The sequence below is a fragment of the Vulpes vulpes genome, chromosome 4, assembly GCF_048418805.1.
Source record: "Vulpes vulpes isolate BD-2025 chromosome 4, VulVul3, whole genome shotgun sequence".
Taxonomy (NCBI): domain Eukaryota; kingdom Metazoa; phylum Chordata; class Mammalia; order Carnivora; family Canidae; genus Vulpes; species Vulpes vulpes.
The window spans coordinates 125,316,132-125,459,504 of record NC_132783.1 but is presented as its reverse complement, the minus strand read 5'-3'; the positions used below and the strand labels follow the sequence as shown (position 1 = coordinate 125,459,504).

General features: G+C 42.9%; 3 protein-coding genes across 22 annotated transcripts; 2 read left to right on the top strand and 1 right to left on the bottom strand.

Annotated features, from left to right (window-relative positions):
• The first annotated feature begins 1,422 nt into the window (after positions 1 to 1,422).
• ZNF131 (zinc finger protein 131) lies at positions 1,423 to 32,404 on the top strand. 15 transcript variants are annotated; one of them, XM_072756982.1, is made up of 10 exons: positions 1,956 to 1,982; positions 2,474 to 2,612; positions 3,833 to 3,934; positions 10,368 to 10,512; positions 21,167 to 21,276; positions 21,392 to 21,526; positions 22,423 to 22,783; positions 22,886 to 23,108; positions 29,559 to 29,689; positions 30,536 to 32,404. In XM_072756982.1, the coding sequence occupies exons 8-10, from the start codon at positions 22,892 to 22,894 to the stop codon at positions 31,220 to 31,222; spliced, it is 1,035 nt and encodes a 344-aa protein (XP_072613083.1). In that variant the 5' UTR covers positions 1,956 to 1,982; positions 2,474 to 2,612; positions 3,833 to 3,934; positions 10,368 to 10,512; positions 21,167 to 21,276; positions 21,392 to 21,526; positions 22,423 to 22,783; positions 22,886 to 22,891; the 3' UTR covers positions 31,223 to 32,404. The 15 variants fall into 15 exon arrangements, with proteins under 15 accessions (XP_072613075.1, XP_072613082.1, XP_072613078.1 ...); XM_072756977.1 differs by lacking the exons at positions 1,956 to 1,982; positions 21,167 to 21,276; positions 21,392 to 21,526 and adding an exon at positions 1,750 to 1,942; XM_072756976.1 differs by lacking the exons at positions 21,167 to 21,276; positions 21,392 to 21,526 and having other exon boundaries at positions 1,861 to 1,982.
• An 11,626-nt stretch (positions 32,405 to 44,030) lies between these two features.
• Positions 44,031 to 106,757, top strand: NIM1K (NIM1 serine/threonine protein kinase). 2 transcript variants are annotated; one of them, XM_072756972.1, is made up of 4 exons: positions 44,031 to 44,206; positions 89,726 to 90,748; positions 103,539 to 103,807; positions 105,887 to 106,757. In XM_072756972.1, exons 2-4 carry the CDS (start codon positions 90,457 to 90,459, stop codon positions 106,634 to 106,636), a joined length of 1,311 nt encoding a protein of 436 aa, XP_072613073.1. In that variant the 5' UTR covers positions 44,031 to 44,206; positions 89,726 to 90,456; the 3' UTR covers positions 106,637 to 106,757. The 2 variants fall into 2 exon arrangements, with proteins under 2 accessions (XP_072613073.1, XP_072613074.1); XM_072756973.1 differs by lacking the exon at positions 44,031 to 44,206 and adding an exon at positions 45,310 to 45,421.
• Positions 106,758 to 115,434: 8,677 nt separating this feature from the next.
• Positions 115,435 to 136,123, bottom strand: HMGCS1 (3-hydroxy-3-methylglutaryl-CoA synthase 1). Of its 5 annotated transcripts, XM_026017038.2 has the most exons (12): positions 135,909 to 136,048; positions 129,740 to 129,800; positions 124,543 to 125,000; positions 124,108 to 124,233; positions 123,420 to 123,584; positions 122,132 to 122,297; positions 121,190 to 121,360; positions 120,150 to 120,256; positions 118,824 to 118,949; positions 118,430 to 118,593; positions 117,517 to 117,620; positions 115,435 to 115,702 (listed from the first exon to the last, which is right to left on the bottom strand). In XM_026017038.2, the coding sequence occupies exons 3-11, from the start codon at positions 124,988 to 124,990 to the stop codon at positions 117,531 to 117,533; spliced, it is 1,563 nt and encodes a 520-aa protein (XP_025872823.2). In that variant the 5' UTR covers positions 124,991 to 125,000; positions 129,740 to 129,800; positions 135,909 to 136,048; the 3' UTR covers positions 115,435 to 115,702; positions 117,517 to 117,530. The 5 variants fall into 5 exon arrangements, with proteins under 5 accessions (XP_025872823.2, XP_025872825.2, XP_072613071.1 ...); XM_026017040.2 differs by lacking the exon at positions 117,517 to 117,620; XM_072756970.1 differs by lacking the exon at positions 129,740 to 129,800 and having other exon boundaries at positions 135,909 to 136,030.
• Between the last annotated feature and the right edge of the window lie 7,250 nt (positions 136,124 to 143,373).

The following is a 143,373-nucleotide window of genomic DNA, read 5'->3' as shown; positions in this document are numbered from 1 at the left end:
GTATGCTACCACCCTTCTGTGGACATTCCATATGAGCATACAAAACCTATCCCTCGGCCAGATCCTGTGCATAATAATGAAGAAACACATGACCAAGTGCTGAAAACCAGACTAGAAGAAAAAAATGAACACTTTGAGTAAGGACTCATGATAGAACAACCTAGCAAAATGTTCTTTACTACTAAGCACCGTTGGTATCCTCGTGGACAGTATCATAGACGTGTAGGAAACTGAATCCTCCAAAAGACAGATGATACTGAGGTTTTCAGGAATCAAAAAGATGTTATCTTGTGTCTCATTTGCCATTTGAGAAACGCAATGGAGTATATTCACTAATGTGTTATATAGGAAAATAATAATAAAATAAAAAGTAAATCTTGGGCAGCCTGGGTGGCTCAGCGGTTTAGCGCCTACCTTCATCCCAGGGCGTGACCCTGGAGACCCCAGATGACTCTCATGTCGGGCTCCCTGCATGGAGCCTGCTTCCCCCTCCGCCTGTGCCTCTGCCTCTCTCTCTGTTTCATCTCTGTGTATTCTCATGAATAAATAATAAAATCTTTTTTAAAAAAATAGAAAAGAGTAAATCTTAAGATGTTACTATCCTGCTCAACCTTCAAGGTTTCCCATTTGCGATTGTAAGAAAACCTATCACCTTTAACACTGTTTACAAGGCCCCTGTGGGTCTGTCCCACCCAACTTCCTTTAGTTCCCGAAATGCTATGAAATGCTATGATCTCGGGGCCTCTGGATGCGCTCGCTGTCCACCTGCTGACGGACACCCACAGACACTAGCTTTCCCGGCCGCTCCCCACCCCCACCCCATTACCTTGTTCTTCACATCTCATAACACCCAGAAATGCACCCAGGTAATTAACTGCCCAAAAATACCTATCAGACTAAGTTCAGGAAGGCAGAAAACACATTCGCCTTGCTCACCAGTGCCCACCCCAGCGCTGGCGCCCTAGAAATGCCTATTGGGATAATGATGCCACTCACCCTTGCATACAGCCTGCTATTTTGGGTCTTTCCCTGACCCCCACTCTATTTTCTTGTGAGTAAAAAAAGTAAATCTCCACTCGTGATCTTCCAAAAGCACCCCCCCCCCGCCCCCCGCCCAGGTGAACGGGTGAATGACCCAGCCAAGCGACCAAGGGAGCCGCAGTAAGTCCCCGGCCTCCTCCAGCGCGGGGGTTGGGAGAGCGGAGCGGCAGCAAGAGCGCCGCGCTCGTCCAGGATCGTCGAGGAGCGGAGCCAGGTCGCGAGCCCCGCGAGCACGTGCTGCCCGCCGAGCGCCGGGAGGAAGGTCCCAGGGGCCGGGACGTGCTCGCGCCCGGGGCCGCCGCCGCCGCCGCCGCCGCGACGCGACTGCCCGGGGCGCGGGGCGAGCGCACGTGCGCCGGGGGACCCAGCGGAGGCCGCGCCCGGGCGCTCGCGGGGAGATGGAGGGCGAGGCGCTGGGCAGCGGGGGGGCGCTGCGTGGGCCGAGCCTCGCCCCGCGACGGGAGAGCGAGGACCGAGACGCTGCGAGGGCCCGACGGCAGCGGGCGAGGACCACGAGCTAGGTGAGGCGGGCCGACCTGCGGCTCGGGAGGGGCGGGGGCGGGGCGGCGGGCGCCGCGGATAAAAGCGCCCTGGGAGCGCGCGGCGAGCTCACTCTCCCGAGGCCGGGGGCGGCGGCGCGCGCGCACCTGGAGCTCCGGCGGGGGGCGGAAGGGCGGCGACTTAGGATCCCCGCCCCGGGCTCGGCCTGGCCCGCGGCTGGCCCAGCCCCGCCGCCGCCGGACTTCCTCGTTTCGGCGGTCGCGGCCTGGCGCTCGCCGAGCTTGGATCCTCCGGGTAGCTCCGCCCCCACCGGCCGGGGCGTGGCCCGTTCCCTCAGTGGTCGGCGCTTGGTCGGCGTCCGCGTCAGCCGGAGCCCAGCGCGGTGACGCAGCACGTCGACGTAAGTGACGCGCAGGCCCGGGCCGCTCCTCCTTCCCTGAGTGAGTGCCGGCCCGGTCGGGGCGGGGGAGAAGAGGGAGGGCGGGGGAGGGAGAGGCGACCCGGGAGTCGTTGTGGGCCGCGGGCCGGACCGGGTCCCGGGGCGGCGGGAGCCAGGGCCGGGCAGAAGGGCTTGGCGGGCCGTTGGGGGCCGCCACGACTGTCGGGTCCCTTCCGCTGCCGGACCTGCGCGCCCCGGCGCCCGGAGCCTCCGGCGCTCTGCCCACCCCGCTTCAGCTCGCGTCTCCCGACTCCAATTAGGTCAGGCTCGGAGTCCCGCGGCCGCGGCTCCGGCCCCCAACGCGCGGCGGCCACCCGGCTCGCCTTCCTTTCTTCCCTCGCCCTCCTCTCCTCTTGCCTCACCCTCCCCCCTTCTTTTCACGTAGCTGGGGTTTGGGGGGTTTTTGTTGTTGTTGTTGTTATTTTATGCTTAAGGGGTTTTGTACCTCAGCCCGAGCTCATGGGTGTACATTATCATGCTCCTCTTTTGTAGAGCAGCCCGACGGCCATGGAGGCCGAAGAGACGATGGAATGCCTTCAGGAGTTCCCGGAACATCATAAAATGATCCTGGACCGATTGAATGAACAGCGGGAGCAGGATCGGTTTACTGACATCACCCTGATTGTCGACGGTGGGTACGGTGGTGGGCAGAGCCTCGAATTTGTGGCTTCCGTTCTTATCTCCCCTTCCCCCACCCGCTTTTTCTACCCACCTTCATGGCTTGTGCCTGTCGAGTGTGCGCTGGGACCCGGGGGTGGGGTGGGGAACTTGTCAGTGTCCACTCGGACCGTGTTGCACAAGGCTAGTTGGCTAGTCATGCTTTCAACGTAATCATCGCATCTTAACTTTTTGCAGCCTTTTTGAAGTTTTCCTGTTGCACACTTGGGAGCAAGATAATAGCGTTGGAGAGAGGGAGGATCTCTCTAAATGTTTGGTTAATAGCCTTCTATTCATCAGCTGCTTTGAGGAGCCTTTTACAGCAATCATGTGGGAAATGTGGATTCTTTTTCTCGTTTCCCAGATGGTCTCGGAGGGAGAGTGTGAGAGATTCCTTTGCAGCACTGGTACCCTCTTTGGGAAGCCTCCAAATCCAGTGGGGTCTTTACCAGTATTAGGAGTTGTCGTTCGTTATTCAGGAAGCAAACGCAGTTTGGGTATCTTTTCTGTTTAGTGAAAATAGGCTTCTCGAGGGCAGCCCGGGTGGCTCAAGAGGTTTAGCGCCGCCTTCCGCCCAGGGCGTGATCCTGGGGTCCTGGGATTGAGTCCCACGTGGGGCTCCCTGCATGGAGCCTGCTTCTCCCTCTGCCTGTGTCTCTGCCTCTCTCTCTCTCTCTGTGTCTCATGAATAAATAAATAAAATCTTCAGAAAAAAAAAATAGGCTTCTTGAGGCAAGGTATCCTTTATTACTGATCTGCTGTATTGTAGGTCTGCTGCTTCCAAATAGTAGGCATGTTAACATGTTTTCCATAGCAAATACGTCAAGCTTTATGCTTATTCTATGGCTTTTTCTTCTCTCTTTCCAAAAGATGTATAACATTTTGGGTTGTGTTTATATTTAGCAGTTTTAAATGAATAGGATATATCTTGAAGAAGCTCCTTACCTCTTTTAGTTTTGTAAACTGACTTTTATGAAACTAATAAAAGATCTTTGAGATAATGATTTGGCTTCATGTCTAATTAAGATTGAAATTTAACAAGATAGCTGCTAAGATTATTCTGATTTTAGTTCGGTAATTTATATAGTCTTGTGGTTATAATGTGGAGAAAGGTTTACTTTATATAAATTTACTTTATTGGTCTTTTCTGAGTGATACCTTTTTTTTTTTTTTTTTTTTTTTTTTTTGATCTAGGACACCATTTTAAGGCCCACAAGGCTGTTTTGGCTGCTTGCAGTAAGTTCTTCTACAAATTCTTTCAGGAGTTTACTCAGGAACCTTTGGTGGAGATAGAAGGTAAATGTCTGTTTTAAGTATAATACTTAGCAGATGTTATAACTGATGAAGAAGCATTAGTTAATTTAGCAAGATACTATAGGAAATAGCCATCTCAAATAGTTTCTATTAGGTGATTGGGTAAATTGTCCTTTTGACACTTGAGAATTCTTACTTCCATTAAAGTGCTTGGTAAAACGATCTACCATCTACATTGGATGGTAGATGTTGGTCTCTTAAAGGAGTCTTTTCCACTTCTAAAATGAGTGGTCACTCTTTTGGAAACGCGTTAAAAGTAAATTCCCATCTTTGTTCAGTGGGCTTATGTTTCAGACTGATGGGGATGCTTCAGGTTACAGTAGAGAGTTCTTTACTAGCAGAGGTACATATGACATGCACAGAATGAAGTGAGCTGCCATAATATGGAAAAGGCTAGGAAATAGGAAAGATGAACTGAAATAGCATTCAGAAGCTCTAGTGGATATAGAGTTTGGGATAGAAGAATCATTTAATAGATACTACCTTAAAGTAGAAAGTGATTCTTGTACTTGCTTGGCTTTTATAATAGTGGCTCCCCAAGTGCCAGCAATAGTGCTGTGTAGTTTTTGTGCCTTTTCTAAGATTTACAGCAATCCTTTGAAGTAAGTGGTATTATTTCATATTTTTACTTCAGGGAACAGGCTCTAAATGGTTGCTTGCTCATTGTTGTCCAGCTAGCAAGGGATTCACTTTGTGCTGTTAATTACTATGTTTTTTTCTTATACTGTCATGTTACTTACCCTTCCCTGTCATCCAAAACTGTAGGGAAAAAAAAAAAAAGCTTGCCTATGTGAATACAGAATTTTAGTTCTCTCAGTATTCTTGAGTCTTGGTTTTGTATCTTTTTCACAGTGTATATAGTCTTTGTTATAAATGAGTTGCCTAGAAACACTATTCCCTTGGGGAAATTTGATGCTCTGGGGAATAAAATGTAAAAAGTTAAGCATATTCTTTTTGGGGGTACACTCCAATTTATCTAGCATGCTGGCCAATACATCCATAGATAATCTTTTCATTATCTGTGATGGACAGAGCCATAGGCATAATGGAAATCCACGAAGCTTACTGAAGTGAGAATCTAGCTGCCTGTACGGTATTGGTTTCTATTACAGGGCAAGACTTCATCCATTTATTTACCTGAGGTACTGTGTGACGCCAAGCAGGTTACTTTTACTTCAGTTGCGTATTTGCCTCTTCATCTGAAGACTCATTACTTCATAGGCTTGTAATGATTAATTGAAATAACATGTGCAGAGTGCTGAGCACAGTATTTGGTACATTGTTAAACTTAATAAGTTGGGGCTATTTGTCAAATTGAAAACGTGTTATATGTTATGCACTGTGCTAGACCCAGACGTGAAGAATTGATGAATAAGACAGCCCTTAAAGAATTTGCAAATTTAATCACAGATAAGCAGTAGATATTAGAAACACACACACACACACACAAAAAAAAAAAACGCAAAAAAAGTGTTACAGTGACTTTCGTGGTGGAATGGTGGTTTAGTCTACCTTAGGAAAGATTTCAAAAAGGAATTGATTTCTGGTCTTTCTTTTTTTTTTTAAAGATTTTATTCATGAGAAACAGAGAGGCAGAGAGAGAAGTGGGGTCCTCTCAGGGAGCCCAATGTGGGACTCGATCCCTGATTCTGGGATCACGCCCTGAGCTGAAGGCAGATGCTCAACCGCTGAGCCGCCCAGGTGTCCCTGATTTCTGTTTCTTAAGCAGAATCTTAAAAAGCCAAAAAATAAGTGGCCCAAGCTGGAATATGCATTGCTTTTGGAGCAAGGAGAATACCTGGAGAAATAGGATCTTTTCTTTTATAGACTAATCACCTTGAGATTGTCTCTTGTATCTTTTAGTAGCTCTGACCTGTTAATCTCCGTTATAGTATAGCACATACAAGTCTTCAGTACTTAATATAGACAAATTAGAAAATAAAACGTAAGAACATGTTCTGGTTTTGTTACCAGATTCAGGTTTCAAAAATCATTTTGGCTCAGTGTTTTCTTAAGCCCTTAACTTTGAGATCACTGTACAACCTCTCTGGGTCACGTGGCTATAGAGAAAGCCCTAGGCATATAATTCAAAAACCTGAATTTTCTTCACTGTTGTCAGTTGTATAATCTTGGATGTGTTGGCTTCCCCTTTTTTTTTCATTTCTAAATCTGTAAGATACGTCAAGTAATTTTTTTTTAATTTTTATTTATTTATGATAGTCAAACACAGAGAGACGGGGGGGGGGGGGGGGCATAGACACAGGCAGAGGGAGAAGCAGGCTCTAGGCACCGGGAGCCCGACGTGGGATTCGATCCCCGGTCTCCAGGATGGCACCCTGGGCCAAAGGCAGCCGCCAAACCGCTGCGCCACCCAGGGATCCCAAGTAATTTTGTATTATGTCATGGACATTTTGAATATCATGACACTGTGTTAGAGTGTCCTATCCTCTGGATTTGTTGTTCTGATTTTGATTTTTGTTTCTAGCAGGCAGTCATCCTGCTTTAGGTTCCGACTGCCTTATGTGGACTGGATGCAATTCCAGTTTAGTTTTCAAAACTTTGGTTGTGGTGTTCAAGTCCCAGGTATGCCGACCTGGGTGGTAGTCCGCATAATAGCGTAGTACTCAAACCCGTTGCTGTGCTGTCTGAGGTCAGTTCTACGTGTGTAGCATGGGGGCTACAGCAAGACTTCATTCACAGAAGACCTTTCTCTAGTTCCCTCCTCTGACTACTGCACTTTAGCTCCTAGGAGCAACTTTTCCTGATCTTCTGGCTAGAAAACTGGGGTTTTAGCTTCCTTGTACTGTCTGTCATATGCTTCCCACAATGGGATCCATTTCCTAGACAAAGTGGTGAGAGAAAAAAATAATTCTCTCCATGCTTCTCAGATCAATAGTCTGTTTCCTAGTTCTCTGTCAGAAAAACTTTCTGAATTAGTGCCTGCTTGGTGGCCATCAGTCACAGGTGTGCAGCATCAGAACTGGGGCTTGCCTTGAGGCAGCACTGAGAGGAATTAAAAACCAAGAATCTCACCCCTGCCCAATACTCTCCATTGCCTTTCCTGGTTCTCTAGCTAGAAAGTTTCTTCTGCAGATTATTTGACTGTTCCTGCTACACAGTTGGGGGATATGGGCTGTCTTCAAGTCTAAGATGGGATATGTGGGGGGTGGGGGGGGAGAATCAGGAAATTAACTGCTGTTCTTTGAGTTTTGATTTCTCTCCCCAGCCTGCTTGCTTCTGTTTATCTTTGAGTCCTTATATATTTGCTTTACGTGTTCTGCCCAGAATGTTTAATTTTAAGTGGTGGACAACATGGAGTGTGGAGTGGTGGAGTGTGCTTTCTTCATCTTAACTAGAATTGGAATCCCATCTATAAAATATGAATAATGACCTCACTATATATCTAGAATGCTGGCTTCTTTTGCTGCTTCTTAAGTGAAAAAGAAGATTCAAGTTAAGGTGTTAATATTAACAGTTTCCTTAGAGTCTCAGAAAAATCGTGTTCTCCTACACATTTCTGTTAGGAAAGGAGCAAGATGGGACGCCTGGGTGGCTCAGCAGTTTGGCCCCTGCCTTGAGCCCATGGTGTGATCCTGGGGTCCCGGGGATCGAGTCCCATGTCAGGCTCCCTGCATGGAGCCTGCTTCTCCTCTGCCTGTGTCTGCCTCTGTGTGTGTGTGTGTGTCTCTCATGAATAAATAAATAAAATCTTAAAAAAAAAAAAAAATGAAAGGACCAAGAGATTGAGAAAGTGGGCTGAGATTTGAAAGTTACCAGACTAGTTCTGATGGAGGATAGTGTTTTTGCAATTGAGCAGCATCTGTCACCATGTCACTTACCTGGGCAGGTGTTATCAGTTTGGTTTGTGTTAGCTAAGTAGGTCAGTGATTTATTCCTAGGACTGGTGCTGGATTGTCAACTTAAGTACCTAAGATGCTTATTAAAAAAAAGTTCCCTATCCCAGTTTTGATTCTAGAGATCAGAGACCCATGTTTTTATTAAATCTACAGGGATTCTAATTAGCCAAAATTGGGAACTAAGTCCACAATTCCTTATGCAGATCCTTGGAGACCAGATGTTTCTTGAAATTACAAATTTTCTAAAGATAATACAGTCTGTGTGTTATACACCCAGTGGGGTATGGGTTGACATCCTGTAACCAAATATGTTGGAAGAGCAGAATATTAGTATTTACTGTAAGTGGGATAAAGACTAAATAAATAGCTTTATGTCAGTTCAGATCAAATTTTGCTGCCAAATTTAGGGAAAACTTCTGGTCTTAAGTGATTTGGGGGACTTTGGAATTATGAAGAGATTGTGGGCCAATAGTGAATGAACTCATGGGTATTCAAACTCTTTGAAGAAGGAATGTTTCCTGCCATTATCTTATTTAAAAATCTTTATCTTGGCCTTTAGGAGCCGGGCTGTCTGGGATTGATTCTCGTTTTATCACTTAAGTAACTTGCCAAAGTCACAGTTATTAATATCTCAGTGCCTCAGTTTTCCTATCTCTAAAGTGGAGATAATAAAGTTCTCCACAGGACTGTTATGAGGATTAAGTGAGTTAATACTTGTGAGGTGTTTAGAGTCATGCCTGAAATTTGTAGTATTACATGTGTATCTTTGATTAAGAATCAAAATGTTCCAATTCAAGAAAAATTTACACATTGTTTTTAGAAAGGACTTCTGTTGTACTTTTAAACATTTGGTCAAAATTCCTTTAAAAAAATGTAGTTATCTGTACCTTGGGTTACTCTCATATAATAAAGAATAACATGGTCAGAAGACAACCAAGAGAAACAAGATTTAGGAGATTCAAATAAAAGTAACCTTCAAAGAATCTAGTTGTATTTAGTTTGTTTTTTCAGGTGCATAAAGTACATTGGAAAAGCTTAAAAGTATTTTTGTATTTGCAGTTGTGTATATTGAGTGCACTTTGGACTTGGATGTTTCATAGTGTACAAATTCTGTTAAAAGTAGTTTTCTCGGGACACTGGGTGGCTCAGCGGTTGAGTGTCTGCCTTTGGCTCAGGGCATGACCCCAGAGTCCTGGGATCGAGTCCCACATCAGGCTCCCTGCATGGAGCCTGCTTCTCCCTCTGCCTGTGTCTCTGCCTCTCTCTCGGTCTCTCATGAATAAATAAATCTTTTTTTTTTTTTTCCTAAGTAGTTTTTCTCTTGGGGTACCTGGCTGGCTCAGTTGGTGGAGCATGTGACTCTGGATCTCGAAGTTGTAGATTGAAACCCCAAGCTGGGTTGTAGAGATTACTTGAAAACCTTTTATAAATAAATGAATAAATAAAAGTAGTTTTCTCTTTGTTTCAGTAGATTTTTGTAGGCTTATATTAGCAAACTGAAGCAGTAATACATAGCATTGAAGAGCATGAAGAAGTAGAGTATTCTTTTGGGCCAAAATTTAAACATAAAGCTTGTAAAGAAAAGTTGGAATCGTGGAAGCTTTTGAAAGTCATTTCGGTGTTTTGTTTTTGTTTTTGTTTTTAAAGATTTTATTTATTTCTTCATGAGAGACACAGAGAGAGGCAGAGACAAAGGCAGAGGGAGCCTGATGTGGGACTCGATCCTGGGACTCCCAGGATCAGGCCCAGGGCCGAAGGCGGCACTAGACCGCTGAGCCATCTGGGCTTCCCTGAAAGTCATTTTGAAAGTGACTTTAGCTCTTATTCATTCCTACTTTATATGTCTGCATTTTAGGGAGCATTGTGTTTGGTACTGTGAGGTGAGTGTACACAGACAAAAATTAATTTCCCTCAAGTAGCTTAGAGTCAGGAGTTGTCCATGAGTTGTTATTGTCAGAGTAGATACAGAGTTCAACGGGGCAGAGGTATTAAAAGTTTCATTAAATATATGGCAGTAGAATTGGGCCTTCAAGGTGCTAGTATTTGTTCAGAGATAAAGTGACTAAGCAGGAAGAAGGGTAAATGTTAATGAAGGCAAGGAAGCTTTTAGAAGTGAACAGTTTATTAGATCATTGTATAGAATGGGATTGATAAACAGTTTAAAATTTGGAAGTGCCTTAAGCTAAAGGCAGAGTGGTATGGAGCTTTATTTGCTGAGCTGTGGAAGGCCCTCGAAGATTTGAAGCTGAGTTGATACAGAGATGTCTGGTAGGAAAGTAGCATGTCTGACATGTAATAGCCAATTCATATATTTGAGTGGTAGGTTTTATTGTCATAAGAGCCTTAAGAAATCTTTGGAAAAAATCCTAAAGTAGTTGGTAGTTACTGCTGGAACTTGGCTACAGTCTTACTGGAGTGTTAATGAGAATTCCACCAGGAAATAATTTTCCAGAATTCAGATTTTAATCAGGTTTCAAACATTGAGGTGTTTTTTTCTTACTAACGTTAGAAGATTTGATCAACATGCATACATGCTGATGCACATCTTTTTTTTACAGGTGTTAGTAAAATGGCCTTCCGTCATTTAATTGAGTTCACATATACGGCAAAATTAATGATTCAAGGAGAGGAAGAAGCCAATGATGTATGGAAAGCAGCAGAGTTTCTACAAATGCTAGAAGCCATCAAAGCCCTTGAAGTCAGGTAATTATTTTCTGAGTGATGCACAGTTATATTGAGTCGTGTACACCCTGTTAGTCAAGAATTTATTATGTGTGTCATCCCATAAAGAACTGACATTTTAAAATTAAGAATATATAAGGTTCTATAAAATTCTGGGTACTGAGTACTCTTTCTCTCACACTTTATTTTTTTGTCCTTATGTGAAAACTGCTAAGGTTAACTAAAGTAGCATCTAATAAAATAATAATAAAATAAGGAGGACTAGGCAGCATTTAAGGAGTTGCCTGGGTTGCTGTAAACTGTTTTGTTGGATTTGAATTGTTAGTTACACCAAGCCTTACTCTCAAAAGGGTTTGGCTCACCAAGATTAACCTAGTAGTGTTTTAAAATAAGCAAGGAAATGGACGAAGATAAATAGACCAGATGAGGGCTATAATCAGTGAAGTTAGAAATATGGTAGTCAATATGCATGCCATTTAAGTCTGTATACTTGCTAGAGGGCTAAGTCTAGCTCTGAATTCTGAAGCAAAGACAAAGGAAAGAAAAATCCTCAGTTACATTATTCGTGGGTATGAGAACAAATTAGTTGCTTAGGAGCCATTCCTGGAATTAAGACACAAAATTTCTCATAAAAAGCATTAAGAAAACAGTAAATGATATAATGAGTAAAGACTTCCAACATCTTACATAATGAATGGTGGCGCCATAATACTGTGACTGAGAAGAGCTCTGGAGTCAGGCTGCCTAGGTAATATCCTAGCTCTACCACCCTGTGGCCTTTATGAAGTTACTCAACCTGTCAGCAGCTTGGTTTCCTCACGCATCAGATGGGGATAATAGTACTTTCTACATAAGATTATATGTGAGGGCTAAGTGAATTAATGCATCTAAAGTGCTTGGCGTGGTGTCTGGCATATAGTACTCTAAATGTGAACTGGTGTCTTCTTGTTTCCTGGCTCTGTTTCTTATCATGACCCTTGGTATAGGTTATTGGCTTAACACTAACGTGTAGTTTGGTAAAAAAAATCAATTACAAATGAGGCAAAATAATTTAGTCCAACTCAATGGTATGGTTCAGTCAAAAGATATAATTTAGAATAATTCTAAAAAGTAATTGAACTGTAATCATCCAGAAGTACCAATTCTCTTAATGAGCTTTTAATTAGTTTGCTGAGTTCAGAATTAAGGCAAGAACTTCATATGTATGTATGCTCTAATGCCTAGCACCTGGCACATAGTAGGTGCATGGTATACATTTGTAAATGGATGGATGGGTGCATGCTTATTAAAACCAGATCACTATTCTCCTGTATTGAGAGCTGAGATATAGGTAGCAAAATCGAGATATGTTGAGGACATATATCTGATGATGTCATACCTTTTCAAAATGGAAGTAAAGAAAACATAATATGGATAAGGCAGATTTGTGCTTAAATCCCGGATGAGAACCTTCTGGAAAAATGTTCTATGTAGTCCCCTTGCTGGTCATAGTAGTGAGTAGTATCTCACTATGGGGAAAGTCCTTGGCAGCAGAACAATGGAACATATTCTGCCAATAGCCTAGGTTGGATTTGGAAGGGTTAGGAATTGAGTTCATGTGTGTAGTCATTGGGAAATGAAGGTAAGAACAACTGGGCACAGCTGTTTACCCAAGCCTATTTATTTAGAATCTTTAAGATTTATTATTATATAGGATCCTGACAGTAATTACAACCATAAGTGCGTGCTTTTCAGTATAAATGCAATGACATGTTGAATTGTTTCTTGAACCAGTTAGGCATACAGTATCCTCTGAAGGGTTTTGTTTTTTGTTTTTGTTTTAAGATTTTACTTGAGAGAGAGAGGCAGAGAATGTGAGCAGGAGCAGGGATGTGGGATAGAGGGGAGAGGGACAAGCAGACTCCCTGCTGAGCAGGGAAGGATACAGGGCTTGATCCCAGGACACTGAGATCATAATCCAAGCGGAAGGCAGATGCTTAACTGACTGAGCCACCTGGCGCCACTCTGAAGAGTTCTTAAAACAGGAAGACAACAGCGTTATGTATTGGCTTTTTTTAATCAATTCTGGAATAAAAATTTACTTGTGGTTAAATTGACTGGTTAAGGCAACTCTGTATTGCGAAGATTATTATATAATGTTTTGCAGAGAGGTGAGTTAGGTGCTCCTCTCACATTTGCAGTATGCAACTATCTTTGGAATATAGGGTCAACTTTTTGAGTGACACTGAAGAAATCATGAGGACCTTATTTTGCTTTGCTGGAATTGCATTATTTGAAGCTGTAAAGGAGAAAGTTCCTGATGTTTATTAGGAAGCAGCAGTTGCCTTACAATTTTTCCTCTTCAGCCTGTTGAGGTATAATTTATATGTAAAACAATTCATCCAATTAATACGGAGTTTGAATTTTGACAGTTATATATAGTGGTATAATCACTACCATAATCAAGACACGGGAACATTTCCATCATTCTAAGTTTTCTCATGACTCTTGTCAACCCTGATCCCCAGCCTCAGTTATCCACTGATTTGGTCTTTATTACTGTAGTTGTATTTTATTTAGAATGTCATATAAATGGATTCCTAAGTGTAGTTTTTGTGTTTGACTTTTTTTGCTTAGCGTTATGTTTTAGAGGTTTGTCGGTGTTGTTGTATTACTATTTTGTTCACTTTTATTACCAAGTAGTAGTCCATTGTATGGCTGTACCACCTGTTGATGATGGCCATTTAGGTTGTTTTTACCTATTACAAATAAAGTGGCTGTGCTTTCATTTCTCAGTAAATACCTAGGAGTGGAGTAGCTGGGTTGAATAATAGGTGCATTTAATTTTTTTTAAGAAACTGCTAAACTGTTTTCCAAATTGTGCTATTTTACATTCCAACTTGCAGTATATGGAAGTTCTCATTGCTCTACCACAGCCTTACTAATCCTTGGTATGATCAGCCTTTTTTCATTTTAGCTGGGTTGGTAGGTTTGTAATGGTTTTAATTTGCATTTCCCATTCAACTAATGATGAGCCGTATTTCATGTGCTTTTTTGCTGTGTGTTTATCTTCTTTGGCAAGGTGTCTGTTCAGATCTTTTGCTCATTTTTAAATTGGGTTATTGTCAAGAACTGTGAAGGGTCTGAAATTTTATCCTATTTGCAAGCTATAAGTTGGCCTGCCAGTTTTTGGATGCTGGCAGAAGACATGAAACTCCTGAGTCAGAGAGAAAAGGACTTCATTTCTCTCATAGCATAAAGGAGCAGCATGAAATCCTTGTTACATATCAATTATTCTTGCCCCTCTTAGCCCCCACCCAGGTCCCATAAGGGTTGCACAGTTGCCTAGATGTGTACTATACTCAAAGTAGTTGGCATCACATTTGAAGAACACCTGACTTCAGGAAACGCAACTTTTTGATAATGAGCTGTAAGCACACCTGCCCAGAGGTGCCATTATCTTTATTATAAGGACCAGTAAATGAACCTGTCCTCCCCTCAAGAAGACAAGCATTCTCTTCTAAGGCTATTTGCTATACAAACAACCGTGAAAAGATCCAGAGCAAAAGGCTGTCAGTGTCTTTGTTTACAAGACCTGCAGAAACATGAGGTATCCGTGGAGAGTTATCTTCCAACAGTATCCTTGTTTCTATATTATTTTAGCTTCAGGTGAATTTTTCCATGAGTGTACTACTCTGTAGCCACTCTGATTAATCTGATCAGTAGGGATAGGTCCTAATCTATTCTGTTTTTTTCACACTGGATTTAATAAGGTAGCTGTCAGCAGAACTTGAAGCAGCAGGATGTGGCTACCCTGCAGTGCTGGGCCTAACCATCCATCTACTCCTCTAAGGTCCTGGACTCAACCAACTGAATAAGTCCCTAGAAAGCCAGGTAGCTTTTTTTTTTTTTTTTTTTACTTATTTATTCACGAGAGGCAGAGGGAGAAGCAGGCTCCATGCAGGGAGCCCAAGGTGGGACTTGATCCCAGGACTCTGAGATCACCCCCTGAGCTGAAGGCAGATGCTCAACCACTAAGTCACCCAGACGTGACTAAAGATAAAAGCCAGGTAGCTTTTATCTTTAGTTTCTATGTTGACTTTTCCAATTAGCCCTAAGCATTAATCCAAGTATAGCAAGATCTTTTAGCACTTGCACAGTCTCTCTGTTGGTCCACTGGGAGGAAGTCTAGGGCAAGTCTGTCCATAATAACCCTGACTAGTGATAATGCCTTCCAGGGCCCCAAGTGGTATCAGTGATCACATAGGCTTAAGTCAGGCACAGGTTTTGTGTCACCTTTTTAATTTGGATGGTTCCCATTATAGGGAAAACTTCCGATATAGCACACATAAATAACAAGTCAGTTATTCCTTCAGGAAACTCCCCAGGTACCCAAAAATTGCCTTGTTTTGGAGAGATCACTCCAGTCATTTGAGAACTGAACTGATCTACTGAAGTGCAAGTTGTCATACTTTTGGAAGGGAAGGAAGTTAGTACCTGGTTCTCACATAAGTATAGTCATAGGGGCATAAAAGTAGGATGGAAAGAAAGTGTTGTTTATGATTGTGTCCCAGAGTAGGACCTTCATCAGTCAGAGGCATGAGCCTTAAAAAGTAGCTTCCGCCTTTCCCTGATTGAACTTAATCCTTGTTTTTTGGAGAGATTCCTGAGAGCAGTCAATTTAGTCCATTCTGTTTGTCATGTGCACCTGAATGCCAGTTGAGTGGTAATTATCTATTCACCTCATGAACTTTGGGAATGGTAGTGGGGCAAATATGGAATATGCAAGAGCTTGGTCATCTGCTGTTTCCAGAAGACTTCTCAGTATAGTTAAGGAAAAGATCATCAGATCATGGTCTGAGTCATTGGGCAGGGGGAGGACAGATCCAGCGGTCAATTTAAAGTTGCTTGTGACAGTTGAGAGCTACATCAGAGCATTTTCCTACTGAGGAAGGCTATAGGGGCGGTTCTAAAGGACAAAGACCATTAATCCCTTCCTCCCCCATACCTCCTAGAACCTAAGATTTTTCTCTTCTCGGGTATCAGGGTTGTTCTTCCTTCTGCTGCATAGAATTATTGTGTCCCATTCTAGTAGCTATCACTTTACCTCTTTTCCAATCATCCCCTTCTCTTACCCAGACCTTTCATCTAGAATGGTCAGGGACACATAGGCATTTTTATAAAACCTAGAGACCCATTGTATCTCCCACTCTGACTCACAAGGGCCACTCTTTTTGTTGTTGTTGTTGTTTTTGCTTGTTTTTAAGATTGATTTGAGAGAGAGTGAGCATGAGCTGGGGAAGGTACAGAGGGGGAGAGGGAGGGACAAGCAGACTCTGTGCTGGATCTTAGGATCCTGAGACCATGAACTGAGCCAAAACCAAGAGTTGGACACTCAACCAACTGAGCCATTCAGGCAGCCACAAGGGCCAGCCACTCTTAAGTGTACCTGGCAAGCGGTATATTCAGCCAAATGATCATTATTTTTAGAATCTAAGGTGATGTCAATTCAACAAGAGAATCCAGATGACTGAACTAGAATTAAGTTTGAATCTGCTAAGCCCACTTTTGACTGGGCTGTCACTTGGAAGAGACATCAACCAGACTGTGCCAGGGTTGCCATTGCAGGGGAAAGAAAAGAATTGTGCCTGAGAATGGTTAGGGCAGAATTCAAAATTTTCAATTAGGTTTCTATAATTTCCCACCCATTTTGTCTTGATCATTATCCAGGAAGCGACTGAGAAGAGATGATCTCTTTCTGGGGATAGCTGAATTGAATGACTGAACTGCCTTCCTCAGATTTTTTGGACAAAAAGGAGATAAGGAAAGTAGAGTCAGAAATTTTCGTGAGTCAGTGTTCAAGGAAGCTTCTGCAGTGCTCTATATTATCTTAATCTGTGGGTGGTAGGGAGCTTGAAGGGTTCATCAGTACCTTGACTGTCAGCCAATTATTGAGTAGCTTTAGGCACAGAATTATCAGACTGCAGATGATCCAGAAAGCTAATAGATGACATAAATTAGTCTCGAGGGCACAGTGGTGTGACCAGAACTAGCAGATCAGTCTGGAACAGCAGCAGTATAATCTTAAAGTGTTAGCAGTGGTGAGGCAGTACTGATAGCCCTGGGACGGGGCAAAATGTCCAGTGTAGTCACTTGTCAGAGACAGTGCTTTGCACGATGTAGCCTCTGTCGTGAGACAAATAGGCCAGTTTTTGGTGGGTGTCACTGGGATCCAGTGGTAACTTTTGCTTCAGAAGCATAGGGTCCTTTATTTTATGCTCAGTCTGTGATGTTGGATATGTCACCATGTTGAGAATAATAATGGATCCCGGGGGTCAGTGATGGAAGTCTAGGCAATGCAGTGCAGGCTCGATCAGCAGCTTCATTCTGGTTAGTATTGTTAGAGAACAGGCCCTTACCATGGGCATCTGAATCAGTGGTCCAGATAGTTTGATCAGCAACTGCTGTATTTCCACAGTTGTGGTTCTGAGAATAGATGTCTTTAATATGTCAAGATTTCTAGCTCTTCCAAACAGCTAGGTCATTGGCAGCAGCCCAGAGTCAATAAATTATAACATGGTTCATTGTGGAGAATGTTGTTCAGAGTTGTGAAGAAAGCTTTTGAGTTCTGCCCTCCGAGCACAGTGACCACCACATCTACTTTTGTTTTTTTGTAGTGGTGCTAAAGCTGAGCATTTTCAGCAACCCAGGAAACACCATCAGTCTTGAGTTTTAGCCAGACCATCAGTGAGTCAAAGACCCCATTGATCTAGTGGCTTTCTTTGAGCAACAGAGTGGGGGAGCTACCATTTTTTTCATGTAAAGCCAAGAGGTCATCAGCTCTTTCTTGAGTGTCTTATTCTTTTCTTTTTTTAAGGTTTATCTATTTGAGAGAGAGTGAGTGGGGAAGGGGCAGAGGGAGAGGGAGAGAGAATCTCAAGTAGACTTTCCCCTGAGCATAGAGCCCGACATGGGGCTCGGTCCCACGACCCTGAGATCATGACCTGAGCTGAAACCCAGGAGTCAGACACTCAACTGAATGAGCCACCCAGGCACCCCTTGAGTGTCTTATTTCTTTTTGATAAGTGAGACTTGGTGGTCAGGTTTTACCTTGCTGGTCATGAAGTTGACATCCTGCCAAATGGCGGTATCAAGCTAAAGAGCCTCAAAGCCTCAATGGATCAGGTATCAGTTTCAACAAGAGCCCAACAGTGAATTAATCCTTTCTTTTCAAAGGAGTGTGCCTTATAGATGTGTCAGGGAATTGACAAGTTACAAAACCCAAGGTATACCTTGTTGGTGGAGCCTGACTACCTTTGCAGAAGTTCTAATGTGCAACAGCATCAGTCTCAAAGACTTCTAGTTCAAAAGGGCCATTAAGAGTTGTAGGGCCCCCAAAATTGAGTATGTGCCACAGCTTGATGAGCAACTTCCAGTGTAACCTTTTGGTTGGAGCCCCACTTAAAATATACTGATGTGGGTCACTTGATTGGCTCGGTGGTTGAGCATCTGCCTTCAGCTCAGGTCGTGATCCCGGGGTCCTGGGGTCAAGTCCCACATCAGGCTAGCTGGAGAGAGCCTGCTTCTCCCTCTGCCTGTGTCTCTGCCTTTCTCTTTGAGTCTCTCATGAATTAAAAAAACAAAAACAAAAAAAAGCTGATGTACAGATTAGCTGATATAAAAAAGTAGAATGGCTAAGTGAGGTACATGCTATATCCAGTACCCAAAAAAGTTCAATAGCCTGCTGATCCTCATTTTTGGTAGGGAGAGGAAAAAGGTAAAGAAACAGTTTTTCTTTTACTGCTGCTGAAGGGATTGCGTGTGTGAATCCACCTGCTTAGTCCCAAGAACCTTAACTTGATGAGCAGGCCTCTGAAGTTTGTTGAGGGTTTATTATCAACACCTACTGGTGGGGATGTCCTAACATTGCAGTCAGGGCCTTTTAGACAGACTTCTAGCATGCTGGTCAACAGAACATCAATATAGTGTAAACTTTAGTCATCACAAGACACCTGTGCTAAACCCTGATCAGCTGCTGGTGGCATCTGTCAAGGGGTTTCTTCCAGTAGTTCTTCTCTACCTATGGCTCTTTCCATTTGGGACAATCCATCCCTTGTCCTTACAGAATAGGGCAGTGTAAATGCCATACTAATTCCTGCTGTACATTCAGATGTCAAAGCAAGAACAATATGTAGACTCCGCGCCATGCACAGGGTTAAGACAGCCTCCCTTTCCTGCTGTGAACCTTGCCCGAATCCCATCAGTAGGATGTAAATGCCTCCTCTCCCCTTGGTAGGATGATGAATTGGACACCTGAATCTAACAGAGCCATGAAAGTTTGGGTCTCTCCTGTTTCTGAGTTTCCTCAGCATCCTTGGATGGGTACATGGTGTCTTCACTGTACCCTTGGGAACAGGGAGACCTTGGCTTCACCCCTAATTATCTTCCTCTAAAGATATGGGGGCAGTGGGAAGGTAGAAGAGGAAGAGAGACTGGAGGGAGAGAGTGACTCCATGCCAGTGAGCAAGGCATATTTACTTTTGGTTTCAAGCAGATGAGAGTTGCATGTGGCTTGACTAAACAAATCTCAAGTATTTTCAGCCCATAAAAGCCCCCTATCAGCCAGCAAGGTCATCATTACTGACAGTATCTATATTGGTTTTAAAGACCCCTTGATTCAACTGCCTTGTACATATTGATTTTCATTTGGGGCCATAAGATTTTTTTTTTAAAGATTTATTATTAGAAAAAAAAAGATTTATTATTAGAGAAGGCTCACAAGCAAGCAAGGAGAGAGGAAGAGAATCTCAAGCAGACTCCCCACTGAGCGCAGATCCCAACACGGGCTTAGTCTCAGTATCCTGAGACCTAAGTGGAAATCAAGAGTCAGATGCTTAACCCACTGAGCCAGCTAGGGACCCTGGGGCCATAAGATTTATATGTCTTTTGGCTGACTCAGATGACTTGCATACTCTGGTGACTTTTTAAAAAGAGTATACCTTAATCTTGGACATTTGCTGCTCTGTTTTCACAATAACAACTCTTATGTTTTCACCTGGTTTAACATCGAAGTTAGGTGGATTTTCAAGAGGCCTGACCATAACAATTTATATTGTTTCGGATTCTTTTCTCATTCCGCAGTGACTTGTCTTCATCAACAGTGTAAACTCAATTGGCAGGAAGACTTACTAGTCAGTGCCTCATCACAGGAGTTTGTCTCAGAAATCTCCCCAGGAGCATCATAGCACCCTTATGGCAGCCAGGACACATTGCAGAAAAACAAAAAACAAAACAAAAACCCTGAGACGTTTTACAGTTCTCTCCAAATGCATCTAAGGTGGACATGACACACTCACTGCGGGAGAGGCTGAGCCCTGTGATGGCCTGGTGTTGCCTATTTATTTATTTATTTATTTATTTAATTTATTATTTTTTATTTATTCATGAGAGACACCAAGAAATAGATGAAGAAGCAGGCTCCCTGCGGGGGATGCGGGACTCAACCGCAGGACCCCAGGATCATGCTCAACCACTGAGCCACCCAGGTGTCCCCAGTTGCTATTCTTGACAAGTATCATGTTGCCCCCTCATCTTTCACGTGGACTAGCCAAAGTTCTAATGACTCATTTCTGTTAGTAACAGTTGAAGATTTCTCTCCTGTCCGTGTCACCCTTGGTTTAGGTAACTTGTCTGTCATGGGCCAGAACCTTCTGTCTCCACCCCTGCCCCCACCCATGAACCTTAGTTGTTTTGAAGGGGTAGACTTAAGGCTGACCACCAGGTTGACAGGGAGGTCCTCCCGCAGCCCTGGGAGAGCTTGCAACACTAGAGAACCATTCCAGCAGCTGTCCTTGAACTTACTGCCCAGTACTCATCCTGCAACTTCCCAGTTTTTCCTCACTGGTAGGTGTTTCAGTTTTCTGAGGCTGCCTCAACAAAATACCACAGACTGGGTCCAACAGAAATTTGTTGTCTCAGGGTTCTGGAGGCTAGAAATACTAAACCACAGTGTTGTCTGGGCCATGCTCCCTCAAAAGCCTCCAGGGGAGGGGCCTGCTTTGTCTCTTCTAGCTTCTGCCAGCCCCTAGTGTTCCTTGGCTTGTGGCAGTGTGACGCCAATTTTTACCTTCATCTTCATTCACGTTACTGTGTTTTTTCTCTCCTGTGTGTGTGTGTGTGTGTGTGTGTGTGTGTCTGCCCAAATGAACCTCTTTATAAGGACAGGTTGTGTTAGAGTAGGGCCCACTCTGCTGACCTCATCTTAACTTGATTACATCTGCAAAGACTGATTTCCAAATAAGGTTACATTCACAGGTATCAGGGGTCAGAACTTCAACATATCTTTGAGGGACACAATTTAATTCGTATAGTAGGCAATTAAATGGAAGACCACGCATTGCCCAGTTAACTGTACAAATTTGGTCAAAATATCTGCTGCTAGCTCTAGTGGACTTCCTTACATCCCATTGTTTGCTGTATGAGGCCTCATCTTTTGTCTTTCAGAAAACCTTATCTTTTTGGCATCCTGCCCTTGTTGCCAAAACCTGGTAAGAACTGTAACATGAGATTTTACGCTGTTTGCAAGCCAACAAGTTATCCTGCAGTTTCATGGATTCTGATAGAAGACATGAGACTGTTAAGTCAGAAAGGTTTTACTTTTTGCATAGTAAACAGCGTGAGTTTGTATTTGTTCCAGTTTTTCCTTCTCCCCCAAAGGGGTGACAGAATGGCCCAGATGAATGCTGTGCATCTATTTGGTTTACATCACAGCTGAAGAATCTCCAGCTTAAGACGCCCACATCTTAGGTAATGGGCTACAAGCAAACCTGCCCAACCGTTACCCAGAGGGGGACATTATTATATGGATAGTAAGCAAAGCTGCCCTCTGCTCCAGAGGGAGCCACACTCTCTGTCTTTCCAGATTGCTGGCTCTACCGCATACAGCCTTGAAGAGAGTCCAGAAGAAAAGCTGTCAGTTCAGAAGATGTGCAGAAACATGAGACTCATGGATAATTGTCTCCCAATAGTTGTCTTCTCCTATTGAGTATATTGGATTGTGAGAATTCTTTTTATACTGTCTGTACAGACCTTTGGCAGATACACGTGTGCACATGTTTTGTCCTGATCTGTGGCTTGCCGTTTTGTTCTGTTGTTTTGTTTGTGGCTTGCCTTTTTGTTAACTATTTCAAAGGGCAAACATTTTTAATTTTGATGAAATCCATTTTATCAATTTTTGCTATTAAGTTTTCTGCTTTTTGTGTGCTGTTTAAGAAATCTTATCCGTAACCCAATTTTATAAAGATTTTCTCTCTTTTTTTCTCAAAGCTTAATAGTTTAGTTTTTATCGACAGTCTGTGGTCCATTTTTTTTTTTGTTTGTTTGTTTGTTTTAAAGATTTTATTTATTCATGAGAGACACAGAGAGAGAGGCAGAGACATAGGCAGAGGGAGAAGCAGGTTCTGTGTGGGAAGCCTGATTGTAGATTCAATCCCAGGATCCCGGGATCATGACCTGAGCCAAAGGCAGATGCTCAACCACTGTGCCATCCAGGTGCTCTGTGTGGTCCATTTTGAAATAATTTTCTGTGTATGATTCAAGAGTAGTAGTTGAGGTTTATTTTCTCCATATAAAGACCAGTTATTCCAGCAGTACTGTTAAGAGATTCTTTCCTTCATTAAATTATCTTGGAACCTTTTTTCAAAAGTCAGTTGAATAAGTGGGTCTAATTTTGGACTTTACTCTGTTCATTAATCTTCATGTCTCTCACCAATATGGATAATTTACTGTAGTTTTTCAGTTTAGTCTTGAAATCAGGTTATAGTATAAGACTTCCAATCTTATTTTTCGCCTTTCCATATAAATTTTACTATGAGCTTATCAGTTTCTTTCCAAAAGCCTGCTAGGATTTTCACTGACCTTATAGAGTTTTAAGTCCATCTATTATGTTTTCAGGAACAAAGAAAACTCAGCTCCACTAGAGGAAAATACCACAGGAAAAAGTGAGGCAAAAAAAAGAAAGATTGCAGAAACTTCAAATGTTATCACTGAGTCATTGCCATCTGCAGAATCAGAACCTGTTGAAATTGAGGTGGAGATTGCCGAAGGCACAATTGAAGTGGAAGATGAAGGCATCGAAACGTTGGAGGAAGTGGCTTCTGCCAAGCAGTCCATAAAGTACATTCAGAGCACAGGTTCCTCTGATGATTCCGCCCTGGCACTGTTGGCAGATATTACCAGCAAATACCGTCAAGGTGATAGAAAAGGGCAGATTAAAGAAGAAGATGGTTGTGCATCTGACCCCACAAGCAAACAGGTAGAAGGTATTGAAATTGTGGAACTTCAGCTGTCACATGTGAAGGACTTGTTCCATTGTGAGAAATGTAACCGTTCATTTAAATTGTTTTACCATTTTAAGGAACACATGAAATCACACTCCACTGAGAGTTTCAAGTGTGAAATATGCAATAAAAGGTATCTTCGGGAGAGCGCATGGAAACAGCACCTCAACTGTTACCACCTTGAAGAAGGTGGAGTCAGTAAGAAGCAAAGAACTGGGAAAAAAATTCATATATGTCAATACTGTGAGAAACAGTTTGACCACTTTGGACATTTTAAAGAGCATCTTCGGAAACATACAGGTAACTGGCAAATGCTTTATGTTAAAAGTATATTTTTCCACATTCGCTTCAAGTCTAAGTGTCTACCTTTTTTTTTTTTTTTTTTTTTAATTAGTGCCACAGAAACCATCTCTTGTATTTTCTAATATGCAGGCTGAGCTCACAATGTTCTGATGATACTAGCGTGTTGAAATATTGACACTTTAAGAGCAAAATCATTAATTTTGAAGGTAGTTGTTACTCTTACACCTTGTCAGTTTTTATATTTTTAGAAGAAATACACAAAACACAGTTTGTGATTATTTACCAAGGATTATAAATTATGAAATCCTAATTATAGGGAAACTTCGCTCTTACTATTTTTTCCTGTTTCTGATTTATAGGTTATATAGATAAGTACATTGACAGCCGACCTCTGGCATGTTTATACCTTTGCATACACTTAGTAACTGGTTTTGACCTGGTGGCCAGGTAGGCAGTGTGTGTGTTGTTTTTCCCACACCTCTCTGGGGGCACACAGTGTCAGGACTGATGAACAGCGGGGAGATGAGAAAGGTGAAGTCTTTCACTGCCATCCTCCTGGCAGCCCCTAGGCATGCAGGAGGGATCCCAGAGAGGCTCACTTTGGGCCTCTGTATCTATCCCCTATACCTGTTCTTCCCCTTGTCAGATTCCCTGTCCTTCCACTTCCCAAGCATTCTTTGCTGAGTCTTCTGTGCCATACACAGGAGCTACCACCTATGACTTGAATCTTGGGTGTGGGAAGAGCAGTGGATATGGTGTGCTAAGTGTCAGATTCTAGACACTTGTTCCCATGTTCTTGTGTGTGGTGGCTAAGGCTGTTTAGACTGTTTAATATAGTGAATACAACAAGGGTATTCCATGCTATTCAGTCTTTCTCTTTGCTGTCCTGAGTTGCTCGCCACATACTGCTTGAAACTGAGGAAATGGATAGATTGAAATAAATGGGATATCCTTCATTTTTAAATGCTTGGTATCAGTACTCAGGGACTGAATAAATGCTTGGTATCAATACTTACTGGTTACATGAAGAGCAAGAGAATCTCATAACTAAGTCTCTGTATGGATTTTAAAAGCTTTGGGGTCCAAGTTTGGGTAACTAATAGGTGTTAATGAAATCTTTAAGGGAAATATGTTCTGATTTTCAAACATAGGCATAATACCTATTGTATATTTAGAAACTGCCTATAGTAATAGTTTTGGGTCCTTAAATGGTCATCTATTTTAATGTAGATTAGTTTTCCAAAATGCTATACCAATAGCACATTAAATTAGTAAATAAATGTTCCTTGGTGTAACTAGTGTGCTTTGATAAAGGTTTACAGTATCCCAACAGATAGTCACTTTTACATTAGCATAAAAGTGGAAGCAAGTTGTCTCTTTAACCCAAAACATTACCTAGTGGCTTACCCACTGTAAAACAGGCAACACAGACTATTTTGGAAGTTTTAGAATGTGCTTTCCATATCCTATACTTTGTATTTTGGATTAAATAGAAGAAAATAGAGCTTAAAGTGTATTATGTTGTATGTCTTTATAATTATGTAATATAACTTAATTAAGTAGTTAGAAATTACAGAACTAGATGTCCATTGGAAGAACAGTTTAACACCTAAAGCAAACTGAACTTTGTTAGCATTTAACTGCAATTAACTGTACTAGTAATTAGTAATAAGATAGTTGCAGATGTGACCAGTGACTTGGTGAATCAAGGGAGCATAAGTAAACGGTTTTAAATTGTGCTTATGTTGGGCACCCTGGATGGCTCAGCGGTTTAGTGCCGCCGTCAGCCCAGGGCCTGATGATCCTGAGGACTCGGAATCGAGTCCCACATCTCCATGCAGGGAGCCTGCTTCTCCCTCTGCCTTGTGTCTCTGCCTCTCTCTCTGCCTCTCTGTGTGTCTCTCATGAATAAATAAATAAAATCTTTAAAAAAAAATTGTGCTTATGTTAATAAAGGATGGATCATTTTTTGCTTCTAAGAAACTCAGTGTAAATGAGGAAACAATCCCATTCCTGTTTCCTATCATAAAATATACATAAATCTCCTTCAGTTTCATATTTTGCATACTTTTACTAGTTTATTTTTTATTTTTTTTTTAATTTTATTTATTCATGAGAGACAGAGAGAGGGAGGCAGAGACACAGGCAGAGGGAGAAGCAGGTTCTCTGCAGGGAGCCCGATGTGGGACTCAATCCCAGGACCCCAGGATCACGCCCTGGGCTGAAGGCAGGCGCTAAACCTCTGTGCCACCCAGGCGTCCCAATACTTTTACTAGTTTAGTGGTTTGGTTTCTTTAGTGTTCTTAAAGCCTGCACTATAATCTGTGGCTTGATTTGCAAAATTTTGGCTGTGTCTTGTCCTGTGAATTAGTTTGTTTCCATTTGGAAAATAGTAACGGTAATGCCAACCTGCTAGGTCTTAGAGGTAAGGAAATGTTAGAGTCCCTGCCCTCAAGGAGTTCACAGTTAATGTTGGGGGAGACAAGTAGGCACAGTCACATGGGATGGGCCAAGGGTTGATAGAGGTCAGCACACAGTCTCATGTGAATGCCTGCCTGGGCTGTTTATTTATGATGGAAAAGACAGGGATGGTTTCTTGGAGCATTCCCCTTATAATGACTCTCAAAGGAAGAGGGGTTAGCCAGGAGATAGGCATTCCAGGCAAAAGAAATGAAGTGTACACAGGCATAAAGAAAGAGAGGGAGCAACTTGTTTGGAGCACTGCTGCCTGGGGGATTGGGTCCAAGTAGAGGAATGACAAGATGGAGCTGGAAGAGTTAGTAAGGGCTGACTGCGTGGCACATCCTAGGCATCATGAACAAGGGCAAGGGAGAGAAAGTGATGGAAGATGAAGCCAAGACCACACTGTTAATTTTTGTAAGTGCTGCAAATGAATTTGGATTTTATCTTGAAAGACCATTCATTTAAAGAAGTTTAAAGGGGTATCTGAGTGGCTCAGTCGGTTATGCATCAGCCTTCTGCTCAGGTCATGATCCCAGAGCCCTGGGATGGAGCCTTGGATTAGACTTCCTGCTCAGCAGGGAGTCCGCTTCTCCCTCTCTGCTCCTCTTGCTCACTTTCCCAAATAAATAAGTAAAATCTTTAAAAAGAAAAGTTTTTTTTAAACTAGGATCAGATGTATATTTTAGAGTGATGATTGGCAGGAGATAGATTGGAGTGAGGTAAAACCTCCAAGATCTTAGGAAGCTGTTGGAGCAGTCTAAGCAAGAGTGAAGAGTTGAGTAAATGTAGTGATAATGGAAAAAAAATTAGAGATGTGAATCATATTAAGTAGGCAAAATCAACAGGATTTGGTGACCAGTGAAATATGGGAGTAAATCCTAGCTTTCTGGTTTGGTTTTATTAACTTAGAAAAAAATAAAAGGGTGAGCACTTTAGAGGAGGGAGGAGATACCAGACATTGACAGATTCACCTGTGGGACACCTAGAATGAGAGAGAACCTAAAAGTGACCTTTAACCATGTCTTCAAATAATTGTTACCTCATTTCCTAGAGAGGCAGTGGGGAATTATAGAAAGAATGTGGGTCTGGAAATCAGAATTAGATTCCACCTCCAGTTCTGACATTTGCCAGTATGATGAACTTGACTAGTCACTTTATCTTTGGACCTCTTCCTTGTCTGTGTAAAAAAGGGTAATGATAACCTCCATTACAGGGTTATGACAAATAAGAGAAAACAGTAAAAGCACTTTGAAGATTGTGCTGTCCACACATCTAAAGTAGAATTAATCTGTTGCTATTTCTATATTTCATTGGTCTCAATTAACTAAGCTAATTGTTAACTTTTTTATTTTTTATTTTTAAGCTAATTTTTTTAAATAGCAAAAGTTCAAATGACATAAAGGCTGAAATGACATACAATGAAAAATGAAATGCTTTCCTACTTCAGTAGATCTCTCCAGAAGCAACTACTGTCATTATTTTCTTATTTATCCTTTCCTAGCGTTTGTATTTTCTAGTAACCATAGATGGACACAGAGTTTTGGGAGGGTGGGGGGAACAATAGAGACATGCAATACAGTGTCATGCCTTTTCTATTGAACTCTTTAAATATGTGAAAATTGAGGAATTTACATGTCTTTTTTTCCCCACTGTGGCTGCATGGTGTTTGGGTGTATAGGTATGCCATAATTTACGTGTATTGATACACATATAGGTTGTTGCTGGTCTTGTGCTATTACAGACTATGCTGTAATAATAATATACTGGTGCATATGGCTTTGTGTACATGTTCAAGAGCAGAATTGCCAAGTCATAGAATATGTACATTTTAAATCTTGGCATATGTCATGAAATTACTATTTAAAGAAACTATAACAATTTATATTTGTAAATTTTATTTATAGTGAAAAATTATGCACTACTAAAACCACAAAACTTAACCTTTTTATTTATCTCTTAATATTTGAGGAGTCGAAAACAAGTTTCTGTACCAACACTAATTCTAGGTCATAAGGTTTCTAATTTTTTCATCTCATGAACATTGTACAAAAAAATAAGCTTTTTTTTTTTTTTTTTTGGTCAGAGTAAAAACAACTAGTTACTTAACTAGTATGGGGGTCACAACTGGGACCTCAACACTAGAACCTGTTCTCTGTAGGCATCGTGCTATCCCTTGAATCCTCCCCCTCCTTCCCTTACTCTGACTATTGGACTCTTCCTCAGTTAGCCTGCCAGTCCTTCATATCCCTCTCCACCTAGCTTATTGCCCCATTTCTGATTTCTCTATCTTATCTTGTCCTCCTTGTGTACAACTTGAATCACTATTTCTTGGGGTGCCTGAGTGGCTCAGCGGTTGAGCGTCTGCCTTCAGCTCAGGACCTGATCCCAGGATCCGGGATCGAATCCCACATCAGGCTCCTTGCATGGAGTCTGCTTCTCCCTCTGCCACTGTCTCTCATGAATAAATAAAATCTTAAAAAAAAAAAAAAAAAGAATCACTTTTTCTTACACTCCAAGCATATTCCCTTGGCTTTTGAAGCCACTTGCTCTAAAAAAAATTTTTTTTTTAGTCCTGGAATTATTGGTCATTTACCCCTACTCTCTTGCAAAGGACTGTTGGAAACAATTCCTATCAGACCTTAAATGAGGCTTTTTAGTATCTGATTTATATCTTGTGAAATTATTCTGTACCTTCAATCTAGTACTCAAGACCCTGCCCACACCCTACCCCAGCAGATGATGTATTTGTCATGTCAAAACCCTCCATCCTCTTTACATCCAAGACTTTGGAGAAGAATTTCTGTACTGTTTTCATTAAGTTGTCTCTCATCTCACCATAGTCTAGCTTCTAACCCCACCATGTCACTCACACTGTTCTCACTAGAGTTAGTAGAATCCCCTGTTGTCCTACCTGACATCTCTGTTCAGCTGACATTGTTTACTGCCCTCATCTTCCTGAAATTTCTTAATTTCCCTCGGTGCTCTTTGTTCTGCTTCTGGCTGTTCTGATTCTGTTGTCTTTGCTGCCTCATTACCTGTTTCATTGAGTTCCGTCCTTGATTTTGTTATCACATAACATACCTAGAGTTTTAACCACATCAGAGGTTTTTATTACCACTCAAAGTAACTCCTAATCTGTATATCAGTCCACCCTCTATTTGGCTTCAGATTAATCTACAGCTGTTTACCAGACTTTTCCACCTTGAGTACCTTCAAATCAACAGATACAAAACTAAATTTATAATCTTTCCCAACATACTGTACTCCAAACATACTTGGATTTCTGTGTTCTTTATTCCAGTTGGTATTCTAAGCCAGGAATCTGGGGGTCATTACTGATACCTTCCCTCCTTACTCCTCACCCACCATGTTGTTTTATATTCTATGCCTCTGCCTTGAATAAACTTCCTCTTTCTTTCTCTTACTCTATTCTAGGCAGGATACTCTCCTCCTTTCGTGCTGCTGCAGTACATTTTCCAGTGCCCTTTTTTCTGAAACAAGCCTTCTACAATACATTGCAGGTGTTCATTTCTGTGTATTTCACCTTCATAAAATACTCTGGCTTGTGATATGGAGTTTTTAACAAGAAGGGCCATTTATTTATCTTTCGTCACCTAGCACATTGGTCTGACACATAGTAAATGCTAAAAAAATGATGGTGGAGTGGATGGTGAGGCATTTCCCAAAAAGAGAAATTGATCTTGATTTTTTTTCCTAAGGGAAAATAGTTTTTTAAGAAATGAGAAAACATGAAACAACTCTGATCCAAATTTTATTTCTTCCTCAGAGTACAAATAACAATTACAATAATCAAAACTTACTATGTCCACCTCTAGAAGAGCCTTTTGGATGTGGTGAAAACATCTTAATTATAAATTCAGATCTTCTTTCAAGAAGGTGCTATTAGAATTTACCAAAAAGAAAAAACTTTGCTTTTTCTGTTTTTCTTCATTTGTCAATATAATTTTTTTTCTGTTGTAATAGGTGAAAAACCTTTTGAATGTCCAAATTGTCATGAACGATTTGCTAGAAATAGCACCCTCAAATGTCACCTGACTGCGTGCCAAACTGGAGTAGGGGCAAAAAAGGGAAGAAAGAAGCTTTATGAATGTCAGGTATGTGTGGATGTATTCTGTCCTTCGCAAAGGAGGAGTCTGTGTTTAAAATTAAAAGTGAAGGGTGGGCAGCCCCCGTGGTGCAGCGATTTAGCGCCGCCTGCAGCCCAGGGCCTGATCCTGGAGACCTGGGATCGAGTCCCACATCAGGCTCCTGCATGGAGCCTGCTTCTCCCTCCTCTTGTGTCTCTGCCTCTCTCTCTATGTCTATCATAAATAAATAAATCTTTAAAAAAAATAAAAATAAAAAAAATGAAAGTGAAGGGTAGCAGAGTCTAGAGTAAAAAGTATAGAGCTGACAGTTTGGAAAGAATGAGAGTAAAGAACTTCACTCTCCTCTTGATTTTAGAAGGAAGATTAGAATAGGGTGTTTTTTCTATCCAACCCCAGATTACACCAATGGCAATAAAATTACGTCCTCAATAATAGGTAGTCTGAAACCATGGTTATTCTTAACCATCAGGCGATCATTAGAATTCTAGAGTGAGGCAGTGGGGCACTGACTAGCTGTGATCAGCTCTTTCATGATTCATGTGTATTTAGCCCACATAATGTAAGTGTTCTAAATGTTAAGGGTACTATGGGAGAAATTTTAATATTGGTACTTTAATTCTTTGAATTTATATGGCATTTAAGCAATGAAGGCAGTATTAAAACGTTTCTCAAAATGTATTTAAGTTATTAGCTACATCAGCTAAAAGGCAAATAAGAGAATTATGAAATCTTAGACAACATTATAACATTTTTCAGAAAAATTCAAATTTTTCCTTACAGAGAATAAATGCACTCATATTTTCTTCAGTTTGAATATTAGTATTGTTAAAACTATATGTTTGGTTATTTCAGGTCTGTAACAGTGTGTTTAACAGCTGGGACCAGTTCAAAGATCATTTGGTAATACATACTGGAGATAAGCCCAACCATTGTACTTTATGTGACTTGTGGTTTATGCAAGGAAATGAATTAAGGAGGCATCTCAGTGATACTCATAATATTTCAGAGCGTCTAATAACTGAAGAAGTTCTTTCAGTAGAAACACGTGTGCAAACTGAACCTGTGACGTCAATGACAATTATAGAACAAGTTGGGAAGGTGCATGTGTTACCATTGCTCCAGGTTCAGGTGGATTCGGCACAAGTGACTGTGGAACAGGTCCATCCGGATCTGCTCCAGGACAGCCAAGTTCATGATTCACATCTGAGTGAGCTTCCAGAGCAGGTCCAGGTGAGTTACCTAGAAGTGGGTCGAATTCAGACTGAAGAGGGTACTGAAGTACATGTGGAGGAGCTGCATGTCGAACGGGTAAATCAGATGCCAGTGGAAGTACAGACTGAACTGCTAGAAGCCGACTTGGAACAAGTAACCCCTGAAATCATGAACCAGGAGGAGAGAGAGCCCACCCACGGAGATGCCGCCGGAGCTGCCGGGGACGATCACGAAGATGCTGAGGGTTTAGAGACCAAATCAACAGTGGATTCCCAAGCCGAAAGGGCAGGGAATGAAAACAGAACACCTATGCCTGTTTTAGAATGAAATAACAAATGAATATATTTTTAAATTTATGTGTTCAGTTTTTGAACTGATGATGGGCAGTGTGACTGTCCTTAAGCTAACAGACAAGTGGACCAAAGTTAAAGTCTTTTCCTGTTGTGCTGAACTGTTTCTATTGAAACAAACTGATTCCCTCCCTTAATGCCACAGAGGAGGGATCTTTCCCATACGTGAATGGGAAGCTTTGAGAAGTATTATTTCTGCAAACTTAAATGGATTATATTCTTATTATATAGTTGGGTACGAATGTATCTATTTTCATTGTGATAAGGGTTCTCCCTTCTCTTTCCCAGGTCACGTCCTTTCTCAGATTTTTTCCATGTTGTAAAATCAAACGTAAAACCATTAGAATACAAGTTTATGTATTCTAATGCATGTTAGAAAATTGAATATATAGGAACACAAGGCTGCATGAAGAAAAGTACATTGTTACTGTGCAGTTAAATTTTGGCTTCCGGCTTTCTTTAGTTTGAACAACCTTGTCTATACTGATAGTCACAGATGTCATCTCTGACAGAAACAGTGGTGGTGGCAAAATTTCTAGAAGGAAAAACAAAATAAAACAAAAAAACCACACCCATGTGCCTTTTCAAAACCAACTAAACTTCTATAAAGCGTCTCTGGTTCTTTCAAAATTTGTGTTGTAAGGAGCAATGTAGGTGATGCTGTAGTACTTTTATGTTTTTGCTTATAATGGCAACTACCAATTCTTTTTCTTGGTAACTTAGGTTGAGAAATTTCATTTAATGGCAACTGAAGGGCCATCTCCAATTGGGAAAATTCATTTATATCTGTGGTAAACTTTTTTTGATGAAAAGTTGCACTAGTATTTTACCACCAGATGAAAAAAAAGATGAGCATCATTTAAAAATTAATGTATTAAAATAAAGTACAGAGAAAAACATGTATATAATATATCAGGCTTTGTTTTGAATGAATCTTTTTCCCCGATCCTTAATGTAAAGATCTTGTGCTATAACTTTTAAAGCCATACAAATAAGAGTGCTAAACTGTGGACTTATAAGTAGGTGTGTAAATATTTTTAATCAGTATTACTTGGAAAATAAAATATAACAACCACATAAAGTAAACCAATATGCTATTTTCTTTACCTGTTAAATATTGGGAGATATTTACATTTTTAAAGTAAAGTTTAAAATGATGTGTTCATGACTCTTTTTTTCTTTTTGATTACTAGTGTAGAAGTTGGTCTGTGGTCAGAGATATTTTCTCATTCATGACTGATTCATGAATTAAGATCTACAATTCTTAGTATATACCTCTAATCCCCAAAAAACAGTTCAAAGAATGGAAGGAGGAATAGGTTGGCATTTGCAGTTCAGTTCCATGGTAGGGAACAACAGCCAATGCAATTTTTTAAATAGAACTTTTTTTTTTTTTTTAAGATTTTATTTATTCATGAGAGACACACACACACAGAGAGAGAGAGACAGAGACATAGGCAGAGGGAGAAGCAGGCTCCATGCAGGGAGCCCAACTTGGGACTTGATTCCGGGTCTCCAGGATCACACACCCTGGGCCAAAGGTGGTGCTAAACCAATGAGCCACCCGGGCTGCCCAGAGCTTATTATTTTTAAATAGACCTTCTCCACTTACTACTAGTATGTTAAATTTTATTTATTTTTAAAGGTTTTATTTATTTATTTATGAGAGGCAGAGACATGGGCATAGAGAGAAGCAGGCTCCTCACAGGGAGCCAGATGCGGGACTTGATCCCGGATCTCCAGGATCACGCCCTGGGCTGAAGGCAGGTACCAAACCGCTGAGCCACCCAGGCATCCCTAGTTTGTTAAATTTAGAAGATCAATTCAGCTTATCCTCATTTGGTAATCCTAATATTAAATGGTATCACATGTATGAACTATTCCAAAGGCAGTGACTTCCCACAACTGGTGAGGTCATGGATTCAGATATAACAGGAATAGGAAGTTGTGTTTTTAAGATAAAATTTTATTAACATTTCTAAGTCTGTTCTGTTTGGTAGTTGGGTACTTACTACAGAGCTTACATATATATTTTTTTCTTTCTTTGAAGTTAGAAAATACTGATGATATAGTTAAATTATATTATGTGGGATTTTCAGCTTGCCATAAGATGTCCATGTTCCCGAGTTGGTTGTAGTTTTTTGTTTGTTTGTTTGTTTTTAAGATTTTATTTTATTTATTTATGAGAGACACAGAGAAAGAGGCAGAGACACAGGCAGGGGGAGAAGCAGGCTCCATGCAGGAAGCCCGATGTGTGGAACTCGATCCAGCGACTCTGGGATCATGCCCTGAGCCAAAGGCAGACACTCAACCACTGAGCCACCCAGGCGTCCCTGGTTGTAGTTTAAAAAGAAAAAAAATCCCTGACAGATAGTGGTTTCAAGTATGTAAATTACTAGTTAGTATCTAGTGAATTTTGAATGCTGAAAATAGCTAACGATGTGCCCTTTAAGCCAAGGTATGAAGTGAGATTTATTTTTAAACCTAATCTTTCAAGAGCACTGACCAGAAGGGAGAGATCAGGGACAAGGCACAACAAAGTATTAAAATTAACATTTGAGTTCTCAGATTTGGCAAGGCCTTTCAAAACTGGTTTAAGGGGTAAGTATAAATAATTTTACTTTCTTCAAAGGGTATAAAGGCCATATCAGTGTACCCTGAATACCAGTTAGTTTGATTGCATAGAGGGAAGCTACCCACTGGTAGCTCCCATAAACCTGTCGATTTGCAGTTTGCAAAACATTTTACATATAATAAAACAACTATGAAAAACCACAACATATATTTAAGAACTGAACTGAATATTTTATTCCTTCCATTTTACTCCTAGTGGGGTTTTAGGTCTACAGTGACAGCTGGGCCTTGGAGTGCCAGACACACTGGTCATCACAGGAATCCCAAGTGCACTGCAAAACCGTAGGAGAGCCTCTTCTGTCTCCCCTATTCCACTGTTCTAACAAACAGCAGTACTTTTATTCTCTAGTACCAACTGGGTGTCCAACAAGTCACTTCTGACACCAGCCAGAGTTAGCATAGACTTTGTAAGTTAAATGAGCAGTGCCACAAGACTGCCCTCACTTCAGACGGTAGCCAAAAATGAGGTATCCAGGATATCTGCACTTGTGCCCTGTCAGCTACAAATTAGGGTTTCCCATCCTTGTCAGGTTCAGTACACTAGAACAATTTACAGAACTGAGGAAAGCGCTACATTTACTAGTATAGTTTTACTCTAAAGGATACAACCCAGGGGCACCTGGCTGGCTCAGTTGGTAGAGCATGTGACTCATGATCTCTGGGTTAAGTTTGTGCCCCGAGTTGGGTGAAGGAATTACTTTAAAATGTCTTTTTAAAAATGCCAAATGGAAAAGATGTATAGGGCAAAGGGAGTTGGGGGAGGTGGGCAGAGCTTCTGTGAACTTTTGGTGCTCCACTCTCCCTGCACAGGATGTGTTCACCAACCTGGAAGCTCTCTTAACCCCTTACCTTGTTTACTCAATTTCATTACCTAGATGCGATTGATGAAATCATTGGCCATTGACTATTGAACTTACTCTCCAGCCTCTCCCTGGATATCTTGGGGTGTGGCTGATTATTCCAGCCCCCTAATCATGTGGTTGCTTGCACTGGTGACCAGTGCCAAGATCACCTCATTAGCATAAACTCAGGTATAGGCAAAAAGGTGCGTATGACAAAAGACATCTCAGGAAATTCCAAGGATCTTAAGAGCTCTGTGCCAAGAACCAGGGACAAGACTGGTTGTCCCTTACCTACAATCAAATTCAAAGGAAAACTAAACTGAACCCTAATAGGAATACATTTAAAACCCAGAAGTCAGGCAGCCCTGGTGGCGCAGCAGCTTGGTGCCTGCCTTCGGCCCAGGACGTGATCCCACATCCGGCTTCCTGCATGGAGCCTGCTTAAAAAGGCTGACTTCCTCATGCACTATTGAAAGGAATATTAGTGTGGAAACATACATGCTTCTGTTTCTGCTACATTCAACTTGAAATTAAAGATTTCAAGACTGAAAGGGTCTTTGAAGTTCTAGACTATTTGCCCGTGTTATAATTGGAATAAGCCAACAGTACCAACTGAGGCCTAAATGTAGATCAAGTCCACACTAGAAAATCAAGTATGTTTTAATGTACATCTTCAATTGAACATGAGTTGTTTTAAACACATGATCGGAAGGTCATCAGTGTATTCATGTGGAAATAATGTTTTATAACTATGTCATGCAAAATTAAAAGGAAATGCCTGACCTTAAAAGTTTAGCCTGATTCTGTTGGAGAAAACTTAGCTTCACATTCCTTAGGTTAACACTCTTAATTACATCAAGAGAGGAGGGGAACCTAAGCTTAATATTTTTCAGATATGATGTGCTGAGCTGTGCTATGGCTCTTACACCATTTGTCATAAAAGACTTAAAATGAGAAGCAGCAGGAATTAAAATTTAAACCCTCCCCACCACTACCAATTAATAGGATCCTTTGTAGTTGGAGACCTAGAAGTATATTGCTTTAAAAAGGTAACAGGAAAAAAATAATAATAATAATAAAGGTAACAGGGCAGCCCGGGTGGCTCAGCGGTTTAGTGCCACCTTCAGCCCAGGGCCTGATCCTGGAGATCAGGATCGAGTCCCACATCAGGCTCCCTGCATGGAGCCTGCTTCTACCTCTGCCTCTCTCTCTCTCTCTCTCTCTCTCTCTCTGTGTGTCTCTCTGTCTCTCATGAATAAATAAAATCTTTTTTAAATAAATTAAATTTAAATAAATAAATAAACAAAGTAAAAAGGTAACAGAGGCTGTCATCATAAATGTATCCTGACCTTATGGGGATATCTTAAAGTTACTCTGCTGTATGAACATTACTTCATTAATCCTGTTGACATGGTAAATAGGAAGGCAGGCTGTGAATTCAAGATTTTTTTCTTCTCACTTTTCCTAAAACCTGATGTCATACATAATTATTCACCTGAAATAATGCCCACCTTGATGGTCATTGTTACAAAAGACAGTCTAAGGGGCAGCCTGGGTGGCTCAGCCAGCGGTTTAGCGCCACCTTCAGCCCAGGGCATGATCCTGGAGACCCGGGATCGAGTCTCACATGGGGCTCCTTGCGTGGAGCCTGCTTCTCCCTCTGCCTGTTTCTCTGCCTCTCTCTCTCTTTGTATCTCTCATAAATAAATAAATAAAATCTTTAAAAAAAAAAAAAAAAGACTAGGATAGAAAAATAGCATCATGGGCAGCCCCGGTGGCTCAGTGGTTTAGCGCCACCTTCAGCCCAGGGTGTGATCCTGGTGACCCGGGATTGAGTCCCCCATTGGGCTCCCTGCATGGAGCCTGCTTCTGCCTCCGCCTGTGTCTCTGCCTTTCTCTCTCTGTGTGTCTATCATGAATAAATAAATAAAATCTTTTTTAAAAAAGCATCATTTATGAATCACTTATCATACGCTGAACATTTAATCATCTCAGTGACATGAGGTAAATATAAATGAGGGAAAGTAAGAGAAGGAGATGAGAAACTGGTAAAGAAGGGAGCCAGTATTTGAAACCAAGGAACTTGACTGCACAGACTACAGTCTTGACTAAAATACAGTTAACCTTTGTATGAGCCTTCTTTTTGGAATCCACATCAGCCCATGATGGGGTTTGGGGTGCAGGGTACAGGAGATCAGAAAAGCTGGCAAGATATGTGCAGCAAATTCTTCTGATGTCTCCTTGCCCTGACACTACACCATCTAGGCAGTGGTTCTCCCACTTAGTGCATGAGAATCTTGTTAAAACACACATCACTAGACTTCACACCCTAGGTGGCTGATTTAATTGGTCTGGATTAGGGCTCTAAAAATTGCATGTCTAACAAGTTCCCAGTTAATACTAACACCCTTAGTCCTGGAACCCCTGTCAGTTGGGGAATACGGACATAGGGCACTCCAAGGAAGCACAGGATGAGTAGCCTTTCTGATGGTCTTTTTCTATAGTGTAGACAGGTGCTACTCTAAAAATATTTTGTCACCTATTGCTCATGTTTATCATTCAAGTAATGGACTGGACGAAGGCATCTATCTTCGTTTTTTTCATTTCAAGCAAGAACATTCTGCTTGTTCTCAGTAAATAATTACTTCTCTGTTTCTAAAATGAAAATGCCACAAAGACAAGAAGCACTGGAGAATAGAGAAATTAAAAGCCAAAGTATCAAAATAATTGGCTAGGAATACTTATGCTGCTTCCAAGTAACCCAAATATATGTAAGACACAAAATGTTAGCTAATATCTGCTGAGAAGTAAATGCCAATATATGAATTAACTTGAGAGAATAGCTGATCATTACTTGTGGTTTTGCGGTCTGGTAGACTGCCTGCCTATATTTGTCAGGACACAAACTGTCCTGTGAAATAATTGTTACTAGAGGGCAGCCCCGGTGGCGCAGCGGTTTGGCGCCGCCTGCAGCCTGGGGTGTGATCCTGGAGACCTGGGATCGAGTCCCACGTCAGGCTCCCTGCATGGAGCCTGCTTCTCCCTCTCCCTCTCCCTCTGCCTCTGTCTCTGCCTCTCTCTCTGTGTCTGTGAATAAATAAAATCTTAAAAAAAAAAAAATTGTTACTAGATATAGCTGGGAAAATACTACTGAGGAAATACTATGGGTTCAGAACCCTGCTCCAGTTAAAACAGTGCTCATTAAAAACTAAAAATTCAGGGCAGCCCGGGTGGCTCAGGGGTTTTGTGCCACCTTCAGCCCAGGGTGTGATCCTGGGGACCCGGGATCAAGTCCCACGTCGGGCTCCCTGCTTGGAGCCTGCTTCTCCCTCTGCCTGTGTCCCTGTGTCTCTGCCTCTCTCTCTCTCTGTGTATTCTCATGAATAAATAAAATACTAAAAAAAACCCTAAAGATTCAGACAAAGGTAAATGATTTATTTTTTATTTTTATAAATTTTTGTAAGATAATTTTACTTAAGTATCAGTGGGCCCAGGGCTCTTACGCTGTTCTTCATTGCCGAGTTGTAAATAATACCCAAGTGCCAATTATAAGAACATATTACACTAATTGCTACTACGTGGCTACACCTTCAAGAAAAGTTTGGAGTACAGTTGCTACTGTAAGTGAGAATCTCAGGGACTCAAATTTTATAGTGAAAATTACTTATATAATGAAAATTTCTCAAGATCACAATTTGTTTTTTTATTTTTCTTATGTCTTTTTGTATTTTACCTTTAGGAAGAAAGTTCAATGTTGAACTAAAGGATGCAACGGGGAGATCTGAAGTGAATTAAATAAAAATATTGCGAATATTGGGACGCCTGGGTGGCTCAGTGGTTGAGCGCTTGCCTTTGGCCCAGGGTGTGATCCTGGAGACCCAGGATCGAGTCCCACATCAGGCTCCTTGCATGGAGCCTGCTTCTCTCTCTGCCTATGTCTCTGCCTCTCTCCCTCTCTGTGTCTCTCCTGAATAAATAAAATCTTAATAAAAAAATTTAAAAAAATATTGAGAATATTGATAGAACTTAGGCTCACTGGCAGAGGGAAATGTAGTGGCCCTTCACTCAGCCACTGAAATTTGCAACCTCTTTATCATTTTGTTATTGATGTTAAATTACACCTACTCAAGTAAAAGATTTACATATTTAATGAAATAAAGTAAAAAAAAAAACATATCTTAGGAAATAAAGTAAAAAAAATATTCTTTAGGGACACCTAGGTGGCTCAGCGGTTGAGTGTCTGCCTTTGACTCAGGGCATGATCCTGGAGACCCAGGATCGAGTCCCACATTGGGCTCCCTGCAAGGAGCCTGCTTCTCCCTCTGCCTATGTCTCTGCCTCTCTCTTTGTGTCTCTTATGAATAAATAAATACAATCTTTAAAAAAAAACATTCTTTAGGAAATAAAGTGAAAGTTATTTTACTGGTTATTTCCATTTATCAGAAATAATTATTGTTAACATTGCATGAATATTTGAATATCTAGCTCTACACACACACATATACACATGAAAGAGAGAGGAAGAGGAGGAAGGAGAGAAGGAGAAGAAGAAAAACAGAAGAATTTAAAAAGGAGGAAGGAGAGAGATGAGGGGAGAGGGTGTACTTTTTAAAACAGTATTGCCATGCTAGCTTTAATTCTTTCAGTTTAATCTTGCTTGAATTTAATAAGCTGAATAAAATGGTAAAGCTCAGATAAATCTTTCTTACTGCAAGAAATATTAGTTCTTGGGACGCCCGGGTGTCTCAGCGGTTGAGCTTCTGCCTTTGGCTCGATGTGACCCTGGAGTCCCGGGATGGAGTCCCACATCAGGCTTCCTGCATGGGGCCTGCTTCTCCCTCTGCCTGTGTCTCTGCCTCTTTCTGTGTGTCTCTCATGAATAAATAAATAAAATGTTTTTTAAAAAGAAATATTAGTTCTTTAAAGATTCTTACAAAGTTGACAAAGGATTTTAATAAGTATCAATTGTGATTAAATTTTAACTTGTCAGTTGACCCCCATGCTGTGAAAGTATGAACTTGGCATTCTCATACTTCCACTCATTGATTTTGTTGTATTTGCGCTGTCAAGGTTTATAAAGTCAGTGTTCAGGTTAAGCCACTGTTGAGTTACAGCTCAAGAAAGAATTAGTGAAATATAAGATCTGAAGATATTACCAGAATATAAAAAAAGTTAAACAGAAGGTAAAAATTTGGGAAACATCAAAAGACATGAGCTAGAATGAGGTCTGACATATATAATATCCAATTAGAATTCCTGAAAGAAAGGTAAAACATGGGATAGGGGTCATAGTCAAAGAGATTGAGAATTTTTCTGAATTGTTGAGAGATATGCATTATCAGATTTAGGTAGCACACAGATCCTAAGCAGTATAGAGAAGACAAATTTTCTTGGAATAAGATATGCCTTTGGAGTTGCAGATCCAACTCCACAGCACTATGAAGTCTTAGAAAACTTTTACTCTACTTCCTCTCCCAAGATTTGTCAAATATCCCTATGGGAGGAAAGAAGGAAGGAGACTAGGGGTAGGAAAACCCTAATTCAGGTTCACATTTAGTAGGATAGAGTATACCAGGTAACAATGCCAGAAAATGAGTAGACTGTCCCTATATGCCCTAGACTAGTAACTACCAAATATGGAACAATCCCTCAGAACTTGAAATAGCAATAATAGCTACCACTTATTAAGCACTCATTAGAGGAAGCACTGACCTGTTTGTGGCCCAAACTACTTAAAGACTGTGATGAAAGTTGTATCCTTTCACACATTTTTAGTGTGGGCTCCTCCTGGGAACCACCCCAAAGCCCCTTAAGTCCAGATTAAGACAACCTAATTTAACTGTTTGCCAGAAACTTTGTCATTAATTCTCACAATTTCCAGAGTACAGATGAAGGACCTGACATTAGAAGATGCTTGAAACAAACAAACAAAAAATTAAAAAAAAAAAAAGATGCTTGAAACCAAAGAATTCATACAGCTAAGCTAATCAGTGCCATAACTAGGAGACAAGGTATAACATTATGACTCAAAAATCTAAACTTTTGGCCATTGCCAGTGTTTCTCAAAGCATAGAGCAAGTACCTCCTGTGTTAGAAACACACAGGGCTGTTCCTAAGAATGTATTTAACTTATTTTCTGCCAAGACAAAGGAGCAGCGCTTAGAAAACTGAGACTACCTGCATTGACTAGGTCTGTTTAATCAATTCTTTCAAAAAATATTTTTTTTCACATTAAAATATTTTTTCTGACACATATGCCCATTGTAGAAAATAGGAAAAAATGCTGGAAAATATTAAGAAGATCATTTAAATTACCTATGATTTCACTAGGTAACAAAAAAACATTACTAATATCTAGTGTATATCCTTCTACTCAAACATATCACAAATTTGTATCATTTGGCTTTGTAACTTTTGCTTTCACTTAATATGTTGAAAATACTTCCCCATACTCTTCAAAATAAGAATTTTTAACTTCTAAATAATGCTACACTGTAATCAACCAATTGAATGGCTCTTTCTAGAATAAAAATAATACTTTTTTTCAAGTGGAGGGAATTGAATGAGCAGTCACTAGTCCTATATGGCTGGGGATCCCAGGACTTCCAAGGGAAGGGAAAGTATGAAGGAAAGGCTCTGAAAGGGAATAGGCCCTAGCAGAATGGCTGCAGGAGAAATCGGGCTCAAGGGAGCTCCTGGAATGGAATCTGGCCAATGGACTTTGGAAGTGGTCTCTGATGCTGAAATTTTCCTGTTTTCTTTCAGTAACCTTCCAAGCCACTAGAATCTAGCATCTTTGGTGCTCTACAGGGGCATGATGGGAGGGTCTACGCAAGAGTCTGTGTTAGGTTGTGAGTTTGAGGCTCTTGGCTTCCAAGCAGTTTCCTTAGGAACTCCTATCCTGTATATTATGTTACAGGATTCAAGTAGAATTTTATATTTTTAAACATGTAATGTCTTACCCTATGCTTTATTGCTTTAGAAAGAAAACAAGGGGGCAGCCCCAGTGGCTCAGTGGTTTAGCGCCACCTTCAGCCCAGGGCCTGATCCTGGAGACCCAGGATAGAGTCCCATGTCGGGTTCCCTACATGGAGCCTGCTTCCCCTCTGACTCTATCTCTGCCTCTCTTTCTCTGTCTCTCATGAATAAATAAATAAAATCTTAAAAAAAAAAAAAAAAGAAAAGAAAACAAGGGGCACCTGGCTGGCTCAGTAATGCTCCACCTTAGTGGAGCAGGTGACTCTAGATCTTGGGGTTGTGGGTTTGAGCCCCATGTTCGGTGTAAAGAGTACTTTAAAATATTTTTTATTTTTTTCATTTTAAAAAAAAGATTTTATTTATTTGTTCATGAGAGATACAGACAGAGAGAGGGAGAGAGAGAGAGAGAGAGAGAGAGAGAGAGGCAGAGACATAGGCAGAGGGAGAAGCAGGCTCCATGCAGGGAGCCCGACATTGGACTTGATCCCAGGTCCCCAGGATCAGGCCCTGGGCTGAAGGCGCCACTAAACCGCTGAGCCACCTAGGCTGCCCTTTTTTTAAAAAAGAAAGAAAGAAAGAAAGAAAGAAAGAAAGAAAGAAAGAAAGAAAGAAAGAAAGAAAGAAAGAGAAAACAAAGTGATGGCATGTACTATTTTTAAAATCGCTCTTCAAAGAAAAAAAAAACTTTTTATTTTCTTTTTAGGAAAGGGTCTCCCTTTAAAGACAAATCTTTTCACAGAGAATTTTCGTCTTCCACAAGTAGATAACCACTCTCATCAACCAAGGATTGGTTGCTTGCCAATCTCAAGGGCCAGTCCCTGGAGCTGTCCAAGGTTTTGTTTCTTGCTCTTCCTGTTCGTGGCCCCCTTAGTCATACAAAGAGGCAGCAAAGTAAGAAGAAGGGCACGGACTCTGGAGTCCAACTGCCTGGGCTTGAATCCCAGCACCAGCATTGGACCGCTGTGTGATCTTGAGCAGTCAAGTAACATCTCTGGGCCTCAGTTTCCTCATTTGACAAAACAGGGATGGTAATAAGAATACCTAATTTATAAGGTTATTCTGAGGATTTAATCAGTTACTGTTGTGAAAGTATGCAAGCGCCTGTCAAATAGCAAGAAAAGGAATTTCTGGTTTCCCTAATTTCTACCATAAATAGATTTTAACTTAAGTTATTTGACTCCTTTAGCACTTTTGCTTTTTGTAATTATTACCCTGCAATGAGGAATACAGAAGAGTATGAGGAAGTGGCAAGGGTGCTCACCGAGCTGTGCCTTAGGGTGCCCGGTCTTGGCTTTGCCATTAACCAAGCTGTGAGATCCTTGTTAACTGACTTCTCTGACCTCACGTTCCTCCTCCGTAAAACGAAGGACGTGAATTTCAGTAAATAACCTCTATGCGTTGACTCTCCTGGGAATCTCATTTTCTGCTCTACGCTCAGTTCCGGTGACTCGGCTTCCCTGTTTGTATCTGGCACCTACCCTTGGCCGAGGTTTACAGCTGGGGAAGGGGCAGGCGCTTGCAGAGGCTCCCTCCCCGCTAAGCGCTGCCCAAGCAACCGGACCTGACGCGGGCGGGGGCCGGGCAGAGGGGCCACCGGCGCCGCTTTCTGCGGAGCCTAAGCCTGCCAGACTCCCCTGGAGGAACTGTCACGGGGGTTTGCTCAAAACCCCGTTCTGTCGGGACGGTTACGGGGTCGCGGTCTCCCAAGGACCCGCAAACCTTTGATCGAGGGTCTCCAGCGGTTCCGCACCCGGCGTGAGTCGAGAGCCGGGTGTGGCCCTGTCGCCGCTTCCCATCCCGGCCGTGCGAGGGCCAGACCCCGCCTCCGTGTCCCCGACGGGTGTCCCCGCGCCGCGCACCCCTCCCCCGGCGCCTCCTTCCTGGCTGCCATAGAAACCGGCCTACGAGGTCCGGGCCCGCGTCCCGGCGCCCGACAGGCCCCCGGCCCCCTCCCCGCCGCCGGCCTCCCCCGGCTGGCCCCCTCCCCCGGCCCCTGGCCCCTTCCCCCCGGCCGGCCCCCTCCCCCGGGCCCTGGCCCCCTCCCCCGGGCGGCCCCTCCCCCCGGCCGGCCCCCTCCTCCGGGCGGACCCCTCCCCCGGGCCCTGGCCCCCTCCCCCGGGCGGCCCCCTCCCCCCGTCCCCCCGGCCGGCCCCCTCCTCCGGGCGGACCCCTCCCCCGGGCCCTGGCCCCCTCCCCCGGGCGGACCCCTCCCCCGGGCCCTGGCCCCCTCCTCCGGGCCGGCCCCCTCCGCCGGGCCGGCCCCCCGCTCCCGATTGGTCCTCCGGGAGGCGCTGCGGGGCGCCTGGGTCCCCGCCGCAGAGCCCGGGCCCGGGCGGCGGGCGGGGCTTGCGGGAGCCGCCGTGGGTCCGCCGTGGGTCCGCCGTGGGTCCGCCGTGGGTCCGCCGTGGGTCCGCCGGCCGTGCCTGACAGCCCGGGAGCCTCCCGCGGGCCGGCGGCGCCCGCCACCCACGCACCAGCCGCCCGGGGCTCGCGGCCCCGCCACGGAGGTAAGCGGCGGCCGCGGGCTCGCAGCCAGCACCCCCGCCCGCGTGCCCTCCGCCGGGCTGGGGGCCTGGGGCCGCGCGGGGCGTCGGGGACAGGGAGACCCGGCTCCCCTCGGGGCGGCGGGCGAGCTGGGGTCCGCAGCAGGGCGCCCCTCCCCTCCCCTCCCCTCCCCGGGCGGCGGGGCGCGCGCGGCCGGAGGGCGTTAGGCGGGAGGCGCGGGCGCGCTGGCTGCGCCCTGGGCCCCGGAGCCCGCACGACGGCGCCCGCCCCGCGCCGCCCCGCGCCGCCCCGCCCCGCGCACACCTGGCGCGGGCACCTGAGCGCGGGGCACCTGCGCGACCCCGGACGCTGCCCGCCGACGGCCGTGGCCCCCACCGCCCCGCACCACCACGCCCCCGACACAGTCGTGCTGCCTCGGGAGACTGTGCCAGTAAGGAAGAGCCTCGGCTCCTCCTCCCGGGGGTCCCCTTCGGGAGTGTTAGGAGCTCCGGGATGACCGGGAGAGGATGGCAACGGGGTCTTTGAAATGTCCTGTCTGGTCAGCTTCTGCGTGCCTGACCCAACATCTGGGCAGGTGGACGGGTCCAGGCAACCCAGGGCAACCCAGGGCCGCAAGGATCAGCCGGCCCCACTTTTCCCTTCCTTCCTCCCCAACCTCGTCCTCCTCCCCCCCTCCCCCTCTCCCCCCGTCTTCGTCCTCCCGCGTTCAGTAGACGAGGGGCCCTCTGTGAGACCCGCCCCCACCCCCTTGCCCACCCCGCTTCAGAATGGGAGCAAGTGAACCACATTCCAAGCTCCCACCCGTGCGATTCAGACAAGTTTGGAAATTAAACAAATCGCGTTTGCGCCCGGAGACCGCGGGAATCCAGAAGGGAAACAAACAAAACCAGACCCGAAAAAATCTATTGCAAGTTAAGTCAAGATTTCAAGGGAGAATCTAAAAGGACTATTTGTTTATGGCAGTATGGGGTGTGTGTGTGCGTGTGTGTGTGTGTGTGTGTGAATGTTTGAAAAATCTATCACTCAAGCTTGCATCATCAGTATTCAATGGGATTCACAGAAGCGCTTCAAAAGATGGTTTCTGTTAGTGTTGCAAAAGCACTTCCAATGTTGGTTGCCATGGTAACCGGAGAAGTCGCCCCGCACCGTTGAGACGCTGCCTGGCTGGAACCAGGAACTGTTCTTGAGATCTCCTCACGTCCCCTCATGTCACCATGGTAATAATAATTGAGCTTATAAGACACTTGTTTCTTTTCTTTGAAGTACTAGAAGCCCCGGGCCTGGTGTCTTTAAATTTTTATCTTTTCAGAGTTTGCAATTTGTGGAACAGAGATCTTCCCTCCCAGACAACTGAGTGTAAACACTGCCCTCCAGCCTGGGCCCTGCTGGCCCAGCTCGCTCCCCACAGCTCTCTCCTCTGACCGGAGAGGCTTGAAGGAGGAGGGTGTTTGATGTTAAAGGAATCCTGGCCTGGCACCGCATCTCCCTCCTCATCCAGCATTTCAATTTGGAGTCCTAATTAGCTCTCTAATTAGGAGATGGGGGCAATGTGAGTGGAGGTCCCAGAAAGACTAGAATGGGGGAAAAGCTAAGTCCTACTGTCCTGGACTCTCCTGTCCTGTGGGCTGTTGAATTTGCCTCATGGCAAATTTATTTTTGGCTTGACCACTGTTCAGTGGTAAGCCTGGAAAACCCTTCAGAGAGGCCTCCTTCTGTGTTAGGAAAAAATGTGGGTTGGATATTTAGTTTGAGGAATGTGCTTTTTTCTAATAACTGAGCTGCATTTAAAATAAAGGCAGGTTTGTATGAAATCTAAATTTCCTGGTAATAACTACAGCTAGGCGGTGGAGCCCTCTATGCTCTTGGTTTAGCCTTAGGTTTTCAGTGGAGATAGATTCATTTGGGCGCAGCAGTGGCATCATTCAGATACTTTCATTAGCAAGTGTTGGTGTCTTTAAAGAACCATAATTCTTGATATCTCCACAATCCCTGAGCAGTGAATCCTATAAAATCAATTTTGTACGATGATGGCACATGACTGGGAAATTTGAAAACCTCTAGACTTACAGTTTTAAAAGAAGGGAAAAATAAAAAAATATTTCATCCTAGTAGGTTAATGTTTTCAGGCAAATATATAGTTTCACTTTGAGAAATTTAAAAATTAAAATATAATGTGAAATCCAACTTCATTTTTTGAAGTTCATTACAGTATCTCACTGTTAAAGACTAAAAAGCCTTAATTCGTTGGCTGATTTCTTTCAGTTCTTGAGAGGATCAGGTGTTTATAAAATTAGCCTCATTCTATTGTATTGTCATTTCCTATTGTTGTACTAGAAAAAATTTTCTAGAATTGAAGTTATGTATTTTGAGAGAAGGAAATATTCAAATTTCTTGTGAAGACAATAGTCTACAATTTGAATTAAGCAGATCACAGCTTCTAAAATTATTTTCTCCCAAGAACTTCAAAATAGCTCAGCCAGTATTATATGGTATCCTGAGGAATATTAACCAGTTTTACAGATGGGCAAGTTGCATTCAAAAGTTTCAAGTCATTTCAGTTAATCACTACATGGAAAGTGAAGAGACAAAAATACACCAGAGTCAGCCAAGACTCAGAGAAAAATCAAGATGAGAAGAAGGACAACAGAGGAATTGTGAGAAGAATTTAAGATTAGACAGAAAAATAAAACTGTAGGGAAAAGGAGTCTTAACTGAGAAAAAAAAACCGCACAGATTTAAGGAAAAAGGAGTCAAAGAGAAATAGTCAGGTGCAAAGAGAATTGCACAGAAACAAACTCAAAACCAAAACAGGGAGCAGGAAACTAAAAGGAACTCCTCATCTTTCATGGAGAACAGGGACCTTGATGTTTTTCCCAAAAGCCCAGGTATCTCATTTAGCAAACTCCTCTGACTTGTGTCGCAGAACCTATGGGAGGCCTGAGTGGCAGATTGGGGTGCACGCTGGCCCACTGCCTCCTGTTGCACCCAGACCTTGAGATGAGGCAGCGTTCCCATCTGCAGACCTGCCACATGAGGTGCTCCCAATCCTTAAGTCACCAGGAAAGCCTGTATCTCCATTTATTGGGGTCATTTAATTGAGATAATCTGTAGATGCACTTGATTATGTAATTGTATTTTTTTACTTTAAATTATAAGTTTTGATCTTTAAAAATTGCTTATCAAATAATGCATTCATCTAATTTTATGAATTCGAGCATTTTAAAAGATTCTAACAAAAACAACAGTCCCCCTCCTTGGATACAGCCACTCTCTGCTCTTGGCTGTTTGATTACTTAACCTCCCCATTTCTGAATATTTGCTTGCGTAGCTGGTCTTGATTTATCAGTTTTAGACAGAATCTATGGGCCTTCTCTCTTTTTTTTTTTTTTTGCCTTCTCTTATTGTAGGAGTGGATATAGCTCTCTCACTCCAACCCTTGCAAATTCCCCCCCTTTATTTTTGCAACATAATTGATGGAAAGAAATCAGCCAGGGCACCTTTGACATAACCTTTTATTTGGTTTCCCATTGCCGAGCATGGGAAAGCTCTTAAGAGCATCTGGCTGGGGGCAGGTGGGCTAAATGTTTCCTAAGACTTTAGCCAGTGTAGCCAAAGTTCAGCGAGTATCGGAAATAGTTGATCGTGGGTGGCCCTCGGACAAGGGAGGAGTTGCTCTTGCAGATTAGCATCTATTGTTTTGCCTAATTTGGGTTTTATACAAGGGAATGGGGAGGAAAAGTCAGTGGCTGAGTCTTTTGGGATGGTAAGGAGCCAGAGCTGCAGGGGACAAGGCCTTGTGCACATCTCAATGTAAAATTCTGTCCTACAACACCTCTGTCAGGTAATATCACAATTTTAATTAAATCGATGTTGAGTTAGCATTACGATCGTATAATTATTGTTCACTGCAGAGCCAAGTTGTAAACTACGATATTTCTTTTTTCTGTACAATTTTTTTGGAGAAAAGAATTATTTCTTATTTGCTTAATTTTTAGGAATCTATTGTTATTTCTTCCCAGATATGCTAGTGGATCTGTAAAACACCTCTCGTATGTATTTTCTACACAACAAAATGCATCAGATAGTCGTTGGTTCCTTCTGGGCTGCCCCTCATCCCCACCCTCCAAAATGGAGCCCTCAGATCCCCAGTCTGAACCAGTTCTTTTGTGGCCTTGACACACACCCACATTGTGAGATTTCCCTTCACTTCACTTCTTTGCGGATTCCTTGTTCTCTTGTTTTTCTCTCTGTTGATTTACTCTTTCATTTTGTAAAGCATCCACTGTGGTAACTTCTTCTTCTTTTTTCTTTTGTACTGTGGTAGCTTCTTAAAGAGTTATGGGAAAGTTTTGAGACCTCGCATGTCTGAAAATGTCTTTATTTTACTCTCGCACTTGGTAGTTTGAGTGTAGGTATAGTTCTAGGCTGGAAATTAATTCCTGCAAATTTCTGAAGGCATTGGTCCATTGTTTTTAGCTTCTGGTGTTGCTGTAAGTTCAGTATCATCCTGATTCTTGATTCTTGGCCTGAAATCTATTTTTTCTGTCTGGACCTTGTAGGATTCTCTCATTGTTTTATGAAATTTCACTAAGTATGAATTCATCTTCTATGGATTATGTTCACATACCTACTGGGCCTTAGAAACTTGTATCCTGCCCTTCTGGGGAGTTAATGATATAGGCATACTTGGAAAAATCATTCCATTTTATTGGTTACTTTTCCTTGCCATATATTGATTATTTTATTGCATCAACTCAAGACTTCTAGCTTTGAATGACTTGGTTGCTGCTCTTTGGAATCATGCTTGCTTCCAGGCCATTTTGCATTCCATTTGTTTTCTTACCACTTTTTGTCTTTTAAAAATGATCAGTGCTCATATTCATATGGGTCATACCCGTAACTCTACTAATAGTTTTTATACTCTGTGCATTTGCTATATGGGACATGTGTGTTTTAAAATGTAAATTAAAGCACAAAGACAGCAAATTTGTTGTAGACTAAACAATGATGTGATGGCCAAGTCTAAAATGATGAGGGAGGCAGCCTGGGTGGCTCAGCGGTTTGGTGCTGCCTTCAGCCCAGGATGTGATCCTGGAGACCCAGGATTGAGTCCCATGTTGGGCTCCCTGCATGGAGCCTGCTTCTCCCCTCCGCCTGTGCCTCTGCCTCTCTCTCTCTCTCTCTCTCTCTCTCTCTCATTCTGTGTCTCTCATGAATAAATAAATAAAATTCTTTAAAAATAAAATAAAATGGGCAGCCCGGGTGGCTCAGCGGTTTAGCGCCTGCCTTCAGCCCAGGGCGTGACTCTGGAGACCCCGATCGAGTCCCACGTCGGGCTCCCTGCATGGAGACTGTTTCTCCCCTCCGCCTGTGCCTCTGCCTCTCTCTCTGTTTCCTCTCTGTGTATTCTCATGAATAAATAATAAAATCTTTAAAAATAAAATAAAATATAAAAAATAAAATAAAATATAAAAAATAAAATAAAATAAATAATGAGGGATCTTTCATGCCAACTCTAGGTAATCTGCAACATAAATATTTCTCTAGAATATAGTCTTGTTCACCCTCTCATTTTGCGGGTGAGGTAACAAATCCAGAGATATTAACTGTGTGGCCATTTCTCCTGACTCCCACCCCCTTTTTTAAATAGGCTCCATCCCCAGCATGGAACCTAACATGGGGCTTAAACTCACCACCCTGAGATTGAGAACTGAGCTGAGATCAAGAGTCAGGCACTTAACCACTTGAGCCACCCAGGTGCCCCTCTCTTGACTCCCTTTTAAACATTCATTCTTTCAACCCTCTCTTTGGCTACCTTGTCTTCTATTCCTTTTCTTTTTTAAAACTTTTTTCTTTATTATAAAGAAGGGTTATACTTCTTTATTATAAACTATGTATTATAAAAGAGTACATATTCCAGAGATAGCAAGAAGTAGTGGTTAAGTCTTACTTAATTTTACTTTTTTTAAAAGAAATTTTTTTAAAATTTTTATTTATTTATTTATGATAGTCACAGAGAGAGAGAGAGAGAGAGAGAGAGAGGCAGAGACAGAGGCAGAGGGAGAAGCAGGCTCCATGCACCGGGAGCCCGATGTGGGACTCGATCCCGGGTCTCCAGGATCACACCCTGGGCCAAAGGCAGGCGCCAAACCGCTGCGCCACCCAGGGATCCCTAAAAGAATTTTTTATGAAAGATTTTATTTGCTTATTTATTGGAAAGAGAGAGAAAAAGAGAGGGAGGGAGAGCGTGAGAGGGGGGAAGGAGCTGAGGGAGAGGGAGAGGGAGAGAGAATCACAAGCAGATTCCAAACTGAGCCACTGAGTCCATCCAGCACAGGCTTGATCCCACAACCAAGATCATGACTTTAGCCAAAACCTAGAATCAGAACCTTTTACCGACTGGGCCACCCAGGCACCCTAAGTCTTATTTACTTTATAAAAAAACATTTATAGTTAATATACAGTGGGGTTTTTTGTTTTTTGTTTTTTTAATTTTTTAAAAAGATTTTATTTATTTATTCATGAGAGACACACACACACACACAGAGGCAGACACAGGCAGAGGGAGAAGCAGGCTCCATGCAGAAGCCCAACGTGGGACTTGATCCCGGGTCTCCAGGATCATGCCCTGGGCCAAAGGCAGGTGCTAAACCGGTGAGCCACCCAGGGATCCCGATATACAGTGTTATATTAGTTTCAGGTGTATAATATAGTGATTCAGTAATTCCACATCATCCAGTGCTCATCATGACAAGTGCACTCCTTGATCCCCATCATCTTTTTTTTTTTTTAAGATTTTATGTATTTATTCATGAGAGATACAGAGAGAGAGAGAGGCAGAGACACAGACAGAGGGAGAAGCAGGCTCCCTGCGGGGAGCCCGATGTGGGACTGGATCCTGGAAATCCAGGATCGTTGCCCTGAGCCAAAGGCAGGCGCTGAACCTCTGAGCCACCCAGGCATCCTGATCCCCATCATCTAAATCACCCACCCCCCCACCGCATCTCTCTGTTAACAAACCATCAGTTTGTTCTCTATAGTAAAGAATCTGTTTTTTGATTTGTCTCTCTCTCTTCTTTTGCTCATTTGTTTTGTTTCTTAAATCCCACATGTGACCAAATATACAGATATAGTTAAACAACAGGACACCAGCACTGCAGTGTTTGTAGCAGCAAAGCCTACTATAGCCAAACTGTGGAAGGACTCAGGATGTCCTTTGACAGATGAATGGATAAAGAAGATGTGGTGTATATATACACAATGGAATATCACTCAGTCATCAGAAAGGTTGAGCACCTACCATTTACATCAATGTGGATGGAACTGCAGGGTATTATGCTGAGTACAATAACTCAATCAGAGAAAGACAATTATCATATAGTCTCACTCATGTGGAATATAAGGAATAGTGAAAGGGACCATAAGGAAAGGAGGGGAAACTGAATGGGGAAAAATTAGAGAGGAAGACAAACCATGAGAGACTCTTGACTCTGGGAAACAAACTGAGGGTCGCTGAAGGGGAGGGGGGTTGGGGATGGGTAACTAGGTGATGGGCGTTAAGGAGGGCATGTGATGTAATGAGCACTGGGTGTTATACTATATGATGGCAAATTGAATTCATTTTTTAAAATTGTATTTATTTATGAAAGACAGAGAGGCAGAGACACAGGCAGAGGGAGAAGCAGGCTCCATGCAGGGAGCCCGATGTGGGACTTGATCCCGGGACTGCAGGAACACACCCTGAGCCAAAGGCAGACACTCAACCTCAGCCACCCCGGCATCCCGACAAATTGAATTTAAATTAAAAAAAGAGGAAGGAATTAATGAACTCATAAAAACTAAAAAAAAAAATTCCACATATGAATGAAATCATGTGCTATTTGTCTTTCTCTGACTTATTTCACTTAGCATTATACTCTAGCTCCATCCATGTTGTTGCAAATGGCAAGATTTCATTCTTTTTTTTTTAGATTTATTTATTTATTTATGATAGAGAGAGAGAGGCAGAGACACAGGCAGAGGGAGAAGCAGGCTCCACTCAGGGAGCCCGACGTAGGACTCGATCCGGGATCTCCAGGATTGTGCCCTGGGCCAAAGGCAGGCGCTAAATCGCTGAGCCACCCAGGGATCTCCGATTTCATTCTTTTTGATGGATGAAGAATATTCTGTTGTAAATACATATACCGCTTCTTCTTTATCCATTCATCTAATGAGGGACACTTGGGTTGCTTTCATAACTTGGCTATTGTAAATAATGCTGCCATAAACATAGGGGTGCATGTATCCCTTTGAATTAGTGTTTCTGTATTTTGTTTTTATTATTATTATTTATTCATGATAGTCATAGAGAGAGGGGAGAGAGGCAGAGACACAGGCAGAGGGAGAAGCAGGCTCCATGCCGGGAGCCCGACGTGGGACTCGATCCCGGGACTCCGGGATCGCACCCTGGGCCAAAGGCAAGCGCCAATCCGCTGAGCTACCCAGGGATCCCCCCAGTGTTTCTGTATTTTGGGGGTAAATACCCACTAGTGCAATTCCTGGATTATAGGTTAGTTCTATTTTTAACTTTTTGCGGAAACTCCATACTCTTCCAGGGTGGCTTCACCAGTTTGCATTCTTATCAACAATACAAGAGGATTCCTTTTTCTCCACACTCTCACCAACACTTCTTGTTTCTTGTTTTTCTGATTTTAGCCATTCTGACAGTTATGAGATGGTATCTCATTGTAGTTTTGATTTGCATCTCCTTGATGATGAGGGATGTTGAGCATCTTTTCATGTGTCTCTTGGCCATCTGGATATCTCCTTTGGGGGATCCCTGGGCCGCTCAGCGGTTTAGCGCCTGTCTTCCGCCCAGGGCGTGATCTTGGAGTCCTGGGATCAAGTCCCACATCAGGCTCCCTGCACGGAGCCTGCTTCTCCCTCTGCCTGTCTCTCTCTCTCTCTTTCTCTCTCTCTCTCTCTGTCTCTTATGAATAAATAGATAAAAGCTTAAAAAAAAAAAAAAAGAAAAAGGATCTCTCCTTTGGAGAAATGTCTGTTCATGTGTTCTGCCCATTTTTTAGTTTGTTTCTTGGATGTTGAGTTGTATAAGTTCTTTATATATTTTTAATGCCAACCGTTTATTAGACGTGTCATTTGCAAATATCTTTTCCCATTCAGTAGGTTGCCTTTTAGTTTTATTGATTATTTCCTTCACTGTGCAAAAGCTTTTTATTTTGGGACCCTGAGTGGCTCAGCAGTTGAGTGTCTGCTTTTGGCTCAGGGCATGATCCTGGAGTCCTAGGATTGGGTCTCACATCAGACTCCCTGTGGGGAGCCTGCTTCTCCCTCTGTCTGTGTCTCTACCTCTCTCTCTCTGTGTCTCTCATGAAAAATTAAATAATATCTTTAAAAAAAAAGCTTTTTATTTCGATGTAGTCCCAATAGCTTATTTTTGCATAGTGGTTAAATCTTAATTCTGAAAATAGCTTGTTGCATTTGAATCCTGGCTCTGTGACTCACTTACTATGTATGTGGCCTTGGGATGTAATTTGATCGTTGTGCCTCATCTTTCTTGGGGGTAATAACAGCACCTATATTCTAGGATTGTTGTAAGAATTAAATGATTTGGTGAAGCTTTATGTGAATAAAGCTTCTAGAATGGTGCCTGGCACACAATAAATGTCATTGTTGCTAGTATTATTGTAATAAAATACAGAAATAAATGTTAAAATGAAAGAAATAATCATTTATAATTCTATCTCTAATCCTATTGTTAATCCCAGCTAGAGAGGTTACCATGGTTAACATTTCAGAGGGTTGTTTTTTGATAGTTAAAAATAAAGCAAAAAAAAAATTCTTGAGATATTGTACACAATTTTATTTGTTGTTCTTTTCACTTTATGTTTTGAAGTTTTCTCTCATGTTGTTGGATAGTCAGTATCATTCTGTATGGTATATTTGTTTTCTGTATTGATCCTAACCCAGAGCCTTACAAATTACATTTTCAGTAAGCACTAATTGTCTGGGAAGACTACCCTTTCTTCTGGACCCTTTGGGTTTGGTTCAGGTATAAAGAGAGATTCTTCCATTATGAATTTGTGAAGCTCCCCCCACCCCCTCACCCCACCGCCGGTTTTAAATGCCACATTTCATTTCTGTTTTCCTGACCTCCATTTCCTTACCTTAGCGCTTGTTTACTCACAGGGGCAGATTCCTTCAGGCCTCTTCTGCTTCAGGAAATTTTCCTAATACATTCACGACACCCAAGATGTTCTCTGGACGCCCACTCTCCTGTACACATCTCTAGCCAAGAGCTTTGTACATTGTATTTAAATGACCTGGGGCACCTGGGTGGCTCAGTGGTTGAGCATCTGCCTTTGGCCTTTGACTCAGGTCGTGATTCCCAGGAATCAACGCCCCCCCATCCCCGCATCAGGCTCCCCACAAGGAGCCCACTTCTCCCTCTGCCTATGTCTCTGCCTCTCTTGGTGTGTCTCTCATGAATAAACAAATACAAATCTTTAAAATATATAAACGGTCTTTGGCACAAAGTAAGTAGGCCGCACTTAAAAATAATGTTTGCAGGACTGGACGTTCCATTGATGCTGATGGAGGATTCCATTGTAGAGTGAGAGGGTAGCAGCCTCACATTGCTTAGGGTGGGAGTGAGGGCAAGAAAGTAGGGGAGAATCATCTGTTTGTCATCCTTCGTCTTTCTAGCAACATCTGTTCAGTGGGATTTCTGTGACACGCACAGCTCCTGCTTGTGAGACCAGATGAAGCAACAGCATCTGCTGTGTGTGAGGCACAAGCTCTGAGGTCAGATGGGCCTGAGCTGGAAATCAAACTGATATGTGTTTTATTGCCTGGACAACTTTGGACAAGTCCCCAAGTTCTTTTTTTTTTTTTTTCAAGTCCCCAAGTTCTTAAGTTTAGTTTCTTCATCTGAAAAATGAGGGTAATTGCAGGCACCTTTCAGGGCTGTTGTAAGGATTAAAGGTAATACGTATCAATTAATTGGAACAAAACAATGATAGCTATTCTAAGTTAAAAATGCTTTTGGCTGCAAGGAATAAAAGAACTTGTCTGCTTAGCTACAAGAAGTTTATTTTCACATAGGAAAAAAAGCTCTAGGTAAGGTGTATTAGCCCAGGCTGCTGTAAAAAAAAAATACTATAAACTGGGAGCTGAAACAACAGAAGTCGATTTTCTCACAGTTCCGGAGGCAGTAAGTCTGAGATGAGGGTGCTGATGAGCGCTGCCTTCCTGGCTCTCAGATGGCCACATTCTCTCTGTGTCCTCACATGGCAGAGAGAGGGGTCAGGCGGGGGAGCTCTCAGGTCTCTTCTTATAAAGGCGCTAATCCCATCATGGAGACCCAACCCTTGTGCTCTCATCTAAATGTAAATTCTGTCTCCAAATACCATCACCCTGGGGGTTAGGGCATCAACGTGTGAATTCTGGGAGAAGTACAATTCATACATAGCAATAGGTTATGTTAGCTTTGTTTGAACTGCCATCAGAGACGTAATTTATTGCTATCTTTTTGCTCTGCCATTCTTCCTCTTGCTCTCAAAGTTATCATTTCCTTATCTTTAGGTGACCACTACACCTCCAGACAAGGTCCACACTGGAAGAAAGGGAAAGGGGCTGTGCTGCTTACTTGGTTTAAGGCCGAGTCTCCTTACTTGGCATTGTTGTATAGGAACCTTTAGGAGTGTTATACCCTATTTTATCAGGAAGCACAAGTTACCAGAAACTTCTTGTTAAGGTCTTATTCTCCAGAATTATGTCTCCTGGCCAGCCCCAGCTGTGTGTGGTGGGGGCAGAGGGGCTTTCCAGCTTTTTTTTTTTTTTTTAAGATTTTATTTATTCATGAGAGACACAGAGTGAGAGAGGCAGAAACACAGGGAGAAGGAGAAGCAGGCTCCATGCAGGGAGCCCGACGTGGGACTCGATCCCGGGTCTCCAGGATCAGGCCCTGGACTGAAGGCAGCACCAAACCGCTGACCCACCCGGGCTGCCCTGCTTTCCAGCTTCTATAGCTCCTATTTCTTCTATAGGAGAAAAGAGTTAGAAAGATGTTCATTGAACCAACCTGTAACTTTTGTCACATTGTCACTTATTGATAGAGAGCCCATATGTCCCCATAGGCCAGGGACAGCCCTGGTTTACACCTGTTGTCCCAGTGTGATTATTAAATAGCAACTCCTTCTATTCTCAAAATTGTCCTGGATTGAATGACAAATTCTATGTTCCCTCTATTTATTGAGTACTTGCTATTTAATGTAGGCTCTCAGTAAATAGTGGTTATTAATAAAAAAGATAGAATGCAAGCATAAGATAAATAATAAGCCAAGATCACATGTGATGAATCCCTGTGTGGTACAGGCAGCCAATGTTTTGGGTTTACAGGAAAGAGAAATGGGTGAATCGGTAAATGAGTTGGGGTGAGCTGATTAGGGTAGAGATGAAGTATAGGGGGAAATGTGACACCATGGCATGGAAAATAAATGGATTGGGTACAGTTTGGAAGATGGGAAAGTTTATGTGCCAGAGTTTGCTTTGAAAGGATGAATAATAACAGGGGCACCTGAGTGGCTCAGTCAGTTGAGCATCCAACTCTTGATTTCAGCTCAGGTCATGATCCCAGGGTCATGGGATTGAGCCCCACATCAAGCTCCATGTTCGGTGTGGAATCTGCTTGTCCCCCTCCCTCTGCCTGTCTCCAGGCTCATGCTCATTTGCTCTTTCTCTCAAATAAATAAATAAAATCTTAAAAAAAAAAAAGACTAGCAATAAATAAGTCTTAACACTGCCTTTGTTTGAGTGATGAACACCTTGTAATATATGGGATACAATACTAAGATATTGATTTGGCCTAAGAGTATTTTGAGAACTTATGACACAAAATAAAAAAACATTTATATATTAAGTCACATATACTTTTCTGCCATCACAAAATTTATCAGATAAATTTTGCATATGTGAAGAAACATTTTCTAGATTATCATCTTTTTTTAGTAATAATTGAGTGAGCAGGAGTAGGGAGAGGCAGAAAAAGAGGGAGAGGGAGAAGCAGACTCCCTGCTGAGCAGGGAGCTGGATGCAGGGCTCAATCCCAGGACCCTAGGATCATGACTTGAGCTGAAGGCAGATGCTTAACCAACTGAGCCACCCAGGTGCCCCTCTAGATTATTATCTTGCAGAGCATATAGTAGAGTATGACCTTGAGCTGTTTAGTAATAAAACCCTCCTTCATCAGGAGAAAATATTTGTATCTTCTAAATTTTGAGTTGATTTGAAAAGAAAATATTTACTTAGCTATTTTTTTTTCCTTTGCTTGGTTTTAAAATCCCAACAATTTGTTTTATATCTTCATTCATTCTGTTGGGCTGGGTTGGTTGGTGGGTTGACATAGCGGAAATAAGGTAAAAAAATTTGGTTCTTGTCTTATCCCTGGCCACCGACTAGTAAATCTCTTTCCTCTCTGGATCTGTTTCTCAAATACAAAATAGAGATTAAATAATCCTATATCCTCTCTACTTTGGGTTCCTAAGAGTCCGTGAGTGGTTTGGGAAACCATGAGACAGCCAATCGTTTTACAGTCTCAGGTCACTTTGGTTTAAGGAGGTATTAAGAAGTAAGTTTGCGGGCAGCCCGGGTGGCTCAGCGGTTTAGCCCAGGGTGTGATCCTGGAGACCTGGGATCGAGTCCCATGTGGGGCTCCCGGCATGGAGCCTGCTTCTCCCTCGCCTGTGTCTCTGCCTCTCTCTCTCTCTCTCTCTCTCTCTCTCTTGAATAAGTAAATAAAATATTTTTTTAAAAAAAGAAGTAAGTTTGCAGAGGAAAACTGACATGAGGCCACGAAGTCCCTGAATGTCCATCTAAGCAACTTGCCATTCATTTTTGGCAGAAGGAAGGCATTTCCTAAACAGCATGGATCAATGGCACTCTGATGGATTGGAGGGAAGAAAGACAAAGAAGGAAAAGACTTGTTTTATTCCAAGTTCTGAGCTATTTTACAGTGTTCAGTGACCTAACAACATGGTCCAAATAGCAGAACACCAGTGAGGCTTAGCTCCCCTGTTGCTGGGTTGGTGTCCCGAGGAGTTCTAATGGCACATCACAGGTCTAATCACTGTGACACTACTGTTGGTAGATCAAGGCCAGCCCTCCCATTCCCATTCTATTATAGCTATCTGCCACTTTTCAGAGTTCACGTTATACTATTCCACTTGTAAAAAAGATCTAAGACGGTACCTGTTTTCCCTAACCAAAAGAAACCTGAAGAGGATTTTGGCTTTTATGGAAAAAGTCAAAGAATAAAAATGCATTCAGCATTGGTTTTGCAGCGAGCCCTTAGAGAGGTAGTGCCCCCGGAGCAGGGACAGAGGCGCCACCAACCTCTGTCCCTGGGAGCCACACTGAGCATCTCAGCATTAGCCAGCAGAGGTTTGAACTGTTGTCTGTGAGCGTCTGTGCTTTATCTCCATTTATTTTGTGCAGCTGCTAGCAAAATATTTCCTAAAGTATCAGAAAAGCCCAAGAGAGGGACGCCTGGCTCAGTGGTTAAGCGCCTGCCTTCTGCCCCGGGCGTGATCCTGGAGTTCTGGGATCCAGTCCCACGTTGGGCTCCCTGCATGGAGCTCTGAAGGAGCTCTGCCTTGTGTCTCTGCCTCTCCCTCCCTCTCTCTCTCTCTCTCTCTCTCTCTCTCTCATGAATAAATAAATGAAATCTTTAAAAAAGAAAAGCCCAAGAGAGGTTATTTTTGGGGTCTGGGAATGCTAAAAAATTAAAATTAACGGTAATCGCTCCTTTACATTATGCCATCAAAGCTCATGAAAGGTTTTGCAGAAACTCTGTACTTTCGAAAAGTGGCAGAAACCTGTATTTCCTTTCTAAATGACATCGCCAATATTCTGCAACCTTATTTCCCTATTACTTTTATTTTTGAAGGGAAAGATTTACAATCTAGATAATTTGTCTGTCAGTCATCCAAACCAATTTTTGTTTAGATCTTCTCTTGGGAAATAATATTATCAAGTAGTTGAAGAGATTAGCATTCCAATATCATGCTGCCACTTTTAGGAGTAACCACACCATGGATTTTGATATTTAAGTTGCCTGTTGCAGTGATTTTCCCGGACTGATGTCTTCAAGTTTCCAAAGACTGCTGTTCCTGACCTGTTCCAAGATCCTATCTCTGATCACCACCTTTAATGTGGTTTGGAATTATTTTGGATTTTTTTTCTCCTTTTAAGTCTTCATCTTTACCTCCTCTCCTATCTTATCTTTCCCATTCCCAAAAACTCATTTCTTTTTTTTTTCTTTTAAAGATTTTATTTATTTATTCATGAGAGACACACACACACACACACAGAGGCGGAGACCTAGGCAGAGGGAGAAGCAGGCTCCATGTAGGAATCCTGACGTGGGATTCGATCCTGGGACTCTGGGACCATGCCCTGGGCCAAAGGCAGATGCTTAACTGCTGAGCCATCCAGGCATCCCTAAAACTCATTTCCTTTTATGAAATCTTCCTTAGGTAGATTTTGATTCTCTCAACTTTTAACTTGTCAGATTTAGAATTATCTGCTGAGCACTTCTACTTTAGCTAACTGATGGAAATGTTGAAAAAGGTTCCTCCCAGTTCCATACTCAGGACAACTCATTGCCCTATCCAAAATTGTTCAAATCTCTGGGCTTCTGTGGCTATTCTGACCCACTCCTATGTAATGACTTTGCTCAGACCTCTTTTAGAAAGTATGAAGATGTTTGCAGTACCAATCTACATTATGAAATTGAAACAGGTCTGCTTGTATGTGGGTGGCACAGAATACAAGACTAAATATACCATTTTAAGCCTTTCCACACATAAAAACACAGAACAGTTCAGATTTTTTTTTTTTTTTGGATTTCAACTGAAATCCATTAAACTTACAGATTCATTTGGGGGAGAGTTTACATCTTTCTGATAGTATTCCCTTATTAAACATGGCATGTCTTTCCATTTATTAGATCTTCTTTTATGTTGTCCAATAAACACTCATAATTTTCATAATTTATGTCGCTCTCAACTCCTCTGTTGGATTTATGCTTAGGTATCTCATCAATGTTATTGCTACTCATATCAGTGGACTATGTCTTATTATTTCCTTATTATTACCAGATTACTGTTGGTAAATACAAATGTTATTGAATTTGCACTGATCTCATCTCCAGCAACACTCACTGTTAAACCTACGTATTAGTTCTAACGGTTTATAAGTAGGGGTTCTGGGATTTTCTATGTTTAAAATCTGTGTCGGCAAATAGGAACACTTTTATTTCTCCCTTTTCAATATTTAGTTATTGTCTTCTTATCATTGGCTGGAGGCTGCAATAACTATTGAATAGAAGAGTGTTGGCCAGATCCTCGTGTTGACCAGATCCTCGTGTTGACTTTGTAGAGAATGCTTCTAATATTGAGCCACTTAAGATATTGAGCCACTTAAAAAGATGCTATAGGTTTTTGGTAGGTAGGCTTAACTTGCTTGAGCAAGTTCCCCTGTATGCCTCATGTGCTAATTTTTTTATTAATAATGAGTATACAATTTTATCAAATGCTTTTTCTGCATCTCCTGAGATATCCTTTTGCTTTTCTCCTTTAATTGAATTATGTGTTGATTTAAACCCACACATCTTCTATTGTTAAGCCATGCTTATATTCTTGGGAGAAATTTTACTCAGATGTGCTTTTATAGGGCAGCCCCAGTGGCCCAGTGGTTTAGGGCCACCTTCAGCCTGGGGTGTGATCTTGGAGACCCTGGATGAAGTCTCATGTCAGGCTCCCTGCTTGGAGTCTGCTTCTGCTTCTCCCTCTGCCTGTGTCTCTGCCTCTCTCTCTCTGTCTGTCATGAATAAAAAAGAAAAAAACGTGCTTTTATAAACATATTGCTAGCTTTGATTTGGTACTACTATTTTTATTTTACATTTTTGGTATCTATGTTAGGGAGTGAAATTGGCTTATAATTTCACTTTCTTGTACAGTCTGCCAAACTTTCATCATGTATTCTCTTCCAAAAAGGCCTGAGTTGTGGTTGTAACTTGAAGTATAGTTTTGTTTCTTCTATGGTATGTACATATACAGCAAACAATGCTATCCCTTCTTCTTTATTACTTCCTTTGAAACATTTAAGTAATAATTTTAATAATTATGACCCATTTTGGACTTTCTCTGTATAGTTGTCACTCAAAAGCACAGTTATCTAGAGTTTCATCAAGTCAATTTGGATACTTGCAGTAGTTATTTCTTACTGTTGTTATTACGTGTTATTACAAGTCCATTACAAAGTTGAGAATAAAGAAGAATTTAATTTGTATATTAACTATCACTGATGTTCATCAGGCCTAATGGTTTATCTAAAAACAAAGCACTTTAAAGAATATTACTTTCTCATTCTCCTACCTGCCCTTGCTACTGTCACTGATTCATGTCATACCCAAACTTGGACTTCGTGGCGCTTGCTGGTTTCTTAGAGCATTATGTTCCACAGTAGAATACACCAAAGGAGGCAGCAAGTGGACTGGGGCAGGCTTGGATCCCATGCTGGCACTGTAGCTTCCCAGCGCTTTGAGTTTGGACAAATTCCTTAACCTCTCTAAAATTTTACTTATGCCATCAGTCAAATGGGAATTTTAATAGCTGTCTTGAAGAGTTTGTTATAATGATTAAATCTATAATATAAGCAAGCACAGCCTGGTATATTGTAAATGCTTAATAAAAGTAGCTTTTAGGATTCTTTCACTGTTAAAATGAATAAAATGCTAACAATACTATGCTAGCACCAAATAAAAATATGGCTTCTCTCAAATGTCCTTCAAAAGGTGCTGTTGATTTGCAGATTTTAAGTTAATGTGACAGTGCTTTTCATATCGTATGTCTTAATTCTTTTTCTTTTAACAAATATTTATTTGGTGCCTCCCATATCCTAGGACTAGATGCTAGGGAATATTGAAGATCTGAGATAAATAAGCAGCAGAGTTCAGTCTAGAGAGACCAAACATAATTAGAATATGAACTGATAGAACATAAGATGGGAAATATCAAGATGGGACATAAGGTAAAATGTGAGAATAGCAAGATAGGAGTTCAGTGGGACTCTTGAGAAAGAAGCAACTAACTAGCTAAGTAGAAGAAAACACAAAGAAAGTGATATTTCAGTAGGGTTGTAGAGGCTAAAAAAGGTAAGGAGCAGTGTGTTCCAGGCTGAGCAAACTGGATATATAAAACTATCCGGGCATGAAAAGATGTTTTATGTTAGGAAAGGTAAAACTTTAGGAATAAATTGCATAATTGATTCAGATGTCAGAACCTCCCTTCAGGGCTGGATATGCAGTTGTGAGTCTTTGAGCTTGAAGGAAGGGGGCAAGGGATGCTTTGAAACCTCTGCTAGACACTGACCCTCTGGTGTCCTAGAGGTAGGATTTAATTCCCTGCTAATTAGTGTTGGTTTTGGCTCCCCTGGGGAAGTTTAAACACATAAAGAAGGAAAGGAGTAGGGAGAAAGGCAAAGGCAAGTGCATGGATGTGTATGTTTGCTGAACTGTTTCAGAGGAATTGAGAAGTGCAGAAAAGGTCTTGAAAATAGAGCAGGGATTATTTCGCACGCTTTAAAATGAAGCAAATTTTGTTGGAGGCTGCTAACATCTCACACCCTAAAAATAAAAACAATGAGATATGAAACCTTTTTTTTTAAACTCTTAACTGTGATCATTTTAACCTCGGTAACCTTCCAAAGGGAAGCCATAATTGGGTTGCTTTTATTGTCTGTGGGCTGGAGCAAATGCTGGTCTGTAAACATTCTGATGCTTCCAACTCAAATAGCCTTCTTAGGAATGTCTACCCACATTTGAGGTGTGCTTCACTGGGAACCGTAGAATGTTATATAAAAGCAACGGGGCATCTCACCAAACCCCACAGTTTCAGAAATTTTCCAGCCAGAGGTGCTCTGGTTAGGGGCACTTATAACAGAGCCGCCCTTGTTTCAGGAGAAAACACTTGAAAGAGGTTTGGAGTTTTAACATTTTTTGCCTTTATTTTTTCTTTATCATAGAACAGTTGTTAGTAGTGCTGTTGTTTTTCCACCAGAGAAGGATATGAAAGAAATGCCTATTTCTGTATCTTCCAGGATCCATACTAGCCTTTTTTTAAAAAAAGATTTTATTTATTCACGAGACACACACACACACACAGACAGAGAGAGAGACAGAGAGAGAGAGAGACAGAGAGGCAGAGACACAGGCAGAGGGAGAAGCAGGCTCCATGCAAGGAGCCTGACGTGGGATTCGATCCTGGGGCTCCAGGGTCACGCCGTGGGCCGAGGGCAGACCAGACACTCAAGCGCTGAGCCACCCAGGCGTCCCTCCATACTAGCTTTTAAACTATCTGTACAACAGGGGCACCTGGGTGGCCCAGTCGGTGAGCGTCTGCCTTGGGTGCAGGTCATGATCCCTTTGGGCTCCCTGCTCAGTGGGGAGCCTGCTTCTCTCTCTCCCTCTGCTGCTCCTCCCTCCTTGTGCTCATGCTCTTTCTCATCAATTAAAAAAAATCTTTTAAAAAAACATCTATACAACTCAGATCCACTCAGGCAGCATTTATGAACTCCTCCTGGGTACTCAGTGTCCAGAATCCTGAAGCTAATAAGATTGAGGACCTGCCCCATAGAAACCCGCATTCCAGTAGGGAGGACAAATATGTACACAAGTAGCACAAGCACTAGACGGAATTTGAGGATGTTCAAGGAAAACACAGAGTTCATGGAGGAAATATCAGAGGAAGAGCTGAATTCTGTGTGGACTATCAGGAAGAGAAGAGAAGGGAATTTAGGCTAAATTTGAATAGCAAGTAGACTTTTAATCATGAGGTGATTGAAATGAGGAAAAGAATGGAACTAATCTCCTGTAAAACAAGAATTTAAAGTAATTGTTGTGCTTAACAACAAAATACACCTGTTTTAATTTGCTTATTCATTCGTCTATTCCATAAACGACTACTGACTACCTGTGCCAACTAGCTGTGCGGTGCCAGGCACTGTGCAGAGGAATAGGCGACGAGCACAGCCTTCCTCCCGGCCCTCAGCACCCTCACCGTCAGCAAAGATGGACAGAGATGTTCACACAAGGGACAGTGTCCACAGAGACGCGTGTGAAATTAGCTGAAAGTCTCTTGGACTCAAAGGAGGTGAGGAAGCCTTCACAGCGGGATAGAGTTTTGAAGGTTCAGTGGGGGATGGATTGAAGAAAACAGTCCTGGTAGAAGGAACCATTGGAGGCTACTGCTCCTCATCAGCCCAACACACAATGTGGATGGAATTCAAGCAAAGATCGCCATAAGATGTCCAATGAAACACAGGTTCTGATTTTTCTTAAGTGCCTTGAAAAAAAATATATCAAGTATCAAAATATTTTAAGACTTGTATTGCCTCCTCCCTGCCAGTGCCCTAAAGCATGTGCATCTCCACCTATTGTGGGGTCCAGCCTTGCTGGGTTGAGGCAGCAGTCAAGGGTAAAAGGACTGGGGTGGTATTGACGCCGGAAGATTTAAGACTTGCTTCACCTTTAAGACTAGGAGAAGGCAAGAGAGAAGTCTGGGTTGGTGCTCAGATGTCTGACTTGGCTGACAGGGTGTTGGCCACACCCTGCTTTGGGATTTCTACTCCGCATGTGTCATTCTGGTCATTCCCCATGTCTGGCAGAGGCCCCTCGGAGGCAGGCAGGCCTCCAACACTTGTTGCCCTTGCAGAGTCCCTCCATTTTTTGCACTTAGTCCAGGCTCCAAAGGGTGTTTTATAACGACCCCCTCTGAGGGCCCCAAGCAAATCCTCACAGGCTTTCAAGTCCTCGGGACCAGATTCAGCCTCTGACATAAGTATCATTTCAGCACAGCTGTCAGGAGGCTCCTGACACAAGCTTGGCTCAGGACAGGAGGGCTCAGCAGGGGCTCCCAATCCTCTCACCCATCTCTTGTACTCCCCTGGCTAGTGCTCCTCCAAGCAAAGGTAACCTGGTCCCCTTACTCCCTGCGGGACTGTGGCTCAGTGACAATAAAGAGAAGATGCAGCCTGATGGAGACCCATCCTTATCCCAGCGTCAGGCTAATTAACCCACTCCCAGCCCCCAAGTCTGTCTGGGAACAAAGCCCCAGGCAACAGCTAAATATATCTCTGGGATGTTCCCTCATATTCTGAAGTGTCAAAGACTGAAAGACTTTTCCGTCTTATCCTGGGCCTAGCATTCACTACATTGTTTTCTTCAGGATTCCCAAAGCCCCAGCTTCAAGAGAAACAAACAAAAAATATCTACAGGTACATTATCAATAGAGGTTTAGCTTCCTCTCCCCATTCTCGCAGGCCCAGGGCAGGATACAGGCTCCCTACATGCCATTTATTTTCATCACCAATAATTGAGCGTCTAAGTCTGCTTGGGAATCTATTCTGTAGTCGGTTGGTAACTATGTCACCATTTCAAGTGCTTGATTTAATATGGTGCCAGATTTCATTTCTTTCTAAGTCATCCTATTTCTGGATTCAAAACTTTAAAAAAGATCTCATCTTTGGAGTGCTGGACTAGACCATCTCAGTGGGGGGGGGGGCAGTGTATCATACTGGGGATGAGTCACTTTTACATTCGTGGTCATCAGAAATCAGCCACAATTCCCAGATATTGGTGAAGATAAGTGTATATTTTTAGCCCTTAAGCCAAGAAAATTTCTGTTGTAATCATAGTCAAAAAAGTATCAACAGCAAAGGCACACACAGAAGAATAGAGTAAAATATGACAGAGCTCTTCGAATTCTCCCCCTTCACCCCAATTTCATTTCCCTCCTCGTCAACAGCTAGGAACCCAGGAGCCCCATACATCCAGAACCTTCCCTACACTTTGCAGATATCTTTCCTTTTTTTTTTTTTTTTTTAAGATTTTATTCATTTATTCATGAGAGACAGAAAGAGAGAGAGACAGAGACACAGGCAGAGGGAGAAGCAGGGTGCATGCAGGGAGCCCGACATGGGATTTGATCCTGGGACTCCAGGATCACACCCGGGGCCAAAGGCAGGCCTTAAACTGGTGAGCCACCCAGGCGTCCTGATATCTTTCCTTATACATGAATATAGATCCCTGCTTAAGTGAGGAGTGACTATTTCCATGAAGCTCTCAGAAATGATCCCATTTCATGGACCCTGTGGTCATTCCCCTGTGATCTCTTATTTTTACAGTTATACGTAATTCATGAAATTGAAACTCAAGTAGTACAGGGTGGGGAGAGGGGAGTGTGGGCCGGGAATCACAGTGGAACCCTTGATGCATCCTTCTGAATCTTTGCATGTTCGGTCTGTGATCTTGCAGGTTTTTTTTTTCTCTCTTCTTGCAGTTTTATGCATTGAAATAATATCTAGTCTCTAGATCTCAAGCTTTTTTCCGAGCTGCCCTGTGAGATGAGAGATCCTCATTATCTACTTTGACTTGCCTCCTTGGGGAGATTACTTCAGCCAGAAATACCGGTCAATTAGCAAGCACGAGGGAACAGTCTGTAATTCTCAGAACTGGCTTCCAAAGCCTCCAGGCTCCCTGGTGGGCAACACTTAAGCTGCCTCCTTAGCACTGTGTAATCACTTCTCCCATCAGCCCCAGAATGGTGGCTGCTCTGGGGAAGAAAGTGTCTCTAATTACATTTGCTTCTCTCTTCCTCAATCGCAAAGGTCCTCTGTGCGGAGGTCTGTGCCAACCGGTTCTTGGAGAAATAAAGGCACAGCCAGCCACGAGAAGGCCCCCCTCCCCTTTTAGAGAGCAGTTTCTTTTGCTTTTTGTTAAGCCAGGTAGGCCCATGTGACCTTCTACTTCGCTACTCATACTCTTTTTTTTTTTTTTTTTTTTAGATTAGTTATGTATTCATGAGAGAGGCAGAGACACCGGCAGAGGGAGAAGCAGGCTCCCTGCGAGGAGCCCAGTGGGGGACTCGATTCCAGAACCCCGGGATCAGGACCTGAGCTAAAGGCAGGCGCTCAACCACTGAGCCACCCAGGCGTCCCAAGCATTCATGTTCTTAAATGGATTTACATCATTATTTACCAGGCTCTCTTGAGATGAAAGACCAGTTTGGTTTTGCTGTATTTTCTCTACATGTAAAGTCCAGAGTGACTGCATGATTTATGAATTTCCTTCCCCACTTTAGAGGTTTTTCAGTTTCCCATCAAGAAGAATACTTTTTTTTTTTTAAGAGTTTACTTATTTATTCATGAGAGAGAGAGAGAGGCAGAGAGAAGCAGGCTCCTTGCAAGGAGCCTGATGTGGGACTCAATCCTGGGACCCCAGGATCACGCCCTGGGCCTAAGGTAGGTGCTCAACCACTGAGCCATCGAGGCATCCCCACTTTTTTTTTTTTTTAAAGCCACTTAATCTTTGATCCTGGTATATTTACAGGTATAAACCTATAAAGACAAGTAAATGCCCTTTATTACCATTTTCTTTCCCGAGAGCATTTAAAAATGTAGAGAGGCTATATTTTATATGGACTAAATTGCTCTGGTCTGAAGATCTCAGTAATGATTTTCTGTGAGATGAATTGAGGGGGTGTCCTTTATTGGAAACTGGGCAGGGAGTTTGTCACTGTGTCTGCTCCCAGCTGGCCCTAAGCCAGCCTCCTACCAAATTGCGAGTTGTTCTTCATGACAACGGATGAAAGGCTGCAGCAGCTGAGATCAGATGTAGTGGCCATGGATGTAAAAGAACGTCTTTTCCCCTCTGGTATGCAAGATTTGAGTTTAAATGTGAACGATGTCTTGAGATCAACGCATTCAGTACCTTTTAATGATGCAGTAAAATATCCAAAATTGAATAGAAAGATAGGGAAACGTTTGCTTAATGAATGAAGGCTTTTTGGAAAAGATGAGCAAGGATAAAGTATTTTGGGGAACTGTGGACAAGTTCTGTAACCTCTCTGGGCCTTTGTCCCCTCATTCCTAAAACAAAGAGGTTGGAGGAGAGGAGCACTGAGGTGTCTTCCATTTCTAACATTCCAGGATTGCACAGTTCTTCCTTCTGGCCATTTTGGACAGTCTTGGCAAAGACCAGTAGGCAAGAAAAAGGAGTAAGCTCTTAAGAATGTGAGCAGGAATGGAAGTTGCAAGCAGAGATATGAATTACCGAAAAGGGAACATGAATGTTCTGGAAGCAGGTTATTTAATCCAAAAATGTGGTCGAGGTTGTTACAGAAAAAGATTTGGAGGCAGCTGGCTGGGTGGTTTGTATTAAGTGAATATTTTCTAGTGTAACATTTTAATTCCTTTCATTATTTTAAATGTATTTAAAAGTACACATTTAAAGTATACAATTCAATGGCTTTTCGTGTATTCACAGAGTTGTGCACACATCACCACAACCAATCTTAGAATATTTTCATTACCCTAAAAAGAAACATTGCTCTGCTTAGCAGCATTTCCAACCCCTACCCCAAACCGCAGTCAGCCACTGATCTACTTTCTGGTTTTATGGGATTTGCCTATTCTGAACAGGTTACGTAAATCGGATCATATAATATATGGCCCCTTGCAACTGGTTTCTTTCACTTACCGTATGTTTTCAAGGCTTGTCCATGTGGTGGTATATATCTAGTACTTCATTTCTTTTTATTGATGAATACTATTCTATTGTTTGTATATACCACATTTTATTTCTCCTTTCATCAGTTGTTGGATATTTAAGTGGTTTCTACTTTTTGGCTATTATGAATTATGTTGCTATGCTTGTATAAAAATTTTTGCGTAGACATATGTTTTCAGTTCTCATAAGTATATACGTAGGAGTAGAATTGCTGAGTTGTGTGATAACTATTCAGCTGTTATTGATTGATTGATTGTGCAAAAAGGTGATTTTATTAAAGCATGGGGATAGGACCCATAGACAGAAAGAAGTGCTGCTATGCAGCTGTTTTAAAAACTGACAGATTGTTTTTCAAAGTGGTGAACCGTTTCATATGCCCATCAGCAGTGTACCAGGATTCCAGTTTCTCCACATCCTTGCTACACTTGTTATTACAACATTTTGATCCTACCCATCCTGGTGAGTGTGAAGTGGTGCTTATTGTGGTTTTGCATTCCATGATGACTAATGATGTTGAGCATCTTTTCATATGTTTATTGGCCATTTATATGTCTTCTTTGTTTTTTTTTTTTTTTTTAAGATTTTATTTACTTATTTGAGAGACAAAGAGTGGGAGGGAGGAAGAAGAACAGGAAGACTCCATGCTGAGCTTGGAGCTAGACATGGGAGTCAATTCTACCACACTGAGATTATTACCTGAGCCAAAATGAAGAGTTAAATGTTCAACCAACTGAGCCTCCCGGGTTCCCCTGTATATCTTCTTTGAATATATATCTATTCAGATCCTTAGTACATTTTTAAATTGGATGATTTATCTTTTTATTATGGAGCTTTATTTATAGATTCTAGATACAAGTCCCTTGCCAGATAAATGATTTGCAGACAATTTTTTCCATTCTGTAGGTTGTCTTTTCACTTTATTGATGCTGTCCTTTGAAGCATAAAAGTTTTTAATTAATGATGGCCAGTTTATCTGTTTTTATTGTTGTTGTTGCTTGTACTTTTGTATCATAGCTAACAACAAATCATTGCCTAACCCAAAGTTGTAAAGATTCATGCCTATGTTTTCTTCTAAGAGCTTTATAGTTTTAGCTCTTACAGTTGGGTCTTTGAAGCCAATTTGAGTCAACTTTTGCTTATGTTATGAGGTAGGGGTCTAACTTCATTCTTCTACATGTAGATAGCCTTTTAATTATTTTTAACTATATATATATATCAGTTATTTTCTGAGTGGTTGCTCCAAGCTTAAAATATATTTTTTAACTGATCAGAAATTAGTTTAAATTTATACTAACATAATTCTAGTGAGATCTAGATATTTTACTCCTTTATAGATCCCTTCCCAGCTCCCCTTTGTTTTGTTATTGTTATAACTATTACATCGATATGTGTTATATCGTTATAACTAATTGTTATAACTATACTTATAGTATAGTTAGTATGCTATATTATAGATAGATTTGGGGGTTATTATGAGCCCCTGAGGTGCAGAAATGCTCTCTGCTTTGCTCATCTTCATGTCTCCTGCACCGAGAACAGTATTTGTCACATAATAGGTGCTTACCTAATACATAAATGAATGAATAATGATCTCCATGCAGATAATATATAGACTCCCAGAGAGAGAGAGAGAGCGAAAGAGCATCACAACAAGATGTGGAGATGAGTAGTAAAGAGATAACAGAATAAGATTACATGATTGTGGAGGTGTTGTGGGAGAGATAATAATCACAGTAAAAAATAAGAAGACCATGTCTTTCTCATTCAGTGTCCTGTATCTGATGCCTAGCGCAGTGTTGACATTTGGGAGATGCCCAGTAGAGGTTTGAATGAATAAATGAAGCATCCCATGGCTAGTGCAGATCTTGGGGTAGGAGGCAAGAGTTTCAGCCTCAGAAGTCCCGGTGCTCCCCAAATGGGCACATTCTCTGACTCTTCTCAGTGACCATGACTCTGCACTGGTGCTTCTTCTGTGGTTCTCACCTGTGTCCCACATCCCCACTAGACTGTCAGCTCCCTATGTGTGTTCTCAGCAGAAAGTCCAACCACTGAAGGATAAGAAGTACAAACCTGTTGGTTAGAACTTAGCAGAATAAAGATGGTAAATTTATCATTAACCAAGTTGGTAGGGCAGAGAGTGGGTCATGAGAAGAGGAAGAAGAAAACTATTGATAATAGAATGAGACAACTGAGAGAAAGCCTGTGATATTCTAGATTTATTTAACTCACTCATTCCTCCACAACACCTATTGAAAGCCTGTTTTATACTAGGCTAGAGATGCATATAACAAAGTGTTCAACTTTTCTTATACCAAATATTAAATCCTAGACATAAAAAACTTACTTCATTGTTGTAAGAACATTCTGGAAATAACTATACAGCCCTTTATACTGACTAAGATGTATAAGACTGGAGCCTTGCTCCCTGGGCTTGAATCCCAGCTGGGTGGATCACCTGATGACCTCCCTGTGCTGACTAGAGCTCCTTTTCCTGTAAAATTGAGATATCCAGACTTTTGGATTAAACAGTGAGTACACATAAAACACGTAGGATAGTGCCTGCCACATAGCATATAGTAAATAAGAGCTAGCTATTATTATTGATATACAATTATTATTAAACAAAGACCATAATAGTTAATTGAGATCATCTAGTAAGTTTCTTTTTCTTACGAAAAGATTTTATTTATTTATTTGACAGAGCGATAAAGAGAGCCAGAGAGCACAGGCTGGGGTGGGGGTGGGGGTGAGGGGAGTGGGGGGTGAGGATGGCAGAGGAAGAGGGAGAGTGTAGGCTCCCCACTGAGCAGGGAGGTCAGTGTGGGCCTTGATCCCAGGACCCTGGAGTCATGACCCAGGCCAAAGGCAGACGCTTACCTGACTGAGCCACGTAGGCACACCCATCTAGCAAGTTCCAATACAATTTTAGAGTTCCAATTTCATAGTACCTAGCTACCCAGAAATCTTCTTAGTAGCAACCATTTATGTACAAATGAATTTATTTATTTATTTATTTATTTATTTATTTTTTTATGAATTTATTTATTTAGAAGCTTTAGCTAGGGATCCCTGGGTGGCGCAGCGGTTTAGCGCCTGCCTTTGGCCCAGGGCACCATCCTGGAGACCGAGGATCGAATCCCACGTCCGGCTCCCGGTGCATGGAGCCTGCTTCTCCCTCTGCCTATGTCTCTGCCTCTCTCTCTCTCTCTCTCTCTGTGTAACTATCATAAATAAATAAAAATTAAAAAAAAAACTTTTTAAAAAAATAGAAGCTTTAGCTATTAAGAAGGAACAATCCTCTCCTTATGTATGATTCATTTTGTTAAATGATTACGATGGCAAAGAGCTGTTTTCTATCTTTGAATACCAGCTCCATTCCAGAGGTTACCAGAACAGAGAGGAACCCGCTGGATGGATAAATCAGAGGGCTGGAAAGAAGTTGCTTTATTTTTTAATTTTTTTTTCAAATTGGGTTAATATGAATGAATTCCTGTCTGAGATTTCAAAGCTGTGGCAGATCAATGGGCTCAGGAATCAAAGGCACCAAACGTGATGTTGCTAATGTAAATGTATAAGCCATTCAGAACACTAATTAAAGACTGTTCCCAGTTGGTTTTATCATGTTAAAGAATAGCATCATGAAAGATTCTGAGGCTTAAAAATATCTTCAGAAAGATACTGTAGAAAAAAAAGATACTGTAGAAAGGTTGAATGATTTTTTTTTTTTTAAGATTTTATTGATTTATTCATGAGAGACACACAGAGAGAGAAGCAGATACAGAGGCAGAGGGAGAAGCAGGCTCCATGCAGGGAGCCCAACGCGGGACTCTCGATCCCAGGACTGAGGGATCACACCCTGAGCTGAAAGCAGTTGTTCAACTGCTGAGCTGCCCAGGCATCCCTGAATGATTATTTCTATTACTGTATTCAAGAACCTCCTCCCTCTCCCCACCAAAGTGTTCCATAACCCACTATTGCTTGGAGTCCTAACGTACAATTCAGGAGTACAATTCAAGAGTAAGATTTTTCTTACTGTAGAACTGCAGGTTCCCTCCTCCCTTCAGTTGTTTTCTAGTAGAAGCAGAGAACTTACTTCAAACACTGAACATTAGTACCTGATGTTCTTTTTTCATCAGTAGATTGCCTATGTTAGGTCATGCATGTCCAGTGAATATCCAGCACTTTGGGTCCTGAACAAATACATCATGCGGAGAGGAAGTTGATGGCACATAATAAATGTTTAATAAGTGTTTGTTTAATGAATAAATATGGTGGTGAGGGCAAACTGAAAAAAAAAAATGATTATAAAGAGGAGTCTCATCTAGATAATTTCACCCTGAATGATTGCAAACAAGTCATATAACTGGATCATTCCATGCCTCAGTTTCCATGTCTTTAAAAGAGTTTTTTTTTTTTTTTTAAGATTTTATTCATTTATTCATTAGAGACAGAGAGAGAGAGAGGCAGAGACACAGGCAGAAGGAGAAGCAGGTCCCATGCAGGAATCCGATGTGGGACTGGATCCCGGGATTCTAGGATCACACCCTGGGCCAAAGGCAGGCGCTAAACCTCTGAGCCACCCAGGGATCCCCATTTAAAGAGTATTTTTTGATACATTGTGGTTTAAATTAAATTGTGGATTAAAATACTAATTAAAAAGTTGATTAAAAAGTTGATACTTTTAGGAGTAAAATAGAACTATGTTAATTCAAAATCATAACATTGAAGACTCCCACCGCCCAGCTCACCTGGCTACAGTAAGGAGCAGGGAAGCAATCTAAACATCACGTTGTACAGTTGCTCGACCCTGGGCATACATTGATCATCAGGAGAATGAATGCTCACTCTTATTTGCCCTGAGATTCCTTTGAAGGAAGTGACGCTAACAAGTAAAACAACACAATGGGTATGCAACTATATCATTATTCTTAGCCTCAGGGACTGTCCAGGGGAAGGAACAAAAAACAAAGTAAGAGGAAGAGATAACAGACATAAGGAGGACAATCATATTCTATATCATGCAAATGAAGACACTTTTGAAAGTGAAAAAGCAGCTAATATTAATTACATGGACAGCCTTAAGGACACCGGAATGTCTGGTTAGCCTGGGTCTATACCATGCCCAAAACCCATTCAAGCATATAGCATCAATTCTACCCTTTTTACCTAACTAATTTTTTCCCTTCCTGACTCCATCTTTTCTGATAAAACTCCTCCCAGCAACTGTAGGTAAACACTGGGAATTCCACCTTCATTTGATAGTTACAGCATCTGTGGTTCTCATTATAGAATCATTGGCATCATGGAGGCAATGAAGATTGAGGTATATGCCTTTCTGCTCCATTTGGTGAAATTCCACCTGTATTTTTAGTTAATTTACTTACATGAATGCTATCCAGTTTTCCACACCTTATTTTGTCTGATAAACTAGAAGTCCTTGTAACCTGTAGATAATCTCTTGAGTTTGCTGACTTGACTTTGACTTTTATTTCTACTAACAAACCTTGATACTTTTCTTACCTCCAGTGCAATAGGTTTTTCCTTCTAATTAGCACTGCCCCCTCAACAGTCAGAGTGTTGACATCTCTGCTGGCCATACCCATTAGAATACCTGTGTGTTGTGATGGGAAAGAGGCAGGTCTTTTATACATTTGGTCAATAAATATTTAATTGAGCATTTATTGTGTGCCAGATACTATTTAGAGCCCTCGATTTGCAGTGTAGTCTGTGATTTGTCTTTTGGTTTTCTTAATAGTATCTTTCGATATGCAGAAATTTTTACTTTCATGAAGTCAAACTTGCCAGTTTTTTTCTCTTTTATGGCTTGTGCTTTTTTGTGGCTAGTCTAAAAAACTTGCCCTACTTCAGGGTCCTGGATATATTCTATGTATACTTCCAGAAACTTCATTGTCCTAGGTTTTATGTTTAGGTCAATGATCCATCTCAAATTCATTTTTGTGTGTGGTGTAGGATAAAAGTCAAGGTTCAACTTTTATTTGCACAGATTATCCTAACCCCCTTTCTCCTTTCCTAGGTTGTCCAGTAATACTTCTATTGGAAAACCTTCCCATCGGGCTTTCTAAACTGTTTGTGAGGGGAAAGCAGTTGAGTTACAATATTTCAGCATGTCCATATAGGCTTATGGGTTTTTAATCTCATTCGTGTGAATGTTACAAAGGTCCAGAAGGGGGCAATGTGACACTTGGACTTCAAGAGGGTTTTTTTTCACAGATGCTTTCGGAATTCATCCTATATCGTTAAAATCAAGAATCTTAGGTTAGGGAATGATTCTGTAGACATCACGGAGTCCATCACTCTCACTTGCCAGGAAAGAAACTGAAGCCCAGAGAGGGGAAGGGACTTGCTTAAGGTCATACAGGCATTTAGTGGGAAAGTCTAGACCTCAATTTCATCCTAAGTCTTCTTCCTTCTAGCCTGTATACACCTATAAAGCAAAACAAATGTTACTGATTAAATACAAACAAAGCTTCAACCAATGAAATTTCGATTAACAATATCACTTGGGGGACACCTGACTGGCTTAATGGTTGAGCGTCTGCCTTCCATACTGGTTGATCCTGGGGTCCTGGGATCAAGTTCCACATCAGGCTCTCCACAGGAAGCCTGCTTCTCCCTCTGCCCATGTCTCTGCCTCTCTCTGTGTGTCTCTCATGAATAAAAAAAAAAAAAAAAAAAAAAAAAAACCGACAACACTATCACTTGATAAATATGAATGGTAATTGTTTTGTTGAAATTAATTTGTTCCTTATAAGTAAATTAAATAATTACAGTGCTTTTAAAAACAATGTCATAGTTATTCATATCATACCTCAATTTCTTTCAAATGACCAGTCCTCAATAAATATTTGTGAATTTTCTTTGTATTGAAGGTATAAATAATTTAAAATATCTTAAGATATCAGAAACTGTTATCTGATGTCTCTGCAATTTTTATTCTCTCCTTGACCCAAGTACTTTCTCTCTATAGGTATATATATATATATATATATATATATATATATATATATACACATATATATATCAAGACATTCAAATGATACGGAAACATAGGAAGTAAGAAATGAAACAAGCTCATTTAACATTATAAATATTGTATAACATCAGGTTGTAAAAATACTAGGTTGCTTTGACAAAGGTCAAAACAATGACCTTAAGGAAGGCTTAAAGAAGGTAGAATCTTAATTCTCTCACAACCAAATCTACAAGTGAGTGACCCTGGGCTGATACGGTGGCTCTGTAGTGAGGGAGGCCCAGGTTCCCCCCCTCTTGTGGCTCTGCCATTCTCAGGCCATGGCTTCCATCTTGGTCTAAGATGGCTGTTTCCATCTACACTACCATGTCTGTATTCCAGCCAACAAGAAGGGAAAAAAGAAGAGGAGGATGACACGCTTCTTTCCTTTCCTTTTCCTTTTGTCGACAACTCATGACCAGAATTCAGGTGCATGGCTGAACCGAACGAGAAGGGAGACTGGGCAATACACTAGCAGGATAACAGCACGCCCAGATAAGACTTCCTTGTTGTGGAATAATGGCTTTCAAATCTGGTTATGCAACACAGTCACCTGGGAAACTTAAAAACAGACCAAAAAAGTCTGCCCTCTCCCAAGATCACTGAAATCACAACCTTTGGAGGTAGGAGCCTAGGTTTCTGCATTTTAAAAGAGCTCTGTGGTGATTTTGATGCAGGTCAGGGCTAAGAATCAGTGCTATAACAAAATACAGACAGGAAGGAAGGAAGGGAGGAAGAAAGGAAGGAAAGGAAAGGAGGGGGGAGAGAGAGAGATAGAGAAAGAAAGAAAGAAAGAAAGAAAGAAAGAAAGAAAGAAAGAAAAGAAAAGAAAAGAAAAGAAAAGAAAAAAGAAAAAATAGAAGGGGTACAAATAACAGCCTCTGCAATATTCCTCTTTATTACCTCCAACTCTGCATCACCCTCTTCCCACCTCCACCCCTACAGGGTTGTCACCTACTAGTTCAATCTGTATTCTTCAGACCTTTTCCAGGGAATACACAGATGGACACTTCCATCCATACACATGTGCATGTCTAAACACCCAGTAGTGACTCAAATTTCTCTATGTATGGGTCTTGGGACTGCAATATTGTGGAGGTTTTTTTGCAGGACAGTTTACATTAATTTAAGAAAATATAGATATCAGAGAATGGGGAAATCCAATGGGAGAATTTGGGGTGTTGGGAGAGCGATAGCCTACCTGAGACACCTGCTGGCTCAGTCTCTGCAAAGATCACATTATGGAATCATTTATATTTTGCCAGTGATTGGGAATGGCATGTCTATTACATGGGAAATTTCCATAATCCATGAGATTTTTTTTTTTAAATTCTCTATTCTGTTAGTTCAGATTGCTATTGTACACTGACACAGGTTCACTTTTTCATATTGGATAACTTCTCTCCTGTTCCCTGTCACCATTACCCTCGCTTACCTACACTACTAGGTAAATATTTAAGAATTCTCAGATTTGTTGTTTATACTGTGTGACGGGATCACTGAGATATGGGAGGCTCTTAATAAAGGTATCAAATCCACCTGAACTTTTTATATGGTAAAAGTAAAAGCTTTTGTTCTGGAACACTGTTCTCCCTTTCCCAGATCCTAGTCCTCTAGCCTCTGGTCATGCTAGCTTTCTTGAGTTCTGCTCAGATAGAAAAGGACAATGTTTTCCTAACTTCTAAGACCATCACTCAAACGTGGTTCCCTACTTCTTCGTGAATGTGCTATATCAGAGTTGAAGTTCTAAGGCAGCAAAAGAGCAGTTTCTGTTTTGACTTGCAAATATTTTTAGCCCCCTAAAAATAAACGGTGAGCTGCAAATAGACACAAATGTTCCCACACTGTGTTTCCTAAATTCATTATTTTTGAAAAGCTGAAGCATACATTTTGTTTTTCTGCTTAGGGCCACCTGCTTATCATTCAATCCATGATTCCATTCTGTACCTTAATGCTATTCCTTCTCCGTCCTATACCTTAATGTCATTTCTTTATTTGTTTAGATGCCAGCATACTCCCTCAGAGGAGATGGGAAGATTTATGTTTTGGAAATGGATTAATCACACATAAGATTAAAATCCTTATGGGGAAGGCCTTGGGTTTCTGCTATGTCCTGACTGAAACATAATAACATTCTCTCCCTTATGTGTTTGAAATTCCTGAATCCACATGTTACAAGGCTTAGGTAACACAGTCTTCTCCCTCATGGTGCTTATAGTCAAGACATCAAAACAACTTCTTTCTTTTTCTTCTTTTGACTTAAATACGTATTTCCATTTTAAAATCACTTTGTTTTGTTCCTTCCATCATGGTAAGTGTACTCTTTAATCCTCCTCCCCTATTTCTCCCACCCCCCCACACACCTCCCCTCTGGTCACCTCCCCTTCCGGTTTGTTCTCTGGAGTTAAGAGTCTGGTCCTTGGGGACACCTGCCTTAAGCTCAGGTTGTGATCCCGGGAGCCTGGACTGAGTCCCAAGTCAGGCTCCTTGCTCAGCAGGGAGCCTGCTTCTCCCTCTGCCTGCCACTCCTCCTGCTTGTGCTCTCTCTCTCTCTTTCAATCTCTCTGATAAATAAACAAACAAACAAATAAATAAATAAATAAATAAAATCTTTTAAAAAAGCCTATTTCTTGGTTTGCCTCTCTTTTTTTCCTCTTTGCTTATTTGTTTTGTTTCTTAAATTCCACATAAAAGGGAAATCAGAGGGTAGTCTTTCTCTGACTTATTTTGCTTAGCATTATGCTCTCTAGCTTCTCATGTCATTGCAAATGGCAAGATTTCATTATTTTTTTATGGCTGAATAACATTCCATCATAGATATAGATGATATAGATATAGATATAGATATAGATATAGATATAGATATAGATATAGATAGATATATAGATATTTATATCCACATCTTCTTTATCCATTCATCTACCAATGGACACTTGGGCTGCTTCCATAGTTTGGCTACTGTAATTAATACTGCAATAAACATGGTGTGTTTGTGTCCCTCTGAATTAGTGTTTTTATATTTTTGGACAAATACCCACTACTTTAATTCCTAGATTGTAAGGTAGTTCTATTTTTAGCTTTTTGAGGAGCCTCCATACTGTTTTCCAGAGTGCCTGCCCCAGCTTGCATTCCCACAACAGCGCTCAAGTGTTCCTTTTCTCCACATCCTTCACTTGTCGTTTCTTGTGTTTCTGATTTTAGCCATTCCGACAGGTGTGTGAGGTGATACCTCACTGTGGTTTTGATTTGCATTTCTCTGATGATGGGGGATATGGAACTTTTCATGTGTCTGTTGGTAAAAGCAACTCTCTTAACTTTAGTCAGGCTTAGTTTTGTTTTTTGTTTCTGTTTTGATCTATGAAAAGGGAATGACAATACTCCACATCACAGGACTGTCATGTCATGTCATTCATTCATCTACCCATTTGTCACTGTTGCCTATTGTAAAATACCTAACATTTTAAAATTACATGTATATTTTTGACCTAGTATATTTTAACAATCTTTTTTAAAATAGCAATAGAAAATGTTAAACAGATACAAAAATGGTGCAAAGACTGTTATAAACTTCCATGTGCTCATCACCCAGCTTTTAAAATGATCAATTCGTTGCCAAACTTGTTTCATTTAAATTTTACTATTCCCTCCGCTCCTGGTTACTTTGAAGCACATCTCAGACATATCATTTCATTTAACAATTATTTTTTCTGGAACTTTATCTTTTTTTTAATTGATTTATACTTGACACACAGTGTTACATTAATTTCAGTTGTACAACATAGTGATTCAATAAGCCTATACCTTATGTTATGGTCACCACAAGTGTAGCTACCATCTGTCACTATATATTTTGACAATACAATTGACCGTATTTCCTATTTTTTAAGATTTTATTTACTTATTTATTCATGAGAGACACAGAGAGATAGGCAGAGACACAGGCAGAGGGAGAAGCAGGCTCCATGCAGGAAGCCTGACGTGGGACTTGATCCTGGGTCTCTAGGATCAGACCCTGGGCTGAAGGCGGCGCTAAACCATTGAGCCACCTGGGCTGCCCTGGATCCATCCATGTTGTTTCAAATGGCAAGATCTCATTCTTTTTTATAGCTTAGTAATTTTTATGACTTAAATTTATTTTTTAAAACATTTTATTTATTTATTCATGAGAGATACAGAGAGAGAGACAGAGACATAGGCAGAGGGAGAAGCAGGCTCTCTACGGGAAGCCCGATGTGGGACTCAATCTCAGAACCCAGGATCACAACCTGAGCCAAAGGCTCAACCACTGACCACCCAGGTGCCCAATAGCTTAATAATTGTATATATTCACCACATGTTGATCTATCAGTGGACACTTGGGTTGCTTCTGTATCTTGGCTACTGTAAATAATGATATAATAAACATTGGAGATGCATATATCTTTTTGAATTAGTGTTTTTGTTTCCTTTGTGTAAATGCCTAGCAGTAGAATTACTGGATCATACAATATTTCTATTTTTAGAGGAGCCTCATACTGTTTCCCACAGTGGCTGCACCAATTTACACTCCTACCAACAGTGCACGAGAGTCCTTTTTCTTCATGTCCTCGCCAATACTTCTTATTTTTGTCCTTTTGATTTTAGCCACTCTGACAGGTGTAAGATCATAGCTCACTGTGGTTTTCATTTGCATTTCCCCAATGATTAATGATTTTGGGCATCTTTTCATGTATGTCTATTTGCCATCTGTATGTCTTCTATAGAAAAATGTCTATTCAGGTCCTCCGCCTACTTTTTAATCAGATTATTTGTTTTTCTTTCGTGTTGGATTGTATAAGTTCTTTTTTTTTTAAGATTTTATTTATTTATTCATGAGAGAGACACACACACACACAGAGAGAGAGAGAGAGAGTGACAGGCAGAGAGAGAAGTGGGCTCCTCACAGAGAGCCCTATGTGGGACTCGATCCCAGATTCTGGGATCACGTCCTGCGCTGAAGGCAGACGCTCAACCGCTGAGCCATCCAGGTGTCCCTATAAGTTCTTTATATATTTTGGATATTAACCCCTTATCATTTATATCATTTGTGAGTATCTTCTCTCATTCAGTAAGTTGACTTTTTGTTTTGTTGATGGTTTCTTTCACTGTGCAAATGCTTTTTATTTTGGTGTAGTTCCAACAGTTTATTTTTGCTTTTGTTTCTCTTGCCTCAGGAGACATATTTAGAAAAAGGTTGCTAAGGCCAATGTCAAAGAGATTACCTCCTATGTTTTCTTCTAGAAGTTTTATGATTTCAGGTCTTACATTTAGGTCTTTAATCTATTTTGAGTTTATTTTTGTACATGGTGTACACACTGCATCTATAATTTAATTTATTAAAAAAATTTAATTTATTTCATTTCCTTTTAAATAAGGTATTTTATTTCATTAACAAAATACTTCCAAAATACTAATAATTTTTATAAATATAATTTATACATATAAACAGGGTAAGCCTTACACTTTTCTTAAAAACATTCCTATGCTATTTATAAACAATGAAATTTCAACATAAAACCACAAATGTAAACCAATTTTTCAATTCTTTATTTAAAATTAGAATCATGGGTTCCTGGGTGGCTCAGCTGGTTAAGCATTTGCCTTTGCTTCAGGTCATGATCCCAGGGTTATGGGCTTGAGCCCTGCATTGGGCTCCTTGCTCAGTGGGAAGCCTCCTTCTCCCTCTCCCTCTCCCTGTCCCTCTGCCTGCTGCTCCACCTGCTTGTGTGCTCTCTCTCTCTCTCTAATAAATAAAATCTTTTATTTTTAAAAAATATTTATTTATTTATTTATTTATTCATGAGAGACAGAGAGAGAGAGAGAGGCAGAGACACAGGCAGAGGGAGAAGCAGGCTCCATGCAGGGAGCCTGATGCGGGACTTGATCCTGGGACTCCAGGATTACACCCTGGGCCGAGGGCAGGCACTAAACTGCTGAGCCACCCAGGGATCCCCTTAAATAAAACATTTTAAAGAAAATAAATAAGTAAAACTAGAGCCACAAAACTTTTTGTCACTTTATTCTGTTAAATTTTCTTTACAAGTATATAAAATCATCATCATCACAACAAAAGTATTAATACTATGGGATTTAAGTCTCTTAAACATCTCTGGTTTTGACAATAAATCCTCCCAAGGTTAAAAGATACTTGACCACTAAGTAGCTACTATGTCATTCTAGATGTCACAGAGGCAGGCATCTCCCAGCCAGTCTGCCACATTTGTGGATTAAACTCAACTAATCTGTTTCTATTCTCTACTGAATAGTTTCACTAATCTTCTTGGGACCCAAACTCCTACAGATATTTAATAGACAGTTGAGTATTTTATAGCTTTGTCTAACTCTGAGGTCAGAGTTGTAAGAAAAATGCCAATGACAAAATAGATATGCTGTGAGAATGAATTAGATGGTTAAATAAGCTTCATAAACACTGAATTGAACAAGCAAATGAACAAAACACGGACTCGTGCATGTGCACGAGTGTGTGCTTTAAATACCACAAGACTATAAGGTACGAATGCAGATAGCTGAGTGGTGCCTCTCCCAGGTGACCTCGACTGTGGACCTCTGGATGACCCTCCCCTTTTCTTCAGGAGATATTCCTAGAAAACCTGGAGCAGACTCTGTAAATTGGCAACCTGAACGCCAAATCTGGCCTGATGGTTCAGTTTCACTTGGCCACACGGTATTTTTAAAATCTTTAATCCACCATTTAAAAGTTGAGAGAGTTCACCAAAAACTTGAAATCCAGCTGTTTTTAAACAAAGGCCAGACAGAAATAAGCCTGCATTCTAATGTGGCTACTCTGGCCGGAACTGAGTGTGGGCTTCTTCCTCATGCTTGGGATGGGCATTAAGCAAGGTATGGGCAATGCGCTGAGCCTCATAGAACAGCTGCATGGCTCTCTAGGTAAATTTGAGTTTGTGACCTTGATGGCTGAAGTTGACCTTGATGGCTGAGGAAACCTCAAGGGAAGTTGAACTCCATGTGGGAAGAGCTGATGTAATAAGTCATCAGACTGGGTGGATTGGCCATGGATGGTGGTTATAAGTGGATTGGGGGACACCTAGGCTGAGTGGCCAGAAAAGTAGCCTGTAAGGTCAAGCAGAGTGAGAGGTAGTGTTAAGAACAGCCCTCTCTATTCATCGCTAGGGCACACCCAGTTCTCCTTGATTTTCCACTTGCTTCAAAATTTCCCAACTGCCCCCCATGGAGATCTTGATGTGTGTTCAGAAATAAAGAGCTAAGGCCAAAAGCTAAGACGGTGCAAATGATTTTAAGTGGTAAAATATATTTTTAAATGAAGCCTATTTGCTAAAGATTCTCCCTGAGGGTGCACCATGCCTGAGAAAGAATTACATGGGATTTGTCTATCATTGCATCTCGTTGCCACACAGACAACCCAGCTTTTCCTCTAAGCAAACCAGTGCCTGCCTGCCCTTGCCAGCCAGTGAAAAGGTTGTCTGAAAGCCTTGCTCAGAAATTTTGTAATTTAAACTCAGACAAAGAGAATAAAGGCCAGATGGTTTTCTTTGATATACTCTTCTTCACAGTGGGTCGCAAGTCAAGAGAATGAATTACTTAAGGAAGTTCTGTTTTCTTTCATCTTATTTAATGCATTGCTATTCAGCAACAGTAAGCTAATAATTAAGGATGGTCCTGCCTCCTCCAGAAGCTTTGATCTATACTCATGTGACTCCATGTTTTTGGCTGGTTGGGTTTCTAAGCTCTCATTTACAAAATCAAAAGGGCAAAAAGTAAAACCCCCAACAAATGTCTCTGAGAAAAGGGGGATTTCATCTGCAGTTAGGTATGTCATCATTTCCATCATTTGCATGATGTAACTTGATGTTTCGGGGACACTACTAGAAAGTAATCTAGATAGAAGCTATTTATAGCAACCCCACAACCTGTAATCAGGACATCTATTTCCAAACATCTAAGAAAAGTCTTAGGGGAAAAGATTACGAATGCAAACAGTATTCATTATACACATACCCAAATGGGATTTATCTTTCCATTAGATTTTTTTCTTCTATTTTTTTTATTCTATTGGACTAAGAGTCATTACTACTTTTGAAATTTGTTGGAAATTCAGGGCAGTCCCGGTGGCTCAGCGGTTTAGCGCTGCCTTCAGCCAACAGTGGAATCCTGGAGACCCAGGATGGAGTCCCATGTCGGGCTCCCTGCATGGAGCCTGCTTCTCCCTCTGCCTGTGTCTGCCTCTCTCTCTGTGTGTGTCTCTCATGCATGGGTAAATAAAATCTTTAAAAAAATTTTTTTGTTGGAAATTTAAGTACAATAGGAATCTAAATAGGAACCATGTCTCATTTTACTGGGGACACAATAGTGTGACTCTAGAAATTCTAATAATTAGATGTTGGACTTCCTGAGTTGATCAGTTAATTTTCTTCCTTTTTTTTCTCTATTGTTCATGTCTTCTAGATTTTTTCTTTTTTCTTTTTCTTTTCTTTCTTTTTTTTTTTTTTTTTTTACAAATGTTCAATCAAATGATTTAATTTCAATTTAGAAAAGAGCTCTTTTTGGTTCTCTGAGGGTTTGTGTGTGTTTGTTTTAGCATTTTGTCCTTGTTTCTATAGATGCAATATCATTTCTTCAGTCTTCTGCTTCCTGCCTTGCTTGCTGTTTCATTCAAGTTCCTCTCAGTGGTTGTTTTAATTGAGTGCGGTTTCTTTCATTTTGGAACCTTTCCTCAGGTAGTGCTTCTCAATTGGACATTCATTCAAAGCAGGAGGCACTAGAATCTGATTGGAAGCCCCCTGGCTGCAAGTGAACCCCACACCTGGGGCCTTTGTGTTGAAGAATCTGCAAATACTTGTTTCCGGAGATCTTTTCTCTTGAGAGCTATTAGGTTTATCCAAAAGAGGAATCCAGGGCACCCAGCTGGCTCAGTCAGTGAACATGTGACTCTTGATCTCAAAGTCCTGAGTTCAGCCCCACATTGGGGATAATTTTTACTTAATAAAAAACAATAGGAAAAAAAAAAAGAGGAATCTCCTGCCTGAAGATTATATACTTATTTCCCTCCATTCTAAAAACTCAGAGTGCAGGGGTACAGAGAAAAGGGAAGGAGGGATCCCAGAACTCAGAGTCGGACCAAACCCTCTGTCCTGGGCCCTGTGAGTGGGAGGAGAAAGTAACCACCTGGCTTTGAGAAGGGGCTCCCGCTCTTACCGCTCCACATTTCAAACAATTCCTGTTGTATTTTGGTCTGCTTCATCCCTCCATACATGGAGGTACTTGGTCTCTCATAGTTTGAAGTGTTTTGAGCATTCAAATGTTGCAGTTTTTGTCACCGTCTTTGCCAAGTTACTCACTCTCCTCAATATGCTTTCCAAGCCTGCAGAAACATGTTGACATTTCACTGGGTTGCTCTCCTTTATTTTATTCTCTTTGTTTTTGTGAGTTTATACCCTTTTTCCTACTATTCCTATTGTGGATTTTTGGAAGGAAGTAGAAATAAATGAAAGTATAAATTTTTCAGTATTTAGTCAGAATTCCTAATTAATGTTTTGACTTTACAAGCAATCCAATAGAGCAAGCTTATTGTATAAGATTGCAACACATTACATATTTTTGATTTTCTAAGTGTAAATACATGCACATGGAAAAAATGTAAATCAGTTAAAAGAGTAAATAGTGAAAAGTACACTTTTCTGTCACTTTGATCCTCAGTCCAATTCTTTCCCCGCCAGATACAGTAATTATTGTCAGTGCTTTAGGGATGCCCTCCTCTCTGACACTCCTGATACCACATTTATATACACTCTTCCGATCTCTTAACCATATATGTTGGATATTGTAACTCATTCTTTTTCAAAAGTGCATAGTAATCCATTATGTACATATTATCATTTATTTAACCAGTTCCCTCTTGATAGCCACATAAAAAATTTCTAGTTTTTGCTGCAAAGCAATGCATTAGTGAATATCAATCTAACAATCCTTATATTAGAAATAGGTATATTTTGTGCAATGTGCATAAGTTAACTCTAGAAGTGGAATCACTGAGGCAAAGAGTATGTATGCATGTGCTTTACTAGTTACAGCCAAATTGTCCTCCAAGCACTTGTACCAATTTATACTCTCAGTAGCAATGAATGACAGTCCCTGTTTCTCCAGACCCTCTCTCACCAGTGCATTATCAACGTTTCTTTTTTTTAAGGTTTTATTTATTTATTCATGAGAGGCACACGGAGAGAGGCAGAGACATAGGCAGAAGGAGAAACAGGCTCCTTGCAGGGAGCCAGATGTGGGATCATGCCCTGAGCCAAAGGCAGAGGCTCAACCACACAGCCACCCAGGCATCCCTGTTTTAATGCTTTTTTTTTTTTTTTTAAGATTTACTAGTGCATTATTTAAAACTTCTTTGTAGTTTCCAAGTTTATTGGTAAAAAATCTAATTTCAGTGTAGTTTTATGTACATTTCTTTGGTTCTAAGTGGAGTTGAACATCTTTTTCTATATTATAGAGCCATCTGTGAAATGTCTGCTCATGGTATCATTTTTTTTTCCTTTGGAGATACTTTAATTTTCTAATCAATTTGTAAAAATCACTTATCTAAAAATTAGATCTTTGTCTATCATGCGTTGGAAAGCTTTTCCTACCGATTATCATTTAATTTGCTTTATTTGGGGTGCCTGTGTGGCTCATCAATTAAGCATCTGACTCTTGATTTCAGCTCAGGTCTTGATCTCAGGGTCCTCACATTGGGCTCCATGCCTAGCATGGCACCTACTTAAATAATAATAATAATTTGCTTTATTTGTTTATTTGTTTATATGTTTACCTTTTGGCAAACAGTTATCATTTTATGTAGTCAAATTTAATGTTTTCTTTTATGGCCTTCTCTGAGATCATAAAAAAATTTCTTTTTTTTTTCTAGTATATTATGGTTTCATTTGTTTTACATTTGCTCAAGTGACCTATTTGGAACTTATTTTGGAGTAAGATGAGTTAGGGGTTCAAATTTTCCAGTTGGCTTGCTACCTGTTTCAACAAGTTGGAGTTCATCCTCAATACAAACCCACTTCAACATTTTCAAAATTGCAAAAACTCCTTTATCTGATCTAAACAGAAGATTATCTCCCTAGCCACTAAGGCAAGACAATTGGTTTCAAGGACATTGTGCAAGAAATTTAATTTGCAGGTAGAGGGTATATAGTGCAAGATAAAGCCTGACACTTGATAATTGTGCCTAATCCTATATTAGGAAGAAAGAAGGGAGGAATTCCTGGAGGCACCTGAAGTTAATCAAGGTAGCAAGTCAAAACCCAATTGTAAATCCCAGGCCTGAATGGAGTTCAAGAAACAGAGCCCAAATCAGGAGAATGGGGGAACCAGAAAAGCAGAAAAGTCCTGACCAAGCATGAGAAGTCAGAGAGCAGGGCAGCCCCGGTGGTGCGGCGATTTAGCGCCGCCTGCAGCCCAGGGTGTGATCCTGGAGACCCAGGATCGAGTCTCACGACAGGCTCCCTACGTGGAGCCTGCTTCTCCCTCTGCCTGTGTCTCTGCCTCTCTCTGTCTCTCATGAATAAATAAATAAATAAAATCTTAAAAAAAAAAATTACCTCTACTAAATCATACCCAAATGGGACAGTTGATAAATTGGTATATTAATTCATTCCTTCTTCATCAATTGTTTATCAGATAGATAAGTGGCAGGCAATAAGCTGAGCTCTGGGAGATAGAGGGATAAGGTACAGGTCCTGGCTCTCCAGGTGCTTGTCTAGCTGGGGTACAAGCAGGTGAGGTGCAGAGATGGTGCAGTGGTGAGGCACCCCGAGCGAGACAGGCATGCCCGGAGTTGTGTGAAAGGCACAGGAAGGACACAGAGCCAAGAAGTTCTTCATACATACATACATACATACATCTCATGCTGGAACATGAGATGATCCAGCACTGCTTTCCTGTCTAAAGTCTTTACTCTCTTTATATAAGTAAAGCTAAAGAATTATAATTTCCAAATTATAATTAATGCCACTCCTCATCTGTGTGGTAAGTTTCTGCCAGGGATCTGAGGAGACCTAGTGCCACTTGATCTTCATAGAGATTCTTACTCTGAGGTCGGGTTTCAAAGGGTCCATTAGCCCCTTAAAATTGGATGCAAATTGTGTGCCATGCTTTTTATTTCTGGGGAATAGGGTCATAGATTCCCCAAAAATCTCAAAGGAGTATGTGACCCCAGAAAGCTAAAGAACCAGTGACTAGATTTTCTTCAACCTAATTAAAGATCTTCTATCTTAAAGACATCTTTTAAAACATCTTCACCAGGGGCACCAGGGTGGCTCAGTTGGTTAAGCATCTGCCTTCTGCTCAGGTCATGATCCCAGGGTGCAGGGATCAAGCCCCGAGCCCCATGTTAGGCTACCTGCTTGGCAGAGAGCCTTCTTTTCCCTCTCCCTCATACCTGTCCCCCTGCTCGTGCTAGCACCTGCTCTCTCTGTTAAATAAATAAATAAAGTCTTTAAAAAAATAATAAAACATCCTAATCAGACTATAACCTAGAGATGTGTGTGGTTACTAATGCCTGGCCCCTTTTACGCCTTTATCCCTGATCTTCCAGCTTCCTCACTGTCCAAAAAGAGGAACAGAGCTGGGCGGCAGTTTACTTTCCTGTCTTTATCTTTATTTGGCAACCGCACACATAGCATAATAATAGAAACATCTCTGTACTTAATTGTAATAATGTGATATCATCAAACAGAATCAGAATTCACATTTCTGGGGCACCCGGGTGGCTCAGTGGTTGAGCATCTGCCTTTGGCTCAGGTCATGATCCAGAGCCGGGGATTGAGTCCCGCGTGGGGTTCCTTGCATGGAGCCTGCTTCTCCCTCTGCCTATGTCTCTGCCTTTCTCTCTCTCTCTCTCTCTCTCTCTCTCTCTCTGTCTCATGAATAAATAAATAAAATCTTAAAAAAAAAAAAAGAATTCACATTTCCAAAGCAATCTCTCATGTTCACACAGGTTTTGGTTCAGAATGCTCAAGTCCAAAAATCAAATTCAACACTCTTTAGGTAGGACATTGTGTTCTGTGCTGAGGGAGTGAGGAAGGGAACGAGACATACAGATGAATTAAACCCAGTGCCCACTTTCACGGAGATGGAAAATGCACAACATGCTGTGGGAATTGAGAAAGTGATTATTTCTTACTGGACGGTGCAGGAGGAAAAGTCCTGAAGATGTTTACGCTGGACAGTATTGCTTTACTGAGGAGGCCACAGACTTAGCCCTCCAGCAACATTACCCTTGGCTTCTGCACCTTCAGAATGAGCTGACCGGCCTGGAGGCAAATACCCGATCAGAAATACACAGAAAATAAGCCTGGGAGAAAAATTAGCCTTTGTCATGGAATGGCACATAAAGAGTGGGAACAACCATTATCAGAAAAATTGTGCAAGAACATACAGTGTAACAGGAAATAGAATACATTGTTATTTGAATCAATGTAAGGATTTTGGAAAACTGATATTAATAGGAAATCTTTATCATCATTAGTACTATATTATTATTTTAAAAGTCTGGCTTTAAAGCAATTAAAGGCAATATATATATTTTCCTTAATGTTAAGAAACAGAAAAATAGTATGGCTAAAAATATTTACAGGCTGTGAGGGCTTTTCTAAAATGTAGATCGAGGAGTGAGTGTATGTTCATTTTCTTCTTACTAAATCATATACAATCAAGCATTTACCACTGATAGTCACAACTGAAATTTGTGTGGTGCTTTTTTTTAGATCAATGCTTACAAGGCAGTTTCATGTTCGTTATAAATCCTGTGCAGTACATTAGCATAGGCTAATAAATTTTCTTATTCTCTCTTCTTAGGATGAATCAGCACCTGCCAAATTTTTGAGACAGCTCACGGCTTAGAGGAAGGCTCATCTAAATAAAGGCCGGCTAAAGTGACATTGCAGGGACTTAATCCTTCTCGGGAAGCCCTTGTGACCAGAAGGCTGATTTGCAAGTTTCTTCTTTTCCTGGGGTCCAGATCATTGGGTCCCTGGGGCCCTGCGACTCGCCAGCAGAAGCGCAAAATGCAGGAGGTCAGAGCAGAACGCCAGCGGCAGGGCCCCGGGGGCCTCCGAGGGGCTCTTACACACCAGTGTGAAAGATCCTCCAGCCATCAAAGGAAATAGCAAACTGGAGCCTTTGTCCTGGGACGCAGCCGCCCACCACAGAGCATCAGACCGCATGGGTGGCCAGAAGGCTCCTGGAGGCTGATCAGGGAAGTGGTTATGGTAACTGGCTGTGTGCGTGCCTGGACCCTGGATGGTGAGAGCTGGGAAGTGCACCGTGAAGGCAAGTGTGAAATGTCTGGAGTGATGGGGGCAGCTCTTGGCTTGGCTGCGCAGGCCCTGCCGGCCTGTTGGCCTCTGCCCTCCTCCTACTGAAGCCACCAGGGGGGCCCCTGGCTCCACGGGCCAGCTGTCCCGGTCCGGGGCTCCCGCAGGCCCAAACTCCCTCTCCCACCCCTGGGCCCTTTGCACTGCCCCGCACCCTGCCCGCCTTCCCATCGGTGCCTCTGGCCGGGCCGGACATGTGAGCCAGTGTGGACGATGACTGCAGTGTACGCGAATGGAGGCGGCCTGGTGACCCCCCACTATGCCAGGTGGGACCGGCGGGAGAGCGTGGAGAGCGGCTGTCAGACGGAGTGCAGCAAGGAGGACGGCGAGGGGCAGCCCCGCCAGCTGACGCCCTTCGAGAAGCTGACGCAGGACATGTCCCAAGACGAGAAGGTGGTGAGAGAGATCACGCTGGGGAAACGGATTGGCTTCTACCGAATCCGAGGAGAAATTGGAAGTGGGAACTTCTCCCAGGTCAAGCTGGGGATTCACTCCCTAACCAAAGGTAGGCGCTGAGCTTCCAGGATCCCCTCCTGTGGCACTGGGACAAGGGGAAAGGGTTAGGAGGCCGGGGCCAGGGCAGTGGGTGAAGGAGGCCCCATGGGACGCCAGCGCTGTGCCACACCCCTTCCATCGTGACCTCGGTTAGTGTTCACGGAACCGTGTGAGGTCAGTATTTTTATTTCCATTACCAGAGAGGGAAGCTGAGATCCAAAGAAATTAACTATGGTTTCAGCAGTTCAATCTCGAAAGATTTTCACTCTAAACGTTCTCCCGCTTACTGTGTAGATGAATTCACTCAACGTTGAAGGGGCCCTGTCCTCTCCAGTTAGGCCTTGGAGAAGTGGAGTGGAGTGTGGCTTGGTTCGAGGCAACTCATCTTCCAAGTCCTTATTTGTAACTTCTGTGTATGTGCATCTGTGTCTGTGTGTCTGTGTGTCTATGTGTCTGTCTGTGTGTGTGTGCGTGTGCATGTGCATGTGTCAGTACTGATACACAGGAGACCTCCCAGGTCACTATTATCAGGGGATATAGCAGAGTTCAGGCTCCCCTCCTCATCCAAGGCTGCTCCTCCTGCTATATTTGGGGAAATGGCTTTTGATCTCAGGACTTCTCTGCTCCAGTCTACTCCGTACTACTACTTCTGCTTGACTCTTTGCTCTCTACCGGAGACCACGCTGGCTTGGCTCCGGACGCTCTGGACCCCAGACCAGCAAAGTCCACCGCTCTGGCCTCAGGGAGGACCGATGCAGAGAGCCCAGCTGCCCTTTGCTGGCCCAGCCCAGTGAGGGCACTTCCTTGTGCCACCTGTAACTTAGCTGAAGCCTGGAGATTGTAAGAAGGGAGGTGCAAGGCAGGAAAAGACCACTTGCAACTTGGTATCATTTACCAACCTCCTAAGGCCCACAGACTCCTCCATGTCCTGGCGAGTATATTTCTCACCTGTATTGACATTTCTCACCTGCTACCATATCTCAGTGCTGCTCTTTTCTTATATTAGAGTTGCCTTTTGTTTTCTTTTCTTCTCGGCCCAACCCAATATCTGGCCCCTACATAAAAAGCACCCACATATACATACACGGAGGCACTCATACTCCCAAGTCACTGGAACTCCAAGTCTCCACCCATCTTACTCGGAGACCAAGTGTCCAGGTGGGTCCACATGCTCACGTCTCAGCCACTCACCGTACTCAGCCCACTACATGCCAGTACTTCTGTGAGCCTCCGCACCCCCACTCACACAATGTGGCCAGTGACAAGTGCTGACTTTACCCACAAAAGTAGATCGAGGGCTGTGACCCGAATCTTTTTTTTTTTTTTTTTTTTTTTTTTGTGACCCGAATCTAATTGGGACACATGTTGCCTTTTGGTGGTGCCAGAGGAAGAATGAAGGACAAAGGTATAAGACACAGGGAGAGGAAGGATCAGAAACTGAGATAGAAGACATGATTAGGGAGAAAGAGGACAAGGTGGGGAAAGACAAACCCGAGAGAGGTGCTCAGAAACGAGAGCATGTCCAGCGCAGCAGAGAGCCCACGAGGCCAGAGTCCAACCAAAAGGCCAACGTTGAGCTGTTTCCTGAGTGTGGGTTCAAGTGTTAAGATTCCAAGGGTGAGGAGGCAGGGTGCGTGGGGCAGTGGAGAGAACAGGCACTTTGGGATCGGGCACATTTGTTTCAGGTCCTGGATCAGTCCTTTATGAGGCACTTCTTTGGTCCCTAGTTGCCTCAGCCATAAAATAGAGATGATTCTTCTCTTAGAATTGTTGGAAAATCAGATTTAACATACACAAAGTACATGGCACACTCATTGGTACAACTTATTTTGTTTTTTACTTAAATAAATTTACTTCAGAAGGAAATGTAGGGCACCTGGGTGGCTCAGTCGGTTAAGCATCTGCCTTCAACTCAGGTCATGATCCCAGGGTGCTTGGATTGAGCCCCATGTGGGGCCCCCTGCCTGGTGGGGAGCCTGCTTCTCCTCCCTCGCTTGTGCTCTCTCACTCTCTCTCAAATAAATAAATTATCTTTTTTTTAAGAATAGTCTTTTTTTTTAAAAGAATAGTCTTTAGAAAAAAAAGGAAATGTATTATTTAAATAATGAAAACTAGCGTCACTTGCTATGAATAGAAGGTAATGGTAAAAACAGATAATGGAAACTTAATTTTTTATTATTTCTTATAGAAATTTTTATATAAATTCTTGTGCGTATGGTGAGAACTTTTCAAATTTACTCACTTAGCAACTTTCAAAAAGTTCTCAAGGAAGATCGCCAAGTAATAGAGAGTAAAACACTCCAACAACCAGTCTGAGACTTTCTCTTTGCCTTACTTGGGAGAATTAAAGAATAACTCAAACGGGAATGATTGTTCCTGCGCTGTGATTCAGTGCTATTTAAGGCAGTTTCTCCGCAGGAAAATCAGTCGGCGCCCCATGAATGGTGCAGGCTCCACTTTGGGAAACACCGACTTCATCCAGCCCTCCCAATTTCGGGAGGCAGCACGGCTTCATGGGGCAGCCCGTGGTCTCGGGCCTTCTCCGGCCCACTGGCTCGGTGAGAGCTGTTCTCTAAGTAGCAGACGGTCATGCGATAAATACTGTGGGAAGACACTAGCTCTGGAATCCGTGAGACCTGGGGGGAATTCCTAGTCTTTCCAACTCTAGCTGTGTGACCCTGAACAAGTTACTTTATCATTCTGTGCCTCAATTTCTTCATGAATAAAATTTAAAAATATATCAAATGTCTACCATGTGCCTAGACAGAGCACACAGTAAGTATTCGTTAAATGCTCCTTCTAGCCTGATGTCAAAGAAGTCTGGGTTCTTTGGGCCTCCTGAGTCACACAGCATTGGGTTCGCGGAACAGAAGCCTACTCAAATGAGCTCACGTGGAAAGGGGTGAATCATGGGCAGGGGAACCCTGGGCACCCACAGCAGGGAAGCAAGTGAGTTTCGAGATACGACCCTCTCCATCTCCTCTTTTTATCTGGGGCCTCACGGTTTCTCATTTCTACTTCCCTTGAGGAAAGTGTTCCCTCTTCATACTTCTTTCCGCAGACTGGCTTCCTCTGCAAAGTTATCAGAGGACTCACGGCGAAGAATGGTGGTTGCCAGTCCCCCACCTCTATGGTCTCCCAGCATTGTTACCCCTCTCCGTCCCCTAGTGTCATTCTGCACCAGCTCACATTTTAAAGAGAGAGAATGTGATTGCTCCCTAGCCAACCGAGGACAGGCCACCGCGGAGCTCAAGGGCACCCCCAAGTCAAGTCAGCTGCGGCCTCTAGGGTCTCGCATCCCACAACCCTGTCAGCAGAGCCTGAGGTCCTAACTAGTGTCTCTGAGAGGGGAGGATAGAGAACACAGCAAATCAACGGACACATCCGCCCTCGAGATAATAACCAGCAGAGTAGAGAAATCAGCACAAGCCAGAAGCAAGAAAGTGAGTCTGGAGTCAGGCTGCAGTGAGGAGGGCAGGAGAAAGACGACTCACCCATGACTTCGATTCATGTGATTTCCTTCTCGAATGTCACAGGCTTCTCATCTCCCGTATGGCAAAATTAACTGATTCCAGTTCCTTGAGTTCCAGAGAACATGCCATTTGTCTGCTGTGCCAGTTGGGTGCCTCAGTGGCCTCAGCAACATGCTCTCCTCACTGCCGACCCACTGCAGTGTAGCCCTGCTGTCAAAGGTTCGGTGTCACCCTCTGGCTGTGGGACATATGTACACAAGAGGGAGGAAAGCCCAAAGCACAGGCAGTGGGAAAGTCAGTTCAACCAGCAAGGTTAAGCAACAGAAAATGTTAATGGCAGGTCACTGAGCAACCTAAAAGTGAATCCTAGACCTCACTTGTAGGTCCATCCCATAGTCGCCCGATCCTAGAGCCTCAGCCCACCTCTCTTCTGTGGTTCTGCCCTCAGTGAGCCCCCTAGTTAGGAGGGAGCAGGAAGGTGACAATGAAGGCAGCTGAAAAAGGGGGTGAAATGGGGGAGCAGGGAGCCCAGATGCCAACAGGTGTGAGGGCTCAGGAAAGAACAGGGTGGCTCAGGTACCAGGAAGTAGAATCTCTTGGGGACTGGAGGACTTGGCCACCTTGAGCTAAATGGAATGGAAAGTTAGCTGCCACATACCTCCAAACTCTTTACCTCTGAAAGAGGAGATTCATCAGTGGGTGGCTTAGAAAGCCATGCTGGGCATTCCAAACAGTAGTCCCACTGCCCGGCCATATCAGATTGTGTAACATGGATGGCAATTGTATAAATGTGGTTCCTGTACAAAAGCCAAATGGCCCAGAATTGTCATCAGGTTTTCTAGGAAATGTGGACTATCTAGATGAGACAATGGAGGGATTCCCAGGAAAGCAGAGGGTTTTGGTGCCAGGAGCAGCAATTAGGACGTAGTTTTAAAAGGGTACCAGCTGTTATGGATGCATCTCTAGAAAGAAGATTCCAGGAGAGGCCCCTGTTGGCTGGAGTTTATTTTTATAGCTAATAGCTCAGATTCCCCTGGGCCTTGCAAGCTGATAGGACAGCTATGAGTCCCCTTTTAAGCTGATTAGAAATTTCACAAAAGACATGATGCACTCAGCTTCTGAATATTTTATGTTCCATCTGCTTTCACAAACAAAAGTAAATGTGGCCACGAGGTGCCAGTTCCTTCCTCTGTTGCTGCCCTCCCTGACCTGTTCTTCCCTGGTCTTCCTGTCACCCTAGTCTCACATTTCTAGAGCCTTTCTTTTTTCCCAATTTATTTATGCATCAGTTCATCATGCCCCCCCCCACCCCACCCCACACACCTTCCTTTTTTAAAAAATATAATTACCTCTCCTGTGCCCACATTTTGTTCTGGGCCTTAAAGAGATGAATGTGATACAGCTCCAACCTGTTAGGAACTGGCGGTAGGTAGTGGAGACAGGATGCGATTGGTAAGTGTTGCTGCAGAGTAAGGCCAAAGGGTGTGCCGTGCTGTGCCTGAGGGCAGCAGGAGAGGGTCCTGTAGCAGTACGGCCTGGTGGTAGGTCCTGAGATATATGAAGTGCGTGGAGGTATGAGCCAGTGAGGGGAGTATTTGGAGATTCAAAAGGAACTAAACCACGGGGACCCAGAGGGTGATGTAAGCAGGGCCTAGATCATGAAGAGTCTTCTTGCACCTTTGGCGTTTGTCATTTAGGTATTGGGGAGTCACTAAGGAACTTTTAGCAGGCAATTAATACAAGTGATTAATATGATCAGCATTCAGTGAGGAAAACAAATTGAAGTTGAGGAGTGGCAAAAGTCAGAGAAGCCAGAAAAAATGTTAGTCTCAGGTCCAGATGAATGATGATGTCCATCTCCTAAAGAAGTGACAGAGGGTCACCTGGGTGATTTTACTCATGTGGAATATAAGAAATTGTGAAAGGGACCATAAGGGAAGAAGAGGAAACCAAATGGGGAATATCAGAGAGGAAGACAAACCAGGAGAGACTTCTGACTCTGGAAAAACAAACTGAGGGTTGCTGAAAGGCAGGTGGGTGGGGGGAATGGGGTAACTGGGTGACGAGCATTAAGGAGGGCACGTGAGTGATGAGCACTGGGTGTTATACTACATGTACGCCAACTGAAACTAAATTTAAAAAAAAATCAGGATCACAAAGAGTCTATGGTAACATGGAAGGTGCATGGAACAAAAGAGTAAATGAAAAAGCCCACTGCCAAACTGAGTTTCCTCTGCAATGATAATACTCACCCTGGGTCCTTGTGGGGTTGGCGACTACATTCATTCAACAAATATTTGTTGAGTACCTACTGGGTAACAGGTCCTCTTCTAGGGACTGAGGATACAGCAATGAGCAAAGTAGACAACAATCTCTGTCCCATGTTGCTGATATCCAAGGGGGGAGAGACTGATAAAAATAAGTCAGGGAAGTATTCACTGCTTTACATAGTGATGGGTGGTAAGAAGGAAATCGAGCAAGGGGCATAGGGAACAGTGAGGGCCATGTTTTAGAGAAGTTGGCCAAGACATCTTTCCTGGAGGGTGATCGCTGACCTGAAAGAAATAAAGCCATTGGCCGCACATGTGGGGGAGAGGTGGCCGAGCAGAGGGGACGGCCAGCCCAGGGAGGGAGTGCGCCGGTATTGGCCCTGGAATGGCCAGGGTGGTGAGGCCAGGGGCAGCAGCCACCAGATAGTGTGGGGTCATCATATCACAGGAGGGACTCTGGCTTTTCCTCTGAGTGAAACTAGAGCCCTTTGAGGGAGCAGAGAAGTGACATGATCTGGCTTATGCTTTAATAGGATCACCCTGGCTGCTCTGTTGAAAATAGACTGAGAGGGGTCAAAGGCAGAAAAAGAGAGATCAGTTAGGAGCCTACTGCAGTTATCCAGGCAGGAGACAGGAGATAATGGTGGCTTGGGGCAGGAAGGCAGCTGAGGTGAGGTGCTCGGAAGTGGCTGGATTCTGGCTGTATCTAGAAGGTAGGGATAACGGGATCTGCTGACAGATTCCAAGTGGAATGTAAAAGAAGATTCAAATACTCAAAGATTTTTGGTCTGGACAAGTGTAAGAATAGAGTTTCCATTTACTGAAATTGGGAAGACTGGAGGAAGAGCAGGTTTGGGGAGGCGGAGATCAGGAGCACAGTATTGAACGTGTTATGTCGTGCATACTTGTTACACATCTGTTACACGTCCATGGCAGGTGCCATGGGTGCCTCACCCACATCTCCCAGCGCCTTACCACCTCGGGGCATGCAAGCCTGACCTCCCCGTGCCAGGTTCTCCGTCTCCTTGCCTCTGGGTTTTCTCTGGCTGCTGGAGCCTGCTCTTCCCGCATGCGTGGGAGGCCAGAAATAGAGGGAATTGACATCCCCCAGAGCAGCCAACCACCAATCACTGGCAGTAGTTGATGTATAAATACCCCAGGCTCCTGTGATATTTAGGCAGAGTAACCCTTAGAAGGACTGACTGGTAACTTGCTTGGTAACACACCATTTATTGGCCGTCTTTCCCCTCTGTTCCTTATTCTTGTGCCTGTATTTCCTAGGTTACCTCTTTCGTAAACTACTTAAACCTAAATCCCTGCCTCAGGCTCTGCTTCACGTGGAACCCAAACTAACAACTAAGTGGCGAGGTCATGTAGGTGGACATGCTTATGCATCTGGAATCACTGAGGAAATGATTGTGGGGAAGGAGTCCAAGGACTGTGCCTTTAGGTAGCCAACATCCAGAGGCTACGGAGATGAGAAGGACACAGCCTTGGAAGTAGAAGAGGCAGGAGAAAAGACAGATACCATGGGATTCACTTATATGTGGAATCTAAAAAACAAAACAGATTCTTAAATACAGAGAACACAGGGTGCCTGGGTGGCTCAGTCAGTTGAGCATCCAACTCTTGATTTTGGCTCAGGTCATGATTGAACCCTGTGTCGGGCTCTGCGCTCTGTGGGGAGTCTGCTTGAGATTCTCTCTCTCCTTCCATTCCTCCTCCTGCCCAAATAAGTAAATCTTTAAAAATAGATAAATATAGAAACCAAACTGATGGTTGCCAAAGGCGAGGAGGGTGGGGGAATGGGCAAAATAGGCAAAGGGAATTAAAAAGTATAAACTTCCAGTTATAAAATAAGTCACAGAGATGAAAAGCACAGCATAGGCATATAGTCAATAATACTGTAATAATGTTATACGGCAACTACTTACCGAGGTGAGCATTAAGTAACGTGTGGAACCTGAATCACTATGAGGTCTTCCTGAAACTAACATAACATCGTACTCAACTGTGCTTCGGTAATAAAAATAAATAAATAAAAATAAATAATAAAAAAAAAAAAAAAACAGGGACACCTGGATGGCTCAGGTTGTGATCCTGGGGTCCTGGGATCAAGTCCCACATCAGGCTCCCTTTGAGAGGCCTGCTTCTCCCTCTCCCTATGTCTCTGCCTCTTTCTCTCTCTGTGTCTCTCATGAATAAATAATAAAATCTTAAATAATAATAATAATAATAATAATAATAACCAAAGAGAGATAGGAAAAATGCCAGGAGTGTGTGTTGCCCTGGAAACCAAGTGACAAAGGTGTTTCAAGGAGGAGGAATAAAGCCTAAGAAATGACCATCAGTTTTAGCAACTTGGGGGCCTGAGTGGTCTCCAGAGTAGGGTGCACATTCCCTAAGAATTGCGCAAGATAATTCACTGATGAGGGAAGGCAATATTAGAATTTCCATTTATATTTATTTGTCCTATCTTTTCCATTTCTATGATTATATATATTTAAAATGTTTGTATTAGTAGTACATGTATATAATTTGTAAATGTATATAAAAGTAGTGCTCAAAAATATTTATTGATAAAGCCAATCAAAAAGTTTTTTTTTTTTAAGATTTTATTTATTCATGACAGACAGAGAGAGAGAGAGAGGCAGAGACGCAGGCAGAGGGAGAAGCAGGCTCCATGCAGGGAGCCTGATGTGGGATTCCGTCCTGGGTCTCCAGGATCACACTCCCGCCTGAAGGCGGCGCTAAACCGCTGGGCCACCGGGGCTGTCCCTCAAGAGGTAATTTAGACCAATACCCTAAAGTATCAAGGTTTTTCCTGCTTCAAGACCTTCTCTCCTACACATCCCGACCATTAGAACCTACCCTCATCACCTCCCCTCTACTTTCTTCTAACAGTCAGATTTCAGGGAGAGCCTTACAAGTCTTCCCTGACTAGGGGTACACCCCCTTACTCTATGCCTTCATTGCCTCCCACACCCTTAACCTGTAAGCCAGAGACCTTCCACCTGCCTCTCCAGATCCACTCTCCACCCCTCATTCTGCTCTCTGCCCCAGGATACAACCAGTCTCCTTAGTTCTTTGGGTTCCGGTTGGCTTTGGTCTCTCTCAGAGGATCGGAGGAAGGAGCAGGAGGACCTGCTATCTGTTCTCCCAGCTTCTCGCTGTAAGGTTGGCTCAGCCTGGCTATGTGTCTAGAAGGAAGGTCTCAGCTCCTCTCACGGCAAATTTCTCTACACAATATTCTGTGTTCTAAGGTCTCTTTTCTTCCCTTGCCCCTTTGCTCCCATAGACATATTTTGCTTGGTCCAATCTAGGTTTAAAATTTTGAATTTGTTGCTGACACTTAGTGATTGGAACATTTGCATAATTTCAGATGTCTGGCTTCTCTTGAAAAAATCAGACTTGACAACACTGGAGTTGTTTGCCCTAGGGTATGCACTCCTCAGGCTCCATAGTCCCCACTACTCCCTATTACCTTGCAGTAAGCTTGCTGCCCTCAGACTCTTCACTAGATTTGGAAAAAGGGGAGGGCTACTTTCAAATGTGTCTACACTTTCTCTCATCTGCCAGCACCAAGAGGGTCCTCAATCTGGGATTGCCATAGTCCCCTCCTTACCCACCCGCCTGCTCACAGGCCCATCCTTCTATCAATTTCCCACAATGCAGCCAGAGTACTCACTCTGGCACGGAAATCAGAGATCACACTCTCCCTTAAAACCATTTTCCACTGTCCTACAGATAAAGGCTGCATTTCTTAAAACAGTCTCCAAGGCCCTGGGTTTTCCGACCCTGCCTACAACCCCAGGCTGGTGTGGACCCACTCCCCTAAGTCTCTGTGTCAGCACAGCGGGCCCCTCTCAAGTCCGTAGACACACACCCACACGGTCCCTCGCCCAGGCCCAATGCTCATGCTGCTCCCACAGCCACGTGCTGGGCCTCCCTCCTCCACCTCTTGTTCACAGTGTCCTTTCCCAGGGAGGCCTCTCTGTTCTATCTGTACTCCTCCTTCACAGTGCTACACTCGTCATCTGGGCTTTTTTCAAAGTCTTTGTCCCTCGCTGGACTGTAGGAACGGTGTATTCTTCATCGCCTGGTGCGTAGTAGGTACTCGCTTGTACTCAATGAACATTTGTTGAAAGAGTGGATGTGGAGACCTAGCTCTTCATGGAAGAGCAGTTCCTACCACTCGGCAACAGTTCAGAATACTGGGCTTTTTTCTGTTTTTCATAAAGATTTTATTTATTCATTCATGAGAGACACAGAGAGAGAGGCAGAGATACAGGCAGAGGGAGAAGCAGGCTCCCTGTGGGGAACCTGATGTGGGACTCAATCCCAGGACCCTGGGATCATGACCTGAGCCAAAGGCAGATGCTCAACCACTAAGGCACCCAGATGCCCCAATACCAGGGCTTTTAAAAATGTTTCCTGTGATTACCCATTTATGTTACCAAGCACGGCAACAATCTGATTGAACGCAGAGTGGAGGAAGCAGGTCGGGAGGAGTGAGACCCCGGGGTCCCCAGGGCACAGGGTTTAAGGAAGCTCGTCCCCTCGCAGCCCTTCTCCTGCCTTTTTTGGGTCCAGGCCCTGGGAGGGCAGCCTTGCCAGGAACCACCCAAAGAGAAGAAAAATGAAATAAGACGAGGACTATGCTCCAGGGAGGTCTGTGCTCCAGGGAGGTTTGTAACAGCAGCCTGACCGCACCACGACCTGGTCATCGGGGGCCTGCAATGTGGGCAACAGTGAATGGCAGAGGGGACATGCGTCCTCACGGAACCTCCCAGAACCTCCCAGAAGTCTGGGTTGGCTCAGGTGGGGGAACAGCAACTGGCCCTCCCGCAGGCAGTCTGCCCAGTTAAGGGATGGAGCTCTTTATTCTCACCCTTAAAAGAGCAGCTCACCTAGCAGGCTGCCCAGACCCGAAGTTTCTATTTCTGGTAAGCAGGTGGAGTGAATCTGCAGCCTGAAGCCTGCCGGGTAACGGACACAGGACCCGGGAGGCCAAATGCATCCGGGCTTGGCGGTGGTGACCCTGTCCCTGGGGCTCGCTGCCTGCAGAGGTCACACAAACCCCAAGGATTCCGCTCCCTTATGGCTCGGCTCCTCCTTCCCTAGTATCGCCTCCACCAGAGCAAGAGTGGTCACATCGGAGGCCAGTGGACCCTGCCCCTTTCCATTCCAGAAGCCCTAATGGGCCTACTTTATATACCGACAACGCTCTACTTGCAAGCAGCCCTATCTGTTTTCGTGCCCACACCCACAGTGCTAAAATTCTTCAAGGCAGTTGTTTGCAAGTGGGTCAAAGGGGCCCCGCAACCCTGGTTTCCCATTTACTGGCCTGGAAATTTCTTTTCTTACCTAATCGAAAGTCTGGTCCCAATTCGAGCCAAAAACTGAATTGTTTTACTTTGGAGTAGATTCATCATTTTCAGACATTAACCATTTTTATTACACAATTGGCTGTCAATTGTGTAAATTAATTGCAGGAAAATTAGAGAATACAGATAAGTAAAAATAACTTTTTTAAACCACCCATAATCTCCTTATTAATAAAATCACTATTCTAAATATTTTGGTGCAAAATTTGCCAGATTTTTTGTATGCAAATGCATATTTGTATTTTTCTCTCACTTGCTCTACATTGAACATCTCTTCATTTCAAGAAATAAAGACCCGCACCATTATTTTGATAGCTGTATGGTGTAGTGTCATAGAGATAGAGGAACCACACTGGTTAAACCCATCTCTCTTGTTGGATGCTGTTCCCAATAGCACAGAAATCTACATGTGTCAGATTATTTCTTTAAGATTAATTGCCAGGGGCACCTGGGTGGCTCAGTGGGTTGAGCATCTGCCTTTGGTTCAGATCTTGATCCGGGGGTCCTGGGATCAAGTCCCACATCGGGCTCCCTGTGGGGAGCTTGCTTCTCCCTCTGTGTCTCTGCCTCTCTGTGTGTTTCTCATGAATAAATAACTAAAATCTTAAAAAAAAAAAAGTAAATAAAAAAGATTAATTGCCAAAGGTGAGGGGCGCCTGGGTGGCTCAGTCAGTTAGGCATCTGCCTTCAGCTCAGACCCTGGGATCACGTCCCACACTGGGCTCCCTTCTCAGCCGGAGTCTGCTTCTCCCCTTGCCTCTCCTCTGGCTTGTGTTCTCTCTCGCTCTCTCAAATAAATAAATAAAATGTTTTTTAAAATGATAATTGCCAAAGGTGAAATGGCTGGGCCAAAACATGCAGCTATTTTTAGGGCTGTCAATACATAATCGCAAACTACAGTCCAGAACAATCTGTACCAGAGAACCCTCACTCCCGGTGAGCATCACACGGCCTGGTCAGTCTGCTGGTGACTGCCCCCGCCCTCTCCTGCCCCCCAAGTGCCACTGTGGCTTGTACTGTTGCATCATGTGCCTGGCACTGACAGAGTCAGACAAAATGTGGCCACATGGGAAGGGGCAGGAGGGGCAACAGACAAGGAGTCAACATTTATGGGCCAGTGTGCTGAGACCACAGTACAGAGAATACACAGAACCCGAATGTCCTAGAGCAGGGAAGCAGGGACGAGCCAGGCAGAGGAAATGATCCAGGGGGAGGAAAGGTCCCAGGCTTGGCTGTTTAGTCTCTTTTCAGGGAACAACAAACAGTTGTGTAACGGATTAAAGCCATGCATGGGGTGTTGGGAACTGTGGGCCAGGGGTTATGAGGCAGAAGAGGTGAGTTAGGTCTGATCGGGAAGGGTTTTCTGGGCTAAGCAAAGAAGCTTTAACTTGATCCAGAAAACTGGGTAAAGATCATCAAACTGAATCTTCCTTGGAATGTAGGAGTGGGCACCAAAGTCTGTGCCTGGAAGACTCACACTGATCCAAGGGATGAGCACTGACAGACACTCAAGAACGGCTGTCATCACCACTGACGAGCTCTGTGAGCTTGGGAACAGCCATTTACCCTCTGTGTCTAGTGAAATAAAGGGGCCGGTTTGGGTCCCTCGCAGTTCTAAGCTTCTGTGCTCCTATGAACACTGGCATATCCTTTGGCTTTTTCCCCCCCAGAAAAGGTGGCCATTAAGATCCTGGACAAGACCAAGTTAGACCAGAAAACCCAAAGGCTACTATCCCGCGAAATTTCCAGCATGGAAAAATTGCACCATCCCAACATCATCCGTCTGTACGAAGTCGTGGAGACCCTGTCCAAGCTCCACTTGGTGATGGAGTATGCAGGGGGCGGGGAGCTCTTCGGGAAAATTAGCACCGAAGGGAAGCTCTCAGAACCAGAAAGCAAGCTCATCTTCTCCCAGATTGTGTCTGCCGTGAAGCACATGGTGAGTGGGGGTGAGGAATAGAGTTTTGCTCCCACATCACCCACGGTGGGAGCATGGGCCTGGTTCACCCCTGTCCGAGCATCCCAGAGGCCTTTCGTCCTGCAGGGGCTGACGGGAGTCCCTTCTGGGAGAATCCAGAGTCTGAATTTGATCACACTCATAGCCTCTAAAGCAGTGCCCAGGGGTCTCCAGTGACATAGCGGCCCCCTGGCTTCTGGGGAAGTTGGCAGAGCTGCTCCCATAGCAGGAGCACCCTCACCAGTCCCCGGCTCTGGCCTTTCTCCGCACCCAACCTCCACACAGGAGAGCTGGCTCCTCGCAGCTTCTTGGCCCTGGCTACCTACCTGTGTGTGTAGGAAGCTCTCTCCCCTCTTACTATGTCTCATTCCAAATCCTTTCCACACTTCACGACTCCACTCAGTCCTGTCTGTCTCTGGAACTTTCTTCAATCTCACATCAGCTCACACAGATCTTTCTCGCCATCGGTAGATCCCCCCAGCTCTAGCTGCCTCGGTGCTCAGCAGATTAACACTTGCTTATGTCATTCTTCCTTTAGTTCTCTGATTATTTCATTATGTAAATCTGGACTCCTAAAGCACCCCCCACCCCAGTTCCTTCAAGAACTGGTTTTCCTGTGCCTTCTCCGCCATTGGCCATATTGCCACGAACACAGAGGGGCTGGACACATGGGCCTGGCCACCACCCTTATGGCTCCGCTAGTCTACAAGTCTGGGCTGTCCTCTTTACCCAGTACAGTCTCAGTCCAGTTGGTAGAAAAGAGACACTTGCCTGGGGGTCTTTATGAGCTGAGAGGCTGTTTCTGGTTCATTCTCTGACTGAATGGACAAGGGGGCAAGGCTGGGGTCAGTGGCTTCCCAGACAAATTACTAGCAGGGAAGTTAGTGACCTGGGGACCCAAGACAGGCATCAGGAGAGAGAAGGGGAGGGGGAGAAAGTGAGCAAGAGAGAAGCACGACTGTAACGGCAGTGGGTGTTTCAGACGTGTGGTGCCAAGCATTGCCATTTAAGTGGCCCTATGCTGCCGCGAACTTTCCCAGGGCCAGGGAGTAAGCGACACCCACACTGAGCAAAGAGATGGGAAGAGTCTTCCTCATCCTCTGTAGGAAAAAAATCGGGTGGGAGAGCAGAAGAGAACCCAGGCTGAGTCCTCCGCAGGCCTCTGCCCGGGCATTCCTCCCGGCTCTCTGGTCGCTGAGAAGGGGGCTGGTGAATCACGGATGTAGACCCGGATTCCCGAGCGTGCTTACTGTGCGCAGGGCCTTGCTGGGCCCTGCAGATACAGCATCGAACACCGTTCTCACGGCAGTCTCGTAGATGGCTCTCGATCTCTCATTTTACCAAGAAAGAAAACACATTGCACAACTGGTATCGTTGAACCTAGAATTAACCAAGCCGTCAGGCTCCTAAGCCTGGATTCTTACCCCAAGAAGCCCAGCAAAGTAACACTAAACCATCTCTTGGGACTAAGGAGGTTAGGGGTCCCAAGATGGTCTATCTGGATCCACCCCGATCGTGAGAGTTGGGATGGGACATGCTCTAGAACCTTACCAAATATATATAGCCTCCTAACTTCTACTGAATTCTGCAAAGATAAAGGAGCACCCCCCAACACACACACACACACACACACACACACACACACACAAAAGAGCATGGTTGAAAAGTTGAGGGAGGCCTTTAAACCTTCTTGGGGATGGTCCTTGCCAAGAGATTGCTCAGCCAGAAAAACCCATATATGGCCTCAAACATGAAGGTTACTGTTTGAGAACATTCAGTTTCGAAAGATCCAAGTCTCATGTGGGTGGGACAAACTCCAGCTGTTGCCCCACAGAAGAACAGAACCTTTGGTCTCTTTGGGACGGTGTGGCTGTTATGTGTGCTAAGGGTTTGAGGACAGGGCAGCTCTGGAGGCCTGCAGATGTGACTTAGGTTGACATCCATTGAACTCCTGCTACCACCCCATCATCACCTCCCTGTTTCAGAGCAACCCACGCATTTGTCTTTCCGTTAGTGTCATACCTTGAAAGTGATGACTTTTCCCTACGTCTCCTCCCGCAGCACGAGAACCAAATTATTCACAGAGACCTGAAGGCAGAAAATGTATTTTATACCAGTAATACTTGCGTGAAGGTGGGTGATTTTGGATTCAGCACAGTAAGCAAAAAAGGCGAAATGCTCAACACTTTCTGTGGGTCGCCTCCCTACGCTGCGCCAGAGCTTTTCCGAGACGAGCATTACGTCGGCGTTTACGTGGACATCTGGGCCTTGGGGGTGCTTCTGTACTTCATGGTGACTGGCACCATGCCCTTTCGGGCGGAGACCGTGGCCAAGCTGAAGAGGAGCATCCTGGAGGGCACGTTCAGCGTCCCTCCACATGTGTCGGGGCCCTGCCTCCGCCTCATCCGGGGCGTCCTCCAGCCGGTACCCACCGACCGGCACGGCATCGACTCCATCATGAGCAACGAGTGGATGCGAGGGGTGCCGTACCCCACCCCTTTGGAGCCTTTCCAGCTGGATCCCAAACATTTGTCCGAAACCAGCACCCTCAAAGACGAAGAAAATGAGGTCAAGAGCACTTTGGAACACTTGGGTATCACAGAAGCGCACATCCGGAACAACCAGGCCAGGGATGCCCGGAGCTCCATCACAGGAGTCTACCGGATCATTTTACATCGAGTCCAAAGGAGAAAGGCTTTGGAAAGTGTCCCGATAATGATACTCCCGGACCCTAAGGAAAGGGACCTAAAGAAAGGGTCCCGGGTCTACAGAGGCCTAGGACAGACGTCTAAATTCTGTTCAATTTTATAAATTGCATTAAACTGCTGGTAATTCACCAAGAGCATTGTTGCTGCTTTTAATTTTTTTTTTTCATGGACAACTTGGGTGGAGACACTTTTGTAATTTTTAAATAAATTATAAACTGAAGATATGCATTTCCCCCCCCGCAAAAAAATTTGTCTAGATTTGCTGTCTTATTCACCAACTCTAGCGTTCATTCATTTATTTAATCAAGGACTATTTATCCAGCACCTGCCGTGGGCCAGGAAGTGTTCAAGGTGCCAAGGAAAGAGCAAAGCATGAGAGAGGCCGGACCCTTGCGGTCCTGTGCAGGGGATTCTAGGGCTGGACGAAGGCACTGGTGAAAAAAAACGTTTTTTAAGGAAAACCATCAGATAGTGAGGGATGCTCTACAGAGCATGCAAATGTGAGAGTAGAGGCTTGCTCCTTTGTGTGGAACCAGTAGGGAAGGTCCCTCTGAGTAGATGAGGATCTGTGACCCTGGAGAGCCGGCCAGGGGCACAGCAGGCAGCGAGGGGTTCAAGGCGGCTTCCTCCCCGCGCAGGGCACAGGCTCCAGGCAGAGGAGCTTCTCTGGGGAATGATCCTGGGGAGGAGTGAGGCACTGGGCAGAGAAGCAGGGTGCTGGGCCCTCGGCCTCGCGTGGTGCCTGAGGAGCCCCGTGAGCGCGTCAGGTGCTTGCCCGGGTGCAAACGGGGAAGCCAAGGGGAAGCTGGCCAAGAGCACCCGGCCCGGCGCCACCAGCCTGCGGTGCCCTGCGCTGCGCTGAGTACGACCTGGCCACCCCGGCACCGGCTTGTGGTTGGGAAGGAGGGGTGCAGACTATGCGGCGGGAGGGGCAGGGGCGCCCCTGGTGCTCCCCAGCCTCCCTGGGGGGAAGGGCACCCAGCCCTGGCGCTGGGCTGCAGGACGCAGTGCAGACCCACACCCCACGGTCGCGGCCTCGGGGGCTGGAGGAGCGTGTGGCCCAAGGGATCCGAGGGGACACAGAGGGGCTGTGGGACACGCTCCACCCCAGGCTCCCCGCAGCTCAGCCCCCCCCCCCCGTTACATGCAAACTGCTGGGGCCCCCGGGAAGGACCTCACGGGGTCGGATGGGTCGGCAGGTTACAGCGTGGCCCCCATTCCGGCGCATCCGGATCCCCTGGAAGGCTTGTTCAGGCTGCCCGGAGGCCCGCCGCCGCCCCCAGGCTTCTGATTCAGCACCTCTGGAGTGGGGCCCCAAGAATTTGCCAAGAGTTCCTGGGCAGAGGGACCCAGAGCCACAGGCCGCGCGCAGCTCGGCCCTCCCGCCCTCAGGCCAAGTAGGCATCCTGATCAGCAAACATGGGAGCCTCTGGGGCTGGCTCGGTTGGTGGAGCATGGGACTCTTGATCCTGGGGTTGTGAGTTCGAGCCCCACCCTTGGTGTAAAGATTACTTTAAAAAAAAAAAAAAAGCAAAAACAACCTTAGGTGCACCCTGGTGGGTCAGTCTGTTAAGTGTCCACCTTGGGCTCGGGTCATGATCCCAGGGTCCCGGGATTGAGCCCCACATGGACTCCCTGCTCAGTGGGGAGCCTGTTTCTCTCTCTGCCTGCCCCTCCCTGCTTGTGCTCTCTGTCAAATAAATTAATCTTTTTTTAAAACACACCTTGAAAAGCAAAAGATTTGAGCCCTTATTTGTCTTGCTACAATCTCTGTTCACTGGTATCACGAGGCCCCAAAATTACACTCCAGTGAATCTCTTGGGTTCCAGACCTATTCCTCTATCTCCTCGTGATAATCACACCCAACAGTCTCCACCAGCGTAACAGCTCCTTTCTTTGCCTGATTGGCCACTGGCACAGGGACCTCAGAGTGACCGTGTGATAGTCACGGATTCCAGTTCACTGGACCCTTACTGGAGCCCCTGCTGAAAGTATCCCCCTGCCCTCTGGAAACCCAGACCTCTAATCTAGCTGACCCTGGGCCTAAGAAAGAGAGGTACTAATTCTTCAGGTGGGTCCCTGACTGTGCTGACGAGAAAAGGTTATTTGCTTTCTACCTGTTGGCGCCCAGGCCTACGTTGTGTGTGTGTGTTTTTAAGATTTTATTTTTAAGTAATCTCTCTGCCCAATGTGGGGCTTGAACTTGGGACCCTGAGATCAAGATCACAGGCTCCACCAACTGAGCCAGCTTGGCGCCCCCAGACCTGTGTATTTTAATAACAGGGGACAACATCCATCAGCCTTGGAAGACTGTCAGGACTCGACCTCAGGCCTACAGCTAGGGTCCTGTAGCGCCGGTGCCTTAGCTGACCCCTCTGCTGTCCTGCTCATGCTGCCTGCATCTCGTGTCGAGGCGTATAGTAAGATGAGTAGATGCCATGGTCAGGGGCCCATCGCCTTTTCCAAAAAAGTCTCCAAGGCAGTGTTATGAGAGATACCCCGAAAAGAGATGAGCTGCTCTCCGTGTCCTAGCACGATGGTGTTCAAGGATACGTTGCAGTCAGGACAAGCAGACCCATGTCCCGAGTAGGTGGCCATCCAGTAAGGTGAGTCGCTGTGGTGCCCATCTGAAGTTAAACCCCGAGGATCTGATGATGCCCAGCTCACGAGGAGACAGCTCCAGGGGCTTCATCTCCTACTGCCCCGTGATCAGGTGCTGCAGCTCACAAGGGCCCGGCGCACACCAGCACCCGGAGGAGTCCCTTGTGGAGAGCATGGCCTCTCCAGGCCCCTCCAGGCCCCTCCAGGCTGGGCTGTGACCTTGTCCTGGGACGGCCAGAGACACCACACGGTGTTCCTCTCTGCCGTGTTTACGGCCACGGTGCCAGTGCCGTTTGCACCAAAGCCTGAACTGGATCATTCAGTGTGTTTGTGGGATCCGCTTGAGCCTGGCAGCCGTGACCACTGGGTGCAAGAATGTGCTAAGCACCATGTATGTACCTCCAGGACCCAGACAGACCTAAGCCCTGGGCCTGACTTCGCACCAATGGATCTAAGACCCAACGGTCTATCCTTTGCCGCGGAAGGAATGTGTAGCCCCCAGGCCACTGGCCCTCTAATCCTTCATCCGTGTGGCAGGCCCCCGATTCTTCCTGGAGTCTGTCACCCACACTCCAGCACACATGGGTCTTGCGAGGCCATGTGAGTTCCTGCCACTCCGATGCTACACCCCCCTGGCACACTGTCGCAGCTCTAGGCTAGACGTCCTGCAGGCTGGCAAGGTAATCAGGTCCTGCAGACCCTGTGGTGACCCAGAGTGCGAGACTTGCAATTGCCCGGAGCAGATGAGGATAGCTGCCCATCCCGGAGGAACCTGAACTGTTCCGATTCTCCTTTTGATGGAAATTGAGAAGAATGCATTTTCCAAAGTAATAGCCTATCAATGCCAGAGGCTTCTGGGAAAGACCCCACACCCAGCGTGGCAGCTACAACAGACTAACAACTACCCTCCTCTATTATCCATCTGCTCTCTGTAGCAGCCTGATGGAGAAGTTAAAGGAGGTGGTGATGGGGCCCTTTACCCTTGTGTCCTTAGAAATTTTTGATGATGAGACTGACTTTGAATGCTAATACTGATGGCTGCATTTCCTCATGTGATTGCTCATGATTTACTGACATGATCTCGGATAAAGTACAGTTCCAGAGGTTTCCATGTGGCTCTTCCCCCACAGGTCAGTGGTCTAAACATAGTTATCCCAAATATATACTTGAAGATGGGTGAAAGAGACCCAAGGTGGGACCCATAGTGCAGCATACGTTGGCCTGAACTCCACCCGTCACCCAGTTTCCAAAGACCCCCATCCACACATGGGCCATAATAGAGTTTAGGATTCCCTGGTATCATTTCAGTTTAGACTTTTTAATCCAACAGTCCTTAAAACTTCTGGGTGTGTAGTTGAAATACTTGTGCCAGCAGGGCTTTTCCTCAAGAAGACCTGGCCTCCCAGTCACTGGGCACTGGGTCAAAAATTAACCTGCATCTGGGACCATGATTTTCTCGACATGACAGGCTACAGCAGTCTCTGCTCACCAGCTCTCCTCTTTTCATTCTTTTGTTGTTATAAAAGGAACACTCCAGCCAGCTGTCACTCAGGACTCTGTGATCTATTAGCCATTGTCACAAAGTCCTGCAGATCAAGACACCTTGATTTCCACTTCAGCCTGACTGTCCATTATATCATGTCCACCTTGCCTCTAACATTTAAATAACAATGCATGGCCTCTGCCGTTCTAGAATCTCATCATCTCTGCTGATAGTAGCATGCCCAGTTCCATGGCAGCATTCCCCACTGTCAAGGCCTACCAGCAGTGGCAGCCATCACTGACCTTTTCAGAGGTGCTGGGACACCCCTCCCCAGAACATTCCTTGTTGCCTCCTGGGGACTGTAGGTAGGGGGTTCTTCAGTTGATGTTTCCCTTAACACTGCCATCTGTGACTCATTTACTGTGGGCCGTACCCCCCTCCAGCCTCTCTAGCCAACCCAACTGCACATTAGGACCAGCTCCGGATGTTCTATTGAACCAAGTCATGGGTAAATGCTCCCGTAATGATAAACTCTCTCCTTCTAGCATAACGGTCTCCCTTGGACCTCCACCCTGGGCCCCACACCCTCGAGATCCACTTGAACACATTTTGCCCCGGTTCCTGATAGTACACATTAGCCCGATTCTGCAGTTCCTTCCAGGAGACCAGGCTGTTTCCTCCCACACACACAGAGGCTGCGCTGGCTGAAGCCATGTCGAGACCTGACCTGGCTCTGGCTTTGCCTTTGGGGGAGGATCTCAGGGAGGTCATGCACCATCTCACAGGCGTCTGCCTCCCTGAGGTCTTGGCCGGGTCTTCAGGCAAGGAGGGACAAGCTGCTCCTGCCAGCCCTATGTGAGGGGAACCTTGTTTTCAACACTTGCAGGTGCATCTACACTGTTGTTACCCACTGAGGTCCCAGGGTCCCACTCTCTTCCTACCAAGGCTCTGACTTTCATAAAGAATTGTCAGGATGGTATTTTATCTCGTCTGCAGCTCAGCCCATGTTACAATGAGACCCCAGGCCTCTTTTAGGTTCTCTACCCTCTGCCTGGGAAGGCCCCAGAGCTTCCACAGTGGGCCTCGAGTTGAGAGCTGGCTGTCTCAAGCCTGTATTTTCTCCCCCAGGCTGCCCAAGCACTTAATAAAAATTAGCCAAACCCACCATCTTCCTCATTGCCCGGCTACCGCTCAGGTGCCAACAGTACTGTAAGGTCGGGTCAGCACGTCATCCACCCGCATCTACAGCTGAGTCTGGGTAGCGATCGTGCCCTCCATGTGCCAGGGCTGGTCAGTCAGCACCTGCTCACCAACAGCGTTAGTGGTCTATTGTTGTGAACAATTACTACAAATGTAGCTGATTAAACAACACAAATTAATATCCGACAGCTCTGAGGTAGAAAGGAATCCCTCCCGGGGCTCTCTGGCCTAAATCAAGGGGGCACAGAGCTCCTTTTGGGAGCCTGGAGAAGAATCCATTTCCTTGCTTCTTCCTGCCTCTGGAGGCTGTCCCACATTGCTGGGCTGGTGGTCCCCCGCCTCTACCCACAAAGCCAGCCACGCAAGGCCAGCCACGCCGCAGCTCCCCGGTCATCCGTCCATGCTCACCTTGCCCTCTAATCACAATCCTGCAAAGTTCTCTGCTTTTGAGGACTTATATGATTAGGGTGGGCCTATCTGGACAACGCAGCAAAATTTCCCCATCTCAAGACCCTTCACCTTAATTCCATTTGCTTTTGCCAAGTTGGGTAACCTCTTTGCAAGTTCCAGAGATAGTCATCTTCTGGGATGGGGGAAGTCGTGCCTACTACATTTGCCCCCTACAAATGGCAGTGTGAGCGGTTGCCATGACTGGTGAGCAAACCAGCTCCAACCTATTATCCCAAGGGTCTGCATCACAGAGCTATTCTGGGTACCGGTGGTCTTTGCCTGGATTCTCCAGAGGAGAAAAAAAAAAAAAAAAGCCTGACATAAAAGCTTACAAGCAGCTCACTTATTTGGGAAATGATCCCAGGATGCACGAGATATAGATGCGCACAAAGAAAACAGAAGAGGAAAGCCAGTGTTAAGGGTGCACTGGCCCAACTGGCCGTGGGCAATTGGTAGTTGGTTCTGCAGGATCTTCTGAGGAACCCGGAGGAATGCTTTACGCACTAGCCAAATGTCCACCACTGGTCCAGGGTGGCCCCATGGGAACTTAACTCGTCTGTATATCCAGGCTGTGAAACTGTGAGTGCCAAGTGAGTTCTGTGGGAGTCCCACATCACAGTGAGGCTAAAGTGAAAGGTACTTAGCAGGAATCCAATGGAAGGTGCTAGCATATTTTCTGAGATCCTGGTCAAAGACCAAATGGAAACAGTTGCCACATCTGTGGCTGAAGCTGAAGGCAGGGCAGAGAGCATGAGAAACGGGGCCCAGGTGTTCAGACACAGGGAGCAAAGACTCTAAGACTGGAAGATTAACCTTGGCATTTGAGGAATGAAGACAGGGTCGATGGAAACATCGTAAGCCTTGGTGAGGAGTGTGGTACTGACTTGAAGGAGGCAGACAACAGAGCCCCTAGGAGTTGGCAAGCCTGAATAAGAAATTTGAAATGTGCTTATTGCCGAGTGGGGCAGTCCAGGCAGCCTTCAAGGAGGAAGCAACTCGTGAGATAAGCCCTCAAAGATCAACAAAGTTTGGCTAAAATGGGTTAAACTGGAGATGCTAGTTTAACAGCATCTGAAAGACATGGAGGCACGGCGATGCTTTTGCAAAGTTAGTCTAACAAAACTTTTATTCTTTTTTTAACAATAGATGCCTGCGCAGTGATGAAATAGGACAAAGATGAATTCCTTTTTTTTTTCTTCTAAACATTTAAAATAAAAATATTTTAAATTTTTATAAGCTGGAGCCCTCATGATCTATGAACTTCAGGAGGATTGGTATTCATAATCTTCAGCACCAAATTACTATCTTTGTAATACTGTTTTTTGGGGGGTGGGGGCAGTGGGGAAGAATCACAGATCACCTATTTTCTTTGACTACCAATAAGGAAAATAATGAGGAACCCAGCAACTACTTTAATTAAAAGTAGTTGCTAGGAATCTTAAAGAAAATTTTCATTTTTTTAAAGATTTATTATTTATGATAGACACACACACACACACAGAGGCAGAGACACAGGCAGAGGGAGAAGCAGGCTCCATGCCAGGAGCCTGACGTGGGACTCGATCCTGGGACTCCAGGACCGCACGCTGGGCCAAAGGCTGTCGCTAAACCGCTGAGCCACCCAGGGATCCCTGAAAATTTTCATTTTTATGTCAAGATTATCTAGCTCTAAATTATTTAAAGACCCGGGGTGACTGGGTGACGGGCACTGAAGGGAGCACTTGACAGGATGAACACTGGGTGTTATACTATATGTTGGCAGGTCGAACTCCAATAAAAAAATATACAAAAAAAATTATTTAAAGACCTTTTACGTTCCCTGCTTTGCTTTACTAACCTCTTAAGTGTTTCTTTCAGGGCATTTCCAATAGCAGACGAGACAGGAAGTGTTTCAACTGAGTCACAGGAAGATCAAAAGTAGCTGTTTGCATGTTTGAGTTTTATCTCCTGCTAATCTTAAACTGACTCATTAGTGTTCATAAAAACAAAAAAAAGTTCGGTGCCCAAACAGAGCACAAATTCCAACAAGGAGTGAGGGGAAGGATAGCACTCCTAAAGCATATTAATTAGGATTGAAGGATTTGCAAAAATGACCTTAGAGAAAGAACACTAGCCCATTTCCTAAATGAACCAGAGGGATAGACTGGTCCAAAAAATAAAAGGAATAATCACTAAGTATTGAATCTACACAGGACATATGAGCTGAACAGGGCTAGAAATAATCTAGGTTAATTCTTGATTTCTACAGTCTGAAGAGTGGATAGGGCTCTTAGAGGTGATCTAGTTCAGTATTAATACCACTGCAAAAACTCTATAAAACCCCTAGGAGTGAGACACCTGGGTGGCTCAGCGGTTGAGCTTCTGCTTTTGACTCAGGGCATGATCCCAGGGTCCCACATCAGGCTCCCTGCTTGAAGCCTGCTTCTCCCCTCTGCCTGTGTCTCTGCCTCTGATTCTCATGAATAAATAAAATCTTTTTAAAAAACCAACCAACCAACCCTAGAAGCACCAGCAACATGTGGCTCTTAGGGGCGCATAGGTGGTTCAGTCGGTTGAATATCTGACTCTTGATTTTGCCTCAGATCATGATCTCAGGTTCATGGGATGGAGCTCCAAGTCAGGCTCTACGCTCAGTGGCCAGAGTCTCTCTCCCTCTGCCCTTTCCCTACTCATGCTTGCTTTCTCTCTAAAATAAATCTTAAAACATGTGGCTCTTGCTGACAGTAGGCCATTTTATATGGGCTGTAAAATTTGCTTTTAATCTTTATTTTTATTATTATTATTTTTTAAAGATTTTATTTATTTATTCATGAGAGAAAGAGAGAGGCAGAGACATAGGCAGAGGGAGAAGCAGGCTCCATGAGGAAGCCTGATGCGGGACTCGATCCTAGGACTCCCAGGATCACGCCCTGAGCCAAAGGCAGATACTCAACCGCTGAGCCACCCAAGCATCCCTGCTTTTAATCTTTAATTGCAACCCTTAATCTTAGGTTATTTTAAGGAAAATATAGTCGTTTTCTTCATAAATACTTACGGCAAAGTTTATACATATTTACTACCCATTTGGGAGTTAATGTCTTTGTCTCCAGTTTAAGGATAACATATTATCAGTACAAATCTTCTATGTTAGATAAATAGCTCCTTGAAGGCAAGACCATATCTTGTTGTTTTTTTTTTTTGTTAGTTTGTTTTTTATTGAGATTTTATTTACTTATTCATAGAGACACAGAGAGAGAGAGGCAGAGACGCAGGCAGAGGGAGAAGCAGGCTCCATGCAGGGAACCCGGCGTGGGACTTGATCCCGTGGGACTCAATCCTGGGTCTCCAGGATCACACCCTGGACTGAAGGCGGCGCTAAACTGCTGAGCCACCCGGGCTGCCGTCTTGGTAACTCTTTAATTCAGAGTGCCTTGCTTATATCAGGTTTTCAAATGTCTGTTGAATGATGAACGAATAAATTAGTGAATGAATGAACTGAAATGAAACCAATACCCATACTTTGAAATAGCACATTAGCTGATTTCTTGCCTAAACTGTTAGTTCAAGAGGGAAAAAGAATACACACATATCTGAAATATTTCTCTAAAACTTTATTCAAAGTTATTCACCTCACTGTTAATAAGGTGTACAGTTAATGCTCTGTGCCAATATTACGAGGCTTGCCCATTGCCGGCAATGGACTTTGAGAAAAACCCATTTCCTGACACCCAAAAGTTAAATTACTCTTTTCAAAACATACCAAACTCCCAATACTTGTGAAAGTATTACATGCACCATTTTCCCATTAATCTTTAAATGTGAACTTACATTATTAATCTACATCAGTGGATGTTAAAATGAAGTCATTTTAACAAATGGACTGTACAAATCAAAATACCACTAGTTAATATTAGACAAGAGTATTTTACAAACACTACATTACATATTACCTTGCAATTTGAAACATTACAGTTCATGTTTGTGTAAGTTTATTTTAGATAACTGAAACTTCACAGAATTTAACAGCAAATAAAGTTTAAAAAATTTAGTTCTGTACATTAGTTCCAACTATCTCTATTTTACAGTCTATAAGGCTCATGTCATAGTTCAGCACCAAAAAGATCTACAAAACTGTCTAACCAGTCTTCTTATTCATTTCATGTGATAGTTTTTTTTAAGTGAAAGTCTGAAAAAATGCTTTATAAATCCTACTCCTAGACCTTGAAATGGAATACTTTTTTTGGCCGTTCATACTATATAAAACTTGGGTTGTCCTTTTATTTATTTTCATTGAAAAGATACCAGAAAAAGGGAAAAGAAAGGAAAATAACACTTATACCGTGAATTTAGGCTGTCAGTCTGTAAGTTGAATTTATAACACTGAAGCATCACAGGTAACCTAACAATGCCCTGTGCCCCATCCTTCTATTTTGTTTTAAAATTTTAAAAGGCAGCCAGAAAAATTTATTTATTCTTTAAAATAAGGCGCAAAGAAGGATTGCAACAACTTCCTCATACACCGCTTCACTACCATCTCCACCTTGAACCAAGGATTCCGAAGCTGACCCAGAGCTATGTCCATAGTTTCCCAGTGTACCACACGGTCTATACCAGACGTCTGCTCAATGCTAGCATCTCTCTGTTCAGAGGTCATTACAATAACTTGTCACTGCTGGCCTGGATTTAAAGCAACATTCCAGTTTCCAGAACCAGTGTTACCATCCCAACTCTTCTCCCTCTTTAGGATTTATAAATTATAGAAAAAGAGTATATCTGTCTTGCCATTTTTAAACAGGGTTTGTGCATATCACATTTTAAGACTATGTTCCGTAAACTAGAAACTTTTTTTTTTTTCAAAAACCACAGATACTTTCAGTAAGCTTGTTGGTTCAAAGTACAAAAGTCTTAACGTGTTTAAAAAAATTAAAATTGGAGACTAGTACCTCTGCTTTCTTCGCCTGAAGCACACGATTCATGATACCACATTTAAAAACTAAGCTTCATGCATATGAATGGCCAGAGAGGTATGAAGTTTACAGAGCCCTTAAACATCATTCCTGTACATTAAGCACTGGCTGGACCACAACAGGAAGCGTGTGAGCAAATTGAGCAAAGAGACTCTCCCAAGAACACGATAGTTTTCCAGGCTTCATGTCAGTCACATAAAAAGTTACACAACATGTAATCCTTTAAAACTGTCCCCAGACATCCCATTCCCAGAACTGTTCCTATACAGACCCCCCACCCCAACCCGCACTGAAGTTTTCCACCTCATAGAAGTATCTTAATGCTCCCCGTTACTAATGACAGCTGCTTCGGGTTCTGCTGCTGTGGCAGGGAGTCTTGGCACTTTCTTAGCAGGACTTGGGATATGCTAAAATCAAAGGAAAAAAACTTGTCAACTCTCACAGCAGTTTTTTTGTTTTTTAAAAAGTCATTGTGTTAAATTCCAGTAAGAAAAAAACTGAGAAGGGACAACTTTGGAGAAGTTTATGCTGAAGTTATTAGACAAATATTCCTAGAGCAAGGAAGAGAAGGAGGCCACAGAGACCCATCACACACAGCATTCTACTTGTTACTCTTGCATTCCCAACTCTGACTCAGGTGGCCCAACTAGCTACTTCATCGGTGTAATAACAAGAAGAAAGACTATGCATCCTTCACATTGGTGCTGAACAGATAAAAGAAACAACTTCAGGGTTATATAAAAAGTTCTCAGTTCAAATTGGGGCCATGATCCTTGGCAAGTCATTTAACTTTTCGCAGCTTCGTCTCTAAAATGGGAATAATACCATTTACCTCAAGATGGATTTTGTAAAGATTAAATTAGAAAATGTAAATAAAATCCCTAGCATATAATAGGAATTCAAATCCTTGCTATTAAGTGTTACTTCTTGATAATCTGCAGAGAGATTTGACAAGGGCTCCAGACTCCGCTCTCACCTAGACATGACCACAAACGGGCCTTCTCTCTACATCAGTCTTCCTTTCAATATTGGTATTATTAACAAAACCTAGTCTTTACTGCGTGTTTTAAAAATGTTAATAATTGTAAATGCAAAGCTCATTCTTTATCAACATTCCTTTAAGCTGCTCAGTCTCAGGTCCTGGAGCCCTGAGATCTGAGGATGGAGACTTCTCAGCCTGTCCAAGGCCGAGCAAAACACGAGGAGCTTCACCTACCTCAGTGGCTGCACTTGAATGTACGAGTCCTACTCCTTCACCCAGAGTATCCTCACTGGGGGAGGGGCGCCGGGCATAGGTCCTCCTGTGCTTCTCATCCACTCTGACGAGGTACCAGGTCCCTTCGAAGAGGGAATCTACTGAACTCTGAGGAATATAGTTGACTAAAGGAAAAGCAGAGAACATGAAACATTAGTTAGGATACATAAGTCACTTGGTAATAAAACTAGAGAAAAGTTGCCTATTTCCCCACAATTTTCACTGATAACACATTAGTACAGAATAAAGCCTAGACACCCTTATCTTATATGTAACATGTTTCAGGTTATTAGAGCCTTCTCCAGTAGGCTTTGGGTGTATACCTCTATGTTTAAACACAACTTAATATTTTTACCCAAGTGATGAGTGTCTTCTCTGAGCTTCATGTTTTCAGCAAAAACATCTGGTGCCACACAAGTTCTTGAGTCAAGTCTTGATTTGAGGTCACATAAACTTGCTGTTATTTTATCAAGAGCAGACCCTAAAACAGTAAATTCCAATATTAAAAGAGAATTTTTTTAAAAGATTTATTTACTTATGAGAGACACTGGGGCGGGCGGGCAGAGACACAGGCAGAGGGAGAAGCAGGCTCCATGCAGGGAGCCTGACGTGGGACTTGATCCCGGGACTCCACCATCATGCCATGGGCCAAAGGCAGGTGCTCAACCGCTGAGCCACCCAGATGTCCCAAAAGAGAATATTTTTATATTTTATATTCTCTTAACTGACTGGGTGGCACAGTCAGTTAAGTGTCTGACTCCTGACTTAGGCTCAGGTTATGATCTCAAGGTTGTAGGATCGAGCTCCACATCAGGCTCTGCACTGTGTGTGGATCCTGCTTAGGATTCTCTCTCCCTTTCTCTGTCACTCCTCATAGCCCCCGCAATCTCTCTTGGAAAAAAAAAAAAAAAGGCATCCCAAAACTTGAAAATGCTACCAAATAGAAAAAAAAGCTTTCCATTTCTTGAAGTACCAGATACTACTTAGATGAAAGAGAAAATGGTATCTGTTTGGCACAGCTCCCTATGATCTCTGACTAGACATTTGTTCAGTATCAGCCAAGAGACAAATCAGGAAATAGATGGGATGTGAAACTACAAATAACTTATTGTTCACAGTCAACCTATGACACAGTATTAGACTAATGTCAAGTCTTTCATCAGTTTTTCTCCATGTTTTTGCTCCTTCCTGTTCAGGAATATAAGACAAGACCATAAACCTATAAAAATTAGGTATGTTGTATGAAACCAAACCACAAGAAAAGACTTGGTATTACTCATTCATATGATCAGGCTCCACAGCTGCCTGCATTAGACAGATCTGCTTCCCTTACCCTCCCGACTGCACCTCCCCTGGTTATAAACACTTTACAAATGAGAAAAAAATAAAGTTACTTGCTGGAGACAGAAAAATCAGACATTGTGCCATAAAAAGATTTTTTCAGCTCATTATATATTTTTTCTGACTTGGAAAAAAGGGAAGCTCTCCCAACGCAGATAATCCTGCCATTTACCCAGTTAAGGTGGATTCTTAGAGAGTAAAAATCTGGCTACGCTGAAAGAAACGAAGATACAAATGTAATGATCTATGGGGCAGATTCAAGTGCTTGCTTGAGGAGTCTGCTCAATCAACCTTAGCACAGTAGGTCCCAACACATTCTTGTTAGAAGAGCTGCGTTTACCTGGTGTGGCATCTTGTGTAACTCTAAGGGAGTACAGGGTGGCAGCCAAACCAGAACCGTAAGAGAACACACCAATCCTCTTTCCTGCCAGCTGCTGAGGGGAGTACCTGTGTAGGGGAAGAAAAGTTATTAAAAAGTCTCACTGATCCTTTCTCTCTCTCTCTGCCCTTTCTCTCTCTCTGTCTCTATGAATGAATAAATAAAATCTTTAAAAAAAAAAAAAGGGCAGCCCCGGTGGCACAGCGGTTTAGCGCCGCCTGCAGCCTGGGGTGTGATCCTGGGGACCCTGGATGGAGTCCCATGTTGGGCTCCCTGCATGGAGCCTGCTTCTCCCTCTACCTGTGCCTCTGCCCCTTTCTCTCTTTCTCTGTCTCTATGAATGAATAAATAAAATCTTAAAAAAAAAAAGTCTCACTGAGGAGCGCCTGGGCGGCTCAGTTGGTTAGGCATCTATCTGCCTTAGGCTCAGGTCATGATCCCGGGGTCCTGGGATCAAGTGTGGCGTGGGGCTCCCTGCTCTGTGGGGGGTCCGCCCCTCTCCTCCAGCTTGTGCTCTCTCTCAAAAAAAAAAAAAAAAAAAAAAGCCTTTATAAATAAATAAATAAAAATTAAAAGTCTCACTGATCCAAACTACAATGTGTCAGAAGACAGAAGTTAAGAGCAAAAATTCATCCGGTGGCCTTAGGAAGTGGACCTAAAGCTCTACAACAGACCAAAACCAAGAGTCTTTATCTTTTTGGTAATGATGGGGCTTATGAAAGTCATTATGCCATAAAATAAGTTACTTTGTCAACTAGGGGTTTATGGTTCAACTGTAGGTCAAGAATAAGAAGATCATGAGAACAGCAGCCAGGGAAGCCAGCATGAAATGAAGTACTCAGAAGTAGCTTCATCCCATTTATCTTTAAATCAATGGACAGTAGCCTCAAGAATCTGGATGTCATCCTGTGACCTGCCACCAACATGCCTGACCCCAACGTTGGTCTCAAAATCTAACATCCCCAAATAAGAGGAGATAGGCAGCTGAAATATGTACTTACTGTGCTAGAACAGAAGCGAGGGAGCCATAAACAGACGATGTGTACATATTTCCATTTTGATTTGACACAAGCAAAGATGCCTTTGTTTTCTGATTAAAGAGTTCAGCACTAGCCTTCATAAATGCCTTTTCCACATCTCTATCAAAGTAGGTATCTTCTAATTTAACATCCCTGAAACATTTAGAAAAAAGGCCATCTTACAACATTCAAAGACTACATTTTTACTATAGTAGCCAATGTAACTAATATTCTAATCTGCCTGGTTTCCTTATTTATTAAAAGCCAAGTAGTAACATGTTAATTGCCGTGGAAGATGTAACAGTTGTACACATTAGGTCCTTTTTGTCAAATCTTTGTATAATCAAGTTAGGACAACTTAATTCTAATAGGTTAATAAATTCCCTAAAACTCTGTTGTCACCAAACAGAATACACTATACTATTTCAAGTCCATCATAATGCCTATTTAGTTAGCAAAGTCAGGATATTGCAGAAGCTGAGTCTTAAAAGTTGAGTAGAATTTATTAGATGTAGAAGGGACAGGGTGAGTTTAACAGGCACGGCAGGGAACTTTAAGTGGGGAAATGTGGAAGGAGCATGAAAGCGGACTTCAGTAGTGGCGGCACACGGCATGGGATGGGACACAGGTGCTGGAGAGGAGATTTCAGAAGCTGGAGTAGTAAATATAGGCCCCATGGGACTCTATTATCATGGTGACAGAGGGAACAGAACTAAAAGGAGGAAATCAGAAAATAGGAGTAGAAATGACTAAAGAATTCATGTAGATAAGCTACCAGTTCTCTGGGACTCCGTTTCTTCTACTTTAGACTAGATGACTTTTAAGATCCAGTTAACTTTAAAATTTTCCTGTCTATAAAAAAAATGGTTTAAAGACATATAAAATACACAAAGAAGAAAAAAAATCCTAACAAACTTCTCTTACCCAAAGGCTTCCAGGCCACTATATATACTATTTTTATCTCTGTTCTGGTCATTAAGGAAGTCATTCAGCAACATCCGAGCTAGAGACTTCTGAACCAGCTTACAGTAGGGCGAGTGGAAGATCATGAAACCAAAATCATTCAAGGTAAAATCTTTATCATTTCCCTCTGCAAGAGAAATCCAAAGAAATTATGAAATTCACTTTAAAACACTAACTTTTGAAGTATGATTTTAGAACAAGGCTAAGTTGTTCTTCTATCTTTAAACAGCAACCAAAAATAAACTGTATAATGAAATTATCTCTATGGCTTAAAATGCATATCAAAAAGACACCCAGAGACAGAACACTACCCATCACTACATCACTGTTTTCAAACCTCAGAGCTTAGGAGTCTGTAATTAATTTAGTGGGTTGGGCCTGTTTTTTGTTTCATTTTGTTTTGTTTCTTAACCTTACGGTATTTTTTAATGAAATAGAATAGAGTAGAAAATAGCTGTGTAACCTGTGGCATGGTAAGTAATTTTATGATATTTTTGTGTGAGTTTAGCACATACAGTGTAGAGTGTAGAGTGTACTACTCACTGTGGGTCCTAAAAAGTTAGAAAATCTCTGTCCTGTTAAATACCATCAAAAGTATCACATTTTACACACTGCAAGAATGCTTCTTCTCTAGGACTACTCAATCCTACTGTGTCATTCAATACTTTTTTTTAAACCTCTCTTACAGCCTATAAAATGCGGATCTATGAAAAAGGCTAATTTATATGATACTGTGTGTTTTAATGGCATTAATTCAAACACTGTCTTTTTTAGTATCTCAAGAACATTTTTCAGGGTTAAAGACAGAGATTAATGAGGATACTGCAAAAGCAAGGATGAATTCACAGGTCAAATGCAAACAGGCTGTAGGGGGATGGGGGTCAACATCGGTAATTTATTTTCATTAGATTTTGCTCTGGATCACAGTTGCAAACTAAAGCCTTGTAAAAACACCTCTCCCAAAAGATGAACAAAATTCAGGTTACTTTCTTTGCCTCAGTGTTTATTTTTTTTACTGGGGGTAAGCCTAAGCATTTCTGCACAGATATACCTCATTTTCAAAGCTTCCCTGTTTCCCTAAATTACTCATTCCCAGAATCTGTGGGGAAATGCTATCTGGTGGGCGAGGAAGGAATGGTTCAAGGACACTAATGAAGGATGCCCACAAGGCAGTGTCTCACTGAAGACACTCAGCACATTACACTGCCCTCAACGGACGTCAAAACCAAGGGAAATGGATGAAACGCACCTTTCTGCCACTGGGCTCGGATCTTTTTGCGGTAGACAGAATAGCAGCGGTCTAGTGCACTGAGGTAGCACTGTATGGAGAGTTTGCCATCTACTATAGGATATTCCGAAAGCATGTCAGGCTTGTAAAAGTCATAGGCATGCTGCATATGTGTCCCACGAAGTCCTATGAGAACAAGAAAGGAAGAGGACATGTATACCTGCAACCTGATGTTTGTATGTTAGTCAGCAGATTGCCTTGTTCCTAAAGCATCTAATCAACTCTTGCCACTTGCAGTATGGAAATCACAAGGTGAAACCAACACATAACTGAAAAGAAACATTACAGTATCCATGGACAGGCCTAAGACTCCTTTGATACACAACATTTTATACAAGTTTCCTATCTCTAACTGGAAGATCACAACTGCTCTACTGAACTGAAAACAAATGAAACTTGTCACTAATGAGTGACAGTGGGCAAGTTACTCCTCTGTTCTTACTTATACCCATTTTCTCTGTAAAATGAGAATGACATTACTTACCTCATAAAATTGTTATAAAGACTAAATATGCTAACACGCATATTTAGCAGGTAGTATCTGCATTTAATGAATACTCAGTACTAGTTTCTATTTGTACTTTCAACTTTCTTGGCATACTTTGTTAATAAAAAAAAAAAAAAGAAATGCTCTCCCCCAAACACTCACCTCGGTCAAAAATTAAAGGCGCATTTGGCCCAATTAGCAGAGCAACAGCTCCCACTCCACCTGTAGGTCTAGCATTTCCTGTGGCATATACAGCAATATCTCCCGCAACTACCAGGGCATATCGTCCTGAAAAAGATTTTTGTTAATATGCAAGAAGGTGATCACCACTAAAAGTATCATACATATACACTGAAGTCTTCTGTTTTTCTAAGATATGCTTTCCCATCTTTGGCAAAGGAGAAAAAAATGTAAATCTTTATAATTTTGTCCTACATGATAAAGAGAACCAGTTTATAATTCAGGTAAGTTGAAAGAGGTACATTTCTGACCATATTCAAACAAGCATAACTGGTAAATTCACATATGGCATTAATTAAAAGGTCATGTGGGCCTGCGCAACCTCAAGGAGAGTTTCTTTGGAATAACGTAACATACCATCCCAGGAGCTGGACTCAATCCAATTAACAGCATTGAAGACAGCGGCTGTGCCTCCATAGCATGCATTAGTTGTATCTATTCCTTCTATATCTGTGTTCCCAGACTCCTCAAAGAGCTGCATCAAATTAGTCTTCACGGATTTTGATTTGTCAATGATTGTCTCTGTTCCAACTTCTAAACGCCCAATGCAATCATACGAAAGGCTATGTCTCTCCATAAGGTTCTGAACCACAGTCAGGCAAAGAGAGTTGATATCTTCTCTATCCGTGCAGAAGCCCATCTTGGCCTGGCCCAAGCCAATAGTATACTTTCCAGCATCTACACCATCATATTTTTCCAACTCTGCTTGATCAACATATTGAGAAGGAAAATAGATCTCAAGGGCAACAATTCCCACATCTTTTGGCCAGCAGGCTTCTGCATTCAAAGGAAGTGACCCAGGCATGGTGAAAGAGCTTTAGAAAGAAAAACAGAAGAAAACATCATTCTAGGTTATAAATTCCAGACTGTCAAGTTCAAACTTAAGAAATCAACATTAGGAGTTCAACTATCACCTGAAATGTTAGTTTCTAAGTTTAGTATACTTCATCCAGGGCAATTTTATTATTATTTTTTTAACTGCAGTATAGTTGACACACAATGTTACATTAGTTTCAGATATACAACAGAGTTATTTGACAACTCCATGCATTATGCTATGCTCGCCATAAGCGTAGCCAGCGTCTGTCACCATATAATGCCATTACAATACCATTAATTATACTGGGGCAATTTTAATATGTGGAGGTAGCAATTATAGTATGAATGGAACACTATTATTTATAATTATTGTCTTAGAAAGATTTTCACTTTATTTAAAACCAGACCTCTTCAGGGGCACCTGGCTGTATCAGTCGGTGGAGCATGTGACCCTTGATCTCAGGGTTGTGAGTTCAAGCTCCAGGGTGGGTGGAGATTACTTAAAAATAAAATCTTTAAAACAAACAAACAAAGCCACCTAGACCTCTTTAGATTAAGACATGATACTTAAAGGTAAATATAAGAGTCTTCTACTATAAAGAGCTATTAAGATATAAAAATACAATGACCATTTAGTAATATGGTCCACCAATCAGAATTCAAGTACCTGATCTATTCCCGGCCACCCAAGAAAGTTTAAATAAGTCAACCAGTCATTCATCATGGATATATTCTTCATTGATCTAAACAATCTCAGCAAGTAGAAAAGGCACACTATGGAAGTCTACAAAGTCCATCTACATCAGGCCCCTGATGCTGTAAAGAGCCCCTCTCCTCTGCCCAGAACCCAATGATTAAAATTTTAAGCAAAAATAAGTTCCAGGACCCATCAGAGGGTCATATGCCAATATCCCATACTTTCTACAGCTAAAATATGGGCAATAAATGACCACAGAATAAAAATCACTTAGCTTCTAAATCAGGAGATAAACCCAAACGGATTCAAATTTGAAAACTGGTAATCCACATATTATTTGTGTGGCAGCTAGAGAACACTTCTTAAAACCAACTCTTCTATCTTAAAAACCAACTCTTCTATCTTAAAAAGGGCACTACAAAGACTGTTGCCACACTGTAAATACTTTCAATAGTATCTAGATTTACTAACAGTAAGTTAAATGTGCTAGCCACTTAAGACCATTGCTATGTGTGTATGAGCAAGTCACATAACTTATCAGAACCTCCTCAATTTGTTTAGAGATTGTATTAATCAGGAAAAGTTATTCTAGGTATTTCAAATAGGGTAGAATTTAATACCGGGAAATGGTTACAAACTTGTTGGCAGAGCTAGAGGAGCAAAGGGAGAAGGTGGCTGGCTATTCAGATCCCAAAAGCTCATACTCCTAACTAAAGCTGCTGGAGCACTTCTGCTGCTGAACTAGGGTCTACACATCTTCCCCCCAACCTCCCGCCTCTCCGCTCCTTCCTGCTGACAAAAACAAGCAGGTCTCTTCTTCATAACTTCTAATCTCACTTTAGTACTTCCATGGGCAGTCCACCCAGAACCCAGTTGGCATAGGAGTCAGAAAATACAGTTATCTGGCTTTGAAGAATGGCATAGCCTATTAGTTTAAGAGACAGAATTTTCCTCCCTTTTAAACTTCTACAACTTAGTTTCCTTTTTAGGCATCACATAATTGGAAGGTGCTACTTAAGTGACAGGATTTCAGGTCTTCATTGACCTAAAGGTCTTAGCTTATGAGAGAGCTACCTGAGTCCTACCCTTTCACCAATAAGTTCCAGGACCCATCAGAGGGTCCAGTAGTAGTAGGTCCCCACTACTACTTTGACTCCTAAAAATGAAGTCAAATCCCATATTTATGTCATTTGTCCTCTGCCACTCTAAAAACTCTAGTATAGTATCGGTATGAAATTACAGACTATTGCCTTGGTGAGTTGTTAATTATTGAAGTCTTGAAAGAACATTGAAAGCAGAGAAGTTATCCTTAAATCATGTAATCCACCCTTAGCCTATAAGTCATCAAGTATATTAAAACCTAAAAAATAAGCACCTAGAAATATAATCACAAAATCTAAGTTAAAGATCTTAAAGGATACCACTGAATCTTCCTTCCAAATATACAAATCTTACTTATGTTTTTTCATTCATTCAAACAATGACAACATGTTACACGCCAAACATTTGGGATAAGTTTCATAAGAGATAATCCTTGCCCTTTCAAATAGTCACCATTTTTATGTATAAGATATAAATAATAATAAACAAGTGAAATAACAATCACATTATGTTCCAAGAACTACTTAATCCAGCCTGGAGGCCAGGGAAAGAGTAGGAAGGGAGGCTTCTTGGTTACTGGTGCTGACGTGAGTCTTCAGAATGATTAAAGAGTAATCAGTAAAGCTCTGCAGAAGCAAATGGTGGTAGGAGATTTTCAACAGGGTGGACAATACACAAAAAGGCACAGTACAAAGAGCTACAAAAAGTTTTGCTAATTTACTGAAGTGAAATGTGAGGCTCAGTGAATAGATCACGCAAGCAGTACGTCAGGAGAACTGGATCAGGGTCAGGACATAATGGTTCCGGTATGCTGATGTTAGGGAGCTTCAATTTCATAATGAAGACAATAAGGAGCCATCAAACCATTTTAGACAGGAATAACTTGGTCATATTCATGTCCAGATCAATGTTTCTCCAACTCTGGAATCAATTTGGTGGATGGCAAACAATGTATTTTAAAATGTAGTAGAAAAGGACAGAAAATAATCAGATTGCATGGCACACAGTAATTTAAAATTTTTTCCACGAAAATTCTGTTTCATTCATTCACACATATCCTAGGTTGCAATATAAAGTATATTTCTTACTGAAGGTCATAGTCAAAAAAGCTTGCGAGTCACCGTTTTGGCATAATCACTAGTGCCACGCAGAGAATGGACTTGGGTTAGGGAGCAGATATGGAAGTCCAGTTAAGACAGGTTATGTACTAGAGCAATTACTACATGAGGGGTGAGGGAGCAGCTTCAAGAAATAGGGAAGCCAAGTGGCAGAAATTGTGATTGGCTAGAAGTTAGGAAAAGAAGGAAGTGTTTAGGATGGCTCCCAGATTTCCAGCCTCAACTGTTTCACGGCTTCACATGCTTACTATCACATCAGCTAAGTGAACAGAGAAGCACCTCTTCACTTTATTCTACTCTTTCCTCTCTTCCACGACAACCTCTCAGTTTATGCTCATCTAAACTGCGCTACACTGAAGTTGAAATAAAGACATAAAGGGACTCAAATATCACTAGGCAGATTCTAAGTTTAGAATAAACTAAGATTAAGTCCTCTGCATAATTAATAGAAAAGAGCTCTACAACTAGTGTTAAAAACCAAAGACCAGTCCGTATCTTTTAAGAGGAACCCCTCCTATATGCTACCCTCTAAATTGCCAAACCAGAGGCAGTAGGATTACCCACGTTCCCAGCCTTTCCCACAAGGTTACCACCCTGGATCCTCTCTACTCTTCAAACTGCTCTAAACACACTGAGGACAGTGTGATTGATTTTCCCTGCTTGGCCCAGTAACTTGCAATGCTTTTAGAAATAAAATGGACAAGTATATGCAATCTTCTGAAAGTATAAGCCAGTTTATTAAAAGCCACAATGCAGGGCTTTGATTCCAGAATTAATCCCTATTTACCATAATCTGACTGGCTCTGATCAGTTCTTGTATTATTGCCCTTAAGAAATAAGGTGTAACTGTTATTCTTAAACTCCAAGAGGTTAAAAATAAGTCCCTTGTTTCACTTCGGGTGGGGGAATGTAGCTTAACTAACCCACCCACATCATGTTCAAAGTGAATCCTGACTCTGATCGTGGTGTGGAAGAAATTTCTACATTATCTGACTCAGTCTTTATTGCTCATTCTCTGAGGGGTTTTGATAGCCAATATGTTCTCCCTATACTCCTGATAAAAAGCTGTCCCATTTGAAATATTTAGCTTTTGATTGAAATTAAGGAGGCATAAGATTAAGCAGGAAAAGAATGGAAAATTAATACAGGGAAATAACTGTTTCTATGGCATTTCAAATAACAAAAAATTTGATACAGTTTCTGATTTGTAATCTTTACTTTTAACTATCCTATTAAGGTATGCTCTTATGCTGTCCTCTCAAATGCTCTCTGAAATAGACCAGATACAGTAAGAAAAAGGCAAAGGCCAGCTAAAGAACTGAGATGTTCACATTATGGTGTTAACTCCATACACAATAGGGTATTCTAGTTAATTCACTATTCTAAATAATCACACACAAAAACATTTCTAAATAAAATATAGTCTAAAAACCTGACAGCTTAAGAAATTACCTGCATATATTTTTAACTTTTTGCTGATAAAAAGCATTTTTCAGAGCATTGTATCCACAATTAAAAAAAAAAAATCTAAGCCAGATAATGGGATTCTGTATTTATAATAAAGTATGTAAATTTTCTCTTTAGAAAGGGTAAAAAAATTAGCTTCTAGATTTAAAACAGTAGTCTAATAATCACAAAGTTGGACAGTCTCCCAAAGCACTACACCATTAATTAATATTTAAAGATAAAGTAACTCCATAATGGATTTTAAGAATGTGTGGGTCACACGAGTGGTTATTTGCCCTGGGATAAAAATTCAATTTCCCCCTTTCATTTAGAGAGGAAGGCTTTCCTTCAGCAGCATGCTAGGATGCCATACCTGTGTGAGGAATAAAGAACTGCAGTCTCCAGGTCTGTCCCTCTGTTTCCTCCTCCAGGCACTAGGAATTTCAAATAAGAACTTCTTTTAAAGTCATAAATCACCACAGAAATTCAAATAATGAATCCAATTCAGAGTTAAAATAAACATTTCTTTGTCCAATTATATTACATAGAACTGATTTTGACTTTGCTAGAAATACGGTAAAGCTCATAAAACTTTTTCCCCCTTTGAGATTCTCCCATTCAAAAGCTTGCTCTAGGGGTGCTTGGGTGGCTCAGGTCATAATCCTGGGGTCCTGGGATCAAACCCTGTATCGGGCTTCCTGCTTTGTGAGGAGTCTGCGTCTCCCTTTGCTTTCCCCCCACTGGTGTTCTCTCTCTCAAATAAATAAAATCTTAAAAAAAAAAAAAAAAAAGAAAAGAACACTTAGGAGTTTGTGGCTTTAGCAATTTGTACCTCTGAGTTCATCTATAAAATGGAGTTAATACCTGCCCTCTCAGGTGGTTGAGAAGATAAACTATGTGGATAACGCTTTGTAATAATATAAAGCATAAATACATCATTATCCTAGTTCTTAGTATTTCTCAAACAAAACATGTATCTTTCTAGTAGTAAGACCTAATTACCTACATTTATTTGATCTTATGCTCGTGATCTTCAACATGTCCACCTTACCCTCCCCAACCTTTTAAAAGTGATTTTTCCCAAACTGTGCTGGTAATAAAAAGATAAGCATGTGGTATCAAAACAAAAGAGCATTAAGCTTTATCATCATTTAAGTTATGTGGAGATAAAATGGGAAGGTGACACCAGCGCATTCTCCTCAGTCTATCTGTTCTGAAGGATTGTTTTTTGTTTTTTTTGTTGTTGTTGTTGTTCTGAAGGATTGTTAACTTGAGACAACAACAGTTCTTGTGCTTAATGAAAACGCAATTACCTTTGCTATTTAACTACTGGCAAATTGAGCATCGTGCTTGCCTGATTAGTCAGAGACTACATTCAGTGGTCTGAATTACTCTTAGTAAATAATTTAGTAAGATTTCTTTGACATGATTAGATCATTTGAGTGCTCTTTACAGATTTCATCCCTTTTACTACATTGAGTTTACCCTTCTCCCCGCAAATAAATAAGCCCTGAACTTTGTAGGAAAAGATAAGACTTCTACATTCCAAGAGACCTCTTTGACTACAGAATTATATATACACTTTGAGAAAATAACCTATATTTTGTTCTTTATTATCTTCAACTATGCTTTTGTAACCTGCAAATTAAGTAGACCACGGGGACTGGTTCTCACTGGTGGGGGGAAAACATGATTCCCCCTCCAGGTTGGGACTAAGTAACTTAGTAATATTTCTTCTTGAAACCATATTATGTATATGCATTTGATGCTATTTTCATCAAGGAAATTGCCCCTGAACTGCCAATATTCCCTCTTTCAATTTTGATTATTTCAGCTGAGGAGAGTTTAGGTGGGGCAAGCAGGGGCAGAGACAAGAGGAGGAGGGGAGGGGGAGAGGGGAAGAGAGGGGAAGAGAGGAGGACTTTAGAGCAAAGAAAAAAAAAAAAGAAAGAAGATTCACGAGGACTGCCATGCCTAAGCTCTCGGGAGAGGCCTGGAGGAAAGGAAATGGAGGCTGTAAACGCCACTTTCAGGAACAGTCCATCACGAAGGGACTAAGCTTCCCTTTCTCTTCTGCAACTGCTAGAGGGTTCTCGATCCTGAGATGATCCGACACAGCACTGCCAAAGTCTCCAGCAGGTCATCAGCTTATTTGTAACAGAAGGTCTTTTCAGAGCAACGATGGAAGGGGGGCAGCACAGGTCAGGAAGCAGTTAATGAATGGCAAGCGGCTGGCAGGTTACCACACAGCATGTTTGGAGCCTCTGGAGCCACAATATAGGCATTTTTGCCAAACCTAGTTTGGCAAAGAGAAAAACTGAAGAATGCGGGAGGCTGCTAGCATCAACTAGGTTCATGCAATGAAGCTTTCTTTCTCCTGGGGTTTATTCAGAGTTCTAAATTCCTTCTTCGGGATCCCTCCTCAGCCTTGATTCAAACAAAGAGTCAAAGAAGTTCATCCAGCACACATTTAGGTCCATGATAAACAGTAAGCGGTTACGGTTACCTGCTGATCTTTTTCACTATAACAGGAGAGAAATCCAGGACATCCTTTATAATGAGAAAGACCTTTCCTCCTTGGCAAGAAGCAAGCAAAACTACTGGTGAAGGCTTTGCCCATGCCTGTACACTCTGGTCTAGTTGTCTGTTAAAAAAATAGACATTCCGGCCTCTTCCCCAGAGTTTCCGGTCTGCTTATAAATTCTACTTCTATTGCAAGGCCCTACTCTAAGCTACCTCTTCCAGGAAGGTTTCCTCAAGTTTCTCATCAGGGCCCCGCAATTCTACAGCAGGTATAGGTCATTCACACAAAGTCTTCATATTCTGCTCCCTGGAAAACTAGTCATGGGCAGTCTTTTGATCCATACTCAATTCCTAGACGTCTCCTGGGAGAGGGGGCTGTATTTTGATCCTTTTTTGAAATCTCTCTAAGGGGCTCCTGGGTGGCTCAGTGGTTGAGCATCAGCCTTTAGCTCAGTCGTGATCCCGGGATTGAATCCTGCATCAGGCTCCCTATGTCTCTGTCCCTCTCTGTGGGTCTCTCATAAATAAATAAATACAATCTTAAAAAAAAAGAAAGAAAGAAAGAAAGAAAGAAAGAAAGAAAGAAAGAAAGAAAGAAAGAAAGAAAGAAAGAAAAAGAAATGTCTCTGAGATCTTGGAGAAAAGGGCATTTTCTGAGGGGCTGAATTTGGAGTTATCATAGTTAGAGGACAAATCTTTTAGATTTAAGTACTTGTAGCATCTCTCATCAGTAAGTTCTTTTTGCTATCACTTTTTAAATGAGTTGCAGCACCAAACAGTGCCCGGAACGTGTTTAAGAAAACTGGCTTTCTACTGAAAAATGTAGGTGATCCAAATGGAATAAGAGAACATGTGTTGCTCTTATCAACATTCCCATATGCACATATCCCCAGTCACAAAACCTGCAACGATGAAGCCTTTGAAAAATTAGCTTCTCTACTGCTTTAACTATACTCAGTTGACAGACAGTAAGTGAGCATCACCATATACCAAGAAGTCTCAGAATGAATAGATTGTTAAGAGTTGAGGGCTACTACCATCCCATTAGATTGAGTAACATATTTTTCAACCTTCTGAATCTGTACCATCATCTTGAGAAATATAAAAATGTCAAACAGGGTGCCTGGGTGGCTCAGTCAGTTAAGCGTCTGCCTTCAGCAGACGTGATCCTGGGGTCCTGAGATCCAGCACTCCAAGGGGCTCCCTGCTCAGTGGGGAGTCTACTTCTTCCTCTGCCTCCCCCCACCTTGTGAGCACTCATGCGGTCTCTCTCAAATAAATAAAATCTTTTAAAATAAAATAAAATAAAATAAAATAAAATAAAATTATAAGACTCAGTTCTTTACATGAAACTAAATATAGATTCTGATATATAGTCCATCAAATTCCTCAAACCAGAACCTCAACTGTATCTCCTCTCATTCAGTTCCACTGCTTTTTTTTTTTCTAAAGATTTTACTTATTTATTCATGAGAGACACACACACACACACACAGAGACAGAGAGAGAGAGAGAGGCAGAAGCAGGCTCCATGCAAGGAGCCTGACGTGGAACTTGATCCTGGGACTCCAGGATCACGCCCTGGGCCAAAGGCAGGGGCTAAACCGCTGAGCCACCCAGGGATCCCAGCTGTTTTATGGTTTTATATTATTCTAGAGCACTGAGTAAATACACATTACATCAATTATCAGGGTTTTGCACTTACTTCCATGAAAGCTATCTAAAATCTCAATCAAAAAGTCTAAGTCCAACACTGCCACATACACCACAAAAACAAACATCCCCCATGACCTTAGCCCCATTCCATTCACTCACAGGTGGGAATTCAGGCAAATGTCCACAGAGGTCACAGACAACATACATATGGTTCTGTTATATCCAGTATATTACCCCTTCATGTCCTAAGGAAGACCTTTCTCTTAGAGATTTTCATTTTAGTGTATCTTTAAAAAATCTTGTGTTAAGTTGCCTCCATCTTTTTTCTGGGTAAGCAGGAATGGCCCTTTTATGTCTATGATGCTGTTCACAGCTTTTGATAGGCTTAGTACAATCTTGGGAACAGGGTTGCTGTATGCTGAAGGTCAGACAGTAGCTCTTAGCCTTGCCTATCTTAGGTAGTTATGCTGTGCATTTTTTTTTATTGGTGTACCATGTTTGATTTGTCCCTGATAACCTTTGGAATTTTTCTGAGAAATGGAGCAGTAATGCAGCATCAACTTATTAAAATACGTTCTAAGCCTTTAAAAAAAAAAAAAAAAAAGTCTTAAAGTCCATCCCACAGTTAAGAGAAACAAGATGTAAAAGCACTCTGGAGGAATACCTAGGAAAACAAAATCAAAAGCAAGGCCCTGAAATAGCCAGCAGATGACGTGGACTTTTATGGTACATAAAACATCCTGTAATTTCTCCCCATTGGCAGCGCCTTCCTAAGAATTGGTGTTACCTATTAAACTAGAATTGGATAAAGGGCAAATCTACAAATTTAGGAGAGACCTACAAAGGTGAAACACCGAGAAAAGCGAGTCTTTCTCCTTCCCCGTAAAATATACTATCCCTGCCCTCCTTACCCCTACAAAAATAACTGAAATTTTAAAAATATAAAGTTTTGATCAAAGAACACAAACTGCTTAGAGGTCTCAAGATGCAAAGAACCATTTGGACAGATCCATGTTAAGGGCTTTCAATCTCCTTTCTAACAGAATCTGTACAAAGTCCAAACTCCAACTCCAAAAACCTGTTAACTACATGAGCGTCTTCATTGGTCTTGATTTTGTCATTTATCTTGCCATTGTTTTTCAGAATTCAGCAGTGTGATAGAGCAAACATCACTCAGCCACAGCCAGAACACATCATCCAACTGCAGCAGGTTGACGGGAGCATCAGCAGCTGTGGGAAGCGCTGCAGCAGAGGTGAGCAGTGAAAAGAAGCCTGTGATGGCCTAAGGCCAAGGCCACAGGGCAAACATGACAAGCAGAGATAACCTCCTTCATTACCTGTTGTCCACATTCCTCCTCCAGGGAAGCTCAGAGTAATCCTTTTCTCTACCATCCGTCACACAAGGACACGTTTTTGGAAGACACCATACACTTAGCTTAATCCCCAACCCTCCGTGTGTGAAGGCCCTGCGGGTACCTGCCCACTACATCACAGCAGGTCAGACCGGCTCTAAAACTATTAGCAAGAGGGAGGCACAGGGTTTCAGAACACCCAGGAAACCTATTATTTTTCCCTTTAACAGGGGCATAGAAAATACGGAGGCGCGAAGGTAGGTGGGAGGCAGGAACCTGTGATACCCGAAGCAAGCCAAGGGAAGCAGTCAGCAGGCCAAGGACTCCTTAAATCACGGTTTTAGGGGGGCACTTGATGGGATGAGCATTGGGTGTCATGCTATATGTTGGCAAACTGAACTCCAATAAAAATAAATAAATATTAAAAATAAATAAATCCCGGTTTTGATGCTTCTCTGCACCTGAGCTAGGGAAGAAAAGTCATGCTCGGCCACTTCCCTTTCCCAGCAACTCTATTTGGCTGCAAGAGGACACACCCCCCGCCAACCTACGAGGCTCCATCTAACCAGGCGTGATCTTCTCCATCCGTCGGCGTCCACCCTCACCCCAAAGCTCGGGGAACGCCCGGGCAGCCCAGCTCCGGAGGCGCCCCCCGCCCCCCACCCCTCAAGGCGATCACGGCCGCGCCCCGGCCCCTCCGGCCCCCGGCCCCCGGCTGACTAGGTCACTAGAACCCTCGCCCTCAACGCCCTTTCGCCTTCTCCCTCCGCGACTCCCCAGTCCCCCGTCAAAGCCCCCGCCTGCGGGCCCGGGCGGCTGGCGGGGCGGCCCCGCACCCCGCACCCCGCGGCGCCCGCGCCCCCATCCAGGGCCAGGTCCACGCCTCCCCCCGCCCCCCCCCCCCGGGACGGAGCTGGAGCTCCTTCGGGCCTAGTCAAGGACACCGCCTGCCCCGCCTTCATCCCGCCCGGCGCCGCGGCAGCCCGGCTCTCCCCGTCGCGGGGCACTCACCCAGACGTGACCGGGCAGCGGCCGGGAAGGGAGCGAGCCACGCAAGGGCAGTACGCGGCGCCTCCCCTCCGCCACCAGCTTTATAGCTGCCGACCCACCCGACTCCGGCACCGCCGGGAGTCGGGGGGAGGCTGGACCGCGCTTCCAGCAGCCAATCGCGGCCCGCAGAGCGCCCCGGCAGAGCCCGCCCCCCCGGCCGCCTTCCGCCAATCCGGAGAGACGTGGAGGCGGGCCCCGGCTAGGGCTTTCCCTCGTGGCTGGGAGGGCGGGGGAAGGGGCGGGGACAAAGCCGGAGGGCCGAGGAAGTGGGGTGAGAGAGTGACGTGCGGTGGCCCGAGAGCCGGCCTGCCAATCACAGAGCGGCGAGAGACGGCGAGAGCCAACGGGAGCGGAGTGAGAGCTCCTCCGACCAATCGGGGTTCAGTGAGAGGAGACGGGAGCCAATGAGGCCTCCGCGTCCCACCACTGGGGAGAGATGGTCAAGTGTGGGAGGCAAGTTGGTCCCCACTCGAGAGGCTGTCAGGTTGCCTAGCAACAGAGCTGGGCTTCACCTGTACGCAATACTTTATCTGAATTCAATTTTAACGTTCTCTAATTTCCAGAGCGGCCAAAGGCGCCTGCATTACATGTTGGAGCAGGATGTCACCCCGAATTTGTAAATGTGTCCATGTTGTGAACGCTCGATTTGTGAATATCTAATTCCTCTGTTCAAAACTACCTTGACAGAAAGGGAGACTTCTGTCATCAATAAAGACTCCTAACTCTGGGAAACGAACTAGGGGTGGTGGAAGGGGAGGAGGGCGGGGGGTGCGGGTGAATGGGTGACGGGCACTGGGGGGGGCACTTGATGGGATGAGCACTGGGTGTTATTCTGTATGTTGGTAAATTGAACACCAATAAAAATAAATTTATTATTTAAAAAGAAACAAACAAAACTACCTTGACTTTTTTTTTTTTTAAGAGACTGCTATTGGGACAATTCTTCCTAAGTAAACTGGAAGCAAGTTGGGGTTAGACACACCAGTAAGTAGACAGTAAGGGGCCTTGCCTGAGCAAGGAAATGGATTCTGATTCTAGGAGTTTTGCTAGCTCATACACTCCGAAGGAAGGGGCTCCATATGGCCTCACTGTATCTTCTGAGCTTGATATGTGATAGGTGCCAACCTAAAGATTGTTGAAAGAAGGAAGGGGCCCAATAATTGTCGGATATGGCAAATCCATAGGATATAAGCTGCCTAGCTCCCCCAGAAAATAGAGAGGAACAAGCTGGGGGAAATCACTGAAACATTGTTTGTGAGAACCCAAAGGAAGACATTTATGGCTTTAAATTAGACTCTACCTCATCTCCTCCTCAGATTGAGAAACCCTACAAATTAGCTTTGATGGGGACCCTGAGAGATGTCTTTCTCTCTCCTGTTTCATTGAGTCCCAGGAATGCTGTTGATGAGAGGCCGTTGATGATTCTGTGCATCACACAACTACTGTTACAGGAAATTTATTATCCACTATAGGTACTAACTTAGTAAGAGATATTCTCAGCAGCAAAGTGGCAAAATATATTGGCAATGGAACCACTGTGAGGTGGTGGCATAAGTTACTTGTGGGAATGGGCCACTCAATAATTAGCACTCCATAGTAATGCTCATTTCATACTCTTGTAAAGCAACTAGGTGATAAAGAGAGAAAAATTGCTTGGTTATGATCAACAGCAATTTTGAAGGGGGAAATTCAACATTCTTGGTGTATTAGAATGTACTGAAAGGCAGTACACAGAAAGAAGATACAGGGATGCCTGGGTGGCTCAACGGTTAAGCATCTGCCTTCAGCTCAGGGTGTGATCCTGGAGTCCTGGGATCGAGTCTCACATCAGGCTCCCTGCATGGAGCCTGCTTCTCTCTGCCTATGTCTCTGCCTCTCTCTCTCTCTCTCTCTCTGTGTGTGTCTCATGAATAAATAAATAAAATCTTGAAAAAAAAAAAGAAGATACAATTTTGTCCTTAGGGAGATCAAATAGTTCCAACTCCAGGAGTTCATAAGAAATGAGTAGCCAGAGAGCTATGAGGATGACCACCTTGCACAACAAGAAAGTTCCACAAGGCACAGCTTGTCTTTTTCATCATTAATCTTCAGTTAAGCAAAGTGAGCATGGTACTGGGAGGCTAATGAACAATGAAGTGGGTTAATAATTAGATATGGAGCATCTCAATCAAGTTTTTAAGAACAAGCCTCTGAGAGTCTGTGAAATATAATAGCAGATTATGCCAGCCTACAGAAATACTAGCTATGGCCCATGCAACTGAGGACAAAATACACATATACTTATTTTCAAAGGAGCTGTAAGTTTTTTGAGCTACAATTTTACACAAGCACAGTGAAGTCGATGTCATACTAGAATGTGCATCTTAAGATCTATGTTTTATTATAGTTTCTAAATTTAATGCTAACTCATGTTGGTCATGCATTATAGATGCTATACATCAAAGGCAAAATACAGTTTATTGTTCTGTCCTACTTTGAAAGAAGCAAAAGTTTATTAAGAGGCAGGAAGATGTAATGATAACATTTAATAACATTTAATTTATAATAATAAATTCATCCATTGAACAAACATTTACGTTTTACTTGTTCTATGGCAGGGATTACGCTAGACCTATACTGTCCAATAAGACAAGCATTAGCTGCATGTGGCTCTTGAATACTTGAAAGTTGGCTAGCAAAGTGAGATGAAATATAAGTGTAAAATACACACTACATTTTATTATGTTTTAAAAGATATTTGAGAGAGAGAGAGCATGAGCAGGGCAGGGAGGAGCAGAGGGAGAGGGAGCAGGGAGCCTGATTCAGGGCTCTATCCCAGGACCCTGAAGGCAGCCCTTTATCCTACTGAACCATCCAGGTGTCCCCACATCACATTTTCAAGACTTAGTACAAAATCAGGAAATATCATCTTAATTCTTTTTGTATTGATATATCTTATAATGATAATATTTGGATTGTATGGTTTATATGGCTCCCATTTGCACTAAATAGTGAGAAGACACAATTAAAGACTCTTTCCTCAAAGAGTTCGTAGTCTAAAGAATGGGGAAGAGAAAAGTAAATATAGCAAAAGGCTGGGTTTCCAGTCTTTATCTCACTAGGTAAAGAGTAGGAGAGGGTGGAGTAGGAGGGATTTTCAAATTTCCCAATTACAGGTCTCTTCAGATTGACAAATTTTATTTTGCCTAACTATTCCATAGATTCTGAGTTTAATTCCCTATCAGGGCTATCTCTCTACAAGCCCCTCTACTGGGCAAGACGGCATCTGCAGGAGCTTTCTGGGTTGTTGTTTACATCAGAGGAGGAGACTCAGCACTGATTGTGGGTTCTTCACTCTCCCTTTGCTGACCAGGACCCACATTGGCTCTGGCGCTGCAGAACCCTGAGGCTCATCACAGCTTTCACTGGATGCCCTACCTGTCCACCCTCGGCAGTCCTATAGCAGATGTCAGCTCTAGGCTCCCGCAGCCTCCTTTGCAGAAAATCCCCTCAACATGGCCAATCAGTTTCAGCTCTCATCTGTCCTCTGCATGATACAAGTAGCTTCTGTAATTCTTCCGTACAACTCAGGACCTGTCCCTACCTGATAGCACGATGAGACTAGTTCACCTTTATTGTTAGACTTCAAGGTACATTTGTGGTGCCCAGGGAGATAGTCTCCTCTCTCCAGAACCATCCCTCACTTCTTCCCCAGAGTGTTATTAGGGGGAACTTGATTGAAAACCCTACTGATTAAAAACAAACACCAAACTACTGATATAGCATTCTTACCCTAACAATCCAGTATTGTTTCCAATACAACTCCTCTCTAGGGTTTTTACCTTTTGCCCCTCCTCTTTCCCATTTTACCCCTGAAAGGGCTACTACTATGGGAGGATACATGAAAGGTATTTCTTAAATAGCACAATGAACAATCACAACATAGTTCAAGCACTACACAAAGAAGCCTGCCCAAAGGACACTGGAAGTTCAAAGGAGGAGTATCTAACCCATCCTGGTGGTCAAGGAAGGCTTTCCAGAGCAGGTGATATTTGTTCCATTATCATATTTAGGGATCTTTCTTGAACACAACTCTGTGCCCGGCCCTGTTCTAGGCTCAGAGGTTCTATGTGGTACACAAGACAGATAAAATTTCTGATCTGGTCAAGCTTAGTGGAGGAAACCTAAACATTAGGTAGGAAAATGAATAAGCTGATGTCTCTTCAGGCAGTGATAATGCTGTGAAGAAAATAGCACAGAGTAGTAATGAAACAGAATGTGACTGTGGGGGTGGATAGGTCCATGAGGTGGTTAGGAAAAACCTCTCTGAAATGGATGGTGCCAGGTGAAGGCTGAGAAGGAGCCAGTCTATGAAGCTCTGGGGGCAGAGAGATACAAGTGGAGGGATTAGCAAGGGCAGCAGCTTGCCTGTTTGAAGAAAAGAAAACAAGAGGCCCAGGTGTCTGACCTTGCATTTTGAAGGAGTTACAGGAGATATCTGGGTTGCGGACCAGAGGGACCAGAGGGCAGGAAGAAAAGGAGGGAAGCGAGAGTCATTTTAGGGAAAGGGATCTATCAACTGTATAATGTGGGAACTGCAACTTCAATTAGGAGTAAGGGAGTAAGTCCAAGCGATGGTGAGTGCTGCTAAAACCTCCCTTGTGCGAGGCTTTTCAGGTAGAAGGAATGTTACTAGAACAGCGTACGATATTTTTTCCATACCACTGGGAGGAAAAGGAGTGAGTTCAATGGGATGTTCTTCCCACAGTGTGATCCTGCGGTTAATCTACTCACTCGTCAACATTTGTCATAAGAGTTTCCTGAGTAGCTACTGTTTTTCAGAGATGACAATATGTGTCTTGTATACACTTTCCCTCCAGTTTACCACTGGGGAAACTGAGGTGCTGATAGGTTAGGTGACTTGTTTCAAGTTACTCAATTACAAGGTAGCAAAGATACTACAAAAATATGGGTCTTGTGATGTCAAAACCCATGTTCCTTGTACTATCCTATATAAAAAAACATAGTTGTGCCCAAAGAGGGTAGACTAGGGCAGGTGGTAGATGTTGGATAAAGGAAAGTAGGTAACTTCTCCCAGGACGCCTCAGAGGACAGTGCTAACTACCTTGAGGACTCTTATCATACAACAATTTGGTGCCTGGCTCATGGGCTCAGCAGACTTTTTTTATCAGCTTGCTTAAAACAAGTCCATCATGAAGGGGTGCACTACACTCACCGAGTTTATGCTGCATTAAATCAGTTTACTACCACAACCCTTGAAGTCTACATGACTCACCCTCTAGGTTAACCAACATGGAAAGTCATGTCATCCTCAGAACATTGACTGGTAAACATGGACTTGGGAAGAAAATTAGAAATACAGTTCTTTCAAGCTCTTCTTCTCATCAGGTTAAGATAAGATTATGTATCCATTTTTCAATAGGGTGGTCTTCTCAATAGGAGTGAAGATATGCCAAGGCCATGAAACTACCAATGAACTTCACCCATGCCACTTTAAGCCTGTCTTTGCCGTTGACTCAAGAATACTTGAAATCTACTCCTAATCTCTTCTCTTCTGTGACCCATCCTTAACTGGACACTGTTTGTATTTGTATCTATGGCTCTCCTTTTTTATGAGTCCATGGCTGACCATCTCTAACTTCCTCTGTCTGTTCTTTAAACAAGTCAGTATAATCTATCAGGTTAAAGTCTGGTCTTAACTGCCCGAGTAACATTTGGTTTCTTTAAAGTGATTTTCCTATCTCTGCTTCAGTGTGTATTAACTTTTTAAAGGTTACTCTTCAACAGATGACCCTATTTCCAGGTCCTAAGAGGGCACCTCACAGAAGACTCCACCTCCTGAAAGCACATAACAGCCCTCAGCACCCCCACAGTAGTGTATGGAAGAAATATATTAAGACAGTGCCCAACTCACAAACAGCCTGGGTAATGCAGTGTGGTTACAAGTGAGTCACCCTGGATTTGGAGCACACAGATAGACATGAATACAGAGGCCCAAAGCTGGGAAGGAAAGAAGCACTAGATACTACACCCTCTAAAGAGCAATACTGGAGCCAATTTCATTCCTACAAAGGGCTTTTGAATTGGTGAAAGGAAAAGTCTTTCTACAATCAACCACCACCTGCTCTACCTCCAGGATGGAAAAGAAGAGGGCATGGTGAGGGTAGGAAGAGAGGGAAGTCAAGACACATCAGTCCAGAGAGGAGTTTGGGATTCTAGGGAGAGGACAATTTCTTCTTGCCCTATGGAGGAAGGTTAGTTCCTTCTCTATTGCTCCCAGGTTAAATTAAAGTTGAAGGTTGTTCAAAAGGAGACTGGCATTCCCCTCCCTCGCTCCCTGATTGCTGAGCTGTGAGGGCTAAAGTCCTGTCCGACTGCTGCTTTAGGAACACCTTGTGGCATGCAGAAAACATTATTTTTTTAAATTTTATCTATTTATTTATGAGAGACACACAGAGAGGCAGAGACACACAGAGAGGGAGAAGCAGGCTCCTCGCAGGGAGCCCGATGTGGGACTCCATTCTGGATCTCAGGATCATGCCCTGAGCCAAAGGCAGACGTCCAGCTGCTGAGCCACCCAGGCATCCCTACAGGAAACATTCTTTTTTTTTTTTTTTTTTAAGATTTTATTTATTTATTTAGTTAGTTATTCGTGAGAGACACACAGAGAGAGACAGAGACAGAGACAGTGACAGAGGCAGGGGGAGAAGCAGGCTCCACGCAAGGAACCTGATGTGGGACTCGATCTCGGGTCTCCAGGATCAGGCCCTGGGCTGAAGGCAGGCACCAAACCGCTGAGCCACCCAGGGATCCCCATACAGGAAGCATTCTTGAAAAAATTTTACATACATCCCAGGGGAGGGGAGGGACACATTAAATATAGAGACTAGTGTCACTTTTGGTCCATTGATTTTTGAAAGAACAAAAGAAAACACATTGGAATGGTCACATGGGGAAGTACCTGGGAAGAGACAGGAGATCACCCGATCCTATGACACCACAACACTGAGGGAGTTTGAAAAAGAGCCTCAGAGTTCCCCACAGCTCCATGTAAAGGCACTCGTAATACACAGGGAGCAAGAGTTGTGTGGCCACTGTGTACAGATCTGGCTATGTATGGTTTTGCTCCACTAACCCCAGGGCCTTGTTTGGCTTTTATCCTAGGCTTATTTAGTCACATCACAAGACGGTTGCAACAGGTCTAAGCATTACATCCCCACCTAACAATATCCCAAGGCTGGGAGAAGGAAAAAGGCCATCCTTCCCTAAATCCCTTTGGAAGAACAAAGACAACTTTTCTAGAAGCCTCCTTAGACTTCCTCTCATATTTCATTGGGCAGAATTTCATCACATGCCTGTTCCTAAATCATTTATGATGAGAGAATACAATTATCATTATTAGCTTCAGCCTTCCCTAAAAGACTTT

What these genes read in the sequence shown, in the direction of transcription:
- ZNF131 (XM_072756974.1), top strand. Translation starts at nt 2,489, where the DNA reads ATGGAGGCCGAAGAGACGATGGAATGCCTTCAGGAGTTCCCGGAACAT. An exon ending in ACCTTTGGTGGAGATAGAAG is followed by an intron (nt 3,935 to 10,367) that starts GTAAATGTCTGT and finishes TTTTTTTTACAG; the next exon opens with GTGTTAGTAAAATGGCCTTC. An exon ending in GCATCTTCGGAAACATACAG is followed by an intron (nt 23,109 to 29,558) that starts GTAACTGGCAAA and finishes CTGTTGTAATAG; the next exon opens with GTGAAAAACCTTTTGAATGT.
- NIM1K (XM_072756972.1), top strand. Translation starts at nt 90,457, where the DNA reads ATGACTGCAGTGTACGCGAATGGAGGCGGCCTGGTGACCCCCCACTAT. An exon ending in GATTCACTCCCTAACCAAAG is followed by an intron (nt 90,749 to 103,538) that starts GTAGGCGCTGAG and finishes TTTCCCCCCCAG; the next exon opens with AAAAGGTGGCCATTAAGATC. An exon ending in TGTCTGCCGTGAAGCACATG is followed by an intron (nt 103,808 to 105,886) that starts GTGAGTGGGGGT and finishes CTCCTCCCGCAG; the next exon opens with CACGAGAACCAAATTATTCA.
- HMGCS1 (XM_026017041.2), bottom strand. Translation starts at nt 124,990, where the DNA reads ATGCCTGGGTCACTTCCTTTGAATGCAGAAGCCTGCTGGCCAAAAGAT. An exon ending in TGAGTCCAGCTCCTGGGATG is followed by an intron (nt 124,234 to 124,542) that starts GTATGTTACGTT and finishes AATCTTTTTCAG; the next exon opens with GACGATATGCCCTGGTAGTT. An exon ending in TACACAAGATGCCACACCAG is followed by an intron (nt 118,950 to 120,149) that starts GTAAACGCAGCT and finishes TTACTGTTTTAG; the next exon opens with GGTCTGCTCTTGATAAAATA.